Here is a 144,179-nt window from a genome sequence, read left to right as displayed (position 1 = left end):
GACTGGCTGGGAAGTGATCCCTTTGGGTGGCAATGGGGAGGCAGGGGTTGAGAGAATACTGACAGCACTCTAATTAAACCAGAAAGAAGTGAGGTGGTAGTCTGAGGGCCAAGGGTCAAAGAGATTTCAAAGGCCAGTCCCTCTCTGTGACAAGGCCTGCCTGAAGAGTTTTCTGGTGCCTGCTCTCTCTCTGGATGGATCTTCCCTGGGTGGGGCTTGGGATATGGCAGGGTCTGAGACCAGAGCTGGGGAAAGCAGGGAACCACAACCTGTTTGATGTGAAATATCCCCGAACTTCAGCATCCTGGATGCCAGAGCAAGGAAAGACAGGGATAGGGGCAGGGACGAAAGGAGACCTGAACACTGGACAGCTTTGGGAGGGCTCTAGGAGGATACGGAAAGCCTCAAGGGCCAAACCTCAAGGGCCACCTCAAGCCAGTCATCAGGGTTCTCCAAAGCTCAACTGGTCTCTGAGGAGCTGCTCAGATCAGGAAGTCATCAGTCTAAAAACATTAAACACTTACTAAGCATCAGACACCAGGGCTGGAAAAATAGAGGGGAATCCCACAGGCCTTGCCTTCTGACAAGTAGATATCTCGAAGCTAAGGTAGTGAGGCACAGACAGGGTGAGGGATAGGGCTGGGTGGGTAAAGTTTTATCCCCGCTCTGTCACTGCTCTGCATAATAGAGTCTTCTGCCTCTCGGAGCCTCAGCTTCTTCCTTCATCTGTACAATGGAGAAGGTGGAGGAGTAGATGCTTTCTGAGGGCCTGTGAGTCTGAGTTAGGGAAGTGGTTTGGTGGTCATGACAAGGAATGGTCATGACAAGGAATGAGCAGCTCAGGTTTTCAAGGCAGACAGGGCTGGGAAGCTCTTTCTGATCCTAGGATGGGCCTGCTGCCCCTCAGGCTCCCCGGCCCTCTCACATCTCCCAGGGAGGCCCTTCGGACTGGACTCCACGAGGCTGAGACCATCTGCGAAGCCCCCGTCGCACATTCCCTGCCATGTAGCGTGGGCTGTTCCAGACATCTGCTTGCCCACCAGGCCCAAAGCATTCAGGTTGTGGGCCACAGAGGAGCAGCTACGGAGAACTGATGTGGCTGTTTTGCTTAGAGGCTCCAGACCCTCTCGGCTGACCATAGGAGGCTAATTAGCAGAGAACAAAATGCTTCCTGCCCTGGGCCCTCGCCTACCACTGCCTGCATCTGCTCAAAGCTTAATGGTCATTTGAGCTGTCTCTGGGGAGAGAGGATGGGGCTTCCGTGGCCTGCCTGGCTCCAGGAAGCAGCCTGGGTCCTGACGGAAGCCAGGGGAGGAGAAGCAAGGTGTCTGCGGCTGCTGGGGAAGCCCAAGATGGCAGGAGTACAGTACTCTCGGGGCCAAAGGCCAGCATCTGGAGCTGCTCCAGGTGCCTCACTGGGAACTGATGTTCCCCAGGGTCTCCTCTGCAAGGCCCCAGCTGGGTCTAAGCTGGTAGCAGGCAGAGTAGTTGGCCGGGCACAAGCCTTGAAGGGATCTTCTTCGTTTAGGAAGCTGCTGGGGCCTAGATTCCTGAGTGGGCCCTGTGTTCGTGCAGGTAGGATGTGATTACAGGCCTTCACCCCAAACTTTCTAGGCTGGTCTAGAAAACTGGTTTGTCTGCCTGTGTGCTGTGGGGAAAAAATGCTCAGCTGAAAGGGAGAGGAGCTGGATTGTGGCTACTGATGTGCTACTTTGTGGTTTCTCCATCCCTGTGCCTCAGTTTCCTCATCTGTCAAATGAGAATTGCTGCCCACCTTACTGAGTCCGCTGACACTGCTAGGAACAGTGTCCTCAGAGAGCTCAGATAGGTGGGAGGGCTGAAGTGGAGGCGGGGAGTGGGGAGAGAAGCTGAGTCTGGAAAGGTGAAGTCACTTCCTCAACAGGGTCTCCAGTGATGCCCCTCTCCCACCTCAATTGGAAACCCAGCCCAGACAGTTATTAGCTGTGTGACCTCAGGCAAGTCTCTCAACCCTTCTGCACCCCAGTAAGCCAGGCATTAGATGAACCTTACTCACTCTTAAGATCATGGGTATAAATGAAGCAACGTTTCTAAAGCCCCTAGTGGTACTCAGACAGAGCTAGAGCGAGGGAGAGGGAGGATGGGAGCACTGTCATGTGCAGGAAATGCCTGAAGGAGTCCTCAAGCACAGCTACCACCGGCTGCCTGTCCCAGACTCCACCCCTCCCCCCATGAATAATGAACTGGTATTGATCCCCTGGTCGGGAAATTCCTTGTGACCTATGATAAAAATACACCCAGTCTGCAAGTCTGGAGCTCAAGATAGGTTTTCAGCAACCAGAGCTGAGCTCATGTGCACTCCCCACCCCAGCCAGCTGCATCAAGACAGAGAGCTCAGTCGGACAGGGCATCAGGGACCGAGCTCTCCTGAGGGCCCACTGTCTCCTCCACTCCATGGCCGGGGACACAGGGATCAAAGGAGCAAGATCATCTCTGAGCCCCCCCGTAGCCAGGCCCCTGGAAGAGGACATGGAGCACAGATCTGGGTTTAAATCCTGCCTCCACCACTTTCTGCAAGTGGCTCAGTTTTACCAACTATAAAGTGACTATAAAATGGAGATGGTAACTCCTTCCTCACAGAATTGGTCCTAGATTCAAAACAAGTTCAGATATGTCGAGTGCCCAGCACAGTGCCTGCCAAAAGGAGGCACTCAGCAGTGGCAGCTCAGGCCTTTCTAATTCTCTGCCCTGTCCCCTTGTCCTTGTGAAACTCAGGACTGTTTCACAGAGGAATGAACCTGAGTGACTCATTTTTTTAAAAAATAAGATCCTTATGGAGATAGAATTCATTAACCATCAAATTCACTCATTTAAAGTGCACAAGTCAGCGGCGCCTGGATGGCTCAATCAGTTAGGCGTCCGACTCTTGGTTTCGGCTCAGGTCGTGATCTCATGGCTCCTGGGATGGAGTTCCGGGCTCAGTGGGGAGTCGGCTTGAGAGTCTCTCCCTCTGCTCCTCCTCCCACTCTCTCTTTCTCTCGCTCTCAAATAAGGAAATTAATCTTAAAAAAATAAAGCACACAAGGCAGTGATTTTTAGTATATTCAGAGTTGTGCATTATCTACTTTTAGAGCATTTTCATCAACCCCAAAAGAAACCCTATACCCATCAGCAGTAACTCCCAAGTCCCACCTTCCCCACTCTGTGCCTCTGACAGCCACCAATTTCCTTTCTATCTCTATGGATTTGCCTTTTCTGGAAATTTAGTATGAATGGATTCATGTCATATGTGGCATTTTGTATCTAGTTTCTTTCACTTAACATAATGTTTTTAAGCTTCAACCATGTTGTAGCACGTAACAGTACTTTGTTCCTTTTCATGGCTAGGTAATGTTCCATCATAGGGATAAACCACATTTTATTTATCCACTCGTCAGTTGACAGACACTTGGCTTTTTCCCACTTTTTGGCTGTTATTAATAAAGCTGCTATGAACCTTCATGTACATGTTTTTCCGTGGACATATGTTTTCACTTTTCTTAAGCATGTACATAAGAGTGGACTTGTTAAATCATATAGTAACTCTATGTTTAACTTTTTGAGGAGCTGCCAGATTATTTTCTAAAGCAGCTAACACCATTTTACATTTCCATCAGCAGTGTAGGACGGTTCCAATTTCTCCATATCCTTGCCAACACTTGTTGTTAGTTGTCTTTTTGATTATAGCCATCCTAGTGTGTGTGAACAGGTACCTCGCTGTGGTCTTAATGTACATTCCTCTGATGGCTAATTATGTTAAGCATCTTTTCATGTGTTCTTGGCCAGTTGTATATCTTCCTTAGAGAAATATCTATTCAGATCACTTCCTAATTTTTTAAATTGAATTGTGTTTTTATTGTTGAGATGTCAGAGTTCTTTATTCTGAGTATAAGTCCTTGATCAGATATATGATTGGCAAACATTTTCTCCCATCTTGTAACGTATTTTTATCATTTCATTGTCTTGATGGTGTCCTTTGAAGCACAGTTTTTTTTTTTTTTAATTTTGATGAGGTCCAATTTCTCTATTCTTTTTTTTTTTGTCACCTGTGTTTTTGGTGTCACATCTAAGACACCATAAGAACCTAATTTTTTTAACGATTTTATTTATTTGAGAGAGAGAGTGCACAAGCAGGGGGGAGAGGTAGAGGGAGAAGCAGACTCCCCAGTGAGCAGGGAGCCTGACCTGGGGCTCGATCCCAGGACTCGGAGATCATGACCTGAGCCAAAGGCAGTGGCTTAACCGACTGAATCACCCATGCACCCCAAGAACTTAATTCAAACTCACCTTTTTCTCTAAGAGTTTTATATTTTTAGCTCTTATATTGAACACATTTTGGATTAATTTTTGAATATGGTGTGAGGTAGGAGTCCAACTTCATTCTTTTGCCTGCAGACATCCAATTTTCCCACCACTATTTGTTAAAAAGTTACTACTCTTTTCCTCACTGAATTATCTTGGCACTCTTGTTGAAAATCAGTTGAAACTATCTCTATTCACAAACGACATAATCTTGTATATAGAAAATCCCAAGAAACACACGCACACAGAGACAACACTATTAGAAGTAATAACCAAAGTTTTACCTCTTCCTTTCTAATACGGATGCCTTTATATATAAATATAATATATTATATATTTTAAATATATATATTCTTGCCTAATTGCCCTGGCTAGAACCTCCAGTTCAATGTTTAATATGAGCGGTGAAAGCACACATCCTTGTCTTGTTTCTGACCTTAGAGTGAAGTATGAATTTTTTCACCATGAAGTACGATGTTGGCTGTGGGTTTTTGCTATATGCTCTTGATCAGGTTGAGGAAGATTTCGTCTACTCCTAGTTTAGTTTTTTATTATGAAAACTTATTGGATTTTTGTCAAAAGCTATTTCTGTGTTCATTAAAATGATTGCACTTGGGGCGCCTGGGTGGCTCAGTTGTTAAGCGGCTGCCTTTGGCTCAGGTCATGATCCCGGGGTCCTGGGATTGAGCCCCGTGGGAGGCTCTGCGGGAGGCCTGCTTCTCCCTCTCCCACTCCCCCTACTTGTGTTCCCTCTCTCGCTGTGTCTTTCCCTGTCAAATAAATAAATAAAATTAAAAAAAATAAAAAATAAAACAGAAAACCTATTTAAAAATGATTGCACTTTATTTGTCCTTTATTCTGTTAAAACAGTGTACATTGATTGATTTGTGGGTGTTAAGGCAACCTTGAATTCCTGGGATAAATCCCACTTGGTTAAGGTGGATAAACCTTTTTATAAATTGCTAGGTTCAGTTTGCTGGTATTTTGTTGAATATTTTTGAGTCTATATTTGTTGGCCTGTAGTTTTCATGTAATGTTTTTAGTTTTGGTATCAAGTTGATACTGGCCTCATAGAATGAGTTGAGAAGTGTTCCCTACTATTCTATTTTTTTGGAAGATATTATGAGAATTAGTATTAATTTTTCTTCAAATGCTTGGTAGAATTCACCAGAAAAGTCACCTGAGTCTGAGATTTTTTTCTGTGGGATTTTTAAAAAGTTTTTATTTTAATTCCAGTATAGTTAACATATAGTGTTATATTAGTTTCAAGTATACAATGCAGTGACTCAACAATTCCATACATCATCCAGTGCTCATCACCGCAAGTGCACTCCTTAATCCCCATCGCCTATTTAACCTCCCCCTCACCTCCCCTCTGGTAACCATCAGTTTGTTCTCTATAGTTGTCTGTTTCTTGATATCTCTCTCTGTCTCTCTTATTTTTTCTCTTTGCTCATTTGTTTTGTTTCTTAAACTCCACGTATGTGTGAAATCATATGGTATTTGTCTTTCTCTGACTGACTTATTTCACTTAGCATTATACTCTCTAGCTCCAACCATGTCATTGCAAATGGCAAGATTTCATTCTTTTTTATGGTTGAATAATATTCCATCATATATATATATCGCACATCTTCTTTATCCAGTCATCAACTGATGCATACTTAGACTACTTCCATAATTTGCCTATGGTAAATAATGCTGCAATACACATAGGAGTGCATGTATCCCTTCCAATTAGTGTTTTTTTGGGGGGTAAGTACACAGTAGTGTGATTCTTGGCTCATGGGGTAGTTCTGTTTCTAACTTTCTGAGGAACCTCCATACTATTTTCCACAGTGGCTGCACCAGCTTACATTCCTACCAACAGTGCAAGAGGGTTCCTTTTTCTCCACATCCTCACCAACACCTGTTGTTTCTTGTGTTGTTGATTTTAGCCATTCTGACATGTGTGAGGTGATATCTCATTGTGGTTTTGATTTGCATTTCCCTGATGATGAGTGATGTTGAGCATCTTTTCATGTGTCTGTTGGCCATCTGTATGTCTTCTTTGGAGAAATATCTCTTCATGTCTTCTGCCCACCTCTAATTGCATTGTTTTTTGGGGTGTTGAGTTGTATAAGTTCTTTATATATTTTGGACACTAACCCTTTATCGGGTACATATTCTCCCATTCAGCAGGTTGCCTTTTAGTTTTGTTGACTGATTCCTTCTCTGTGCGCAAGCTTTTTATTTTGATGTAGTCCCAAAAGTTTATTTTTGTTTTTGTTTCCCTTACCTCAGGAGATATATCTACAAAGGTGTTCCTAATGCCAATGTCAAAGAGGTTACTGCCTGTGTACTCCTTTAGGATTTTTATGGTTTCAGGTCTCACATTTAGGTCCTTAATCCATATTGAATTTATTTTTGCATATGGCATAAGAAAGTGGTCCAGTTTCATTTTTTTTTACATGTTGCTGTCCGGTTTTGCCAACACCATTTGTTGGAGAGACTGTCTTTTTTCCCCATTGGATATTCTTTCCTGCTTTGTTGAAGATCAATTGATTGTATAATTTTGAGTTCATTTCCGGGGTTTCTACTCTGTTCCATTGATCTATGTGTCTGTTTTTATGCCAGTACCATACTGTTTTGATCACTACAGCTTTGTAATATAACTTGAAGTCTTGAATCGTGATGCCTCCAGCTTTTCTTTTCTTTTCTTTTTCAAGATTTCTTTGGCTATTCGGGGTCTTTTGTGGTTCCATGCAAATTTTAGGATTGTTTGTTCTAGTTCTGTGAAAAATGCTGTTGGTGTTTTGATAAGGATTGCTTTGAATGTGTACATTGCTTTATGTAGTATAGACATTTTAACAATATTTGTTCTTCCCATTCACGAGCATGGAATGTCTTTCCATTTCTTTGTGTCATCTTCAATTTCTTTCATCAGTGTCTTACAGTTTTCAGAGTACAGGTCTTTCACCTCTTTGGTTATGTTTATTCTGAGGTATCTTATTATTTTTTGGTGCAATTATAAATGGGTTTGTTTTCTTAATTTCTCCTTCTGTTGCTTCATTTTTGGTGCATAGAAATGCAACAGACTTCTGTACATTGATTTTGTATCCTGAGACTTTACTGAATTTGTTTATCAGTTCCAACAGGTTTTTTTTTTTTTTAAAGATGTTATTTATTTATTTATTTGAGAGAGAGAGAGAGAGAACAAGCAGGGGCAGTGGGCCGAGGGAAAGGGAGAAGCAGACTCCCTGTTGAGTTGGGAGCCTGACACAGGGCTCCACGACCTGAGCTGAAGGCAGATGCTTAACCAACTAAGCCACCCAAGCACCCCTCTTTGTGTTTCTTTTTTTTTTTGATTACTAGTTCAATATCTTTACTTGTTACAGTCTATTCAAATGTTTCCATTTTTATTGCATCAATTTCAGTGGTTTCTCTCTTTCTGGAAATTTGTTTATTTCATCTAATTTATTTCACTTATTGACATACAATTTTTCATAGTATTTAAAGTCCTTTTTATTTCTATCTTGCTTTCATTTCTCATTTTAACAATTTGAGTCTATTCTTCTTTCTTGATCAGCCTACTTAATGATTTGTCAATTCTGTTACTTTTTTAAAAAAATTTTTTATTGTTATGTTAATCACCATATATTACATCATTTGTTTTGGTGTAGTGTTCCATGATTCATTGTTTGTTCATAACACCCAGTGCTCCATGCAGAATGTGAATTCTGTTGTTACTTTTAAAGAACCAACTCTTAATTCTGTTGATTTTCTCTATTGTTTTTCTATTATTTATTCGGTTATTTTGTGCTCTAATATTTATTATTTCCCTCCTCCTGCTGGAGGCTTAGTCTGCTCTCCTTTTTCTAGTTTTAAAAAACTTAAAAGGTGGAAGGTTAGGTTATTGTTTGAAATCTTTCTTCTTTTTAAACTATGGGCATTTACAGCTATAAAATATCCCTCTGTGTATTGCCTTAGCTGCATCCCATAAGTTTTGGTATGTTGTGTTTCTGTTTTCATTCATCTCAATGCATTTTCTTGTTTTCCATGTTATTCCTTCTTTAACCCATTATTTAGGAGTGCATTGTTTAATTTCCACATATTTGCAAATTTCCCAAATGTTCTTGTTTTATGGACTTTTAATTTATTTTCATTTTGAGTGGAGGACACACTTTGTATTATTTTAATCCTTTTAAATTTACTGAGGCTTGTTTTATGACCTAACATGTGGTCTACCTTGGATAATGTTCTACATGCATTTAAGAAGAGTATGTATGCAGCTGTTGTTGAGTAGAGTGTTCTATATAGATGTTTGTTAGGTTGGTTGATAGTGTTGTTCAAGTCTTTTTCCTTGTTGATCTTCTGCCTAGTTGTTCTATCCATTATTGAAAGTGGGGTATTGAAGTCTTCAACAATTATTGTTGAATTTTTTATTTCTTCCCTCAAGTCTGTCAGTGTTTACTTCATGTAATTTGGAGCTCTTTTGTTAGGTGCATATAAATTTATATTTTTTTATATCTCTCTATTGGATTAACCCTTTTAGCCTTATAAAATATTATTTTTTCTAGTAACAATTTTGTCTTAAAGTTTATTTTGTTGGTATTAGTATAGATACTCCAACTCTTTTTTGGTTACTATTTACATATCTTTTTTTAATAATTTTTTATTGTTATGTTAATCACCATACATTACATCATTAGTTTTTGATGTGGTGTTCCATGATTCATTGTTTGTGCATAACACCCAGTGCTCCACGCAGAATGTGCCCTCTTCAATACCCATCACCAGGCTAACCCATCCCCCCATCCTCCTCCCCTCTAGAACCCTCAGTTTGTTTTTCAGAGTCCATCGTCTCTCATGGTTTGTCATATCTTTTTCCATCTTTTTAAGGAAAAGCCTAACCAATTTGTGCCTTTAAATCTAATATATGTCCCTTATAGAGAATGTATAGTTGATCATAGATTTTAAAATCCATTCTACATTCTGATTGGGTGTTTAATTCATTTACATTTAATGCAATTACTAGTAAGATTGGAATTATACCTGCCATTTTGCTGTTAGTTCTTTATATGTCTTATGTCTTTTTTTCTTTAATTCTTCCATTATTGCCTTTTTTTGTGTTAATTAGATATCTTAGTGTAACGTTTTAATTGTCTTGTCATTTACTTTACCACATATTTCTGACTTTTTTTGTTTTGTTTCTGTCTTTTTTAGTGGCTCTCCCAGATACTACAATTAAGATCTTAATTTAAGGCAATCAGTCTGGGTTAATACTATTTTAATATCAATAGTATAAAAACATTTTGCTCCCATATAGCTTAATTCCCTCCCTCCTCATTTATGCTGTTACTGCCATACAAATTTCATCTTTATATGTTATAAAGCCCATTAACACAATTTTATTATTGCTTTATATCATTGTCTCTTAAGTCAGATAGAAAAAAAGCATTACAAACAAAACTACATTTGTACTGTCTTTTATATATATTATGTAGTTACCTCTACCAGTTATCTTTTTTTTCTTTCTACTGATTCATGTTATTACCATCTAGAGTCCTTTCATTTCAGTTTGAAGAACTCCTTTTGATATTTCTTGTAAGGCAAGTCTGGTGATGAAATATCAGGTAAGGCTAGCAATGAAATATCTGTGTTTTTTTTAAATCTTTCAATACCTTATTTTCTCATTCATTTTTGAAGGAGTATAGTTTTGCTGGACAGAGAATTCTTGCTTGACAATCTTTTTCTTTCAGCACTTGGATTATGTCATCCTTTCGTCTTTTGGCCTCTGTGGTTTCTGATAAGAAGTTAGGTTCTCTTCATCTCATTAATTGCTGATCATGTACATGTGATTTTTCTCTTACTGCTTTCAAGCTTCTCTCTTTGACTTTTATTTTATCAATTGATTATAACATATCTATGTGGGGATCTCACTGTGTTTCTCTTATTGGAAGTTCATTAAGCTATTTGTATATGTAGATTGGTGTTGTTGGGTTTTTTTAAAATCAGATTTAGGACTTGTGGGTCATTTTTTTCTCCAAGTATTCTTTCTGCTCCTTTGTCTCTCTTTTTCTTCTGGAACTACCATTATGCATTGTTGGTACACCTGATGCTGTCCCATGTGTCTCTGAGGCTCTGTTCATTTTGCTTCATCATTTTTCCTTTTTACTCTTCAGACTAGAAACTCTCAGTTCAAGTTAGTTTGCTAATTCTTCTAACAGTTCAAATCTGCTGTTGAGCTTTGCTAGTGAATTTCTCATTTCAGTTACTCTACTTTTCAATTTTATAATTTCTATTTGGTTCTTTTGTGTCTGTGTCTGTGTAGTAAAATATATATAACATAAATTTACCATTTTAACCATTTTTTGGGGTAGTAAGTATAAATTTATTCTACACATTTTTAAATTAAATTTTGTTTTTACTGTGGTGAAATATACATAACATAAAATTTACCATTTATGGGTGCTTGCATGACTCAGTCAGTAGAACATCTGACTCTTGATCTCAGGGTCATGAGTTCAAACCCCATGGTGGGCATGGAGCCTCCTTAAAAAAACAAGATAAAAAAAACCTTACCATTTTAACCATTTTAACTATATGTGCTATTGGCATTAATTACATTCACATTGTTGTGAGACCACACCACCATCTCTCTCCAGAACTTTGTCATCTTCTGTAACTGAAAATCTCCACCTATTAAACAATAACTCTCCATTCCTCTCTCTTTTCAGCCCCACTGTCAACCACCATTCTATTTTTTGTCTCTAGAATTTGATTACTCTATGTATCTCATATAAGTAGAATCATACAATGTTTGTCCTTTTGTGTCTGGCTTATTTCATTTAGCATAATATCTTCAGTGTTCATCCATGCCATAGCATGTGTCAGAATTTCCTTCCTTTTGAAGGCTGAATAATATTCCATTGTTTATACATTTTGTTTGTCCATTCATCCATTGACAGGCATTTGGGTTGTTTCCACATTTTTGGTTATTGCAAATAATGCTGCTATGAACATGGGTGTGCAAATATCTGTTTGAGTCCCTGTTTTCAATTCTTCTGGCCATATACCCAGAAGTGGAATTGCTGGATCATATGGCAATTCATTTTTTAAAATTTTTGTCCTACTCTTTTCCACAGCAGCCATACCATTTTACATTTCCACTAGCAGTGCACAGGAGTGCTGATTTCTTTTCGTCCTGGTCAACATTTATTGTTTTGTTTTCTTTCTTTCTTTCTTTCTTTCTTTCTTTCTTTCTTTCTTTCTTTCTTTCTTTCTATACTAGCTACTTTAATGGGCATGAAGTGGTGTCTCATTGTGGTTTTGATTTGCATTTCCCTAATGATTAATGATGTTGAGCATCTTCTCTTGTGCTTATTGGCTATTTGTATATCTTCTTTGCAGAAATACTGATTCAAATCCTTTGCCCATTTTTGAATTGGGTTGTTTGATTTTTGTTGTTGAGTTTTAGGAGTTCTTTATATACTCTGGACCCGTTATCAGATATGTGATTTCCAAATATATTTTCCTGGTCCATGGATTGCCTTTTCATTCTGTTAATAGTGTTCTTTATTGGACAAAATTTTTTAATTTTGAAGTCCAATTTGTCTATTTTTCCTTTTGTTGCCTGTGCTACTGGTGTCAATGCAATGCCATGAAGATTTCCTCCCATGTTTTCATCTAAGAGTTTTAAAGTTTTAGCTCTTATGCTTAGGTCTTTGATCAATTTTGGGTTAATTTTTGTGTATGGTGTTAGATAAGGGTCCAACTTCATTCTTTGGTATGTGGATATCCAGTTTTTTCAACACCATTTGTTGAAAAGACTCTCCTTTCCCTATTGAATGGTTTTGGTATCTTTGTCAAAAATTATCTGTCCCTATACACAAAGGTTTATTTTAGGGCTTTCTATTCTATTCCATTGGTCTATATGTTTGTCCTTATGCCAGTATCCCTCTGCTTTGGTTGTTGTAGCTTTGTGGTAAGTTATGAAATCAGAAAGTGTAAGTACTCCAAATTTGCTCTTCTCTCTGAAGAGTGTTTTGGCTATTCAGGCTCCCTTAAGATTGCATATGAATTTTAAAATGTTTTCTCTTATTTCTACAAAAAACACTGTTAGGATTTTGATAGGATTGCATTGAATCTGTAGATCTCTTAAAGTAAATATTGTCATCCTAGCAATATTAAGTCTTTCAATCTATGAATATGGGATGTGTTTTCACTTTATTTCTTTCATTTACTCCAACATTATTTTGTAGTTTACAGTGTACAAGTCTTTTGACCCTTTCGTTAAGGTTATTCTTAAGTATTTTACCCTTTTTTTAAAGATTTTTTTAGTATTTTACCCTTTTTAATGTTATTGTAAATAGAATTGTTCCTTTAATTTTCTTTTTGAATTGTTCATTTTTAATGTATAGACATATAATTGATATTTTTGTGTTGCACTTGTATCCTGCAACTTTACTGAATTTGTTTATTAGTTCTGAAAACATTTTGTGGAATCTTTAGGGTTTTCTACATATAAGATCATGTCATTTACAAACAGAAATAATTTGACTTTTCCCTTTCCAACTTGGATGCCCTTTAATGTTTTAGACATGGTTTCCTCCAGTTTAAAAAAAAATCATATATTGACCAACCTATTCAGCAGCCCTCTTATAATTGCTTATTAGTTCCAGGAGATTTTGTTGATTTTTTAGGATTTTTTACATAGACAATCATGTCATCTGTGAACAAAGATATTTTTATGTCTTCCTTCCCAATATGTATACCTTTTTTGTCTTCTTACATTAGCTAAGCCCTCCAGTACAATATTGAATAGAAGTGGGGAGAAGCAGACATACTTGCCTGTTCCTGATGTTACTGGGAAAGCATCTAGTTTCTCAACATTAATTATGATGTTAACTAAGTTTTTTGTAGATGTTATTTATCAAGAGAATTTTTATCATGAGTTGGTAATGTGTCTTTTCCCCATGTACTGACATAATCATATATTTTTTCTCCTTTAGCCTGTTGATGTGGTGCATTACATTAGTTGATTTTTGATGAACATATTTGTAATAGCTGATTTAAAGTGTTTGTCTAGGCGTGCCCAGGTGGCTTGGTGGGTTGAGAGTCTGACTCTCGGTTTCAGCTCAGGTCATGATCTCCATGTCGTGATCTCCAGGTCCTGGAATCAAGCTCCCATGGTGAGCCCTGCACTCTGCGGGGAGTCTGCTTCTCTCTCTCTCTCTTCCTCTCCTTCTGCCCCTCCCCCCGCTCATGCTCTCTTTCTCTCTAAAATAAATAAATAATTCTTAAAAAAATAAAGTGTTTGTCTAGTAAGTCCCATCTCTGTGCTTCCTCAGGAACAGTTTCTATTGATTTTTTTTCCTATGTGTGGGCCATGCTTTTTTTGCATGCCTCATTTTTGTTGTTGTTATTGTTGAAAACTGATCATTTCAAATAATACAATGTGACAATGCTGAAAAGTAGTTTCTCCCCCTCCCGAGGATTTGTTTTTGTTACTGCTTGCTTTAGTTCTTGTTGTTTTTCTGTTTAGTGATTTTTCTTAACTAATTGAAGTGTATGCTTTGTTAGCTTAGTAGCCAGCTAATAATTGGACAGAGATTTCCTTAAATACCTTGAATCAATCAATAAACAACCACCCTCTGATAAGAGGCTGTGTGTGTGTGTGTGTGTGTGTGTGTGTGTGTGTGTGTGTGTGTTGGGGCACTACTTCAATGCTCCATCAGTTTACAACTCTACCTTAGCCATCACTTTCTACTTCTAGCAAGCCCCAATGTCAGACAGAGGTGAAAGCATAGGGCTTTTTCAGGTGTATTTGGTACATGCACACAGCCCTGCATATGCAAGTAGCCTCCTAGATCCCAGGAATATGATATGTCAGAGCATTTCAAAGGCCCCATGAATGTCTCATTCCCCAGATTTTCCTTTTAAGGTTTTTGACCTGATAACCTCTTTTTTGACCCAATTGGTACTTCTGCTGTGATATTAAACAGTTGTTACTGGTCATTTTCAACAAATGCTTGAGCGATAGGACTTTCCCCATTGAGTGAATCCTGAGTTAGGTCAAAAAAACCCCCAAAAAACAAAAAACTCTGTGAAAGATGCTTTTCCAAGGAGCAGGTAGATAGTTCAAGTAGTGACAATTCTCTGGGAATTAGGCTTTTTCAGGATCTCCAAACCCGGTCTGCCCCTTCTGGTTGCTGCTAGGTTGCTGGTTTTCAAGGTTATCATGGATCTGGGAAGAAATAGATGGAAATAGGGCAAGTCTAAACCTTACAAAACTTGCTGTTCTTACCAAGAATCAACAGGGTTTTTTTTTTTTTTTTTTCAAATAATGCTCTTTAGATTGTAACAAACTTTTGGTTGGCTGCTAGAGCTCTGGAAAAGTTGATTTTTGACCATTTGTACTAGAGTTCTTATTGCTTTTAAGAAGCAGATTTTTAGATGTCCTTACTCCACTATTCCAGATGACCTGCTCTGCTGTGGTTGACTTTTGTGGGATAGACAGACATCTATGAACAAAGCAGGGGAAAAATTCTATACAGAAGCAACTGTATGTGCAAAAGATGGAGATATGAAAGTTTGTGCCTTATTTCAGACTGACAAGTGGCCCTGAATGACTGGACCATGTGGAAGGTGAGGAGGGTGTATATTATTCAGGATTCCTCCTGTTGCAAGTAACTAAAACCCAACTTGATCAGGCTTCAGTTTTTTTTTTTAAGAAAAATATTTATCAGCTCACAAAGTAGATAAGCTTATTGGTAGGTCTAGCCTTAGGTGACGCTGAATCTAGGGCTTCATTCAATCATTAAGACTCATTCTTCTGCTCTCCTCTCAGTTCTGCTCTCTTATGCATTGGTGCCATTCTTCGGTACATTCTCCCTTTATGATCATAAGATGGCAGCCAACAGGTTCAAGTTAACATCTTCAAAGCTCCAAATTCAATGTAAAGAGAAATTATCTTTTCCCAACAATTCTTTCAAAACTCCCAAACTAAGTCTCATTGTGCCCATGTCTAAACTAATTTTCATGGCCAGGGGAGTTGGACCCAGGCCTGAATTATGTGTTCTTCCCTTGAGCCAAGTGTGGTGTCAGTCCCTAACTGAACCAGAGAGACTGAGCATGGGAGAGGGGTAGTTCCTTAAAGAATATATAGATTATCTTACCAGAAGTTGAATAAGTACTAATCAGGCAAAAAACAATAAACATATCCCCTAGGAGGAATAATAGAAACTGAGACTAGGAAGTCTCTAGAGAGATCTTGCCATTTCTGGCATCACCCCACAGACTTAACAAACCACTCAAGAAACACTGGTTGAGGACCAGCTCTGTGCTGGGTACTGGGATACCAACCCTCAAGGAAGCTCCAGTCTAGTTTTAGATTCTCTCAACTTACGACTTCCTTGCTGAGACCTACCCAAGAGATAATTTCATCCAAATCTTTAACTGCTTAGCCTAGAAAATTGGTGCTCAGAAAAGGCTAGGAACCTTACCACTGTCACACAGCAAATCTCGGCAGAGCCAAGACAAGGACCAGGTTGGCCTCTTTGTGCTACATACATGGACTACACTCATTCTTCAAGTTGTCTTTCCCAACCACCTCTGGGGAGCCTTCCCAGAGTACCTCTACCCCTGCTAGTACCTCCAACAGAATTCTAACTACCCCTAGGTTCACTTCAATCAACCTTTTTTTGGGGACTTGATGTTGTCTCGCCCTCTGTCCAGTCCCAATATGTCTGTCTCTTATCTCTACACTAGGGTATCCTGTTCTACCTTCTTTTGCTAACTACTAAGACACATTTGCAAGTAGCCACTTTTACATGGGATACTCTGTGGGCAGCTCAGAGAGGCAGCACTCGGATATAGATAGTGTGAGCCAAGGGGTGCTAGTTACACCTCACTCTGGAGAACATGGACCTCTCTCTGATCCCCACTCTCAGGAGGGCTCTCTGATGGGGAGAGCTGTCACTCTTCCCACTTCTGCCCTAACCTAGGAGGAGAGATGTATAGAATAAGTCATAGAAAGACCCTGCATGTAGCTGGAACAAACTGACTCTGTCCTTCTCCTCAGAGGATAGTATCTCCAGACCCACCCATCAGTGAGGCCATCTGTGAATGCTCTGGGGCAAGGCAGCTCTGGCCCTTTCTTGACCCTTTTCTCTGACCCACAGCTCCATGACAACCTCCCCCTTTCTGTAAACTACTCCATTGGCTTCCCTGCTGATTTCTCTTCCTGACTCACTACAACCTCTCTACTCCACCATTACCTCTTGCCTGGATTATTGTAGTTGCCTCTTGACTGGTCTCTTTGCTTCTAATTAGGCTCTCCTCCTACCACCAGTCTATTCTCTGAACTGAAGCCAGGGGGATCCTGTTAAAGCAGAAGCTGGACCATATCCCTCCTCTGCTGAAAAGCCCTCCTGCAAAATCCCCATTTCACTCAGAATAAAATCTGAAGTCCTTGTAAAGGTCTACAAGACCCTTCACAAACTTGCTCATGTTAAATCTCTGACTTCATCTCTAACAACTCTGTCCCTCTCTCACTCTTCCAGCATACTGATCTCCTAGCTGTTTTTCTAAGAGCCAGCCATACTTTTACCTCAGGACTTTGCACAGGCTGTTCATTTTTCCTGGAATATTCATCTCCCAAGTAGCTGTATGGTGTGCTCCCATATCCAATTCAGATCTTTAGTCAAATTCTGCTTCCTTGGTGAGATTTTCCCTGACTACTTTTTTTTAAAGCTTTTAGCCCCTACCCTTCTGCCTATCCCTCTTCCCTACTTCTATTTTTCTCCTTGGACTTAACACCTGTGCATACAACATATTTTATTGATTGATTCTATTTATTGACTTCAACAAGGTTTATGAAGCAACAACTTTTGTCTATTTCTCAAAGTGCTTTATTCCCAGCACTTAGAACATTGCCTGGTACATAGTAGGTACTTAATAAATACTTGTTGACTAAATAAATAAGTATATAGTCCCAAAGAATCAGAATTTTGGACAGCTTTTTAGTCGTGTAGCGTCAGCCTGGAAGTTACTTAGACCACTTCATCTAACTGCCCACTCCCATTTGACAAATGGTGTGACTGAGACTCAGAAGGAAAAGGACTTCCCCAAAGTTATAGCGGGAGTTAGTTTAGTCAGAAATCAGCAATTTAACCCATAGAATTAGGAAGGCTTCCATGGGCTGTTTTCTTGGGACCTATCCTCTACTACAAGAAAGCCCTCTCCTTCCTACAAGGAAGCACAAAGCCGAGTTCCTCACATCCCCTACCCCACCCATCTGTCTTCTTAGGATTTCTACCTTGTATCTGGCAGTGCTGGGGTTTTGGTTTGACCCCAAGGCAGTGTTGTTCCAGCTTTAAGAGGGGTCTCTTCAGAATGCCCTGCCCTGTGGCTCTTTCTTGGGGATGGAAAAACAACTATGGTTGAAGGAGATTATGAGCAAATAATGGTCATGAGGAGAAGGTAGGGGTCATGCAGGGTAGGGGGTAATATGGTAGTGAAGAGTAGCATAATGAATGCCTACTTTGTGCCAGGCCTCACACCAGCCATTTTATATAGGACATCTCATATTCTGTCATTATCTTTAACACTTTGAGTAAGTATTCTTTCCCCCATTTTACAGATAAGGAAGCTGAAGCTCAGAGAAGTGACTTGCTTAAGAGTAAGCAATAGCAAAGATTCAGATCCAGGTCTGTTGGCCAATAGAGTCTGGAGTCTTTCTTTTAAGTTCCATCTCCAGCTTGCTCTCTGGGGACTCCAACTCTAGACTGGGTCTCAATCAGGGCTTCAGAGATGAAGGCTCTTATGTACCCTGGAGGAGCAGCAGGTCTAGAACAGGCCACGGCAAGCCCAGAACTGTGGGAGGAGTATCAGTGCACTCCAGTACTACCTGGCCCAGGGCCTCCTTTCTCTTCGTCCCAAGCCTGTAGAACTGGGCTTATTTTTAGGGCTGGACAGACATTTTCCCCACGGAGTACGGATGGTCCACAGTTAAGCCAAATGGAGGCCCCTCCTGCATGTGGGAGGAGAGGGGAAAGGGGGAAAGGGAGTGGAGCAGCCTTCCAGAAGGGATAGCTTTGCTGAGTTTCAGCCTAATATCCTGGAGCTATTCCTAGGTAGATTGTGGTCAGTGGAATTATGCTTTTATCAGGCTGCTGGGAGTTTCAATAAAATCTTTATGGCCGGGAAAGTTCTCTTTATGGAAATCAGATTATTGAAGTGCCTGCTGGGGGGAGGGCTTCACCAGCCTGCTTTGCTCCCCACTGCCTCCCTCCTCCCCTTCAGAACAGCTTCCCCACTCAGCTCCTTTCTTTCCTTCCCCTTAGGCCCCCGGCTCCCAGGAAAATTTGAGCTCCTCATGCTGAAACATGCAGGGGGCCTTGGCAAGGAGAGTGGCACTGAGAGAGCATATCAAAGGTGTTGGTGAGATTGCAAAATTAATGTTGCAAAATAGCCCATTCTTATTCCCCCACCATCACCTCCATTGAGAAGCCCTGGTTTTGCCATTTCTGGGTCAATATTCTCTGCTCCTGGCTCAGTTTGTTGGCAGGTCCCAGAATCTGGTCCTAAGCACACAGCTGAGCCTCTCCCCTCCACCCTGTCCCAATCTCCATCATTCCCAACCCTGCCCATCTGTCTAGAAAGCCTTCCTGCCTGACAACCCATGGGGCTGGGGTTGGGCTATAACTCCCAGGCAGTGAGTTAGTTGTTCCAGCTCTATGGAGCCTTTCTTGGGAGTGCCCTGCCCTGTGGCTCTTTCTTGGGAATGGGTCGGCAACTATAGCTGAGACCCCCTCACACTCCACCCCATAAACCGCCTGCTTGGGGAGGGCCTGCCCTACAAGGTTTTCCTTGTGGCTTTCTGGGAGGTTTTAATTTAGTAAAAGGAAAGTGGTTTGGACCAAATGGTGTCTTTCAGGGCTAGAGTTTTTTTAAAAGCCCCCTGCAATTTGGTGCTTTTGCCTACTCAAGTTCTTCACTGCCTACTTCCTAACATCGTTCCAGCAACATCTTCCTCCACTGGATGTCTAGGTCAAGAGACAACATGTCTTCTGAGGAGGAAGACTGAAGAGGCCAGAGTCTTTGTGCTCAGCCCTTTGAAGGGCTGTCATGGGGCAGAGGAAGTGAATGTGTTCTCTGTGGTCTAAGCAGTAAAGCTAAACCAGGCCCTTGCTAGTATTTTTACTCTATTATTATATGGAATCATCCCAACAACAATTTAAGGAGTATTGTCCCCATTTTATGGGTGAGGAAACTAAGGCTCAAGTCTATACAGCTATGACATGGTGGGGTTGCCTTTCAAAGCCAGGTCATCTAACATCATAGCTAGCATTCTCCACATCCTACTGCTCTGACCAATGGACAAAGTAGGCAGTGTTGCATTCAATACACACAGCTCATTGAAGCCATCACAACCAGCATCCCCAACCCCACTCAGGCACTGCACTGTAAAGGCTGAGCTGTGTATACCCTCAGGCTGCTCGCAGCAACTGCTTGGAAGCTACTCCCTGTTTAACTCCACATCTCCTCTACCCCGACCCCATCTAGATTCCTGGCCTGTACCGCAGCTCCACATCTGCCCCTGGCACTCCCTTTCACCTAGGGGCAGCACTCATTCTCCCCAATGGAATTTCCCCTATACTTTCCTTACTTTGGACATCTCAGAACTGAACCCAGCCCAGGTAGTTTGCCCTCTGTTCCCATCTTGTCTACCCCTGCCCTCCTGATTTGACAATAAGGAAGAATTTTCTAACAGTCAGAGCTGTCCAAGGATAGATGGGCAGGACCAACTGCTCAGCCCCAGGCATTGTCTGGGGGGCCGTCCAAGCTGGGAATCCTTCCAGCAAGTTCTGTTGACTTAGGTATTCATTTTCCTATGTGAACCTTTCTATTATTATTCAAAATTTTGTACTCAGCCTCTCATTTCCCATTCTTTATCTCTCTTTCTCCACCAGGCTCTGTCTTTTTATGCCTCTTTATTTTTCTCTTTCAGTCTCCTTGTATCTTTCTCTGTGTATTTTTACTTCCTCCTACTTCTCTCCACCTCTCTGTTCTGTTTCTGCTTTTCTGTTTCTGTCTTCTTTCCCTTGGTCCCAACCAGTCTCTCTCTCTCTCTCTCTCTCTCTCTCTCTCTCTCTCTCTTTCTCTGTCTTTCTCATATTTCCCATCTTTCTGTTTCTTTCTCTGCCTCCCCTGCCCCAGCCCCTCCCTTCTGAGCCTCCCCTGACTAAGGACCTGCTCTACTTGGCACAGCCTGCCTTCCTCAGTTTTCTACAAAGGAACCACCTATTTGATTTGTGTTTCTCCAGTCTCAGGCTATGACCTTAGCAGCTGATATTGGGGGGTTAGGTTTGTGCCAGATCATCTTGGCCCCTGAGAAGCTGGAGGAAGCCCTGGGTCCTGCAACTTCTTTCCCCCAAAGGGGAAGTAACATCTTTGGCTTCCTTCAGGCCCCAGCAGGAGCTCCTGGTCTGCTCAGAACTTGAAGAACTCAGTAATGAGCCAATGACACTTAAGAGGCCCTATCTTTGAGTTGGGCTCCACCACGGACACCCTTTGTCCATATCTAGATGTCACACATCCCTGCTGGTACTCACTTCAGTTTTGGCCTCATCCTCATTCAGAAGAACTTGATGCTTGCTCCTGAAGGAGCATAAAGAAGCTCACTATTGTTGGAGTCTAGAATGTGGAATGGCTACCTGGGAGGGAGGTGGGAGGAAATGTCAAGAGATGAGACTGGAGAAGTAGGCTGGGACCAAGCCAGGTAAGAGTTTGCACCTAATCTCGAGACTGTTAGGGGGATAGTAAATGTTAAGCAGAGGAAGGGAGATGATTTCTCTGTAATTTATAAGATCACTCTGGCCACTGGGTGGATACTGGATTATAGAAAAGCAAGAATGGAAGCAAGGAGACCTTTAAGAAGGCTGTTAATGTAGTCCAGGTGAGAGATGATGGAGGCTTGGACCAGGATGTAGCTATGAAGAGAAGTGGACTTTTTCTCGTATATTTAGGATGTGGGAGCAATAGGGGTTGGTGGTTGATTAGTTATAGGCATGGCAGAGAGGGGGAATGTGAAAGCAGACTCTGGCTGGCACAATTGGGTTGCTGTTGATGCCCATTATTGGCCCAAAGTCACAAGTGAAGAAACAGTTTGGCGACCAGTTGAATTCTAGATTGGCCATGTGGAATTTGAAGTGTTCATGGGCCATCCAGATTGAGATAGTGGTCAGGAAGTGGCAGACCCTGGAGCTCCACTCCAGACCTAGATATATGGAGATATTGGCAAGAAGACAGTTACTGAAGCCACGGGAGTGGGTGAACTGACCCAGAGCAAAGGCATGGCATGAGAAAAAAAGAGAGCTAAGGATAGGGTCTGGGGAAACTTTCAGGAATGAGTAGTGCAGGAGAAAGTCTGTCAAGGACACTGATCAGGATTGGATCAGAGAAGTAGGAAGTACATCTAGAAAGTACAAGGGCAAAAAAGCCAAGAAAAAGTATTGTCAAAAGGAGAGGGTAATCAACTGTATCAAATGTTGTGAAGTCAAATATAAGAAGAGAAAGTGTTCAGCAGATTTGGTGATTAAAAGGTCCTTGGCAACTTTCATTAAGAGCATTTTTCAGTACTGATGAGCATGGTAGCTGGACTGCAGTAGTTGAAAAGGTAGGGACAGCCCAGTGTATCTGCCCTAAATTCTGCTACATTCCATTCTCTTTAATTTTGTTTCTCTGTTTAGGAGTGAAGAGGAGCCAGCAAGCTTCCATTGTTTTCCACTATTCTCAGGTCTGGTTCTCCCTCCCCCCATTCCTCTACACACACACACACACACACACACACACACACACACACACACCCCAGACACACGCTTCCTCACTTCTTTTTTGCTTCAGCAGGCTAAATTCTAGGACTCCCCCCTCCCCACTTCAGACTCAGAAATAAATTGCTCACTGCCCCAATGGTGAAACCTTATCTGCTCTGGTAAAAACGTGTGTCTGGAGCAGCTGAGCTCCACGTTTCAGCCAAGGAGGTGAGCTGGCCGCTGGCTGGCTTACATGCAGTTTGGGGTGGGGGCAGGGTTGGGAGATGGAGGGAGGACACAAAACAGAGATTGGGATAGGTGTGAGGAGCAGGCAAGGAGAAGGGAAAGAGGAAACAAGATGAAGAAGTGGGAAAGCGGGCAAGGAGAGCTGTGAATGCAGAGGCTGGAAATGATGGAACAAGAACAACTTCCTGGAGTTACAAATTTGTGTTTAAATCTTATCTTCACTTCTTCCTACATCTGTGGAAAGTAACTTTCCTCTCTGAGCCTCAGTTTGCTCATCTGTAAAATGAATTGAATAATAATACCTACCTCATTGGTACTCTTCGTTATTATTATCATTCTTATTCTTATTTTGGGACAGAGCTGGTGTTCGGAAAAGGCCAGGCAACTTTCCGGAGACCTTGCCTGGGATAGGGAAGCAACTACCTAGGGCCCTGTACTCCCTGCTTGGTCTTCCAGGGAGGGATCAGAGGAGTCTGATGCTGGTAGTAAAAGTCAGCAAAGATATACTGAATAAGAATCAAAGAGTTGTCACTGGGCCCCAAGCCCAGCAGTTCCTGAAGTGCCTTTAGCTTTGGTCCAAAGACAGACTACAGAAGGGAAGGCAGCCATCCCTGGGGCTAGAACTCTACCCACTAGGACCCACCTCCCTAGCCACACAGAGGCTCATCCATTTTCAGGCCTGACGCTGGTGAGCCACAACCATAACTTTGCACAGAACCTCCGGCCAGCTGCTTGCCACATGTTGCCTGGGTTTTGGAGCAGGAAGCAGAGCTTCTGATGCCACAGGAGGGGCAGGGAGGACAGAAGAGCTCACCAGACTTGACCCCTGACCCCTGTCCCCATGGGCCAGATGTAGAGGTCAATCTTGCTCTCAGGTCTTGTGCTGGCCATCCCTAGCTTCCCTTGCCCCTGAATCTGCAGGGTCCTGAGGAAACTCCAACCCATGTCTGCTCCCCTGTGATGACCACCCACCCCTACCCCTACCCCCACCCTCCTGCCCTGTCAGGAGTTTTCAGCAAAGGGAGATCTACTGCTAAAGGGGATCGTGACTGATGGGAGAGAATCCATCATGGCCTTAGGGTGGCAGGAAGTGGAGAAATGAGGCTCACTCTTCAGGTTAGGAGGTGACACTTCCTCTTGATGGGCAGGGCAGGAAATTGGGGCCTGGACCAGCACAGAAGCCAAGGCAAGAGGGTGCCAGGGCTCCTCCAGGGGCTATGGGCTGGGAGGCAGCAGTGGCAGACCGTCTGGATGCAATCAAGCTTGCTATGACCTCATGGGGAAAAGGGGGGAGCCCCCAGAACTGAGTGCTTTGGGCCTTGCTCCCACCAGTGGGGGAGGGAGAGGAGCTGTGTGGGGATAAGATACAGAGTATTTAGTGGAGTGAGTGAGAAATATGAAGATGGACAAGTCAGAAGAGAAGGGAGAAGCTAGAGGGGCAGCTTCAGGAAAGTAACCATCATCAACTGACTTGGGAGAACCAGTCTAGGAAGCAGATGCTGGGAAAGAGCTCCCAGCCCCCAAATTCATGGATTCCAAGTGCAGCTCTTGCTTGGAAAGGCAGGGGCAGCAGCATGTGGCAGGGCAGGTTTTAGATGGGTTCTGGTCCCTGCTTATAGGGAAAGATTGGTAAACCAGGGAGCTGGCAAGGGCTCAGGTGGGAGCCCTACAGGACCCAGTGTGGGTCCTTATGGATGATCCTTTGAGGAGGTCTGCAGAATGGAACAGGAAAGGTAGAATTCATGAGGAAGTGCAGAAGGATTGGTGAGGAGCTGAAGCTCAAGTCCCATAAGAAGCTAATGAAGGAGCTGGAGCTTCATGGAACAAAGGAAATAAGGGAACATGATCTCTCTTCTCAGTGTTCCGAAGGGCTATCATAGGCAGAGGGAGCAGAGGGAGCAGACAGTGTCTGTGTGGCCTAAGGGGGCAGATACTCCTGGAGGAAAGCCACAGGGAAACAGAGTTCTTCAGTTCAATCCAAAAAACATTTTCTCAAGAGCTGTCCATGCTCAAAATTGAGGCAGAGGCTAGAGGGGAGGGGGGTGGGGGGACGGGTTAGCCTGGTGATGGGTATTAAAGAGGGCACATTCTGCGTGGAGCACTGGGTGTTATGCACAAACAATGAATCATGGAACACCACATCAAAAACTAATGATGTAATGTATGGTGATTAACATAACAATAAAAAATTATTTAAAAAAATAAAATTAGCATGATACTATCAAAAAAAAAATTGAGGCAGAGGGAGATAGTGAATGCTCCATGGCTGAAGGCAGGTGAACAAGGACTGGATGTCCACTTTGTGGTGATTCAAAGAGTAGATGGAGGTGGTCCCTTGGCATCCTCTTGCACCCTATCATGAGAATCTCTGGCTCCATGAACTAGATGGGTTACATCTGTGAGCTGGAGTCCAAGGAACTAGCATTCACTCCTTGAGTTCTCCAAGGGGTTATGATTGAGTCTGCACCTCCCAGATAGCTAGCTTGGTGGAGTAGCACCATGTAGCTATTTATTTTGTGGCTTTGCTGTTCTCTCATTATCTGCCTCATAAGCTTCCATGTTCTCACCAGCATCTCACCATACCAAGTACAGTGGACATCTTTAATACTTTTTTCATGCCACATGGCTCCTAACAGCTTCAAATGAGGCTCAACTCATGAGGCAGTGATTCGTTCCAACTTCATGGGTATTGAAAAGATTCTCAAGGTAATTTTGACTATCTGCAATTGTGCCTTATAGGCCAACTTAAGACACTATGCCCTTGTAGGGCACTTGGTCCACCAACTATTTGATAATTCTGCTAGGCACAAAACAGCGGGTTGGGGAAGGTGCTATTGGAGGCTTGGTTAGAAAGGATCTGTCTCTGGAGGTGTGGTCCTTCCATCTCTCCCTTAACACAGGCCAAATTACCCTCCTGCATTTTCCTTTCTCCCCAGCTGGAGGTCCTGTTGCTCTGCCTTCCAAAGAGATCCAGAATCTAATCATTTTCAAACCATTTCTTCACTTCTACTTTGGTCCAAACTACCATCATCTCTCATTGGGACAATACCAAAGCCTCCTTACTGCTTTCTCTTCATCCACTCCTGTCCTCCATGCTATCCATTTACCTCACAATAGCCATTGTATTTCTGTTAAGATGTCAGATCCTGTCAATTGCCTGCTCAAAATCCTCCAATGGCTCCATTCTCCTCAGAATAAAAGCCAAATGACTTACAAGGCCGTATAGGATCTATCCCCAGCCACCTTTCTGATTCATCTCCCACTACTCTCTTCATTGTGCATTCCACTCTACCTTGCCCACTAACCAGAAACCCACTGAACACATGCCCACCTCTATGCCTTTGCTCTTAGCTCTACTGGAGACACTCTTTCCATATAACTTGATATAATATACCTTCATGTCCTTCAATCTCTGCTCCAGTGTCACCTTGTTGGAAAGGCCTTCTCCCTGACCGCGTGGTATAAAATAGCAACACCACCAGCCTATCCTAGCCAGTACTCCTTACCCTTCTTACCTGCCTTTCCTTTCTCCATATCACTTCCTACCAGTTGTATATTTGTTGATACATTGCCTTTATCTGACCACTAGAATATAAGGCAGTGTCTTCTGTTCTCTGCTGTATCCCCAACACTTAAAACAATGGCTGGCATATAGTAGGTGCTTAATAGCTATTGAATGAATGAGTGGTTTAGAATGCACCCCTGTGAGTTCACCAAACAGGGCAGAGAGCCAACTGTCTCTGCCCCAACACTGGAGTTTCCCTCTGTGCTTCTGGCATATTTTGAAAGATTTTATTTATTTGAGAGAGAGAGAGCACGAGGTGGGAAGGGCAGAGGGAGAAGCAGACTCCCCACTGAGCAGGGAGCCTGATGTGGGGCTTGATCCCAAGACCCCAAGATCATGACCTAAGCCAAAGGCAGACGCCTAACCAACTGATCCACCCAGGCACCCCTGTGCTTCTGCTTTTTAACGTTACTGACTTGCTCGGCACTGGGCTCAGCCTGACTCTGCCTATGGAAGCTGACACCAGAGCCTTACCCTCCTGTCCTCCTTTTATTTATGTATTTATTTATGTATTTTTTTTATTTATTTGACAGAGATAGATGCAGCGAGAGAGGGAACACAAGCAGGGAGAGTGGGAGAGGGAGAAGCAGGCTTCCCATGGAGCAGGGAGCCTGATGCGGGGCTCAATCCCAGGACCCTCGATCCCAGGATCCTGGGATCATGACCTGAGCCCAAGGCAGACGCTTAACGACTGAGCCACCCAGGTGCCCCACCCCCCTCCTGTCCTTCTGATGCCTCTTTTCTGTCTGCCTGATTCTTCCTGCCAACCACATCTAATCCTCTGGCCTGGCATCATCACCTGTGAGACTCAGGACTGTGGCCAGCCATCTTCTGGCTCATCAGGCTCTTAAGCCTGGAACTTGGCAGGCAAGCCTACTATGCACACTGCCACCACCCATGCCACACCAACCAAAGGTACTTGATGACTTGCCTAGGAAGCAACCCAAGGAATTGAGAGAAGAGGGTTGGGGGAGGATTTGTAATTTATGCTGATTGAGCCTTCCCAGGTAGAGGTGGGCTTAGAATGCTGAGCTCTAGAAAGAAGCAGCTCCTACCTCCATGGGCAGGTCTGGGGTTGTGCTGAGTTAAAGATAACATTATGGAAAAGGAACAGGACAAAAACCTGGCTCCAGAGATGCAGAGAAAGTTTTGAGGGAAGCAAACACCATTGGGCTTCTCAGGGAGAGGCCCAGGGATATGAAAGAGCCAGATGGCCCAGAGTTTGGGATTTAGGAACTCTGTGCCTAGGCCAGTGACAGGGCCCAAGGCACCCAGGGGGTAACTTGGCAATCAAATGAGGGGTCCATACAGAAGGAGATGGGTTCCTTGAGTGACCAGGATCACTGTGGCTCACACTGTGGGCAGAGAGGGGAACTGAGTGGACGTATATTAAGGAGAGAGAGAATTTCCACTGAAAAAGCACCAACTACTCTACTAGATACTTTGCCTATATTTTTATCACAACCACCCTATGAAATATGTATGATTGTTCCAATTTTACAAGTGAGCAAATTAAAAAAACTCAGACTTGAAATGACTTTCCCAGGATTACAACTAGGAAATGGCAGATCTAGAAAATGACTTCTGAGTCCTGGTTCTCTCTACCAAATATGTATTGAACACATATTGTGTAATGTGGGAACTGTAGTGTGATTTTACACTCATTGTCTAATTTAAGCAATATGACAGCACTACAAAATAGGTATGTATTGTTGTCCCTATTTTATAACTTACGAATCTGAGACTCACACTGTTTAAAGGTCTTGCCTAGCTAGTGAGAAGTGAGGCTTAGTTTTGAATCAATGTCTGTCACATTCCAAGATACATAACATTTTTTACTATATCCCCCCAAGAAATATTTGATTAAAAAAAGAATAAGTGAATTAACAAGGACAGATAATTCTTGGAAGGCCTGGAAGGAAACATTTGCCTTGAGAACTGGTTGGTTTCAAGTGGTGGCTGGAGCCATCCTGATTGAAAGGAAGGGAGGATGTCAGATGTGCCTAGGGGGTGGATGAAGGTGGACTTGGTTTCCATGAGGCTTTTTGGAGCTGTTCTGAGTGGTGACACCTGTAAAGTCTGGGAGCAGGGCCGGCTTCAAGGACATGTGACTTGGGCACTCATACACAGCCTTGTGCTCAGAAAGGCCCGGTGCTCAGAAAGGCCTTGCACTTGGTTTAATGCTCTAGTGCCACTGTCTTGACATTCTTAATAATTTTTGAACAGGAGGCTTGCATTTTAATTTGACACCAGACCAGTTCTACAGGGAATCCTTAAGTCTTGGAATGATGGCTCTGTGCCTCTTGGGATCTACTCTTCCCACTCAAAGTCCATTCTGTTCATGGTTCCCGAGTACTGTCCCTGAAGCACAGCTCTGGTGTTGCCTTTCTTCTTCTCAAGAACTTCCCATGTTTCCCCAATGCCCATTGTTTCACTCCAAATAGCTCAGCCTCCAGAGCCTTCAAAGTCCCCACTTGGTCTGTTTTCTCAGGACTCTTCCTCGTAAACCTACTTCTTCTACCTTTCAACATGCTGACAGTCCTCTTGGGCTTGCCCGGGTCCTCCCTCTGGACTTTGGTGTACTGCAACCCTTCAACACCTACAGGCTGGGGAAGGTGCCCAGGAGCCTGATGAGGAATTCTTCCTCTCTGCCAGCAGCACCAGCTCCCCAAGAGCAGGGTTTTCATCTATTCTGCTCACTGCTGTGTTCACAGCATCCAGGAAGGGACCCAGCACGTAGTAGGTACTTAACAAGTAGTGGCTAAATAAATGACTAAATAAATGAATTCAAAGCTCTCCACAATCTGGCTTCAACATGCTCCAGCCCCGACTCCTACGCACTGCAGCCCAACGGAACAATCCTTTGTTCTCCATGTACATCCTGTGCTATGCCCACAGCTGCATTGCCCAATACTCATGTCTTCAAATTTGAGCCATTTTCAAGACCTAGCTCAAAATGCCATTTCCTTGGTTAAGACTCGTCTAAACACCACAGCTGGTGGTGAACTCCCTTTCTGGACTCCGTACTTATTGGGACCTCTCTTAAGGAATCTCTCACTTTTTGTGACATAGCAGGAGAAATCAAACAGAAGGGATCAAATCATTTTCCATCACTTGTTGTGTGATCTTGACCAGTCACTTGCCTATCTGAGCCTCAGATACTTTAACTGCAAACTGTACCTACTTTGTAGGGTTGTGCCATGAATTAAATGAAACAACTCAGTGCTTCATGCAATCAATAATAATAATACTGTTATTAACACCAGCAACAACAACAATAACAGCAAAATGTGTCAGAGAGCCTTCTATGTGTCTGCACAATCATCCTCTGAGGCAGACACTATTATTGTTACCCCATTTTACTGATGGGGAAACAGACCCAGAGGCATAGGAATCTGCTCAAAGTCACACAGTTAGCATGTGGTGAGGTCAAGACTGAAAAGCCAGGCAGCCTAACCCAGGCCCAGCCTCAGCGCTTCCTTCCTTTCTTGCTCTCCCTTTCAGGGCTTCCTAAGGGCTGAGGCTCCCACCCCAGGCAGCAGCTGTATCAGCTCCAGAATTTGCCCCAGCCTGGCCCTACCAAGAGGGACAGCATTTGTTCTGAATTAAAGATGGTTTGTTTTGAAATGCAAATCGTTTGTAATCAGAGGGGCAAGGTAGACATAGATGCATCTCATTCTCTAAACGAAGCCCTGGGCTGCTCACCCAAGGGATATTATTTTCCTCATTCCTTTTCTTGGCCTCGAGGAGGGCATGGTTATAGTGTGGTCTCAATGAGGTCTAAATAAAAGCAAACAAGGGCTAATTCAAAACTGGCTGCTTTGCCACACACACCCTCATGCTTGCTGCCTCTCTGCCTTCTTTTTCGCCATTCTGGCCTTGGATTGGTGACAGCCCGGTGATACCCCAGGGGGAATCTTACGGGGTGCCATGAAACTTTCCTCTAACTCTCTAAACAAAATGAATTTGAACCTGATTTTAACCGAAAAATTAATGGAAACCATGTCATACTTAACTGAGAAGGCCAGAGGAGGGGTGCCTAGAAAGTCCTCAAAGAACCAGGAATCGTGAGACTGTGCACATAAGTGACATAGAGAATTGAACTGATTTTCTGGATTATGAAGCCCAAACCACCTCCATCTCAACTGGACTGTGGACCACACTCACCAACTCATCCTCTGTAGGGATTAGTTCCTCGGCTTCTGTTCCCTGCCCCATCCATCCATCCCCACCAAACACCAGGTACTGACAACGCCACTCTCACAGATGTTATCAAAGGGCAAAACTCTCTTCTCTTTCTTGGTGAGGACAAGGTAAGAGAGACCCAGAATCCTCTTTTATGTAATTCAGAAATCCTCTTCCCCTTCCTCAGAATTCCCTTCTTTGTATGGTTCCAGGCTAAGGGTTGGCTATAAGACGAATTCACACAAGATTTGGAAGGCAGAAATACAGCATCAGCCATTGCTCTCTGCAGGTTGATGAAGAGGTGCTGCTGAAGCTGGCCTATGTTGTTATCACTCAGCTGGCTCTCCTCGCTGGCATGGGGCAGCCATCAGGCCAACAGCATTCCCAGCTCTGCAGATCTTGAGCTTCAGTGAGTCCTGGGCCAGGAGCACATGCAGTTCTGTGGTGAAGGACACCAAGCTTCTTCTGCAGGTCACCCACAAAGTCTTGGCTGGAGGTGGTGAGAGACAAGATGTAGGTTCTGATTTGTCCTCACTCTCTCCCATTTCATGTTCAGTTTTTCTTCCTGACTGCCAGCCTTGCTCACCTACAATGACTTTAGTCCTACCACCAGATGCAGAGCTCACAGCCTTCCATAGATTTCTTCATCTGCTCCCAAGATGGTGGAACTTCTAACCCCCATAATAAATGCCTTACTTCAGATCACTCACAGTGGTTTTGCTTCCCTGATCAAGCTCAAACAGACACAGAGTTCAATAAATGTTATTTTATTACTATTATTAGATTGGGTGTTTCACAGGCTGGGACCAGGTCTTTGTCATCTGTGTGTGTACCAAGGGGCCAGCAGAGAAGTTGTGAGTTGCTTCTGCAGTGTTTGATGAATAGATGGGATTTGAATCAAGGCACCAGACAATCATCCAGTACTTTCTGTGACCCATTATGAGCTAAGTCTTGGAGAGGGCAGGATGGATACATAAATGAAATTGGGTGCAGTTAATGCACTTCAGCCCAAGAGGATAGAGAATACTAAAAATCAACAATGACTAATGGCCAATGATAATAAGAATAGCTAACACTTATTGACCACATTGCATGTATTACTCCGTTTAATGCTCACACTAGCTTCTGAAGCAGGTAGGATGTGTGAAACTCAGAGAAAGTAAGTAGTTTGCCCAAGCTGACACAGAATACAGAGCATGGATTCCAATGGAAGAGCTCAGGCTCCAGAGCCCATGTGGGGCTGCAACCACTGTGCCAGGCAGTGGCTCCCCTAGTGAGGGAGCCCCTGAGGAGTCTGAAGCAAACTCTGTCCCAATGTTGCTGAGTGTGAGAGCTCAGAAGCTGATGGGGGAGAACCCTAGGCAGGGGGCAGGGGCCGAGAGAGGCTTCCTGGCAGGACCATGGGGCCTGAGTTTGGCCCTGAAAACTAAAAAAGGACTGAGCCAATTCCCCTTCGCCATCTCTACCCATCTGTCACTGAGTTCTATTAATGCTCACTGGAAATGCCTTTAATCATACCCTCTCTCTCATTTCAACCCTCCTGTCCCTGCCAGACTTCAGACCCTCTGCATCTCTGGCCTGGACCCTTGGCCCAGACTCTTCCTCCTTGACCTCTTGGCCCCCAGTCTTACCTGTTCAAATCCATGCTGCCTTCGAGAGCTATCTTTTTCAAACTCAGCTCTGATGATGACATACCTACAACTCAAGATCATGCCTCCACCACCTATTAGGGTCCCATGGGATGAAATAATAACGTTAAGATTGAACCATATGAGGTTGCTGGTTTTCAACTGTTATTGGTGTACAAAAATGACAAAACCCTCTCATTCTTCTAATATTGGTAATACTAATAGCCGTAGATTATTAAGCCCTTATACTGTGTTAAGGCTAGACCCAGGCCTCCAAACACATCATTCCCACAAGTTTCCCATTCTCTTCCTCTGTTGTCTATCTGCCTCTTTGGGCTTTTCTATCTTACTCTGTCCGCTTCAGCATGTTTCCCTCTTTACCTTGATTCCATTTTCTCTGTTGCGGCTTCTCACTGTTTCCCACACTGTCTCGGTCCATCTCCCTCCCAGAGTTTTTTCTCTGTCTCTGTCTCTCTGATTCTCCATCCCTGTCTTTATCTCTCTGTCTCTCACTGTCTTGCTTATATGTCTGTCGCATTATTTCTGTGTGTGTGTGTGTGTGTGTGTGTGTGTGCGCGCGCACGCGCGCATGTGTGTGCATCTCCAGACCTGTTTCCTGACCTCCCAGGATGCTGGTGTCCATGAGGCTCACTTGAAGCTGAGGCCCAGGGCTTCCTTGACTGGGAGCTGAGGGGACAGAACAGACTGGAGCAGGCATCAGGCTCAGGGGACCCAGTCCATCCTCAAGCCCAGAGTGCCCTCAAAAAGGCAGTTCCAGAAACTTGTGTCCTGCCCTGGGGCTGCAGTCTCATCCTGCCTACAGCCAGCAAGGCAATTGGTGCAGATGGCAATCACCCAGATGTAAAACCCAGCTGTGTAAATTAGCCCAAGGCCTGTAAGAAATTAGACTGGATCTAAAAGAGATCAGGCTGTGGAAAAGGAAAAATGTTAGTTAAAAGAGAAAATTCTTACTCCCACCTCCAGGTCATAGATCACAGAAGAGAATCCTCAAGCCATGAGGGACTTCAAGGGGCCATCTGGCTTGGCTGCACCTCAGAGCAGGTCAGGCCCCAACCAGCCAAGACAATGTCTGTCTTTCCATCTTTCAAGAACACAGGCCAGAGATTTTTTAGTGTCTTTCCCCAGTACCTTGTTTTGGGAATAAAACCCTGTATTGTGAAGACATTTCAGGGAGAACCCAGACCAATGGAATCACTCATGGTAGCACCCAAATTTGCAGCCAAGCCCCAAATTGCCTTCCTCAGTCTTCTACATCTCAGTGTCCAATACCACCATTTACCCAGATGCTCAGGCCATAACCTGGGGATCCTCCTTTCTTTCTCTTACCCACCTTGTCCAATTATTCAATAAACCTGATAGCTCCAACTCTCAACTGTATTCCCAATCTGACTCCTTGCACAACAGCAACACTTACCACCATGGCCCAGAAGCCTCCATTATGTCTATTTGGATGGCTGCACTCTTCCTCAGTCTCCCTGCCGATCCACTGTTGCCCTGTACACTCCATTCTCCAGAAAGGCTGGGAATATATTTTAAATGGTTATGTCATTCATATCATGCAATTCTTCTGTTTAAAACCCTGCTTTGCCCTCTTATCACACCAAACCCCAAGTATTCACTGCGGCTAATGAAGCCCTATGTCATCTAACTACATCCCCCCCTCACTCCCCACTTCACCCACTCTACTCTAGCCACACTGTCCCCTACTATTCCTTGAACATACCAAGCTCATTCCCTTCTCAGGGACTTTGCCCTTGCAATTCCCTGTCCTTAGGATATTCTTCCCCCAGATCTTCACATGGTGCCCTCCCTTCCTTCATTCTCATCTCTACTCAAAGATCACCTCTTCCAAGAGGTCTGCTCTGACCATCCTAGCTACAACAGCCCCTGCTTCAGCTCTACTCACAAGTACCCCTTAGTCTACAACCTTCCTTTAGTTTTCATCAAAGCACTTATCACTGCCAGGTATCATATTTCATATTTATTTGATGATTGGCTGCCTCCATCACTGTTTGCTCAATGCCCAGAATAGTGCCTAGCACTTGGTGGGTACCAAATGGTGATTGAATGGATGAATGAAATCCTGTTGCTTATAAACTGTGTGACTTTAGGCAAGTTATTTACCTCTTCTAAGTTTTAGTTTCCTCATCTCTAAGATGGGAAAAATTGCACCTACCTTGTGAGCTGTTGTGAGGAGTAAATGAGATAATAGATATAATGAACACAGTGCCTTGCACTAGAAATTACTAATTATTAAAATGATCATTGCCATGTCTACCAGATTTTTCTGGTTCTGTCCTCAGTGGAAACAGAGAGCAACAACTCCCCCCCCCCTTCAGGTTGAATAACTCCAATCCTCTTCATTTTTGTTATGTTAGAATGTGGTGGTATGGGAGTCAGGAGATGAAGGGAATAAAGGAACATGGCACTTAGCTGCTAGCTTCTTGGAATCTGCCCAGGGCAGGAGTGAGCCACAGACTTTAAATCAACTCTCAAATATGCTAAAAGAGCTAAAGAAAATCATAGATGAAGAATTAAAGGAAACCAAGAATATGATGTATGAATGAGAATATCAATAAAGTTATAGAAGTTATAAAATAGAAATTCCAGGACTGAAAATAACAGCAATTGAAGTAAGTGTGAGCCACAGATGTCCCTTTCTTCTACTGAGAGGCCATAGGATAGGTGGCCAGGGTCTCTGAGTTCGAAGTGTAAATCCCATGAGATTCAAAAAGGAAGCATTTAATTATCATTAAGAGGTTTTAAAGTCAAATAGACCTGGGGTTCAAACCCAGCTCTACTGTATTACTTTGCGTGGTGGCTTACCTTCCCTGGCCTCAGTGATGGTAATCCTAGTAGTCTGTCAGGAGGAAGAACTGAGAGAGTACATGCAAAGCACTTAGGCCAGCACCTGGCATGTGGTCAGCATTCCCTAAATGGTAGCTATTATCACAAGTATTATCATGATCTCATCCATCCCCTTCTCCAGGCAGCTCTGCACTCCAACGATTCTCTAGGAATCTGACTCAAATCCTTTAAACCATCTCACCATGCTGCCAGAAAAACCAACCTTGCTTCAGAAAAGCCACAACATCTGGAGGTTTCGCCCTGCACAGAGCAACAGGGTACCAGCTTTTCCTATGGCCAAGAATATCCAGGCTGGAGACACCACCCCTACTGTCTGGTACCTATGGGCAAGAAGTGACACTGGCAGAGTGGCAGAGCTCCAAACCCATCCCTCCATGGAAACATCAGAAAGCACACAGAAACCAACAGTATCAACTTTGCCAGAACTCTGGAAAATAGTCAAAGTTATATAGCAACCAAGCAAACATTGAATCAAGAAAAAAGGCCACATTAAAATGCTCCTGCTTTTCAGGGAACTCTCTGTCAAAGCACTAGCTGAACACAAGGTAAAGGGAACAGAGACTTCAGTAGCCATACATGACAACAAATATGATCTTTGCAAAAATAGCTTGGAAAAGGTACTAAATAAATGGAGGACAGCAACCTTTAACAATGAAGAACAGCAAACCCTGGGGAAGAGGAGAATCTTATTCCAGGGTTACAACATTATAATATTCAAATGTGCACTTTTTTAAAAATATCACAAATGCATACAAAGAGGAAAAAATTATGGCCCATTCAAAGAGGGAAAAAAGGAAGCTCAAATATTAGACTTACTAGACAAAGACTTTAAATCAACTGTCTTAAATATACTCAAAGGGCTAATGGAAACTATGGTCAAAGAACTAAAGGAAACCAGAAAAACAATGTATGAACAAAATGAGAATATCAATAAGATAGAAATTATATTTAAAAATAGAAATTGAGCACCCAAAAGTATAATAACTGAAATTAAAAGTTCACTGGGGGTGGGGTTCAACAACAGATGTAAACAGGTAGAAAAAGGAATTAGTGAACTTGAAGACAGGATAATTGAAATTATCCAGTCTGAGGAAAGAAAAAAAATGAAGAAAAGTAAACAGAGCCTAAGAGACACCTGCAGGACACCATCAACCAGAGCAGCATACACACTATGGGAGTCCTAGAAGGAGAAGAGAGAGAAAAAGGGACAGAAAGATTATTTAAAGAAATAATGGCTGAAAACATCCCAAATTTGGTGAAATGCTCAAGTCTACACATTCAAGAAGCTCAACAAGCGCCAAACTGTTGAAGGCGTAAACAAAGATCTTGGAAGCAGCAAGAGAGAAATGACTTATAACATACAAAAATCCTCAATAAGATTATCACTCAATTTCTTATCAGAAACCATGGAGACCAAAAGGCAGTGGGATGATATATTTAAAGAGAATACTACGAACAGTTGCACACTAACAAAGTAGATAAGCTAGAGGAAATGGACAAATTCCTAGAAACACACAAATTACCAAAACTGACTGAAGAAGAAATAAAAAATCTCAATAGACCTGTAACAAGTAAAGAGATTGAATCAGTAATTTGTTTCAAATAAGCAAGCAAACAAACAAAAACCTCTCAACAAAGAAAAGCACAGGACCACATAGTTTCACTGGTGAATTCTACCAAACATTTAAAGAAGATTTAACACCAATACTTGTAAAATTCTTCCAAAAAATTGAAGAGAAAGGAACACTTCCCAAGTCATTCTATGAAGTCACCATAATTTTGATACCAAAGCCAGATAAAGACATCACAAGAAGAGAAAATTATAGAATAATATAATCCTCAACAAAATACTAGCAAACTAAATCTAACAACATATAGAAAGGATTATACACAATGACCAAGAGAGATTTATCTGAGAAACACAAGGATGATTCAGCATAAGAAAGTCAATCAGTGTAGTTGATAGGAATGCAAGTTGGTATAGCCACTTTGGAAAACAGTGTGAAGGTTCCTCAAAAAATAAAAATAGAGCTACCTCATGACCCAGCAATTGCATTACTGGGTATTTACCTCAAAGACACAGATGCAGTGAAAAGAAGAGCCATATGCACCCCAATGTTCATAGCAGCAGTGTCCACAATAGCCAAACTGTGGAAGGAGCCCAGATGCCCTTCAACAGATGAATGGATAAAGAAGATGTGGTCCATATATACAATGGAATATTACTCAGCCATCAGAAAGGATGAATACCCAACTTTTGCATCAACATGGATGGGACTGGAGGAGATTATGCTAAGTGAAATAAGTCAAGCAGAGAAAATCAATTATCATATAGTTTCACTTATTTGTGGAACATAAGGAATAGAATGGAGGACATTAGGAGAAGGAAGGGAAAAATGAAGCAGGGGAAATTGGAGGGGGAGATGAACCATGAGAAACTATGGACTCCAAGAAACAAACTGAGGGTTCTAGAGGGGAAGGGGGTGGGGAGATGGGTTAGCCCAGTGATGGGTATTAAGGAGGGCACGTATTGCATGGAGCACTGAGTGTTATAAGCAAACAATGAATCATGGAACACTACATCAAAAACTATGTATTGTATGGTGACTAACATAACATAATAAAAAAATTAATTAAAAAAAGAAAATCAATCAGTGGAATATAGTATATTAACAGAATGAAATAGGGGGAGGGAGGGAGAGAGAGAGAGAATATCTCAATTGACAAAAAGTGCAAGAAAAAAGCATTTGACAAAATCCAACAACAGTTTCGTGATAAAAACACTCAGAAAACTAGGAAGAGAAGGGAATTTTCTTAACATGATAAAGCCATATATGAAAAACCCACAGCAAGTATATCAATATTGATGTACTGAAAGATTTTCCCCTAAGATCAGGAACATGGCTACTTCTACCACTGCTATTGTACATTGTACTGGAAGTTCTAGCCAGAGCAATTAGGCAAGAAAAAGAAATAAAAGGCACTCAAATTTGAAAAAAAAAAAGCAAAGCAAAACAGCCTTTATTCATAGGTGACATAATCCTACATATAGAAAACTCCAAAGAATCGACTACAAAAAGTCACTAGAGCTAGTTTCAGCAACATTGCAGGGTGCAATTTCAATATTTAAAAATCAGTTGTATTTCTATATACCCAAAATGAACAATCTGAAAAGGAAATTAAGAAAACAGTTCCATTTACAACAGTATTCAAAAGAATAAAATACTTAGGAATAAGTTAAACCAAGGAGATGAAAGACTTGTACAATAAAAATTATACAACACTGTTGAAAGAAATTAAAGACCTAAATAAATGAGAAACCATCTTGTCTTCATGAATTAGAAAACTTAATATTGTTAAGATCTTGATACTACCCAATGCAATCTGCAGATTCAATGCACTATATCAAATTTCAATGGCTTTCTGCTAAAATGGAAAGGCCAATCCTCAAGAAATGTATATGGAATTGCAAAGGACCCCATATAGTCAAACAATCCTGAAAAATAAAAGCAAAGTTAGAAGACTCACACTTTCTAATTTCCAAGCTTACTACAAAACTGCAGTAATCTCTGGAATGGGACGGCTGCAGCTCAGACTGGGCAAAGACCCTATGCTTCCAGGCCCCTCGTGGTGATTCTCTCTCCAAAGGGGGACTGCTGGTGCCTATTTCCTCTCTCTTTTCTTGGCTGACTCTGACAACAGCCTGGCCTTGAACTGGGGACATTCACTGCTCCATACTTTTATGAAGAAAGAATGAGATGGCCACAGGGAAACTCATAGAGACAGGTTGGAGTCAGGGCTTGGCAAGAAAAAGGGCAGGAGTCTCTGCTCTGGGAGCCTTTCCCCTCCTGCACTCCAAAGACTAAAGTCATGGTGTAGGGGAATGCCATAACTAGAAGGGCCCTTAGACAACAAAGTCTACCCAATTCCATTTTACAGATGGGGAGACAGATGCCTGGAAATGGGAACAAGTCATCCAAAGTCACATGACAGTTGAATTCAGTAAATCACAGGACTACTGGCCTGAGAGACATCTTAAATGTACACTAGCTTTCCTACCAACCCCCAGTTTAATGAAGACATGCTTTCAATAGCATTCCCAATGACAGTGATTGTTGGGCTGTGGTTTAAACCCTCAAAAACAGGGTGCTCAGGGTGTTTCTGGCCCCCTGAGGACAAGTGGGCTGATTGAGAAAGTTCCCTCTTATTCAGCAAGCCCTGAATAATCATGGTTAAGGCCCATCTCATGGTATTCATCCAGAGAGACCTGGGAAGTCTTACCTCCTGCCAGTCCTCACCTTACTCCCCTCTCGCCCTCCTCTGAGCACCTCTTCATTTTGCCTGTGGCTGGGATTTTGTTCTAGTAAAGAAGCAAAGGGCCTCCGTTTCCAGAAGCTGGCTGAACATACACTTTCCAAGTATCACTAACCTCTAAATGCAGCCGAATGGCTTTCCTCCCAAATCCCCCTTTGGGCAGAGAGCAAAAACGGAAAAATTTTAGGGTCCTTTGGTATATTTAAAGGGCCTGCACCCAGGGTGGCCTGAATGCAGTCTGAACTCACAGTGCCACACCTGAGGTGGTGGGAAAAGGTATTCAAGAGTCCCTGGGGTTCTGGACATTGTCAACACCTCCAGGGTGCACCTTTCCTTGGGCAAGGGCCCCTCTCTACTCTCCTTCTGCCTCATCTCTGGCAGCCTAGTGTCCCGCTTCCCTGGTCCCACACCTCCCCACTACCAACACTTCAATAACAAGCCCATTGTGTACTATAGTCTAAACCCCAACCCCACCATTTTACAGGTGGGAAAATTGAGGCCCCCAGAGGGATTGGGCTGCTGAAGATGTGTGGGTTCAGCACATGGAGCCTCTCAGGAGCCTGCAGGAATGCCATTCTCACTCATTCCTTCCATAGTCCTTGGCCTGACCTACTTTCACACTCTGGACATACCTTTTTGTTACCTGACTGTGACATGCCTAAGGTTGCGAAAGGCCTAAGGAAGCCTCTAAGTCTGAACCCCAGGAAGACCTGCTGATGGTCAGCTTACTGATTATCACCATCATTATCAGATGGCCTTTCTTGCCCATGCACATTAGCCCATAGGCCCATGTGTCCACCTCCACCCAGCCGCCAGCCCACCATGAGGGTGACACCAGGGCCATGGGACACACTAGGATCTGCCCCAGCTCAGCTCAACCTGCCCAGGCCACTGTTGTCCCTGGAGCACCCCACTGACACCAGATCTGCCTGGTGGGAGGTGGGGGAACAGCTGGCCTTTGCCCCCAGCCCACTCCCCTTGCCCTGTCCTGCTCTCTTTCCTTCATCTCCCTCCTCTGCTCATGGAACTTACTTATAAATCCTGAAAACCCAAACCCCCATAAATTCTCAATTCATTCTGCAGATATTTCCTGTGTTGGGGTTTTCAGCAGCATCTGCTGGTTTGAAGTTCCCTCTTTATTTGTCCTGGGGGCACCATTACTCTCAACTTTAGCAGTTTTCCTGCTCTGTAGTCCTTGCCAGACTCCATCGAAGGAAGAGAAAATTGGTGAAAGAATAATTATTATTATTGTTATAAATATATATTTCATTTTGGTTTCTTTTTTTTCCCTCTAGGCCTTGATGAGAATCCCAGGCAGCGGTTGGCAAAGGGACCTTCGTGGACCTCAGGGTACTGGGCTTGCCCTGTCAGAGCCTGGCATTTTGCCCTCCCAATAAAGGCATCTGCCAAAAAGCCATTCTCTGCTATTCTGCCCAACTGTACCCAGTTCTCCAGCAGCTTTATTCCCACCAAAAACTCCTGGCTCAAGTTCCCAAGTCTCCAGGAAGTCTCCTTAAGCAAGAAGCAAAGCACCTACTGCATATGAGACACTTTCAAATGTGTGGGCTTGATTATTTCTCACCATATCCTTATAAGTAGGGCATTTAAGTCCCATTTTACAGAGGAGGAGACAGAGGCTCAGAAAGGAGAAGTTTATGGTTCAAGGAGATCCAGCTAGCAAGTGGAAGAGCTGGGATTTAAATCCAGGTCTGTCTGGCCCCAAAGCCAGTACTTGTTCCATTGGATGATATTCCCTTCCCTCCTATGAGTTCCTGAAGGACCTCTTTATGAACTCCAGTATGTCATGCTTGGAACCAAGCTGCCTTGGCTTTCTTTATACTTGTTTTAGGAATCCACATGCTTATATAGATTCTCAGAGTTTGAGAACCTTAAAGATCAATTAGTTTGAAGATTTAGTAATACAGAAAGGAAAACTGAGGCCCAGAGAGGGCATGTAACTGGCACATAGCACATTAATGGCTTTCTTTGTGAGATATAAGCCCTTTGAAGACAGGAACCCCTTACATTTATTATACATGTCTCCCTGACAGACACATACACAGTTGCACACAACACTGGATACAATATTCAACACAGATAAATAAAAACTGTTACTTGTCAAGTGACAGTGACTACTGGGCATCAGTTATCTTATTTAACTGTCACAGCAACCCTACCCACGCTAATTTCTAGGTAAGATCACTGAGGCCCAGAAAGGGGAAGTGGCTTGTTCTAGATCACATAATAAGGAAATGACTGAACAGAATTAGAACTCGGGGTCTGACAGACTCTGAAGCCCATGTTTTTGCTGTCATTCCACACAACCACTTGAACAACATCACAACAGCTACCATTCCTTGAGTACGTACGATATGTGAAGGACTAAGGTAAGTGCTTTATATGAGTAGTGTAATTTAATCTTTACAATAACTTTATGAAGCTTCCTCATTTTACAGATGAGAAACAAGGGCTTAGAAAAGCTGAGAAACTTGGCCAAAGCCAAAAAAACTGGTGAGTGGCTGAGTGAGATTGATTTGATCCCAGGGTAATCTTAACATTCTATAGGAGATCTTCTTTATCTGCAGATAATTGATATGGGGAGGGGGGGAATTCCGCTTAAAGTGAATCTGTTTAAACTGGCATAGTAAAACATTTTTTTAAAAGTGATGGGGATTTTAGGACTACACTTTTTGTGATAAGCACTGGGTGTTGTATGGAAGTGTTGAATCATTATATTGTACACCTGAAACTGACATGACACTCTATGTTAACTAACTGGAATTTGAATAAAAAATTTTAAAAAAAGTTTATTTGAATTTGTCACAGAAAACAAAATCAAAAATTATGATAAGCAGGTTATCTCATATTTCACAAATTTAGGCTGCAATTGCAGCTATATTCTATGTCTTAGGTCAGGCAAAGAATTACTCAAGCATTAGTTGATTTATAGTATAATTTTTCTGACAAAACTGAATGACAGCATGGCATAACATTTTTATTTTGATTTACATAGCATGATCATAAAGATCATTTTATAACAAAATAATCCAAGGACTTTGGCTTTCCCAAAGATATCTCTTAAGAATTTGTGAGTCAAATCATTATCCTTTGAAGCCTTTATCTTGTTCTCATCCTTGATGACTTGCTCTTCTTTAACTGTTAACTGGTCTAATTCTGCCAGGCTCTCATGTGTTCATGGCTTTTCTGGGATTCCAGCAGTTTTCCAGTATCACTTTTGTTGACGTTTTGTTCACGAACTCCTGAATCTTTTCTCATATTTGCAGTTTCACTTTGCAAACTGATTGGCATTGAATTTGTTCTTTATTCTCTGATGTTTATAATACCCAACAACAAGAAAAGACTGATCTAGATGCTACTGTTAATCTGGGAGGGATGCCAAAGTAATTTAATGATTGGCCAGTTCACTAGTGAATATCTTAATGGTCTCTTGCTTTGCTACCCAACCTTCTGACTGCAAGGACTTGGAAAATGAATACTTGGATAATAAGGATTCCTTGTATAACCTCAGTAAGCTCTTAGCAATTAACAAGTATTTAGCAATAAATAAGTACAGCAAGTAGGGAAGTACTATATTTATAACTCAGCTCTGTCACTTACTGGATATGTTACTTTGGGCAAGTTGCTCTATTACTTCATCTCAGTGAGCCTTAGTCTCCTTTTCTGTAGAATGGGAACATGGTAATATTTTAGTGTCCTTCCTTCCATCTCAAATAAGTAAACTAATCCAATCATGTATTTTCCATTTTCCTTGCTAGTAATTGGTTCAGAAATGAACATGTGGCTCAATCCTGGCCAACAGAACATGAAGGGAAGTCTATCTGGGGAATTCTGGGAAAGATTTCCTTCCTCCTAAGGAGAAAAAGAAAGTTTTTCCTTTCCTTCAGGTGATGTTATGCCTGGAAGTGATGTTTGGAACTACCTTAAGCATAACTTTTCCTGAGGATGGCAGAACCAAGAGATGAAAAGATCCTAGTTCTCTGAGGACATTGTTGAGTCATTGATTTTGCCATGCTTTAGGTCTGTTCTACCTCTAGACATTCTGTTATTTGAGGACAAATTTTCTAATTGTTTAAGCCAGTTTGTATCATGGTTTCTTTTACTTTCAGCTAAAAGCACCCTAATGGACACAACTACCTATTTCATATAGATTTTAGAATTAAATAAAATAACCCGTGTAAATGGGTTAGTTTAGCACTCAATACATATTACTTTTTAGTGTTTGAAATTTTAAAAAGTGCTTGCTTGTTTATTTGCTGTCAAAATGGAGTTTTCTTGTGACTCTTTTTTAGGGAAGGGACAAGGTAGCAAATGTACATCTTCTACATATCCTCATGATTAGGATTTTGCTGGAGTTGGGGTAAAGGAAGAGAACCTTGGCTCTGTTTCAGAACAATTTACAGGATGATGTCCATCTGAGAAATCGGGTGGGTTGAGTGCAACCTGGTTGTTTTGATACACTAATTGTGTCCGTAAAAAGGGGATAAAGAAATAAAGAAATGTGCAAATCTTCTGTGATCTAGAAATTTCCCAATCAGGATCTAGTGCATCTCTAGGAAGTTCCAGAGCTTTCAAAACAGGCCCTCAAGGAAGCATTTACAGAAACTAGAATTTTCCAGTCTAAAGAAAATAGGACTGAGGCCAGAGAAGTGTTCTCTATTGTTTATCTCAGATAGTGGCATTCATTCAGAAACCAGGAGTTATCTTTGACACCTTCTTTTCTCACCACCCTCACCCATATACAGTACAACTCCAAGTCCTACTAGGAGAACTCAATGAGCTAATAATGTCTGAAAGTAAGTTCTCAGGAGGTGCTCAGTTCGTATTAAGTGATCAATAGGTGTTAGCTGCTATCATTCACAGGCCACATACCACCCCGAGGATGGGTGCCAAGCTATTCCCTTGGTTTCCCTGAACATATTGATAAGGACCAACATTTTCACAAGGAAAATGAACAAGGAGAAGGAAAAGGAAATCCTATAATTTATAAAACTATATGCAACATAAAATAATCCATCTGGATTAACTCCAGCTTCATCACAGTGTAAAAGCTGATGAGCACCCCCCAACCCTGCCACTAGAAGTGATAGCACTACACTCCTGATGATCTGACACAACTCCAGTGTCACTTTTGCCTGGTATCTCTGCCCCAGCTCCCTGCTTATTTCAGCCATGTGGCTTGCCTGACCCAGGAAGTTGGACTCTTATCTCATTCTTGCACAAGTGACAACTTTCTAACCCTTCCATTTACAACCCCGCAGTAGTTCTGGTCAGTGAGACATAGCTAGCTCACAGCTGATTGGCAGAGCCATAGTGACTGAAGTCCTTGTGTCTCATAGAAAGAGGAGGCTTTTAGAAACCTAAAATGGCAGCCATGCTGTAGTAGATGATGTTGGTGCCTGGGCCAGATTCCCCTTTCCAACTGTACACCCAGTCCTAGCTGCTTTGAGTGCTGTGGCTAATGGCAAGACCTGAGACTTGCCCTTAGCTAATGGAAACCACCTAATCCAGAGTTGAATGGGAGGTTATACCTGCCTCCTATGGGGGTGGGGCAATAAGTGACTGATCCAGGAATAAAAAAATCCAGTCCCTTTCCTGAAGATGGTATAACTCTATGGTGTGATTCATACTCCAGAGCTCCCACATCCACCCTAGATCGGGTCAAGGCTAGACTTTTCCTAAAGACCGAATCCTTTCTGGGCTACTTCTTCCCTATCCTGATTTCCTGCCTCACTTTTGGACTTTTCTAGAAGGGCATGGCCTCAATTAATCACATGCCCTGATCCCAGTTTCAGGCTTCACTTCTCAGTAACCTGACCTAAGACACTCCCCAACAGCTAAAATTTATATAAACACTCACTAGAATAAGCTCCCATATCTTCCTCCAAAACAGGAGTATCTCTTACAGAAACCCACAGGTCCACGTCTAAAATAGAACCTGGCCTTAATCACATAGTAAGCCAGACATGCACACAACCTGCAGGAAGAAAGGCAGGCTTTCTTTACACTACTTCCCAGCCTTTTATAGGCTTCTCACAGTTGGATAAACTACTCCAGGCAAAAATGCCAGAGTAGGGGCACTTTCCTGAGAATAGCTGGTCACAAGGATGGAGAACGTATATTTCTCAGGTGATGGAGGAGAGAAATGTTAAGAGCTAGCCAGAGCCTCCAGGACAGGGATGATAGTTCCTCAGGCCAGCATCCTCTGAGTGCTGCATACATCTTTGGTAAATCGATGTTGACCTAAGTAATAGAGATCTGAGAAAATGGAGAGAAATAACGTTTGATTTAGCAGAAATGGGCCATCCATTCGTTTCAGTCAAAACTTTCTCAATCCAGGACGTCCCAGTGGTCTTGTCAGGACATTCCACGACTATCATCAGTCTCATGCACCTTCCAGGCACCTGACAATCTGCACCTCTTACTTAATAGATCATTATGCACATTTAACGTTTAACAATGGTCTGGTGGTGCTGTAATTGACATCTAGATTAGCCCTAAGAAAGGATTTCCTGACCAGCAGGAAAATGTTTAGTATTACCGAGTGGTTGGTTAATGTCATATTCCAAATAATGAAGATGTGAGCAACTCACCGCTTCCACCACTTTTCAAGTGTTAGCAATTTAAATCACAAAATCAATCAGAAAAGATAATATCGTTAAGGAAAAAGTACACTTACATCTCAACTGTAATGTTTTCTGAATGCTCCCTCCACCTTTGTCATTGGCCATCTGTCTGCTTAACATTTGCTATTTGAGAATGATTCTCCTCTAGGTCTCTGGTGGCCTTGCTTTGCTGCTTTCTCCACCCTTCCCTTCTCAGCAGCCAGTCCTATACAGAAGTAAGAATGACTCCAGTAAGAGGAATTTAGGTGGGACCTAAGAAATGATTTTCTGGTTTTAAAAGATGTGAAGCACTGAAAAACAGCAGTGGAGGGAAGTTATGGAATCTCCATGGGGGTGGCCTGAGACAGTTCCAACCATCACAGATTCATGGAGTTTCAGGACTGCAATAAACTTAGGGGGCATCCAGTCTAACCTCTGATCCAGAACTTGAGCTTTCTCTGCAACATTTCGACCAAGTGTTCAGCTCAATCATGTTTGCACATTAGCAGTAATGGAGAGCTCACTCTCTCTCAAGACAACGAGTTTTATGACAAGACCGTTTGGATTCTGAGAAAGTTCTTCCTTGCACTGAGTCCACATCTGTCTCTCCATTAACTACCACTTTTTATCTCAGAGCCGCATAAAACATACATACCTCTTTTGTGGTCTGAAGTCTCTGAAGTCACTCCTTCAGGCCTAATAGCCCTAGTGTCTCCACTGTTACTCGTGGACATGGGTTCTAACCTACTCCCCAACCTCCTCACTGCCCTATAGACAGGCACCAGTGTGCCCTCAATGTACGGGGCCCAGCACTGGGCACATATTCCAGAGGGAAGAGAAGGGTAAGTCTGTAACCTACTTCATTTTGGTCTCTTTACCTCTGTTAATACATCCAAGTTCCCAGCAGCTTTCAGGGTGGCATTTCTGTTCCATGCTTCCTTTCATTCCTTACAAGGGCTTTCTCTGCTGAGGAGTTCAGCTCCTTATATTGGGGTCATGTAGCCTGCTCTGCACCTAGCTGGGTATATTTGTGCAACCTTGGGTTAGTGAGTCCGGCTGTCTGAACTTGTTTCCTCATCTGTGAAATGAAGATTAAAAAAGCACCTACTCATACGGTTGTCATGGGAAGTAAATGAGATAATGGACAGAAAATGCCTGACACATGGCAAGAGCTCAGTATACATTAGCTTTCTTTCCCCTTCTTCATTTCTCAGCCCCAGGGCCTGGCTAACAGCTGGGGGCATCTCCAGGCTTGTGTGTGAAGGGGAAACCAATGGGTGGAGTAACAGGACAGTAACCAGATGGCTCAGATTTCCAGGGACAAGCTTAATTTAAAATATTCTGTTCTGTGATTGGATGATGTATTAGACAATCTGGTCTGATTTTTAGTTTGAAAAATATGGTCACTAGAGTTGATGATGACATAGCACGGATGTCCTATCTTGGATCAGCAGGCCTGAGATGGCAGAGCTTGGGCCCTGGTCAGAAACCAATGTGCCCATACACAAACAATGAATCATGGAACACTACATCAAAAACTAATAATGTAATGTATGGTGATTAACATAACAATAAAAAATTTAAAGAAAAAATAAACATATAGACAAAAAACCAAAAAACAAAAAACCAATGTGCCCATGCTATGTGGTAAAATCTGATCTCAAAGTGATGTGGCAACAGAGGTAGAAGAAAATCAAGGTCTTCTCTCCAGCTCTAGGATCCAACCCGGGCCCCTTTTCCTTTTATTTTTTTAAAGATTTATTTTATTTATTTGAGAGAGAGAGAGAGAAAGAGAGCAGGGGGAGGGGCAGAGAGAGAGGAAGAGAATCCCAAGCAGACTCCCCACTGAGCGCAGAGTCCAACGTGGGGCTTAATCTCACAACCCTGAGATCATGACCTGAGCCAAAATCGAGAGTCAGATGCCCAACTGACTGAGCCACCCAGGCGCCCCACCTGGGCCCCTCTTTCATGTAACTGGTCCCTGTTCTAGAGTGGACTAGGCTTGGGCTGAGGGGCACAGAATGTCCAATGTGGAAGATTAAGTGTCCTTCACAGTTGGCTGGCTACCTGACTTCAGGTGGGACCCTAGAAGGCAGGCCAGTTGGGAAATAAGCTTGTTGATACCAGAACAACCTTGCCCCACCTGCCTTTGAGGTCTCTGCTCCTTCCTGCTCCCCTTCCCTTTCTCCTCTTGCACTGCCTCTCTATGCCTCTGTCTGAGGTACCTGTCTCCATTTCTGTCTCCCCTACTCAGTGGCAAATACTGGGTAGATCTTTGGGCAATTAAGTATACCATCCAAGGTGGCTTTTGGACAAAAGAACTGAAGTCCAGGAATCAGGGAAGGAACTAGGCTGGGGCCTGTTTACCGGAATTTGCTTGTGGGATCTCAAGCAAAACACAACTCTGAGTCTCAGTATACTCGTGTGTAAGGTGGAATGTTTGGACTAAGTGGCCTCTAAGGGTCCTTCCAGCTGTAGAGTTCCATGATTTCAGCATATGTGTGTGGATATAGCCCATGGAATCTCTATTTTTCTGTAAACTGTCAGCCCATTTCTCCGTCTCTCCATCTCTCCCTCTCCATCTCTTTGTCTCTCTTTCTCTGCAGTTCCCTTTCCCTCCTAGGCTCTGTCCAGCAGCCCCACCACCACCACCACCACCACCACCACCACTTCTTCCCTCTCAGATGTTCTGTCCCGCTTTTCGCCTTTGCTGAGGATGCTGATTTTCAGTAAACACCCACGTATCCCACCTCGGGGTGCCCCAGGCACCTCAGCCTGGGCTATCTGCCATAGGGTCCCACAGGCGCTCAGGGTACCAATCTAGCCAACTTCGGCCCTGAGGAAGGGGGCTGGGCAAGCCTACTAGGCAAGGCCTACGCTGCCTACCATGATCCTCTGCTGCCACCTGTCGTTAGTCTGGCGTGACATAGCTCTTGGGGCTGCCTAGACCCACAGGGGCCACAAATGCTGCTCCCGCCAACCGGAATCCATTACACACAGTGTCCTGCCAGGCCTGATTTAAAGCTCATCCTGTAATCCGTCTTGCGCCCCCTCTGGGCCTGTCTCCGGTTTCCTTGCCTGTGAAATGGATGGAAGTTGTCTTCAGCTCTGGCAGAAGGAGGTGAGGAGTGGGGGCTCAAGGCACACCTGGCTTTCCATCCTGCCCCTGCCCTAGGCATGGTGGGTGACCTGGAGTGAATCCTTCCCTTCTTTGGAGCCTGTGAGGAGACAGACATAGTTGAGAGAAAGGGGGGCAAGATGGATTCCCATTTCAAGCAAGCAATATGTTGCTGAGAAGCTGGAAATGGACATGCCCTCTTTGTCTACAAAACTTTGGCCAGGCCACAGCTCCATCTTAGCAGCCAAGCCTTTCCATTCACTCATCCACTCATGTACTTACTCATCCATTCATTCTACCATGTAGCCTGGGGCTGTGGGAAACAGCACTCAGCTGGGAATCGAGAGCCCTGCCTTATTGGCTCAGCTCTGCTCCTGGCTCTCTAACCTGGGGCAAACCTGTGCTTCTCGCTGAGCCTCCATTCTCTCCTCCGTGATGCAAAGGGATTGGGATGGACCAGGGCAAGTCCCCCACTCTGCCATTCTAAGATGATGGTTCTCTGACAGCAGGTGCCCTGACAAACATGCTGGGTGATGGAACAATTATACGTCCCCACTCAGAGACCAAGGATATCCTGCCTCATACTCCCCAGACTCCCTCCATCCCCACCCCCCAGGCCTCTGACTGGCCTTCACAAAAACCAACCAACAAGGGAGCCCTTGCTGTGCTCCTCCTTTCTTCCTGCAGGGCACTGTTCTAGTGCCAACTGTCAGGTCACCTGGCTGGCACAGAGGACTAGACATTATCTAGCCCTGCCCACTGGGGTCCAGAAAATCAGTTCCTAGCACTGACACGTCCTTTAGACTTCCTCCTGGCAATGCCAGACCCAGAGTCCCTGGAGGATAAACAGGTTGGAGCTGGTCCAAGTTAGACCCAGAGTCCCAAATTCCTGCCTCCTCAGGTTTGAGGCCATTGAAACCACTGCTGCCCAGCAAATGGCATCTGAAAATAAGGCTTTTTTGGGGAGCAAGAGAGTGGTAGCCTCCTGGCCCAAGCTATGCTCCCAGAAACACTTAGTTGGAGCCAGGTTTCCTGGGCTAACTGTGGCGTCTCAGCCTGGATGCTGCCTTTGGCAAGGTACTGTGCATGGAATTGCAACCAGGTAGCAACCTCTCAAGAGGAGCTGCCTGGTGGTGTCTGGGAGTTGCTCCTCATCTCCCTGCCCCTGCAAGACCCAACCCCGCCCTCCCCCGCTACCCACCAGCCACCCATGAGGGAGGTCCTGCCCACATCTGCTGCTGGCCGTCACATCTGCAATGGATTACAAGGCTGGTCCTGGCTCAGGCTCATCCCAGATGTGGATTCCCCTGGAATGTGCCTTCTCTCTAATTGTCCAGCTTCTGAAGGGTCCCGGCCCCCTCCTCTTTGTCCTCCCCTGCTGCACCCCAGAGAGCATGCTGGGGCCTTCCTCCTTTCCCACAGCTTGTGCCGGAACAGCCACAGCCGGGACTAGGGCCAGCCCAGTGGGGGGCCACACTCTCCTCCAGCCAGGTCCGAGGGCCTGGGGAGGAGGAGGGTCTCAGCCCATCCCCCCCTCTTTTTTCTTGGGGCCAGGCACTGAGGGGCAGAGGGGGAAATTCTGGAAAACTCACTAGAGGTGAAAGAATTTGGCTCTGCCTAGCAGGCTCCCCCTAATCCCTGGCCCTTCCTGGGAATGCCATTAACCTCCCCAGCCGCACTGATGGAAAGAACAGCTCTTCCCTGGGCCAGGCCAGCTCCTCAGAGGCTCCCAAATGACAGCTTGGCTGGGCGAAGTGGCTCTCCTGGGTTCCAGCCGGCATCTTCATGCCCGGGCAGTTGCAACAGCCTCCCAAGTGGTGGCGTGGGCTCCAGTCTCCCTCACTTTAGGCAATCCCTCATGGGGCCTCCAGAGATATTTTTAAGGCACAAATCTTAGCCCAGACTTTGGCTTTGAAACCCAGCTCTGCCACAAACTGGCTGTGTGGTCCTAAGCAAGTGATTTCACCTCTCTGAGCCTCAAAAATCCTCTTGCATGAAAGGAAGATACCACCATCATTACTTTTAGCTGGCATTTATTGAGTGCTTACTATGACGCAGCCTCTGTTTTAAGAACTTTACATGCTTTGCCTCAGTAAAACCCTGTGAAAAAAGTGCCATTATTGCCTCTGTTTTCACAGATAATGAAACTGAGCCATTGACAATTGCTTAACATGCCCAGGGTCACACAACTAGTAAGGAGCCAGGATTTGAACCAGGCTGGCTGACGCCCGAGCCGCAGACAAGAATGATTCCATTAATGAAATCTAATGTAATCTGCATTATTATTAAAAGTAATCCGATGAGGCTCCTGATTGGCTCAGTCAGTTGGGCATCTGACTCTTGATTTCGACTCAGGTCATGATCTCAGGGTCATTGGGTGGAGCCCAGCATTGGGCTTCGCACTCAATGCAGAGTCTACTTGAGATTCTCTCTTTCTCCCTCTGCCCCTCCCCCTGCTCTCTCTCTCTCTCTCTCTCTCTCTCTCTCTAATAAATAAGATCTTTAAAAAAGAGTAATAATTTGAGATCTCCCTGCTTAAAAACCAACAGGTCCCAAATACTTACAAGATAAAGCTCAAATTCCCAACCTGGGCTTTAAGGTCCGTCAAAACCTAGTTTCAACCCATTATTTTACCTTTGCTCTGCTCATTTTGCTCTAGGTCTTTTAGATACGTTTACCATTTCTTCTCATTTACATTTGCTGCTCTGTGCCTGTGTACATTGTGGTTCTCTCTGCCTGGAATCCTTTTCCCTGTACACCTGCTGTTCTTCTACTCATTCTTCAAGACTGAAGCCAACTGTCAGCACCCCTGTAAAGCCTTTCCAGACAGCTGATTCCTCCTCTGTGCACCCATAGCAGTTTGTTCATGTATCTATTACTGTGATTTTTATACTGTATTCTAAGGGGAAAGTCTTGTCCCCTCTCTGGGCTTTTGTATCCTTGGTGGACAGCTTCAAAGGGCCCTCCCAGGCTGGCCTTCCTATGACCTTGGGGGCTTGGAAGGAGGGGCAAGACCTTGAGTCCTGACACTTCTCCCTTTCTCCCTCACAGGCATCTTTCCTCCTCCTTCACAAACTTCTTGACAAATCCACTTCCTCCAGTCTTTCCTGTCCCTCTACCAGTCCCAGAAATGGCTCACCCATTCCACAACACCCCAACCCAGAACAACTGCCTCCAATAAATCCACCCTCAGACAGATCAACCACTGCAGTTTGTTGTTTAGCTGAGGGGTGCCCCACCCAGACATCTGTGCACATGCATCTGTGTGTCTGTATGTCTGTCCATTTTTCTTTAGGATTGGTATCCTCCATTTGGAGGCCCTGTGTCCAGAAAACTGATCCAGACCCAAAGCCCTAGTTGAGAGCCTAAGTTAGGCTTCAGGATTTCACTCCCTCCTTCTCCCAGACACAAACCTGAGAAAGAACCAGGGCACATCAGAGCTGGAAGGGCCTTTGGGGCTTGTTTGGTCTACTGCTGCCCCCTACTTGTTCCTCAGTGGTACAGATGGGGAGTTGTGGCTCAGAGAACTAGTTCGAGGTCCCACAGCTCATCAAGAGACAGCTAGGAGTAGAATTCTCTCCACAGCACAACCGAATCCTCAGTTCTCAGTCCCTAACCCCTTAGTTCAGGGTCAAACCTTGAGCTGCTTGGTTGGAGTCAAGGATGGGGCTAAAAATCCCAGTCCAATCAAAGTTCTTTTAGCCCTTTCAAATGCTTTTCCTCTAGGAAGCCTTCCCAAATTAGCCCTACCCTGGTTCTGGCCACCTCTCAACTGCTGCCTTCTTAGCATTTATGCCTTCACAGCATACTAGGCTAACAAGGGTAGCCCTGCTCCCCCCACCTCTGCCATGTGGTGTGGTGTGTGTCCTTCCTGTGGTGTGTGTCCCATCTCCCCTCCTAAAACACTGACTGATTGACAGACAGATGGACAGATTGACTGGTGGATTGTCCAGGTGGCCAAGACTGGTTGACAAACAGACGAACTGTCTGGTTGTCTGATTGACAGACTGTCTTGCTGGCTAATAGAGACGGATGGTTGATGGACAGGCTGACTGACAGACAGGTAAACTGACAGACTGACTAACTATGGAAAGACCCTAGAGGGCCCAAGAAAACTAGCACACCAAGCAAAGGGACAACACATACTGAGAATCCCTCAGCAAGCTTGTGTCAAGACATCTCCAACAGCCTGTCACCAGTGAGACACAATGAGACACCGAGAAGTGGAGGAGGGGTGGTGGGGGAGAATGGCTAATGGAAACCAGATGTGCTGCTGACCTGCCTCAGTGAGGACACCCAGGTTGGGACTTGACCTGGCTCTTGGCACCAGGACATTCCTGGTTGGCACCTTGCAGAAAGGTGGGAAGGAGCCAAGAGGGTACCTTCCCCAGAGCATGCTGAACCTCATCTGGGCTTTCAGGAAGAGGAATCTCATCCTTCTCCCTGTCATATCCTCCATCTAGTTGACACTTAAAAATAATAGACCCCATCTGGCTTTTTACAAAGGAACGGGGCCTTCAGTAGGCTTGCAGGATTTTGAGCTGGTTCCTATTAAGTTCTTTGCAATTGGAAAGCACTCCATTTCCCACTCAAATGCTCATCATTTTGCTGACAAGTGAAAGCGTGCTTGGGAGCTGCTTTCTTGTGTTTTTCAGGATTGGTCATTTTGTCCCCTGCATGTCTGTCACTGCTGTCTTCCTGCACTCCTCGAAGGAGTAGGTATACATCTTGGAGGAGGGATGGAGTTTCCTTCCCTCCCTCCTTTTGAGCTTTACCTGAAGGAGCCTATTTGCCCATAGGATGAAGGCTTGGGACCTGAGAGTGAAGAAAGTGAGAACCTCACTCCCCTCCACAGTCTTGCTAAGAGGAACAAGCTGGGGCTACCAAAGAGGCCTCTGGAATCTGGGAATGCAAGGGAAGGAGGAAATCCTGCTTCCAGACTGCTGGGGCCGTGGTCAGTCACACTTAATTGAAGTCATAACAAACATATTTGAAGCTCACAGGCCTGTGCAAAATAATGTGATTAATAAGGGAAGACATAAAGCAAATTAGCACGCCAGACAAGCAAATTGTTTTCAGGGCAATGGAGCCAACCAGAAGCCAGGCCGCCCTGCTGGCCACCTCGCTCCCACTGCACGCCTGCCCTACCAGCTTCTGGTCTTTCCCACTTACCTCCCCCTGGCAAGATCCAGCTGTTATCCACAGTCTAAGCAGGAGGAAGGGCAAGGAGGGAGGGACAAGGCTATGAGCAGTCTGCAGTGAGGGACAATTGAAAGGACACAGACTGAGAGTCAAAGGACATGAGTTCTAGTCCTTACTTGGCTGTAGATCAGTTCTATGGTGCTGGTGGGTTAACAGGACACACGTTTCAGTTCAACACAAGGAAGAACTTTCTAGAAGTCTAGCTGAAAAGAGGGAAATGGTGAACATCTATATTTGAGTATGCAAATAGAGCATGGGTTTAGCCTATCTATTGAGATGTTGAAACATATCCAATGCTTCCTTCTCATGCTGTGGCTTTATGGCTCTGTGACCTTAGACAAATCACCTGGCTCATTTGAATCTTGACTCCCACATCTGGGAAGAGGGAATAATGGAAAGCCCTGTCCCACCTCCCTTACAATGGAATTGTGAGGCCTAAAAGAGATATTGTGTACATGAAAGCTATGGGAAGGGCTAGAGAACCAAAAAAGGATGATTCTGGCTGTCACTGCTTCTTGACCACCAGGGTGGCCTGTACTTCTGGGGGAACAGACAGCCTCCTAGTGCATCCCTTCTGCTTCCCCCAAACCTTCCCAGCTTCCAAGACTAGCTGAGATCCCACCTCATCACTTCCCTGTTCTTACTAGCCTCCTGACCTCTCTGTCCTGAGCTGCTACAGATGGTGACATTTGTAGAATTCACTAAATATTCAGTTACTTCCTATTTCTTTAACCTCACCTTGAACTGTTCCTAAATCATTTCATCACTTGTCACTTGTCTGTCTCCTCATCCAGACCATATTTAGCTCTTCAGCACACACTTTGTTCCAAAAAGTATTCAAAGCAGAAGCTAAACTGCACACTCCATGAGGGCCAGGACTGGATCGTATGCATCTTAAGCAGACTAGACATCATATCAGTCAGAGTTCTGGATTACACACACCAGAAACAGTTCTAGCTAACTTCCTCATGTGGGAGGGATATAGCTCATAGAATCATCTAGAAGATTGGGATCTAATCATTAAACAAGGAAGATGAGGTCTAGCCAAGAGCCTCCCTTAACACCAGGCTCTAACTAACACTGCCACCTCTGAACACTTATGCCTGTGCCAGCAAATTCTGGGTTCTAATACAGCCATCACAAATAATCTCTCGGCATCAGTGGAAGAATCTGATTGGCTGTGTTCAGGTCATATGACCTTACCTAGAGCTGTTAGAGAGCTGGAAGGAGAACTAGCTGTCTGCCTTTGGCTTCTGGACCTATCTTAAGAATGCTACCCCAAACAGGCAGGGCGTTTAGAAACTCAGTGGTCAGTCACCACTGCCTCCTCCCATCTATTGCTACAACAGTCATTCAGTAGTTGTGGATTGGATTTGTTTTGGTGTTTATAGAGGTTTTCAGAGTCCTCTCAGGCTCCAGCCGACAACACTATTACATACCACACTGCTGTGGTCAGCCCCTGAAACTTAAGGCATTGCTCCAATCTCAGAGAAGCCCCTAGGTGGGACATTTAAACTAATAATCCCTGCTCAGCCTTAGTCTGGAACGACTCACTTTCACTCAGGTCTCACACCCCACCTTGTCCTACCTTCAAATTTCCAGCCTAAATTCTTCGTTGTTTATCCTCCTGCTTCCAACTTTACCTCATCCTTTGGCTCCGATGATTTGTCTTATTTTCCAACTTGTGACCTCTCAAGCATCAATCCTGACTCTATTCCAGCAATATGATTGCAGGCTGCCTTTGTTAACATCCCACTTCACTCACAGCAGATCTAAGGAAACCCTAACCCAACAACATAGCTCCATCTCCTTCATGAACCAGCCTCTCCCCCAGAGTACCATTTCATACCCTACTGCCATTACCAGACCAGTGCAGTCAGACCTGTTAGGAAAAACATGTGGTGGAGAAGGGAATGTTAGGTAGATGGCCAGTAGTGGCCACTCTACTTGGGTCGGGTGTTGCCCATGAAATTATTGTCATGTGTCTCTCTCTATTTTTACATCTATCTGCAGCCCCATTTGCCTTGGAGAATAGGGCCTGAACCTGCTGGGAATCTATTCCAGAGGGTCTTGGAGAAGCCACACAGGGTGTGGCACAGAGTCCTATGTAGCCTATAACTCTGCTGATTCTAACCTGGGGCCCCTTCAGATTGATTGGGAGCTAAGGTAAGGCTTAGGGGTTCCTAACCCACACTGTCCTTGGTGTAGCTGCCAACGATTCCGTATGCCTCTCCATAGCTATTTCTGCATCAACCACGAAAACCTGAGTTTGGCCCTAAAATGTAGGTTCAGTTGTTCCAGGTTATCTCTAATAATAATAACTTCAACTTCAATCTCACAGCAGCAAGTATTTTTATCAACAGGGAAAATTCCAGTGGGTTGTGGCAGAGACAGCCAGCTGTCCACTAAAAATCTGTGCTTCTCTTCCATAGTATAAAGTTTTGCTGGGAACCAACTGTCCAGCTAGGGACTACATTTGCCAGTGTCCTTCCATCAAAATTAGGTCACGTGATGGTTTTTTGTGGCAATAGGAAGTGAGCAGAAATGATAGGTGTCACTTACAAATTGAGATAGTTAATATTAGGTGTGCCTTCCTCACGCTGTCCTCCTCTTCCCTTGCAACCTTGGGACCTGTGGTAAAGATGCTGGCATAACAAGATGGATGAAGCTGGATCTCTGAATGACAACAGGGAACAGAGAACCCCCATCCATGCAGACCACATTAAACTTTTATTATGTTAAGCCATTGAGATTTCAGGGCTGGTGTTACAGTGGTCAAATACCTTAAGCCAACTGTGCAGCCTAGTTTTGTCTCCCACAGCTGGCTATGAGAAGCTCCAGTCAGCAGTTTTGATCAATGCTTGATTCTTTATGGGGCCTTAGGCTCCCCTCTCTACTGCTTTATGTAAATAGGTGTTTAGTCTTATCCAAAACACAGGTCTTTGGATCCTCTCTGCCAGGGGGCCAAGAACTTGACATATGCTTCCCCAGCACTTTCTCTCCTCCAAAACATATTAAATTCAACCACTATCCATTGCTGATGGATTTTGTACTTTGAACACATGTACCCCCTCATGAATGAGACCCTGGAAGCTTTCTGACATGCCTCCTTAGCATAGTCTCCAACACTTTTCTTTTTTAAAAAAAATATGTATTATTTAGTATATCCAAACTACTCCTCAAACTCCTTTCTCAGGAGGTGATCCTGCCCCCTATAGCATACCCAACCCTGAACAGGCCACCAAACTTCAGAGCTTTTGGTACCCAGTAGCATTCCTTGTTCACAAGCTGCATCCCTAGTTCTGGCACCTGTCTCAGGCTCCTGTGTCCCACTGGCTCCAATATCTGTTTAGCTCTTTCAAAATTAATTCTACCATAGCCCTCAAGGAATATGGAGAACTTCATATCTCCAGAAGCAAACCAAATGCCTACAAAAATTCTGTGCCTGTGTCTGATTTCCTGAGAGAAATCTTAGGCTTGAACCAGCCTAGAAAATTCCCAACACAAATAGGCTCCCAGCTCCTTGGAGAAGCACCTCTTTCCAAATGTGACCCTTCTCCAGAAAACTTTAGTGCCGAAGTCACAGTTGTCTCCATCATATCCCTCTCTTACTGGGAGGGGCTCTCTGGCACCATTCCTGCCTGGGCTGTGTCCACTTTTTCTCTTAAGCCCCAGGCCCATTTTGCTAACAATTTCGAGGCCAGGGGCCCACTCCTCGACTCAGTTCCTTTTAATATCAGAAGAGTAGGCTAATATCGGCCTTTACTGGGGCGGGGGAGGTCTTACTATTACCTGCTCAATCATACACAGAGAGTCCAGAACAATGTAAAGAATAGGTCTTTTCTCCCAGCAACTCTTGCAATCTGGAGAGTCCTCCCTACCACCCCCCTCCCAATTTGTGATTAGCTCCTCTGTCTGAATCAATGGCCTTAGCAGGCCTTTGTTCTTCCCTTTAAGGGCCACCCACAGAGTTGTCTCGAGTGCCTCTCCTCTGGGACCCCTTTCTTCCTCCCTGACCCCAACCGAGGCTCTTTGGCCTTTTAAGCTTCCTATCCCCTCAAAATTTCATCTCTTCTCTTCCTTGGCCTTAGGGTTAGGGTGTCATTCATACTGTTGCATCTAGTTTGCCCCTGAGTAGAGCTAGAAAGGGCTTTGGACCCTTACAGGTAGAAAGGGAGATGAAGGAAAACATTTCTTACTGGTCCAGCTTCGCTGTCAAGCTATTACAAGACAATCAGGCCTTTCACACTGACAAGACTGCCACTTAGCTTGCCCCCTATGTGTAATGCTGCTAAAAGAATCTCATATTGATCTTCTCCTCTTTGAGTTGCATCACAAAAGGTCCCCTTCTGTTGTCCCAGCTTGGTACGGTTGGGGCCCAGGAAGGGTACAGAGGGAAAAACCCTTCTAGCCACATCAGACAACTCCATTCATGGGATATTGCTATGGGCTTCTTCTCGACTTCTCCAGACTTCAGCTCTGCCCCATCTTTCTCATTTATTCCATTTAGTAATTCATTCATTTAATTGTCAAAACTCACTGTGCCAGGCTCTAAGTAACATGCAGGAGGTACAAATAGGTATAGATAGAAATGTAGTTTCCACTCTCTGGTTGCTCCCAGACCTGTGAGAAAGCACATAATGAAAACAGGCAAGTACAGTATGCTGCACTCATTGCTATGACAGGAGGAGGCAAAGAAGAGTGTGGAAACACGGAGAGGGATCACCTTGTACAGACTAGCATAGTTAGAGAAGGCTTTCCAGAGGAGGGGGCGCTTGAGCTGAGGCAGTGTAGGAGGCAACCCAAGCAGAGGTAGTACCTAGAGTAAAGGCAGGGGTGAGGTGAGGTGAGACTAGCATGCTACAGTCTGGCAACTCTGTGTAGTTTAGTATTGCTGGAACATAAGGTGCAAGGGAGGGTGCAGCAAAAGATAAGACTGGGAAAAGTGACAGGAAGCAGGCCCAGGAAAACCTTGGGACCAAACTAAAGAAGCTGGAATTTCACCTGGCTCCTATAACCCAAAGGTGGTGATCAAATATTTAATGACTGGAAGGGCATACTGTCCAACCAGTCAAAAGGAGGCAATGTCCAATTCAAAATAGAGGCTGGCTGTGCATGGACCAATGATGACTGGTGAGAAGAAGGGTCTCATCAAAGCTTTTGTTCCACATTTGACTCCAGGATTTGCCTAACTCTGTGACAGGAAAAAATATCTGTTAATAACAGATTAAAGTTCCGAAGAGCCCAGGAGGTGAGAATAAAAGTCAGATTTTGATTGATTTATTGAAAATAAGGAAATCGGCTATTTCTTGTACATCTATCTTTGTCCTTATAACAGAGTAAGGCAGCTACTAAAAAGAGTTATCCTGGGCCTGGAATCCTCAGGTGCTTACCTGTGTGTATGGGTGAGGGACAGGGGCAAGAAAAGGCAGAGTTCCTCTGGGTTTGTCTGGTGAAGCCAGCTTGAAGGGGGCTAAAACTTCTGGGGATACCCCACTTCCCCCAGCTTGTTAGTATGTCACTTAATTAAATACTCACAGTGCCCTCTGGTGGGCTGCAGGGTCCCCAGGGCTGAGGAAACCTAAAAAAGACAGATTGGTGTGCCTGTTGCCGGTGATGCTGCGGGCCAGAGCATTGGCATATGATGCCCCTCTGAGCTCTGGCCTGCTGCACCTGGCTTCACAACACAGCCAGGTAGGATGAACCAGTGGCATGGTCAGAGGATCATAATTACAGCAGATATGGACTGTAGAATGGGCTGCTCTGACTGATTAAGCTGTGGGGAGGTGGGTGGGTCAGTGGCCTTCCTTGTGGTGGTGGAATCCCTGAAGTTGTCTCCACGCTGGCTTCACACTTGGGCTTGGTTAACAGTACAAAAGGCATCTGCACCTTTCTTGAAGCTCCTTCCCAAATGGGGTCACCACATAGGTACCTGGTCAGAGATACAGATGCTAGAGAAGTGACTCAGAACATGGGTTTGAATTCAGACTGCCAGAATTCAAAGCCCAGATCTACCACTTAGCTGTGCAAAGCTGGGCAAGCTACTTAGCCTCTCCGTGTCTCAGATTCCTTTTCTGCAAAATGGGGCCACCTATCTCTGGTAATGTTGTAGTGAATTAGATGAGATAAGAGGAATAAGGACTTAGCAGAGTAGCTGGCACAGAGTAAGGGCCCAATCAATAGTTGCTATTGTTACAAGGGACCCAAGGCCAAGGGGAGTCTTGTGTTGGGGTAAGGAAAGGCCATTTTTGCAGGGATTGTCTGGGAAGTGTGACATAATGACTTGAGGGAAAGGAGTCAAGATTCTTTGTATGGCTTCTGTTCCTGTGGGAATTTGAGGTTTAAGGATAAGTGTAGTGGTCCTTCTGGTTGCCTAGGCACAGCTTTTTCTCTTTCTCTTGTCCTCATGTCTCTGATAAGAGAGTGCCATGCCATAGACATCTTGCCTGATGTCCTGACAACCCAGGATGAACAGGCCTCAGCCATCCCCAGTCTGCTGTGGTGACACAGGTGGAGGTGCTGGCTTCAGTCTTGCCAGGACCCATGTAGTAAAGCTGGGGTGATGCCTAAGATCATTTCTGCCTTCAGTCATTTCTAGGTCTGTGGTAGCTGGTCCTGGAACTCTGCCAGCACCCAGTGAGCACAGGGGATGGTCTGCATCTGGTGATGAGAGGCTTGTAGGCAAGACCCAGTCGAGTGACATTTCCTGGGTCCTGAAATGGGAAGTCACGGAAGAGCTCTGTGTCCCCAGGTTGACAAGTGTCAGTCAGCAGTTCTGGCTTCCCCTCATAGTTAAAATCTGATAGTAGAATCCCTGGGAATACAGGCTTGCTTTGGGGCAGTTAGCAACTGCTCTGGGCTGTGGTGGTTGCTCCTCAAGTCCATGAACTTCCAAAGCCCTTCCAAGGTGATCTTCTCAGGCATGAATTCTTCTCTCCACTGCGTAACCAGAGCAGTAGCCCTAATAACAGCCATGCATTTATCAAGCACATCCAGGGTGGGGGCCTAACAGTCTTGTGAAGAATGTGAGCTTTAGACTTAGTTAGAACTGGGTTCAGATCCAGACACAGCCAATTTTTTAACATCTTTATTGAGATATAATTCACATACTATACAATTCACCCATTTAAAGTATACAATTAAATGGGTTTTAGTGTGTACAAAGGGCTGTGCAATAATCACTACTATCAATTTTATAACATTTTCATCATCTCAAAAAGAAACTCCATACCCATTAGCAATCACTTCCCATCCCCACCCTAACCCTTGTTAAAAAACAAACAAACAACAACAACAACAAAAAAAAACAGAGCCAGACAGTAGTTAAAACAGTAAAAACAGATTTTATTCAGAACTATTGCAATATGGGACAAAAAAGATCTCAGTATAGAACTGGACTCAATTCCAAACACAGCAAAGGTAAGTAGGGATTTATAGCGAAGGAGCAGGTTGGGGAGGGGCATGGTTGGCGGATGGAAAATTAAGAAGAGACAACAGACATAGGGAGATTTTTACTAAATTGTATTCTTGCTGAAGGCAGGCTAAGGTAATCAGAAATACCTGGGGGACAGTAGGGAATTGGGAATTTGACATTTCAAGTCTAGAGTAGGGGATTCTCACTAAACTGTCCTAACAGGATTCTTGCTAAAACTAGATTATGTAGGCCTAAGAACAAGGTCCAAGGACAAGTCCTAGTTGAGTAAAGGGCTTAGAGGAGGCTGACTAAAGGTTGGTTAAGGAAAGAGTCCTTGTCACCCCTGCAGCCCCTGGCAATCACCAATCTGTGTTCTGTCTTTATTGATTTGCTGACTCTGGAAATTTCATATAATTGGAATCATACAATATGTGGCCTTTTCTGGCTGGCTTCTTTCACTTAGCATAATGTTTCCAAGATTGTAGCATGTATCAGTACTCCATTTCTTTTTCTTGCAAAATAATATTCCATATTTTATATAGTCATTCATTAGTTCCTGGGCATTTTGATTGTTTCCATTTGGGGTTATTATGAATACTGCTGTATAAGCATTTGTGTGCAGATTTTCTGTGGGCTATGCTTTTATTTCTCTTGTGTATTACCTAAGAATGGAATTGCTGGGTTATATGGTAACTATGTGTTAAACTATTTGAAAAACTACCACACTGTCTTCTACAGTGGTGGCATTACTTTACATTACATTCTAACCTGCAGAGGATGACGATTCTAATTTCTCCACATTTTCTACAACACTTGTTATCTGTCTTTTTGATTATAGCCACCCTAGTGGGTATGAAATGGTATCTCATTGTGGTTTTTTCTTCTTTTTTTTCTTTTTTTTTCATTGTGGTTTTGATTTGCATCTCCATGATGGCTAACATGTTGAGCATCTTTTCATGTGCTTAACGACCATTTGTGAACCGTCTTTGGACAAATGTTTATTCAAATCCTTTCCTAAATTTTTAATTGCTTTTTAATTATTGATTTGTAAGATTTCTCTATATATTCTATGTACATGTCCCTTATACAATTTGCAAATATTTTTTCCTGTTCTGTGTGTTATCTCTTCACTTCCTTTCTTTTTTTTTTAAGATTTTATTTATTTATTTGTCAGAGAGAGAGAGAGAGCATAAGCAGGGGGAGCAGCCGGCAGAGGGAGAAGCAGGCTCCCCACTGAACAAGGAGCCCAATGAGGGACTTGATCCCAGGATGCTGGGATCATGACCTGAGCTGAAGGCAGATGCTTAACCAACTGAGCCACCCAGGCGCCCCTTCACTTTCTTGATAGTATACTTTGAAGCAAAACAGTTTTTAATTCTGATGAAGTACAACTTATCTACATTTTATTTTGTCACTTGTGCTTTTGGTGTCATATCTAAGAAGGTTTTGCCTAAACTGATATTATGGAGAATAACTCAGGTTTTTCTTCTAAGAGCTTTATAGTTTTCCATCTTACATTTAATTTTATGATCCATTTGGAGTTAGTTTGTGTGTATATTCTGTGGCAGGGGTTCAACTTCATTCTTTTGCATGTGGATTGTCAGTTATTCCAGCATTATTTGTTGAAACACTATTCCTCCTTCACTGAATAGTCTTGGCACTCTTGCTGAAAATCAGCTCACCATAAATGCAAGGGCTTATTTCTGGACTCTCAATTCTATCCCATTGATCTCAATATCTATCCTTATGCCAGTCCTACACTGTCATGATTGTTGTAGCTTTGTAGTAAGCTTTGAAATCAGGAAGTATGAGTCCTTTAACTTTTTTTCTTCCCATTCAAGATTGTTTTCATTATTCTGAGTCCCTTCCATTTCCCTATGACTTTATGGATCAGCTTATATAATTCTAAAAAAAAAAAAAAGCCAGTTGGGACTTTGATAGAGATTGGGTGGAATCTGTAGATTACTTTGGGAGTGTTGTCATCTTTCAGCAATGTTTTATAGTTTTTAGTGTACAAGTCTTTTACTTCCTTAGTTAAATTTATGCCTAAGTATTTATACTATTGTAAAAAGGATTGTTTTCTTAATTTCATTTTAGATTATTCATTACAGATGTACAGAAATACACCTAATTTTTTTACATTAGCCATGTATCCTGCAAACTTGCTGAACTTATTTTTAAATTTAATAGTTGCTGCATGTATATGTATTGCATAGGATTTTCTTTTCTTTTCTTAAAAGATTTATTTATTTATTTGGAGAGAGAGAGAGGCAGAGGGAGAAACAGACTCTCCACTGAGCAGGGAACCTGATGCAGGACTCGATCCCAGGACCCTGAGATCATGACCTGAGCAGAAGGCAGACACTTAACCAACTGAGCCACCCAGGCGCCCCATGTATTTCATAGGATTTTCTACATTCAAGATCATGTCAACTATAAATAAATACAGTTTTACTTCTTTTTTTTCCAATTTGGATATCTTTTATTTCATTTTCTTGTATAATGTTCCTGGCTTAAAGTTCTAGTACAATGTTGAATAGAAGTGGTGAGAGTAGACATCCTTGTTTTCTTCCTGATCTTAGGGGAAGAACTTTTGGTCTTTCACCATTAAGTCTGATGTTAACTGTGTGTTTTTCATATATACACATTATCAGGTTGAGGAAGTTCTCTTTTATTCCTAGTTTGTTTCCTGTTTTTGTCATGAAAGGGTGTTGGATTTTTGTCAAATGCTATTTCAGCATCTATTGAGATAAAGATGTAGATTTTTCCCTTTATTCTATTAATATGGTACATTACAGTGATTGGTTTTCATATGTTGAACCAATCTTAAATTCCTGGGATAAGTCCCATTGGGTCATTGTGAATAATCCTTTTTAAATGCTGCTGGGTTAGCTTTGCTAGTATTTTATTGAGGATTTTACTACTATCTTCATTAAGAGATATTGTTCTGTAGTTTCATTTTGTTGTGATGCCTTTGTCTGGTTTTATCACCAGGGCAATATTGCCCTCATAGGATGAACTGGGACGTGTTCTCTATTCTTTTACTTTTTGGAAGAGGTTGCAAAAGATTGGTGTTCTTTCTTCTTTAAACATTTCGGTAAAAATCACCAGTGAAGCCATCTTGACTTCAGCATTTCTTAGTGGGTAATTTTGTTGTTGTTGTTGTTAGTTGTCTCTCTTTACTTGTTATAGGTCTGTTGAGATTATCAACTTCTTCCTAGGTCTATTTCAGTAGTTTGCATCTTTCTATAAATTTGTCCATTTATTTCTCAGCATATAGTTGTCTGTACTATTTTCTTATAATCATTTTCATATTTATAAGGTCAGTAGTGGTGTTCCCTCTTTTATTCCTGATTTTACTAATTTGAATCCTCTCTGTTTATTTCAGTCAATCTAGCCAAAGATTTGTCAATTTTGTTGTTCTTTTCAAAGAACCAATTTTTGGTTTTATTTCTTTTCTCTATAGTTCTTCTACTTTCTATTTCATTTATTTCCATTTTAATCTTTATTATTTCCTTCCTTCTCCTTGCTTTAGATTTAGTTTGCTCTTCTTTTTGCAGCCAAATACTCCCAATTCTCTTGCTGTATCATCCTGGGTAAGTCACTTCATCTCTTAGAGCTGTAATTCCTCATTTATAAAATGCTACAGTCCACCTCAGGGGATTGTTAGGAGAGTGAAATGAGAAAATGTAGATGAAGGGCTTAGTACTGAGTCTGGCACAGAGTCAGTGTTTAACAAATGGTAGCTTCTGTTACTTTTTGTGCCAGGTCCTGTACTTAGCATTTTATCTATATAACATTGCAACTATATTCCATGATGACTTGCAAGAGTAGGATTAATTATAAGATTTTTTTAAAAGTATTTTAGTTATGGCTTACTTAAATACATTTGAAATCTAGAAAATGGTATAAACCATTTCTCCCCTATTGCCAGCTAATACTGCTTTAGTCCACAGACTCTGTCTCAGAAAGGTGTCTAGCAGGCTCCCATCCCTAGATCCCCCTCCTTTTCTCTGTTACTCTTTTGCCCCTGGTTCCACTCCCAGGGTTATGGCCCTATTCTGCTTACCTCTTGGTCAAGGATGGCAGGATCCATTGGCTTCTTGTGGTCAAGACCAGCAGGAAAGTCTCTTGGCTCTAGGAGGAGAGTGGAAACACCCATTCTTCAGATGAAGTACCTCCCAGACCAACAAACCTCTCTATTGCTTCTATCTGTTTCCTATCCTGAAAAAAAAAAAACAAAAAACGCTGATGCATTATTGTAATAAATGGCCTCCTCCTCACCTGAAGGAAGATGGGGAGGAGGAGTTGGATAACTTTTGTTGTGAAAAGAATTCTTTCCTTCTCACCAGGAGTAAGAGTGATGAGGAACAAGCATCTAGTAGTACCTTTGCAAAGAAGAGTACTGCCACTTCCTTCAGTGAGTTAGAATTTCCCAACATGTTCTCAGCGGACTATCTCTGGATCCTCCAGTTAGACAATGAGAGTGTCTTCTCAAAATCACTAGCAACATTCCTGTCACAGAAACAACTTCCAGTTCCAAAGACTTAAACACTGCAGTATCTGGACAATGTTTTGTGGGTGGAGGCTTGCTAATTCCTGGTGCTTTGGAAAGAGCTTCCCACTTATCAAAGATTGAGGTAGTCATGGAATCCCCCTCAAAATGTGTGACATACACACCCCACTATATGTCCCCATGCTCTTCTTTCTTTAGCAGGTTTGAAAATAAACAACTAATCTGATCATCATCATTATTGCTTTGAGTTTGGAATATCTCCTATCCTAATTACTTCCCTGATGGGTAAACGTTGATATGATGCATTATGTCAGTGATCCTCAAAATGTGGTCCCCAGGCCAGCAGCATCAGAATTCACCTGAAAACTTGCTAGAAATGCAAATCCTTGGTATCACTCCAGACCTAGTCAATAAGAAATTCTAGAGTAAGCCTCGGTCATCTGTATTTCAACAATTCCTACAGGAAATGCTGATGTTGTTTGAGTTTTGAAAATCATTGCATTATAGGTCCAGCTTCTGTTCCCCTTTCCAGCTGTACTTTGCAAAGTGGCAAGTATTCTAACCAGTTCACTACCAGATACAGAATTGCTGTCCAACAGTATAGCAACTTTCACATGAAGCAAAACCTGATCTCTGAACAGTCACTTTGGTGCCTTATGCAGGTGTCATAGTGTTTTTCCTTTGTGTCTGGGGTACTGTGTTGCCCCCACCACTTACCCATCAGCAAATGGAAATGTATTCCTTAGTTTACCTGCAAACAGAGCCCTTATCTACCCATCTGGGCCCTTCCATTGATTTCAGATTCCAATGGTCAGATAGGGCTCCCTTCAAAATATCAAGGAGGTGGGTGGGAGTCCAGAGGCATACTCTTCATAGCATTATATGCATGCCCATTCTACCTGATCTTATTATGGCCAGAGGGACCCCACCATGTTTATTAACGTTTCTTAAATTTTAATACAGAGGTTCTTTGGATAATGACAGGAGTAATTCTTACTTTTTGATTCCTACCAATTGAGACAGTTTCCATAACAACGAACTCTCAAACTCTCTTGGGCAAAATGCATGCAAGCAAAAGTGCCTCCCAGCATACCTGTACTATCACGGATATTCTCTGATTCCAGGCAAGGTTCACTGTCAAGACACCAATATGTTGCCCAAATAATAACTATTTTATTCTAGGGAAAACAATTAATTCTAGGGGTTTGAGGGCTGATTTATATCCTTATAGTTTGCGTGTGTGGGCAACAATTTTACTGAACACTTGAAATGCAGTTGTCACGTTTTGCCTGAAATTCCTTGATTATTTTGGGCCAAAGAAACTCAATTAGCTTTACATACATTCCCTTTTTAAAAGTTTTTATTTTAATTCTGGTTGGTTAACATACAGTGTTATATTAGTTTCAGGTGTATAATATAGTGATTCAACATTTCCATACATCACCCAGTGCTCATCAAAGTGCACTCCTTAATCTCATCACCTATTTAAGTCATCCCCACCCCCTCCCCTTTGGTACAGTTTGTTCTCTGTAACTAAGAGTTTGTTTCTTGGTGTGTCTCTCTCTCTTTTTTTCTTTGCTTATTTGTTTTTCTTTCTTAAATTCCACATACGAGTGAAATCATATGCTATTTGTCTTTCTCTGACTGACTTATTTCACTTATACTCTATAGCTCCATCCAAGTCATTGTAAATGGCAAGATTTCATTCTTTTTTATGGATGAATAATATTCTCATGTATAAATATATGAAATATATATGTGTACCATTTCTTCTTTATCCAGATACACACACACACACACACACACACACACACACACACACACATATCATTTCTTTATCCATTCATCTTTTGATGGATATTTGGGATGCTTCCATATCTTGGCTATTGTAAATAATACTGCTATAAACATAGGGGTGCATGTATCCTTTTGATTTAGTGTTTTTGTATTCTTTGGGTAAATACCCAGTAGTGTGATTGCTGGATCATATGGTAGTTCTATTTTTAACCTTTGGGGGAATCTGCATACTGTTTTCCACAATGACCGCACCAGTTTGCATTCCCACCAACAGTGCAAGAGGGTTCCTTTTTCTCCACGTCCTTGCCAACACTGTTTCTTCTGTTATTGATTTTAGCCATTCTGACAGGTGTGAGGTGATATCTCATTGTAGTTTTGATTTGCATTTCCATGATGGTAAGTGATGATGAACACCTTTTCATGTGTCTGTTGGCCATCTGTATGTCTTCTTTGGAGCGATATCTGTTCATGTCTTCTGCCCATTTTTAAATCAGATTATTTGTTTTCTGGGTGTTGAGTTGTATAAGTTCTTTATATATTTTAGATACTAACCTTTTATCAGATACATCATTTACAAATATCTTCTCCCATTTCATATGGTGGCCTTTTAGTTCTGTTGATTGTTTCCTTAACTGTGCAGAAGCTTTTTATTTTTATGTACTCCCAATAGTTTATTTTTGCTTTTGCTTTTCTTGCCTCAGAAGACATATCTAGAAAGAAGTTGCTACAGCCGATGTCAAGGAGGTTACTGCCTGTGTTCTCCTCTAGGACTTTTATGGTTCCATGTCTCACATTTAGGTCTTTAATCCATTTTGAATTTATTTTTGTGTATGGTGAAAGAAAGTGATCCAGTTTCATTCTTTTGTATGTAGTGGTCTAGTTTTCCCAACACCATTTGTTGAAGAGACTGTCTTTTCCCCATTGGATATTCTTTCCTGTTTTGTTGAAGATCAATTGACCATATAGTTATGGATTCATTTTGGGGGGTTTTATTCTGTTCATTTATCTATGTGTCTATTTTTGTGCCAGTACCATACTATTTTGATCACTAGTGCTTTGTAATATAATTTTGTAATAACTTTGTACAGAATTGTGATATCTCCAGCCTTCCTTTTTCAAGGTTGCTTTGGCTATTCAGGGTTTTTGGTGGTTCCATACAAATTTTTGGGTTGTTTATTCTAGCTCTGTGAAAGATGCTGTTGGTATTTTGATAAGGATTGCATTAAATATGTAGACTGCTTTGGGGAGTATAGACAGTTTAACAATTCTAATCCAAGAGCATAGAATGTCTTTCCATTTCTTTGTGTCATCTTCAATTTCTTTCATCAATGTTTCATACTTTTCAGAGTACAGGTCTTCCACCTCTTTGGTTAGATTTATTTCTAGGTATCTTACTGGTTTTGGTGCATTGGTAAATGGAATTGATTCCTTGATTTCTCTTTCTGCTGCTTCATTATTGCTGATTAAAAATGCAACAGATTTCCGTACATTGATTTTGTATCCTGAGACACACTGAATTATTAAACATAATCTGGACATTATATCCTTTCATCCATAAATAACTTTATATATAGTTCCAAAAAATAAGGACTTTATTTTTTAATATAACCACAAACATTGGAGAGATTTAGACATGGGAGTGCTGTGGCATGATTTGTATTTAAAAGATCACTCTGGCTACTTGTGGAGAAAAGATTATAGGTGCTGAATGATGTTTGTGAAGAGATTTGTTAGGTTACTTCAGTGGTCCAGGAGACAGGTGGTGATCGTTTGGATCATGGGTAGCACTGGAGATGGAGACAAGTTCTGACTTGTCTGCTGTAGATAGAAGGTAATAGTAGCTCATGAAGTTAAGAAACTTTTTAATTACAAGGGTCTAAGGGAGCTCCTGCTCTGAAACCACAGTCACCTTTGTCAGCATTTTCTAAATGCTTTGAGGAGAGTATGGTCTCAGGGAATTCTACTCTGGGGCGGCCAAGGATGATTCCTCTGAAGGTCACCCAAACCATCTGGGCTGAGGTATAATTAAGCATGCTGCCCAAATATATCTCAACTTCATAGCTTTGGAATACATGTGGGATGCTGGTCATGACATGGTAGAACACTCCTGGTACTACTAGGATGACCAAGATAAAGTACTTGACCTGGTGGTCTGGGGTCCTAGCTACCTATGAGGCTGTTGTGAACCTACTAAGATCACTGCTTCTGAAGGCCTGAACTAGGATGGAGCTCCCAGGATCAGTGCTTGCCATACCAGTCAATAGCACTATAGCCATCGAAAGTCCTAGCTGTGGTTATGAGGAAAAGAAGTACAAGCCAGAGAGCTGGGGTTGAATGTAAGATTTTTATCTGAGGATTAGACTAGGCCATAAGATAACATGGGAGATGGGAGGAGGATGTAAAACAAATCATAAGTTTGATGCCAGGAAAATCAACAACAGGTTAGGAAGCAGTGCACAGCTGGTCAATGAAAGTGGTTCAGGGTGTAGGCTGCAAGTCATGTCAGAGGTCTGTTTCAACTATGTGGTTTGAGGTTTGGGTGTAAGTGGGGGTGGCTAATGCTAGGAATCCAATCGGGCAGGGTGAGACACTGGCAGATGTTCCTCCACTTGCCTTTGGGGCTACAGATGAAGGTATTATGTCTCCTGATACCTGAAGTTTCCGGTCTCGTGTGGTCGTGATTTCTAGTACTTGGTTGTCCTAGAGGAATCTTAGTTTACTATTTTGAAGGGTGGGTAAAGCCTTGCTATTTCCCCAGAGATTTCTTTCAATAACAATTCAGAACATGCATACTTCTGGCCCTGGCCACAAAGTATTCCCATGTGATACAGACTGGACCCTGGAAATGAGGAAATAATCCTGTCCCTCCAACTCCTGGGAGGAAGAAGCTTCCTGAGCTTATGCTCCAAGAGAATCATCCCAGACACCACAGAGTTGACCAGAATTTCAGCTACTGACAGGGTAGTTTGGACTGCTGCCTGAGGGGCCCACATTAAGTGCTGACAATAGTAGATCAAGATGAAAGCCATTGCTCTACAGTGGAAAGGACAGGGAGTGAGTGACCACAAAAGTTAGCAACTTATCCTGGCTTCTGAGAAAGAAGTTCACATGTAACAGCCCTCTTAGCAGGACTCATGATGGTGATGATGGTAATGATGATGATGGGATGGTTACCACTTATTGAGCACGTATTATATGTCAGACACTATATTAAATTTTATATTAATATGTTTTATATTAATTATCTCACTTAATTAACACAGTAATCCCGAGAGGTTCTTATTATCTTCATTTTTACAGCTAAAGAAACCAAAACTCAGAATGTTTCAGTGATTTGTCTAAAGTTACCTACCAGTTAGTAATTGGCTGAGTCCAAATTCAAATACATGCAATCTGCCCTCAGATCCTGAACTCTTAACCTTTTTGCTATGTTGCCCATAGAATGTATCCATTCATAATATAACAAGATTGGGACAGAGAATCAACAAGTTTTGATAGAGAAGATCCCCATGAATAAAATTGCATGCTATTCTGGAATATACTATGGCCTGGATTGGCAAGCAAGCTCTAAATATGAAAATGGGGCAGGCATGAAGGTAGGATGGGGGAAAGAGCAGGCCCAGGAATTCAACTGCCCCATGACATAGATTCAATGATGCCTCTCAAAACATGTATGCTTGGCCGTGAGTAATAGATGGTAGAATCACCCAAATACATGCACTCTTTTTAGCTGCAGGAAGGGCCCAAATAATAGTCCTAGCCATGCTAGAAAATAGTTGTGGCCTCAAGTTCACATTCTTAGCCATATCCACTGAGTGGATTTTTAAAAATATTTTATTTTATTTAAATTCAATTAATTAACATACAGTTTATAATTAGTTTCAGAGGTAGAGTTCAGTGGTGCATCATTTGTATATAACACCCAGTGCTCATTACATCATGTGCCCTCCTTAATGCCTATCACCCAGTTAGCCCATGCCCCCACCCACCTCTCTTCCAGCTGCCCTTAGTTTGTTTCCTATAGTTAGGAGTCTCTTATGTTTTGCCTCCCTCTCTGGTTTTGTCTTATTTTATTTTTCTCTCCCTTCCCCTATGTTCACCAGTTTTGTTTCTTAAATTCCACATATGAGTGAAATCATATAATTGTCTTTCTCAGATTGACTAATTTCAATTAGCATAATACCCTCTAGTTCCATTCATGTCATTGCAAATGGTAAGATTTCATTTTTTGATAGCTAATATTCCATTGTATATATATACCACCTCTTCTTTATCCATTCATCTGTCGATGGACATCTAGGTTCTTTCCATAGTTTGGCTATTGTGGACATTGCTGCCATGAACATTGGGGTGCATGTGCCCCTTCGGATCACTACGTTTGTATCTTTTGGGTAAATACCTAGTAGTGCAATTGCTGGATCATAGGGTAGCTCTATTTTTAAATTTTTGAGGAACCTCCGTACTGTTTTCCAGAGTGGCTGCACCAGCTTGCATTCCCACCAACAGTGTAAGAGAGTTCCCCTTTCTCCTCATCCTCACCAACTTTTCTTTTTTCCTGACTTAATTTTAGCCATTCTGACTGGTGTGTGGTGATATCTCATTGTGGTTTTGATTTGTATTTCCCTGATGCTAGAGTGATGTGGAACATTTTTTCATGTGTCTGTTAGCCATTTGTATGTCTTCTGGAGAAATGTCTGTTCATGTCTTGTGCCCATTTCTTGACTGGATTTTTTGTTTTTTGGGTATTGTGTGTGATAAGTTATAGATTTTGGATACTAGCCCTTTATCCGATATGTCATTTGTGACTATCTTCTCCCATTCTGTAGGTTGCTATTTAGTTTTGTTGATTGTTTCCTTTGCTGTGCAAAAGCTTCTTATCCTGATGAAGTCCCAATAATTTGTTTTTGCTTTTGTTTCCTTTGCCTCTGGAGATGTGTCTAGCAAGAAGTTGCTGCAGCTGAGGTCAAAGAGGTTGCTGCCTATGTTCTCCTTTAGGATTTTGATGGACTCCTGTCTCACATTTAGGTCTTTCAACCATTTGGAGTCTATTTTTGTGTGTGGTGTAAGGAAATGGTCCAGTTTCATTCTTCTGCATGTGGCTGTCCAATTTTCACAACACCATTTGTTGAAGAGACTGTCCTTTTTCCACTGGATATTCTTTCCTGCTTTGTCGAAGGTTAGTTGACCATAGAGTTGAACGCCCATTTCTGGGTTCTTTATTCTGTTCCATTGATCTATGTGTCTGTTTTTGTGCCACTGAGTACCCACTTAATGAGATTTCCCACTTCGAACACCTGAGAGAACTCATTGTGTAGAAGCCCTGGCAAAACCTTCTGAAAGTGCTCAACAAATAAGTGGCATCATCCTAAAGAGGGCTCGCACAAGACTATGGAATTCCAAGGCAAAGAAGCCAACTTGTCCCACCTTGACTCTTAGTGGCAGATCACCTTTGGTAGAATTTGGTACATTCCTTTTAATTTTTCCATGAACCCAGCATAACCACCATGCAGGGGAGGTTTTCTTGACCATGCACTTGGAAAATCCAGTGTTTTGTCCTCTCTCATCAGGCTAGAAATCCTTCAGCTTTGCTTCCATACTCTGCATCACAAATCCGGGGGGCTTATCACCATGCAACTATTCTCATTGTGGTTAGTGTGGCTGTAGATAGAAAAAGCCATGCTATGTGATTGATAGTCTTTATTCCTCATGTTCACCCTGATATTTTCTGTAGATTCTCAAACTAACCTGGTTAGAAGTCCACAATCCACTTTACTAGTTAACCCAAAAATATTGTCACATGCCCTTTCTGTGAGCTTGTCAGGCATTTAAGCCAATTTATCTGCCTCTAAGGTACCTGGAATACTGACTAAGGAAATAGCCTTCTATAATAATAGAACTTTTCAGAAAAAGACAAGAGAGATTTTGCACTGAGACTTTGACTATACCACAGGTTGATGTACCAGAGCCCATATTTCAATAAGACAGAAATAGTAGTCATAAATGCTGTTCACCAGTAATTTCTGGCTTTCCTCCTTAAGGCACATGGTAGAATTGCACTTCCCTCACCCCTTTGAAGTTAAGCATGGCCATATGACTTACTTTGGCCAATGAAAACTGAGTAGAATTGACATAGGTCACTTCTGGGTGGAAACTTTAAGGATCAGTGAGTAATTCAGCTGTTCCTCTCCCTTGATGCAGCAATTCAGCCCTAGACTGACCTGCAATGGACACGTAGCATAAGCAAGAAATAAACCTGTATTGTTTTAAGCACCAGTTTTAGGGATTGTCACTACAGCATAGCTTAAACTATCTTGACTAATACAGACAAGTATTTTCTCTCTCACAGATGAGGGGTTCAGGAATTTAAGGATACAGATAAGACCTTAGGATTTCAGCTTCTCTGGCTCCATTCCTCACTAAGACCTCAGATCTTTGGGTAAAAGACAAGAATGGAAAAATATGACTTTGGCAGAATTACTTAGCCTCATCATGGTGACTGTAAGTAACAACTTCCTGTTTTGAATAACCTCAGCTTCTTGGGCCAGCTCAAAAGGTTATTCACAAAGCTGGACCTATAAGATGTTTGTGACTACAGGAAGGTAGGGAGTGGAAAATAGCCTTCCAGTTATCTTTGAGGGCTTTGTCTCTCCAAACCAGCCTGAATCACCCCTGGAGCATGTGGCCAATGGCCAACAATAGTGGTCCTTCCCACTTTAGCTCTTATTTTCTCCCTTTCAACTTTTCCCAATTTTCTATTCTGACTTTGTCTTTCATTTCCAGTCTTACTCTTCCACTTTGGACTCCACTTCCCTGAGTTTTTTTGACCCTTGGTATTTACTTATCGGTTCTTGCCACCCGTGGACACCACAAAATCACAGCAGCCACAGTATCTTCCATTACTGAGCACCTATTATGTTCCAGGCACTGTGCTAAGTGTTGCCTCATTTAATTTGATTCTCAAAGTAGCTCCTCCCAAAAGTAGGTATTGTCAGACTTTCCATTCCATAAATGAGAAAAAAATGAGGCTCAGAGAGAATAAGTCAGCTAGTGAATGATAATTCCAGAATTCTAATTAATTGTGTCCCATGTCTACCTAAAAGCCATGGCTTACCAAATTTATAATCATTCAGCTCTAGACCTTGGAACTTAAACTATAGCAGCTACCCAACCACTGCTTAGCTTTCCAAAGGGGCCTATCTCAGCCCTCACTAAAGAATCAGATACTACAGACACTTAGGACAGTTTGAATAATCAATGTTGCCCTTAGCAACAAATTCTGGATTGACTTTTCTGGCCCTTCTGGACCAAGGAGCAATGGTAAAGCTGGATCATATTACCATTTATTCTCCAAACCTTACCCTCAAAGTCCCCCAATCTGGGAAAACCCAAGTCATCCCTGCAGCATTACCTCTGAGCCCACCCAAAATCATATGCCTGAAAGGCAGAAAATCCTATTCATGGGCTTGGGCTTGTCAAGCAGCTTCCCAAGCCATCCAGGAAATATTTAGGGGCTTGGTGAGATTATAGAGGCTCACAACCCTTCTGTCTGTTTTTCCAGGCTGTTTCTGTGATCCACACCACTGAGACAGGCTTCCCAGTAGTGACAAGAGAACTGTCCTATCACAAGAGGCCTCTGAACACTGGTATAAGGTACTTTGTCCCTTGTTCTTGTTTTCTAGAAAGCTGACTACAGCCAAGATAAATTCTATAGGATGGGAATAAAAGCTGCTTCAGATGCCTATAAGCCTTACCTCAAGGGGGCTCTGGACAATCCCTGATCACAAGGTCAAAACATCACAACCTGAAGCAACTTTCCCTCAGCCCACATCAGTGCACTTGGTCCCCTTCCTTAGAGATTTCAGTTGCAGATCACCATCTCATTGTGAGTTCCTCCTTCCTGAGATACTGTGGCCTCAAAGACATAAGAGAAGTTATGTGGCAAGATAAAGAATCATTACTCGATAGATGTGTAAACCATCAGGATAAAGTCCATGGTTTCCCAGAATATCTTTCAAAGACTATAAGAATAGGAGGTAAAAGGGGCCACTCCACCAGAAAACCACAGCCCATCCTATCAGGGGAGGACTTCAGACATCTCAACCATTATACAGCCCTAGTTGTGCCTCCACAGACTTCTGGTGGCCAAAGATCAGTCTTGAACCTTACGGGACATTGGTATCCATGGGAGTTTACAAATCCAGGAGGCTATTAGGGCTATTGAAGTTCCACTGAGATAACTGCAACCCTTTCTAACAGGAGATGCTTACTTCATGATCTGTGCTGAGCCTCATCTTCCTCCAGGGCCGTATTGGCCTTATGGTGGTGGTAGGTGCTCTCACCATGGTGGTATATTTTGTCTTGCTCCAAATTTTCATCTATCCCAGCCACTGCTGCCTTGTTAAGCAGGAACTTCAATTTTGTCTCACAAGTTTGGTAGTTTGACAGTTTTCAAAGCCCTTTCTGTCCACATTAGATTATTTATCACCTACCACCCACAAACCAGAATATATACCGAGTCCAACAGCAGAATCATAGAAAGGTACCTTCTGGTGTAGACATTACAACTACCATGGAGGCTCTACCTACCTCCCAACCATAAAGCCAATATCTAATAACTCCTTGTCTCTCTTCACTGAAATCATGCCCTAGCCTTCTAATTACAGGCTTCACTCTCTGCTTTCTGAAACCACAGAGTACCATCATAGCTACAGACCACCCAGAAAAACCTATCAGAAATTGTGTATGATACAACAAGAAGCTATATTAAACACCAAACATCAGCCAAGGCCTGGCTTGTAGGAGGCAACAGATCCATTCAAAAGACTAAAGAGGTGGTCCTCTATAGCACTGAATCAGATGACTTTTTGTAAAGCATCCATTGTGCAAGTCCCTCAACTGTGCCTGCTACATTTTTGGAGATGGTCCTTTTAATGATGTATAAGGAGTAAGATGGGGGCCAAAGAAAACCTCCCCTAGCCCCCTGAAAGGCTTATGCTTCTATGGAGGCCCTGAGTTTATAAACCTTTTTAAAAAAACAAACTGTATATCCCAATACAGCTCCCTTCTAACTCCTCTTTGTGCCATTATTGTCATTACTTAAAAAAAAGATTTTATTTATTTATGAGAGAGAGAACAAGCAGGGAAGAGGGGCAGAGGGAGAGGGAGAAGCAGACTCCCTGCTGAGTAGGGAGTCAGACACGGGGCTTGATCCCAGAACCCTGAGACCATGACCTGAGCCGAAAGCAGACGCTTAACAACTGAACCACCCAGGCGCCCTTGTCATTACTTTTTATACACTACAATTCCATTGACACCATTTTGTTACTATTGTTTTATGCATTCACCTTTTAAATTAGGGAAAGAAAAAAGCAAAATCATATATTTTATACGGTCTTTATATTTATCTATGCAATTACCTTTACCATTGCTCTTTATTTCTTTGTATGGATCCCAGTTACCATCTATTGTCTTTTCAGTTTGAAGAAATTTCTTGTAGGTAACAGATTCTCTCAGTATTTGCTTATGTGGGAATAGATTTATCTTTTATTTTTTGAAAAATAATACTGCTGAATATAGAATTATTGATCCATAGTCTTTTTCTTTTTTTAACTTATTTTACTTAAATTCAATTAGTTAACATATAGTGTATCATTAGTTTCAGAGGTAGAGTTCAGTAATTCATCAGTTACATATAACACCCAGTGCTCATTACATCACGTGCTCTTCTTAATGTCCATCACCCAGTTACTTCATCCCCCCCACCTCCTCTCCAGCAACCCTCCATTTGTTTCCTATATTTAAGATGGTTTATGTTATGGTTTTGTCTCTCTCTCTCTGATTTCATCTTATTTTATTTCCCTTCCCTTCCCCTCTGATCCTGTTTTGTTTCTTAAATTCCACATATGAGTGAAACCATATGATAATTGTCTTTCTCTGATTGACTTATTTCACTCAGCATAATATCCTCTAGTTCCATCCACATCCATGTAAATGGTAAGATTTCATCCTTTTTGATGGCTGAGTAATATTCCATTGTATATATATTTTTTCTTTTTCCTTCAATCCTTTAAATATGCCATCACACTGTCTTCTGGTTTTCTTTGTTTCTGATGTAAAGTCAGGGATCATTTGTATGTGATAAGTCGTTTTTCTCTTTGTCCTTGGCTTTCATCAATGTGATTATGATGTGCCTAGGTGTGGATCCTCCTGTATTTCTTATATTTGGAGGTCATTGATTTTCTTGGATATGTAGATTAGTATTTATCATCAAATTTGGGAAGTTTTCAGCTATTATTTATTCAACTATTTCTTTGCCCTTTCCTTTTTCCATTAAAGCCCTTTTTTCAAATTTTTATTTAAATTATAGTTAATATATAGTGTAATATTGGTTTCAGGAGTAGAACTTAGTGATTCATCACTTACATACAATACCCAGTGCCCAGCACAACAAGTGCCTTCCTTAATACCCATCACCCATTTAACCCATCCCACTGCCCACCTCCCCTCCAGCAAACCTCAGTTTGTTCTCTATAGTCTATTTTCTGGTTTGCCTCTCTTTTTTCCCCATATGTTCATCTCTTTTGTTTCTTAAATTCCCCATGAGTGAAATCATATGGTATATGTCTTTCTCTAACTGACTTATTTCACTTAGCATAATACTCTCTAGCCTTATCCACGTTGTTACAAATGGCAAGAATTCATTCTTTTTATGACTGAGTAATATTGCATTATATACATATATCTTTTTATCCATTCATCAGTCAATGGGAATTTGGGCTCTTTCCATAATTTGGCTACTGTTGATAAGCTGGTATAAACACTGGGGTGCATGTATCCCTTCAAATCCGTATTTTTGTATCCTTTGGGTAAATACCTAGTAGTGCAAATGCCAGATCATTGGGTAGTTCTATTTTAACTTTCTGAGGAAACTCCATGCTGTTTTCCAGAGTGGCTGCACCAGTTTGGATTCCCACCAACAGTGTAACAGGGTTCCCCTTTCTCCACATCCTCACCAACACCTATTGTTTCCTGTGTTGTTATTTTAGGCATCCTGACTGTTGTTAAGTGATATCTCATTGTAGTTTGGATTTGTATTTCCCTGATGATGAGTGACGTTGAGCACTTTTCATTGTGGGTTAGCCATCTTTATGTCTTCTTTGAAAAAATGTCTATTCATGTCTTCTGCTCATTTTTTAACTGGATTATTTATTTTTAGGGTGTTCAGTTTTGTAAGTTCTTTATATATTTCAAATACTAACTCATTATCAGATATGTCATTCCCAAATATCTTCTCCCATCCCATAGGTTGCCTTTCAGTTTTGTTGATTGTTTCCTTTGCTCTGTAGAAGATTTTTATCTTGATGAAGTCCCAATAGCTTAATTTTTGCTTTGGTTTCCCTTGCCTTGGGAGTCATATCTTGTAAGAAATTGCTATGGCAGATGTCAAAGAGGTTACTGCCCATGTTCTCCTCTAGTATTTTAATGCTTTCATATCTCACACTTAGGTCTTTAATCCATTTTGAATTTATTTTGTGTATGGTGTAAGAAAGTGGTCCAGTTTCATTCTTTTGCATGTTGCTGTCCAGTTTTCCCAACACCATTTGGTGAAGAGACTATTTTTTTTCCACTGGATATTCTTTCCTGCTTTTTCAAAGATTAGTTGACCATATAGTTGTGGGTTCATTTCTGAGTTGTCTACTCTGTTCCATTGATCTATGTATCTGTTTTTGTGTCAGTACCATACTATCTTGATCATTACAGCTTTGTAATATAATTTTTTATTATGTTCAGTTAGCCACCATATAGTACATTATTAATTTTTGATGTAGTGTTCAATGATTCAATAGTTGCATATGACACCCAATGCTCATCACAACACGTGCCCTCCTTAATACCTGTCTCCCAGCCACTCCATCCCCCCACACCTCTCCCCTCTGAAACCCTCAGTTTGTTTCCCAGAGTCCATAGTCTCTCATGGTTTGTCTCCCCCTCTGATTTCCCCCCTTCAGTTTTCCCTCCCTTCTCCTATGGTCTTCCAGGCTATTCTTTATGTTCCACATATGAGTGAAACCATATGATAATTGTATTTCTCTGCTTGACTTATTTCACTTAGCATAAACCCCTCCAGGTCCATCCATGTTGATGCAAATGGTGGGTATTCATATTCATTCCAATGGAATATTACTTAGCCATCAGAAAAATATATATATGTGTATATACCACATCTTCTTTATCCATTCATCTGTTGAAGGGCATCCTGGCTTCTTCCACAGTTTGGCTATTGTGAACATTGCTGCTATGAACATTGAGGTGCATGTGCCCTTTCTTTTCACTACATCTGTATCTTTAGGGTAAATACCTAGTAGTGCAATTGTTGGGTCATAGGGTAGCTGTATTTTTAACTTTTTGAGGAACCTCCATACTGTTTTCCAAAGTAGCTGTACTAGCTTGCATTCCCACCAACAGTGTAAGAGAGTTCCCCTTTCTCCACATCCACATTCCACATCTCCACATTTGTTGTTTCCTGCCTTGTTAATTTTTGCCATTCTAACTGGTGTAAGACGGTACCTCATTGTGGTTTATATATATAACTTAATGTCTGGAATTGTGATGCCCCAGCTTTGCTTTTCTTTTTCAAGATTGCTTTGCCTTTTCATGGTCTTTTGTGGTTCCATACAAATTTTACGATTATTTGTTCTAGCTCTGTGAAAGATGCTATTGGTATTTTGATAGGGATTGCATTAAATGTGTAGGTTGCTTTGGGTAGTATAGACATTTTAATGATATTTGTTCTTCCAATCCATGAATATGGAATATCTTTCCATTTCTTTGTGTTCTCTTAAATTTCTTTCATCAGTGTTTTATAGTTTTCAGAATACGGATATTTTACTTCTTTGGTTGGGTTTATTCCTAGGTATCTTACGATTTTTGGTGCAACGGTAAATGGGATTGTTCCTTGATTTCTCTTCCTGTTGCTTCATTATTGATGTATAGAAATGCAATAGATTTGTGTACATTGATTTTGTATCCTGAGACTTTACTGAGTTCATGTATCAGTTCTAGATCCTTTTTGGTGGAATCTTTCAGGATTTCTACATAGAGTATCATATCATCTGCGAGAGTGAAAGTTTGACTTCTTCCTTGCCAATTTGGATGCCTCTTATTTCTTTTGTTGTCTGATTGCTGGGACTAAGACTTCCAGGTCTATGTTAAATAACAGTGGTGAGGGTGGACATCCTTGTCTTGTTCCTGACCATAGAGGAAAAGCTCTCTGTTTTTTCCCATTGATGATGATATTAGCTGTGGGTTTTTCATATATAGCCTTTATTATGTTCAGGTATGTTCCCTCTAAGCTTACTTTGTTGAGGGTTTTTATCATGAATGGATATTGTACTTTGTTAAGTGTTTTTTCTGCATCTATTGAGAGGATCATATGGTTCTTATTCTTTCTTTTATAAATGTGGTGTATCATGTTGATTGATTTGTGAGTATTGAACCACCCTTGCAGCCCAGGAATAAATCTCACTTGATCATGGTGAATGATTCTTTTAATGTACTGTTAGTACTTTATTGAGAATTTGTGCCTCCACACATTCATCAGGGATACTGGCTTGTAGTTCTCCTTTTTAGTGGAGTCTTCATCTGGTTTTGGAATCAGGGTAATGCTGGCCTCATAGAATGAGTTTGGAAGTTTTCCTTTCTTTTCTATTTTTTGGAATAGTTTGAGAAGAATAGGTACTAACTCTTTAAATGTTTGATAGAATTCACCTGTGAAGCCATCTGGCCCTGGACTGTTGTTTGTTGGGAGATTTTTGATTACTGATTCAATTTCTTTGCTGCTTATTGGTCTATTCAAGTTTTCTATTTCTTCCTCTTTCAGTTTTGGTAGTTTATATGTTTCTAGGAATTTATCCATTTCTTCCAGGTTGTCCAATTTGTTGGCATATAGTTTTTCTTAATTTTCTCTTATAATTGTTTGTATTCCTGTGATATTGGTTGTTATTTCTCCTCTCTCATTTGTGATTTTATTTATTAGGGCCCTATCTCTTTTCTTTTGGATAAGTCTGGCTAGAGGTTTATTGATTTTATTGCTTTTTTTTTTCCCCCAAAGAACCACCTCCTGGTTTCATTGATCTCTTCCGTTGTTTTTTTAGTTTCTATGTTATTTATTTTTTGCTCTAATCTTTATATTTCCCTTCTTCTGCTGGCTTTAGGCTTTGTTTATTGTTCTTTCTCTAGATCCTTTAGGTGTAAAATTGTTTTTTTTATTTGAGATTTTACTTGCTTCTTAAGGTGGGCCTGTATTCCTATATACGTCCCTCTTAGGACCACCTTTTCTGTGTTCCAAAAGTTTGGAACCATTGTATTTTCACTTGTTTCCATGTATTTTTTAATTTCTTCTTTAATTTCCTGATTGATCCCTTCATTCTTTACAAACATGTGCTTTAGCCTCCATGTATTTGTGCTCTTCCTAATTCTTTTTATTCCAGTTGACTCCAAGTTTCACAGCTTTGTGGTCAGAAAAGATGCATGGTATGATGTCAATCTTTTTGTACTGTTGAGGCCTAATTTGTGACCTAGTATGTGATCTATTCTGGAGAATGTCCCATGTGTACTTGAAAAAAATGTGTATTTTGTTGCTTTAGAATGAAATGTTCTGAATATATCTGTTAAGTACATCTGTCCAGTGTGTCATTCAAAGCCATTGTTTCCTTGTTGATTTTCTGCTTAGATGACCTGCCCATTGATGTAAGTGGGGTATTAAAGTCCCCTACTATAATTGTATTATTATCAATGAGTTCCTTTATGTTTGTTATTGTTTTATATATTTGGGTGCTCTAATGTTGGAGGCATAAATATTTACAATCATTAGATCTTCTTATTGGATAGTCCCCTTATTGTGATATACTGCCCTTTTTCATCTCTTGTTACAGTCTTTGATTTAAAATCTAGTTTGGGGGCACCTTGGAGGCTCAGTTGGTTAAGCACCTGACTCTTGATTTGAGCTCAGGTTTTAATCTCAGGGTTGTGAGTTGAGGTCCATGTTGGGCTCCGTGCTGGGTGTGGAGCCTTCTTAAAAATGAGTGAATGAATGAATGAATGAATGAATAAATAAATAAAATCTAGTTTGTCTGATATAAGTGTTGCTACTCCAGGTTTTTTGACATCCATTTGCATGATATATATTTCTCCATCCCCTCACTTTCAATCTGTAATTGTCTTTAGGTCTAAAATCAGTCCCTCCTAGGCAGCATATAGATGGGTCTTTTATTTTTATCCATTGTGACACCCTATGTCTTTTGATTGAGCATTTAGTCTATTTACATTCAGAGTAATTATTGATAGATACGTATTTAGTGTGATTTTATTCTTTGTTTTGTCATTGTTTCTGGAGATTTTCTCTATTTCTTTCTAGTCTTTGTCACTTTTGGTCTTTCCTTCCCACTCAGAGATTCCCCTTTAATATTTCTTGTAGGACTGGTTTAGTGTCCACAAACTTCTTTAGTTTTTGTTTGTCTGGGAAACTCTATATCTTTCCTTCTATTCTGAATGATAGCCTTGCTGGATACACTATTCTTGGCTGCAGATTATTCCCATTCAGCACATTGAATATATCATGCCACTCTCTCTGGATTGTCAAATTTCTGTGGAGAGGTCTGCTGCTAACCTTATGGGTCTTCCTTTGTAAGTTAGGGATTGTGTTTTTCTTGCTGCTTTTAGGATTTTTTCTTTATCACCACATTTTGCAAATTTAACTACAATATGTCTTGGTGTTGGCCTGCTTTTGTTGATTCTGATGAGAGTTCTCTGTGCTTCCTGGAATTGGATGTCTATTTCCTTCCCCCAGATTAAGGAAGTTTTCAGCTATTATTTCCTCAAATAAAACTTCTGCCCCATTTTTTCTCTCTTCTTCTGGAACTTCTGTGATATGAATGGTATTATGTTTGATGGAGTCACTGAGTTCCCTAAGTCTGCTCTCATGATCCATCATTCTTTCTTTTTTTTTTTAAAGATTTTATTCATTTATTCATGAGAGAGACAGAGGGAGAGAGAGAGGGAGAGAGAAGCAGAGGGAGAAGCAGGCTCCCAAGGAGCAGGGAGCCCGATGCGGGACTCGATCCCAGGACCCTGGGATCATGACCTGAGCCGAAAGCAGACGCTTAACCATCTGAGCCACCCAGGCGCCCTCCATCATTCTTTCTTTTGTTCAGTTTCATTACTTTCCACAATTACCTATATTACTTATTTGTTCCTCTGTTTCTTCCATCCTTGTGGCCATTACATCCAGTCAGTTTCAAATCTCAGATATTGCATTTTTCATTTCTGCCTGATTGTTTTTTAGCTCTTTTATCTCTGCATAAAAGAGATAAAAGTAAGGATATCCCTGATGTTTTCCATGCTTTTCTCAAGCCCAGCAAGTATCCTTATAATTGTTGCTTTAAAGTCTGCATCAGGCATATTACTTTAACTGTTTCAATTAGATCTCTGGCCATGACCTCTTCTTGTTCCTTCTTTTGGGATGAATTCTGCTGTCTTGACATTTTGTCTAGGTCTCTGTGTTCTTGTGAGTGTTAGAAAATCCTGTTATGTTTCCTGCTCCTGTGAGTAATGGCTTTATGAAGAAAAGGTCATATAACGTCCAGTGTCTGGCACTTCAGGAAGTGTCTCTGTTGTGTGCTCCATGGACTCTGCTGCTGTGTTTTGGCTGCTCTATCCCTCAGGTCAGTCATCTGAAGAGGGTCTCCTTGCCTGTAGTGGACAGTGTTTGGACCTTGACCAGAGTGTGGTGAGTTTTAACTAGGTGTACTCTGGTCTGCTTTTTAGATGAGACCCGATTCTATTTCCACTAGAATTGAAGCTTTGCAGAACCCTATGGCCAGTAGAAATGGTGCATGTGGGGGTTTGTGCTGGTCTTCGGGGGAAGGGGCCTCCTGCCCTGGTCCTTAGACACACCTGCCTAAGAAAAGCAGTACAGCTGTGCACAGGAATGCAGGACCTGGTGTAAGCAGGTTAGGCAGCCACTGTTGGTGCTGTGTTGTTTACCAAAGTTGGTTTATGCTGAGGGCAAAGGAGGGAAATGTCACCAGCAACTCCTTTGTCCCCAGAGAGGGGAGTCATACTTGCTGTTCTCAGGAAATCCCCCTCAGAAGAACAAATAATTTCCCATCATGCATCCTAGGCATTTTTCAGATCACTGTTTTCACACTATCTGCCTTTGGGTTGCTTGCTTGCCTGGAGCAGTGCAATGTACTTTGGGCTCTATCACAGACAAGCCTGTTGACTTTTAAAACTCCAAACTTTAGTAACCTGGTGTGATAGGGACCTGCACTGGCCTTCTGGGTGAAGGGCTTGCCATGCTAGGACCAATGCAGTTTTGACCCAGAAGGGCAGTCATGCCACAGCACAAGGATGTGGGATTTGGAGCAAAGCAGGCTAAACAGCCAGTGTCCAGCCTCAGAAAGTGTCTCTGTGCCTGTGCTGAGGGGCAGGGGAGGAAAATGTTGCCTACAGGCTCCTTTGTCCCCAGAGAGGTATTGCTACTTCCCACAGATACCCTCCAAGAAGAGGGAGACCCCCCTGCACCTTAGGCAATCCTCAATTTATGCTGTCTGCCACAGGGTTGCTTGCCTGCCTTCTCTCCAGGAGTAGGGCAGTGCCCTCAGGTCTCTATCCCAGCCAAACCCACAGATCTCCAAAACTCCAGTCTTTGAGCCTGGCTAGTTGCAAAAACTCAAAATTCAGCCCCTTTCATTTTCCCAGCCAATGGCTTTGGGGAAGTGCTCTTCTTATGTATATCCCTATGCACTCCATTCTCACTTGCTTTTCTTCATAGAGGGCTCCCTTCCTTCTGCAGCATCCACAATCTGTTGCTCCCCCAAACCACATTTCCATACTTCCTACCTTCCTCAATGTGACCTCTTCTCTCCCTTTGGCTGTGCAGTTTGTTCTATCAGCCCTAAGGTTGATTTCTTGGGTATTCAGAATGATTTGATATTTATCTAGCTGTGTTCGAGGGACAAGGCAAGGTTAAGGTTCTCATACTATGCCACCATCTTAGCTCCCCTCTCTATATATCATATTTTCTTTATCTGTTCGTCTATTGATGGACACTTGGGTTGCTTTCATATCTTGACTATTTTAAATAATGCTGCAATAAACACAGCAGTGCATATATCTTTTTATTAATTTTTCATTTTGTTTGGTAAATACCCAATAGTGGAATTACTGGATTATATGGTAATTCTATTTTTAATTTTTTGAGGAAACTCCATACTGTTTTCCACAGTGGTTGCACCAATTTACATTCCTACCAACAATGCATGACAGTTCCATTTTCCCCACATCATCACCAACACTTGTTATTTCTTGTGTTTTTAATTTTAGCCATTCTGACAGATGTCATGTGAAAGAAACCTTCCAAATTCATTCTATGAGGTCAACATTACCCTGATACCAAAACCAGATAAAGATACAACAACAACAAAAAAAGAAAATTACAAGCCAATATCTCTGATAACTATAGATGCAAAAATTCTCAACAAAATATTAGCAAACCAAATCCAACAATACATTAAAAAAACTATTTACCATGATAAAGTTGGATTTAGTCCAGTGATGCAAGGTTTATTCAATATTTGCCCATCAATCAACATGATTCATCATATTAACAAGAGAAAAGATAAAAACCATAATATCCTCTCAATAGATGCAGAAAAAGTATTTGACAAATTACAATAGCCATTCATGATAAAAATTCTCAACAAAGTAGATCTAGAGGAAAAACCCCTCAAAATAGTATGTCCTGTAATTTTTTTGTTGAAAGGTGGACATGATGTACTGGATGAAAGGAACTGTGGTAAATAAGCCTTCAGTAAAATAGTGGTAAAGTGTGTGTGGCAGGGAAGTGTTCTAGAGTCCTATGATTAGGTCTCAATCTTTTGTTCAATCTACACTTCTAAACTGTGAACTTCACCAGTGTTTCTCAGTCACCCCCTCCCACTTAGGTGGGATAAGAGGGCTAGACGGGACTGGAGTTTGGTACTTCCCCTTCTCCCACATGGAAGATGAGTGCTGGCTGGAGTTGGATATTTCTTTCCTCCTGGTAATTTAGATTCTGCTAATTTCCCAGCAGGTTAGGCTCTGGTTAAGTAATTTGTCCTGAAGGCATACCTTGTGAAGAACAGAGTGCTCTGGTACATTTCAAGATGGTTCCTTTTCCTCTCCTCTTGTTGGAAGCGTAAGGGAATTTTCCCTGATATTTACTGTGAGAATTCTTAGAACTCCTAGAACTGAAATTCTCAAAAGCATAGGGACCCTACTATTACTTGGTCCCACTGGGGTTTTTAACTCTCAGACTTGTCACTCTAAGTCTCCAGTAATTCATCAGTTACAGTTCAGATTTCCTACCCTGGCACTGGCTCTCACAGAGATTTCTGCTTATTAGTTTCTGTTCTGGTGGGTTGTGATTCTCTGTTTCTACCTGTCTGTCTGTCTGTCCAATTGTGGAGATAGCAGTCTTCCCAGTAATCTCACTTCTCTGACAGTTCAAAGAACAGCTGTTGATTTTTCAGTGTGGTGACTTCTAAGCTCCTTATATACTGGACTGGAAACTAGAAATCCTATGTGTTAATTTAAAATATAAAATTTTAAAAAGAAAAAATTCTCAGCCACACCCATAGTCCAATGATGCCTCATTGCCTTGTACAAATAATGGTGAGAGGCATGATTGGGCTTGAGACAAGGGTTACAAACCTGCAGTGATAGCCTGTATGTCCCAAATTTGTCATATGTTTTTGATCACTTGGGGGTTTGTTATTCAAGTACTGTAGGCACTTTGTCCACTGTTAACTAAACCAATAGTTCCCAAAACCCATTGGCATCAGAACTATTTTGAAATAATTAATCCTGGCCTCCATCCCCAGAATTTCTGATTTAGGAGGTCTAAGTTAGGCCCGAGGATTATCTTTGTTTGTCTTTGTTTTCCTTTTTTGGCTGGTTTTTTTTTTTTTTTTTTTTTTTTGCCTCTCAGCCATACTGATGCACAGCAAGATTTAAAAATTGCTACTGTGTATCTCTCAGAAATCTAAAATTCAAATTCCAAGCCTTCAATATGTATTACTTCAGTATGACCTGCAGGTGGTGCTGCTGTAGTATCTCAATATAACTCAGACCAACAACTAAAAGGGAAAACAGGTTTAGGGAGGAAATTAATATAAATTTAGGGCTCTAGATCCAACAAGAATAAAAGATCTCATTGTTTAGGTGACAGAACAATAAAGGTTAATTAATACTAATTATATTACTAAGATAATACTTTATATTACCCCCAGCGGTTCTGAAATGACATTTTTAACCCTTCTAACTCTAAACATAGGTACTCAGCAGGTTCAGGTTTATAAAGACCTAGGCTCTTTTTATAACACCATTGCCTTTAACCACAGGAGACTTGCCATAACCAGAAATATTCTCTTTTAATTTTTCACCAAAAAAAAAAAAAAAAGCCAAAGCCCATGGAGGGATTTGAAGATTTAATAAACCTCTGCCATAGATTTTATATATGGATACTTGTGTCTGGACTCCAAAATCAGAATGTAAGTACATTCACTTTTCAAAGATGAGCATTCTGACTATAACACCCAAAAATCAGGGATGCCTGAGTATCTCAGTCGTCTGAGCATCTGACGCTTGATTTCAGCTCAGGTTGTGATTTCAGAGTTGAGGGATCAAGCCCCACATTGGGCTCCATTCTCAGCACAGAGTCTGCTTGAGATTCTCTCTCTCCCTCTCCCTGTACACCTCCCCCCATTTTCTTGTTCTCTCTCTCTTTCTTTAAAAATAAATAAATAAAATCTTTATTTAAAAAAAAAAGATCAGAAAATCATTTGAAGTTCTGATAAGGACGAGAATTTCCATTTCCTGTCCTGAAAACATCTCCCAAGAAGGTGACAATTTACTTGGCAAAGTGGGTTATCTGGTCACAAACTTGGTCCCAAGGTAATGTTGGCAGCACTTAGAGATGAAGTTCAGGGTTTCGATTGCTCTAGGAAATAATGTTTTTAGTCTCAAGATAGTTTTGCCTAAGGTCAAACAGGCACATGGTCAGGGAGTGATGGTTTATATTACTTATCTCTGAGCTTCAAGGGTATAGGTGCCATCAGAAGCAAATGCCCTTCAATAAAGCAGAGCTTCCCAAACTGTGAGCTGCAACACAGATATTAATCCCCTCAGCCTTAGGTGGCTGGGCAGAGCCTGAGGCACCTGGAGCATGGAGCAGCCAACTCTGACTACAAGTAGTCTCCATTTAACCCACTGCACTAGACAAATATTATTTTCTATGTGCACTTTGGCATGAGAAAGATTGGGATTTTTTTAAAATAAATTCTGCCAGGACTAGGGCAGGCCTGGTACAGGTCAGTAGGTGGGCCTACTAGATCCAATTCCCCAATACTCCCAAAGACCAAGCATACATTTTTTTTAACTGGGTACCACTACCCTCTCTACAGTTTCTTTGACAACCAGGACATCTTCTGACTCAATGTAAGCCTCAGATAAAATTAGGGTTATACTCAAGCCTACCCCATTTTCCTGTCACCAGCAGCTAGAATGTTTTCAGATATGGGTTCAGGCCATGCAGCACAGTGTCCTCTTGTGGCTTGCTCACTAAGCAACTATCAACTAAGAATAGTTCTCTCTTCAACTTATATCCTCATGCACTGTCTCAGATGTATTCTGTACTAGTCTCTATATCAGTGTGACCAATAAAGAAAGTCAAGTGACCAGCAGGCTCTTAATTCTAGCATGTCCAAGAGTATGGCTGGATCAGTGGTCTAGGCTAGTTTGTCTCAGATAAGACTCCTTCTTGGAAGCATAGCCTCAGGGTAAGATTGTTCATATACATGGACAGGTCAGTAGAATGTGATGGAATAATGGCTTACTGACCTTTACCCATTGTAAAGGCAGAAGAGTGGTGTTGGCATGTTCTGTCAAGACATGGATGTAATGTGGCTAGAAATATCATGGAATCTTTTCTGAGGGGGCTACCTATGCGTAAGGAACAAACTGTCTTTCCATTACAGTAATCCCCCCTTATCCACAGGAGATACGTTTCAAGACCCCTAACGGATGCCTGAAACCATGAAATAGTACTGAACCTTATATATACTACATTTTTTTCCCTGTACATACATACCTATGATAAAGTTGAATTTATAAATTGGCATAGTAAGAGATTAACAACAATAACTAATAATAAAATATAACAATTATAACAATATATTGTTATAAAACTTATATCAATGTGGTCGCTCTCTCAAAATATTATATTGTACTGTACTCACTCTACTTGTGATGATGTGAATGATAAAATGACTATGTAATGAAATGAAATGAGGTGAATGACATAGGCATTGTAACTAGTAGCATTAAGCTACTTGTGACCTTCTGACCATACATGAGGAGGATCATCTGCTTCGAAATCACTGTTGACTGCAGGTAATCAAAACTGCGGAAGTGAAACCATGGATAAGAGAGGACTACTGTACCTCTCTGCCTCTCAACTGTACACACTTAGGAGGTTAGTAGATCCGTGATAAATGCCACTAACCCAGAACGTCCACAGAAGTCTACAGCAATAGAGACAAAGCCTGTTGTTGGAAGCCCAAGGGCATTAGCTTGAGTCCAGGGATCATCAGCACTGTGAACACAGGGTGAGCAACTCTGCCCTGGCCTTTCCTCTTGGGGAAAATATAACTTCTCTCCATCATTCCAAATCTCAGTAAAGTCCAATATGCACATTCAGCCTTTTGTGGTGAACTGTGTTGAATAAAGGGATAGGGCTTCAAAGGGGGTGTCCTTTGCCCTGTCCTCCCACTCAGTGAGCCCTCTGCAGAGGTATCAACATTAACTCAGAGGGAACTATAGTTCAAGATGTATAGGTGGTGACAGGGTGAAGCAAAGGGAAATAGTAGCAAGGATAAACATGTGGAACAGAAAAGCAGTACTCAGTGTACAACTCAGTGGTAGACATGAGACAAACCTCCTTTCCCCGCTCAAAATATACCAGAGAGTATGACTCCTGAGGGAATTTGATATTGAAATCTTTAAATATTTATTTTAAATGATAGCCTTATTACTATATAATCACATACCATAAAAATTCACCAAAGTGTACAATTCAATGGTTTTTAGTATATTAACAAAGTTGTGTGACTATCACAACAATCAATTTTAAAATATTTTCATTCCCTCCAAAAGAAACTCCATACTCATTAGTAATCATTCCCTATGATACCACTAATCAACTTTCTGTCTTATCTCTATGGATTTTCCTTTTCTGGACAATTCATATAAATGCAGTCCTACAATATGTGGCCTTTTTTATTTGTTTCTTTCACTTAGCATAATGTTTTCAAGTTTCATGCATGTTGTACCATGTATCAGTACTTTAATCCCTTTTTATGGCCAAGTAATATTTCACTTTAAACATATACCACTTTCGTTTATCCATTCATTTGTTGATGGACATTTGGGTTGTCTATACTATTTGGTTATTATGTATAATGGTATTATAAATATTAGTGTTCAAGTCTTTGTTTGAACATATGTTTTTATTTCTCTTAGGTAGATACCTAGGAGTGGAATTGTTAGGTTATATAGTAACTCTATATTTAACTTTTTAAAAAACTGCCAGACACTTTTTTTCTTTTCTATAATTATTATTATGAATAGCTACTGCTTTTATCATCATAAAAATAAAAAATTCTCAGTAGACAGTTGAAACCAGAAAAGCTTCTGTAACCATCATATACTAATTGATTCTGAAAATCACTCCTAGCTCATCTTGCCACTTTCTTCACACTTTTCCTTTTGTCTTACCCCTAGTTTCTGTCTTACTGGTATTGTAACTAAATGAAGGCCATTATGCCTGGAGAAAAGGAGGGGGTTGCAAAGGCCCTCAGGTTTGAAAGTATACTTGCTGAGTTCAAGGGACAATAGTAAGCAGGTCCATGTGACTGGAGTAGAGCAAGCAAACAAGTGAGAGTGGTAAATGAAGTCAGAAAGGAAACAGTGTCAGTCAAGGAAGGCCTCCCTGACAAAGCAGTATTTGAGCAGATATCTGGAGGGAAACATTCCAGACAAAGGGAGCAACCAGTACAAAGGCCCTGTGTGGGAGCATGTTTGGCTTGTTTGAGGAACAGCCAAGGAAGCTGAGGCATGGCTGGAGGAAAGTAAGTGAAATTGAGAGTGATACGTGAGGAGGGCAGAGAGGCATGGGATGGGGCAGATATTGTAGAACCTTGAAGGCCATTGAGAGGGTATTTACTTTCAGAAAAATAGAGAGCAATGGGAGAGTTTTAAGGAAAGGACATGATCTGACTTACATTTTGGAAGAATACCTCTGGCTGCTATGTGAGGGGAGGCTCCAGAAGTAACAGGGGTTTTTTAACTACCCTGACTTTCTGAACCAACTGAAAGGAACCCTAAGCTTTACAAAGCCTGACATCCATGGTATGTACAGCTGCATCAGCCAGAGGTGTTTTGTTTTTGGTTTTGGTTTTGGTTTTTTCTAACTTAAATTCGATTACAGTGTCCCCTGTTTAACACCTTCCAGTACCTCCCCATTATACTCAGTAAATTCCAGTGTCCTTGCCTGGTGAATTTTTTGTCCTCTTCACCTCCAACTGTCCCCCTTCCTCTCTCAGCTCTAGCCACATTGGTCGGCCTTCCTAGTTGTCCTTTCCCCACATTCATCAGGTTTATTCTTGCCTCAAGGCCTTTGCACTTGTTTCTTTTGCTGGAATGCTCTTCTCTAAGCTCTTTCAATGAATTGCTTCTTATTGGTATTCAGATCTTAGCCAAAATGTCACCTTTCCAGAGACGCTTCCCTGACCTCTCACTATAAAGTAGCCCCCAGGGCCCTTCATACCACAATACCCAACTTTCTTCTTTCTCAGAACTTATCTATCTTTGTAATTATATCGACTATTTACTTACTGTCTAAGTTCATCACTAAAATGTGCGATCCATAAAGACAGGGAGTTTATTTTATTCAGTGTTGTATTCCCACACAGTATTGGTACATAGTAAGCAATTAATAAATGCTTGCTGAACAGATGAATGTAAGAAAATCAAGCCTTTCTTCTCTTAATTTCTCTACCATTGTAGAGATAGATTTCTTGAATGAAAATGTACAAAAAGCAAAGGACGCTAAATATAAAACAGAAAGAAAATGCAAAAAGTATAGCAGAGCTTTACAATAAAGCATGGGTCACTAAAAGAGTTAGTGAGATTGCATCTACCTGAAACCAACAGGTAACATCATACTTAATGGTGGAAGACTGAAAGCTTCCTGCTAAAGCCAAGAACAAGACACAAATGTCCACTCTTGCCAGTTCTTTTCAACCTTGTACTATAAGTTCTAGGGAAATAAGGAAAGAAAACTGAATAAAAGACATGCAAATTGGGGGAAAAAAGAAGTAAAACTACCTCTATTTGCAGATGACATGATCTTGTATATAGAAAATCCTAAAGAATCCGCTAAAAAACTATCAAACCAATAAACAAGTTGAGCAAGTTTGTAGGCAGCTTCTAGCACAAGAAAGGCTGGTAAATGGGGTTTCCTGCCCCTCCCAAAACTGATAGAGTAACCCACACACGTCCTCGGATACCATTTTCATGGAATGAAACAGTCTAGACAGACAAAAACTCTTTCTGCCTTCCTGCAAGTTTCTCCCCTGACCCATCTCCATCACCCCTTTGTGAAAAGGTTGAAGGATTATATTCTCATATCCTGTGTGCCCTGTTAGCTGTGCCAGCCAAGCTAATCTGTAGTCAGAGTATAGTTATCTCAGGATAAGGAATCGGGACTCTGTAATGTATCTCTTCCTAAGCTTTTGTATTTTTTCTCCCTCTCTCCCTCCCTCTCTCTAGTTTGTTTTTCACTTGGTTTCTTAGCAAATTTCCTTTTGAGAAATTCCAATATTGTCTCATCCGAACCAAAGGAAATAGGATTTGTCTACATCTCAGCTGCTGCAGGGCTAGCTTGGGAGGTCGGAGGTCCCTTGAGGCCAGGTGTGGGGGTGGCTGAAGCCAGCACAGCTGGAGATGCAGGGAAGGGTTGGAGCTGTACAGATTTGTGGGGTTTTTTTTTTAATTTTTTTTGGATGATGGCTTAAGATACTGAAATGATAGGCTTTTGGCTAAGGATCGAGTGCATCTCACTAGGGAAGAATGTGGTTGCCTGGAGACTTGCCGATCTGATCAAGATGACTTTAACTGGAAATGGGGGTGGGGTGCAAAACATGCCTATATCAGACCATAAGGCCAGATACTATAGAAAACAGCAGGCATGTCAGCGACAAAAAAATAATAGTGAGAGACACCCAGTGATTTGTAGAAGAAAATGACTGGGAAGGAAATTGGGTATGGTGCTTCCAGCTTCAACTGTCAATGTGCCAGTGTGAAAAGTGAGAGCAGAAAACAAAGCAAATTGGGATTTTTAATACAAAGAAATAAAAATAAATCAAAGATATAACTAAGACTTAGAAGAAAGGGATTCATAACTGAAATATTCTCATGGGCACTTCTAAAGACATAGATCTGATAGGATTCAGGTTACCCACCAGTAGGAAGATAGCCCTTTGCCCACCTGCTACAAATTTGTGTCATCCTAAGAGTCAGGTTAAGAACAGAGAATTAGGGGAGGAAATACTAAGGGAAATTCAAGAATTGTGGAAATTCACCATTTGCTCATTTATTTAGTGCCCTGCACTCATGATAGGGCAATGAACAAGTCAGACAAGATTCCTGTTCTCATGGAACTAGTATTGAGGGTAAATAAACAATAAACACATGAACAAGTAAATTAACAAGATAATTTCAGATAGTGAAAAGTTCACCAAAAAAAAATAAAACTGATATTGAAAGACAGAGAGGAACTATTATAGTTTGGGTGGTCTTGGATGGCCTATCTGCAGAGGTGACTTTTGAACTGAAATAAGATCAAAAAAGAGGATAAACTATGCAAACATCTGAAGGGAGAGCATGCAAACAGAGGAAACAGTGAAGGCAGGACTTGCAGCAGGAACAAGCTTGACCTGTTGGAGAAAATGGAAGATGACCATTATCCCAGTTTTAGTTCTCCCAGATGCAGACCCCGAGAAAAGAATTTGAGTGCAGGTAGTTTTTTGGGAGATGTGGGGAATACCAGTAGGTTAGCAGGAAAATGACACAGGGAAAGAAAGGCCTCTGGTAAAGGGTATGTTAATAAGCCAGCTACACAGTGGGTAATAGTCTTAATACCTCAGGGAAATGCTTGGAAATGGACAAAACATGTGTCGAAATTACCTCACTCAAGGAGTACGAGAGTTGAAGTACTTATGCTCCAATTCCCAAAATCACTGGTTGATCGCTGTTCTCCATGAGCAGATGACCTTCCAAGCCTCCAGAAAAAGCAGCCAGACACAAAGATACAGACACTGGTCAATAGAAAGTAAAAGTGCCCTGAAATGACAGATCTGAGGGATATGAGAAAGCATTGACAATGTCTGCTATACCTAGTAAGCCTGGGGCAGAGTCAGAAAAAGGGCCAGCTGGAAAGTCAACCAGGGGCCTAATCACCTAGGACCAAGTCTAGTTGCAAACTAGAGGCTGGCAGAGGAGTGTGATTTGGCCTGAATAATGTTTTTTCTTGTTTGTGTTTATTTTGATTTTGTTTTTATTTGCCAATAATTAAAAATCAGAAGATCTCACATCTAAACCTAGATTTCCAGTTCCCTGGAGAAAAAATGTAAAGATCTGATAACAATGAGTCCTCATTTGGCAAAGTGACAATCTGTTGGAACTGAGTAGCAGATCCTCATTTACATTAGGGCCATGTGCCATTCACTTAACCAGTCCTTAAGTTTTGGATCAGTGTCTAGGCATTGTAGGACATGAGAAAGAGTTAGGGTTTCATCCTAGGAGTATGGGCAGGTTTCAAGCTGGGAATTGATACAATCCATTCTGTGTGCAGAAAGAGTCAAGAGTAGAAGCAGGTAGACAAGAAAGGAGGCTATGGGAATAGCCTGGGCAGGAGATAGTCGGGTCTTAGAATTGGGTTACAGTAGAGATGAAAAGCAATGAAAAAATTCCGTATATAATTTGGAGTAGATTTGAAAGAATGTGCTGATGTAAGGAAAAGGAGGTAATTAAGATTGCACCGATATTTCTGGTTTTAGTGTATATGTGTATAGTACTATAACTCATTGAGATTGGGAAGACTGGGAGGAACTGGTTTGAAGGGAAAACCAGAAGTTCTATTTTGAACATACATATTATGTTTGAGATGCCTATTAGACATCCAAGTGAAAATGTGAAACAGGATATATGAGGTATCTCTTATATATGAGGTCAGGAGAGAAAAATTTGGGAGTTATCAGATTATAGAAATGAGAATACACCTTCCATTTCTGGCAACATTATATATGAGATATACTGACAATAACTTCCTCCTATAAAACACCTAGAAATACTGTATAAAAGATAACAAATATTCTTTTAAATACATGGCTGAGCTCAAAAGGAACCAAATGAAATCCCCAAGAGTCAAAACAGGAGCCAAGCTTAAAAGAAGAGCCCTGGGCCGATGCTGCTTTATGAATACCCTGGAGGCAACTATGAATTACTAGCCAAGTAGAGATTGAAGAATTTGGGGTTTGTTTATTTTGGATCCTTTTTGGTTGAAGGAGAGGTACACCACCAAACATCACATTATTCTTAAAAAAAGGCCCTATGCAGTTTTGTCTTTGGATTTACTCTTAGTATCATCTAAATTTTAAGCAATTACATAACCAATTTTAAGGTAAAATATCAACAAAATTAAAAACAACAAAAATTTAACGTTAAAATACCAATGTCCTCTCATGACTTATTTTTTCCATATACAAACCTGGAGCACACTTATTTTCCTAGTGTCTAATACAATTTTTAAGGTAAATTTTTATTGAAGTGTAATATAAACAGAAAAGTACATGTATCTTAGTGTTTGGCTTGATGAATTTTCTTAAAGAGGGCACATTGTATAACCAGCACCCAGATCAAGAAACAGAACGTTACTCCAGAACTTCTCCCACCTTATAGCCTACTCCTGGTTACTATCTCCCAAAGGTAATGCTGTCCTAACTTCTAACATCATAGATTAATTTTATCTGTTTTAGAACTTTATAGAATGGAATCATATAGTATGTATTCTTTCATGTCTGGCCTCTTTCATCCAATATTGCATTTGTGAGAATCATCCATCCATGTTGTAGTATGCAGCAATAATCCATTCATTCTCCATTGCTGTATAGTATCCCATAGTATGGATATACAACTTATCAATTCAACTATTGATGGACATTTGGGTTGTTTTCAGTTTGGAGCTACTGCAAATAGTGCTGTTGTAAACATTGTCTTTTGTCTTATACATGTCTATTGATGGACATATATATGTAATTTCTATTTGGCACATACCTAGAAGTGGAAATGTTAAGTGATAAGATATGCATATATTGAACTTTAGTATATCCAGCCAGTTTTCCAAAGTGTTGTACACTTTGTACAAATTTATGCTCTCACTAGCAGTGTATAAGAGTTATAATTGCCCTACTTAATTTTAGAATTTTAAAATTAAGTGCTAACTTAATTTTTTTATTCTTTTGCATTTTTGCCATTCTAGTAAGTATGAATAAGTATCGCATTGTGGTTTTAACTCACACTTCCCTGATGACTAAAAAAGTTAAGCACATTTTTATATGTTTACTGGCCATTCGGATATTTTCATTTTTCTTTTAGGTTACTTTCCTTTTACTTATTGATGTGAAAGATGATAGATAATAGATAGATAGATGATAGATACAAAATTTTTGTTGGATATAGGTAACACTTGTTAATGATATTTTTTAATAAACAGAGATTCTTAAATATAATGCAATATAACAATACTTTCTTATATGACTAGCACTCTCAGATCCTTATCATAGCACCTTTTCTTATCTTACCAATTTTCCCACTGATCTACTGGTATTCCCTATATCTCCCAATAAATTAACTGCACTCAAATTCCTGTCTCAGAGTCTGCATCTGAGAGAACTAAAACTGAGGTAATGGCCATCTTCCATTTTCTCCAACAGGGCAAGAATGTTCATTATATATTTTAGATATTAACCCCTTATCGGATATATCATTTGCAAATATCTTCTCCCATTCAGTAGATTACGTTTTTGTTTTGTTGATGGTTTCCTTTGCTGTGAAGATCCTTTTTATTTTGATGTAGTTCCAGTAGTTTGTTTTTGTTTCCCTTGCCTTAGGAGACACATCTAGAAAAATGTTACTACAGCTGATGTCAGAGAAATTACTGCCTGTGCTCTCTCCTAGGATTTTTATGGTTTCAGGTCCCACATTTAGGTCTTTAATCCATTTTGAGTTTATTTTTGTGTATGGTGTAAGAAAGTGGTCCAGTTTCATTCTTTTGCATGTAGCTGTCTAGTTTTCCCAATACCAGTTGTTGAAGAGACTGTCTCTTTCATTGCATATCTTGTGTGATGCTGTTTTTATCTGCTGGTTTTAGTTGGTGCTGCTGGAGCTTCCACTGGCTTTTGTTGGTGATGCTGAGTAGGCAGAAGGAGTTTCCCCAGGCTATTGCACAAGGGTGAAGAGTACCTCCAATGCTACACCACTTGTGGAATCCCCCTTGCCCAGGCCACCCAGCTACCTGGTTTCTCTTGGTGGGGGCTGGGAGTACCAGGCCTGATGAAGAAGAATACTTCTTCTGGCCCCTTATTATCAACTGATCTTCCCTGTTGATGCTGTCAGTTTCATCTGGAGTTGTCATCAGGATTCCCATTCCATCTGGGGAAAGAGTGAATCTACTTGGGCCTCCTTTTGTTGCTAGGTAGGGAATCAGTAGACATTAGGCATGGGTAGCCTTCTTCTTTGGGGTTCAATCATAAAATGTCCTGTCAAGATTTCTTCCAATCCTGGGGTCCTTTTCCATCTTTCAGAATTCTTTTTTGATTGCCCCTTGCATTATTTCCTGGGTTTATCTTTTTTTTTAAGATTTTATTTATTCATTTAAGACACAGAGATACAGAGCGGCGGGGAGAGCATGAGCAGGGGGAGAGGCAGAGGGAGAGGGAGAAGCAGGCTCCCCGCTGAGTCAGAAGCCCAATGCGGGGCTCGATCCCAGGACCCGTGGGATCATGACCTGAGCCGAAGGCAGACGCTTAACCATCTGAGCCACCCAGATGCCCCTCCTGGGTTTATCTTATCATTGAGTCTATATCATCTTGTTCAGGAGAAACAAGTCTATGCCATCTTAGGCCCCTCTCCCATTTGTTTTCTTTTTTTAAAATAATTTTTGTTATTATATTATGTTAGTCACCATACAGTACATCATTAGTTTTTGATGTAGTGTTCCATGATTCATTGTTTGCATATAACACCCAGTGTTCCATGCAATATGTGCCCTCCTTAATACCCATCACAGGGCTCACCCATCTCCCCACCCCTCTAAAACCCTCAATTTGCTTCCTGGAGTCCATAGTCTCTCATGGTTCGTCTCCACCTCTAATATCCCCCCCTTCATTTTTCCCTTCCTTCTCCTAATGTCCTCCATGCTATTCCTTAAGTTCCACAAATAAGTGAAACCATATGATAATTGTCTTTCTCTGTTTGACTTATTTCACTTAGCATAACCTCCTCCAGTTCCATCCATGTTGATGCAAATGTTGGGTATTCACCCTTTCTGATGGCTGAATAATATTCCATTAGATATATGGACCACATCTTCTTTATCCATTCATCTGTTGAAGGGCATCTCGGCTCCTTCCACAGTTTGGCTATTGTGGACATTGCTGCTATGAACATTGGGGAGCATATGGCCATGGAGAAAGGGGATCCCATTTGTTTTCTTCTAATTTTTTCTATTTATTTTGTTGAGATTCTCTTCATTCAATTATTACAGCCATCTTTTCCCTTTCCTGTTTATAAAAAACCTTTAAAGTCCTTCTTTACCAATTCCAAAATATGACTTATCTCAGGTTGGTTTATATTGACTTCTGTTTCTCTTGACATTGGGTCACATTTTCTTTTCTTCACATGTTGACTAATTTTTTTTTAATTTTATCTTTGACCTTATGGATTATACAGTGTAGGGGCTGTAGATTTTATCTTCTAAAGAGTGATTTTTGTTCTAGTGGACAAATAAATCACTGGTTGATAATATTGAACTTGCAGGGGCATGTTTTTATACTTCTTTAGGGTGTATCTGTTTCAATTTTGCCCTTAGTCTTAGGGTAAGTCCCTAATCTTTGGAAATAGTCTCCTCTTCAAAGTCAAATGTCTTCTGGGATTTCAGTGGAAACTTTGGGATATTTACCCTTTTACTTGGCAGTACTTAAACTGTAAACCCTGTCTTCCCTGCAGTGGGCAGCAGCTAAAATCTCTGTTAAGGACTTTTAGCCTTCTAGCTATTGTTTTTTGTCAGGTCCTTGGAGTACCCCCAAACATGTTAAGTTCAGGGTTAATCAAGGATATTAGGAGCTCCCTCCATAGTTCCCTTTTTACCAGACTTCTCTTTGCAATTCTCAGCTGCTCTGGCAAGTACAAACTCTGTTTTCTGATACTTCAGGCAAAAATGATATGATTTCTGCTTGAATTCAAGGCATTCTGTGACACAAGAACTGAGGATGGTTCTCAGGGGATAAGACATATAATTTTGGATCTCAACCTATGAGATTCTCTTCTTTTTAAGAGTCAAATATCTTCCAGTTTCTGCCTGGTTTTGTTCATTCACTCTCCAATGCATTCAAGTAGTTGGTCATTTTTCAAATAGTCGGTTAAAAAAAAGATTAGTCTAGAGTTTATTATTGTTATCTGTGGGAAGGCTAACTGATACAACCTACTCTGCTATTACTGGAGCCCAAACTCTCTCTTGCCCTCTCATTTAACTCAGAGCCTCATTATCTCTGATCTAGGCTATTGTAATAAACTCCACAATGGCTCCATGCCTCCAATTGCTCTTGTAATCCATGCTGTGCATTATGGTCAGAATGATTTTTGAACATACAAATCTGATCCTCGTATCTTCTGATTACAATTCTTAAGTGCCCTTAACCCAAACCTGACCAGGTTCGTGCCTATCTTTTCAGCTTCATATTTGGACAGCTGCTCATCCCCCCTTGATATCTATGCTATAACCATACTGAATTACTTGCAGTTTCTCCATTATTTCCTGCTATCTTGTTCTAGGGCTTTTGAACGCTGCCTTTTCCCTGATAGTAAAACAAAAAAAAATGAAGAAAATACACTGTGATAATAATGATGACAGACAACATTTATTGAGGGCATTCTATGTGTCAGGTGCTTCACTAGCAGTTTTTGCAGTATTTTCTTATTTAGTTTTTGCAACAACCTTATGAAGTACATACCATTGTAATCCTCATTTTGCAAATGATAAAACTGGCTCAGAGATGGTACATGGAGAGCAGGATTATTCTAGAATCAGACTATGCTCTACTGTCTACCACTCAAGCAAAGTATACTTATAGGACTTAGAAATGAAAGTACTAAAATTGCCCTTGAGAGTTAAACTGTTGAATTAACATAAGATGAATATTAACAGAGATATGCAGTGACATCTTAATAAGACAGAATGGCTCCCTTGTCAGCAAGGCTTGACTGTAACCTGATGGAAGTCATTGGCATATCTAAAGAAATAATGTGTCAAACAGAAGGGCAGCTGGTCAACTATGAATGCTACATAGAAAAAGCCACAGAGTCAAACATGAGCAGCTCCCTCCAGACACTTTCCAAAGTATATAGTATCTTAGCCTAAAGATCTAACCCTGATAACCAGCATACTTATTGTGGAGAGGTAGATATCCAGGTTTCTTGGCCAAATATTTTTATAATTAAATCATATAACTAGTTTCCTTCACTTTTATTCCACGCTCATTAGATAAGCTTCCTGTTGTAATTTTGACTTCTACTAGTCCTTGCCTATGGGTAAGAAAATGCACAGGTAAGGTTTACATGTATGTTTTGCAACCATGAAGGGAACTGGACTAAGAGAACATGCTGAGAATGGTATCATGGCTAGGAAAAAATGAGGGACATATCTGGATCCTATAGGATATTACAGAGTCACTGAATTAAGCAGCCTGGAACCATCCCTTCACTAGAGTTCTTGTTGTGGGTGAGAAAGTACATATTCTTTATTGTTTACATCTGTTGACTTGGCATTTTCTGTTATATGCTGCCAAAAACCTCACATTCCTAATGTATGGCCTATAAAAGAAAAGCCACCTATAGGAAAACTGGTGTGCTAAGGGACCATCTAGATTGTAGTTATAGTAGGAGATTGATGGAATGTTTGTAGAAGCTGAGCGGATTTGGCTGGTCAAAGGTGTGAGTTCCAGAGGGTACAGTAGAAAGATTTAGGCTAGATGAAAAGAGGGGAGGTCAAGATCTGATTGGTTAAGAGGAAGTATGGAGTAATACAGGGAAAACATCCTGGTGATAATGATGTGCTGTGTATTACCTGTTTCCTATCAGTTTCATGCTATGTTCTTCTGTAAATGATATTACTCAATTGTCTTTGCCAACTGGCTTTGGCTAATGGAAAACACTGATTGGAAATTGGAATATGGAAGGAAGTATAAACAAGGGTATTTTCCCTTCTCTTTCCTTTAAGGAGCATTGTCTGGCAGTGACTGCATCTTCCCCCATGTTTCAGATCCCCATCAGGTATCTCCATCACAATCCCAGATTCCACCAGCTGGCCTTGGCTTTACCTAATCCTTGTGGTTCCTCAGCACAAGAGATGATAGAGGCTTCCTGCTATGACTAATCTGTATTGCTTTGCTACCCTCCATTTGGCTTCTCAGCTCTTTCATAATCTGTGTTACCAATTCCCTATATTAAAATTTCTGTTTTATTCTTTTTCACAGTAGCCCCAAGAACTTTAACATGAGTTACCCTTCTTAGAAATCTTTTAGTCCATACATAATAAAAAAAATTAAAAAAAAAGAAATCCTTTAATCACCCCACCAGTTCTTAGACCCCCTCCCCAAACCTCCCCAGCTCTCTCCACTTTCCTCTCTTTTCTTTCTCCCATCCCCAAATCCTGCTCATTTCTTAATTAGGGGTATAAGTGTTTTTATTTTTATTTTTTAAAATTTTTAATTCCAGTTAGTTAACATACAGTGTAATATTAGTTTCAGGTGTACAATATAGTGATTCAACAATTCCATACATCACCTCATGCTCATCACAAAGGTGCATTCCTTAATCCCTATCACCTATTTAATTCATCCCCCCAAACCTTCTCCTCTGGGAACCATCAGTTTGTTCTCCATAGGAAAGAGTTTGTTATTTGTTCTCTTTTTTCCCCTTCCTTGTTTGTTTCTGACATTCCACATAAGAGTGAAATCATATGGTATTTGTCTTTCTCTGACTGACTTATTTCGCTTAGCATGATACCCTCTAGCTCCATTCATGTCTTTGCAAATGATAAGATTTCATTCTTTATATGGCTGAACAATATTTCATTGTATAAATAAAAGAAATGGTAATTTCTTTTTTATCCACTCATCAATCACTGGACACTTGGGCTACTTCCATATCTTGGCTATTGTAAATAATTCTGCTACAAACATAAGGGTGCGTGTATCCCTTTGATTTAGTGGGGTTTTTTCTAATTCCTTGAGGAAATACCCAGTAGTGTGATTGCTGGATCATAGGGTAGTTCTATTTTTAACTTCTTGAGGAACTTCCTTACTGTTTTCCACAGTGACTGCAACCAGTTTGTATTCCCATCAACAGTCCAAGAGGGTTCCTTTCTTTGCATATCCTCACCATCTGTTGTTTCTTGTGTTGATTTTAGCCATTCTGACAGGTGTGAGGTGAGACGTCACTGTAGTTCTAATTTGCATTTCCCTGATGGTAAGCGATGATGAACACCTTTTCATGTGTCTGATGGCTATCTGGATGTTTTCTTTGAGAAAGATGTCTGTTCATGTCTTTGGCCCACTTTTTAATTGGATTCTTCATTTTTCAGGTGTTGAGTTTTATATGTTCTTCATATATTTTGGATACTAATCCTTTATCAGATATGCCATTTGCAAATATCTTCTCCCATTCTATAGGCTGCCTTTTAGTTTTGTTGATTGCTTCCTTCACTGTGCAAAAACATTTTATTTTGATGAAGTACCGATAGTTTATTTTTGCTTTTGTTTCCCTTGCCTCAGGAGACATATCTACAAAGGAGTTCCTTCAGCCAATGTCAAAGAAGTTACTGCCTCTGTTCCTCTCTAGGATTTTTATGGTTTTGTGTATCACATTTACGTTGTTAATCCACGTTGAATTTATTTTTGTGTATGGTGTAAGAAAGTGGTCCACTTTCATTCTGTTGCATGTTGCTGTCCAGTTTTCCCAACAACATTTGTAGAAGAAACTGAATTTTTCCCATTGGATATTCTTTCATGCTTTGTCAAAAATTGACTATAATTGTGGGATTTTTATTCTGTTCCATTGATCTACATGTCTATTTTTATGCTCATACCATATTTTTTTGATTACTACAACTTTGTAATATAACTTGAAGTCCAGAATTTTGATGCCTCCAGCTTTGCTTTTCTTTTTCAAGATTGCTTAGACTATTCAGGATCCTTTGTGGTTCCATACAAATTTTAGGATTGTTTGCTCTACCTCTGTGAAAAATGCTGGTGGGATTTTGATAGGGATTGCATTGAATGTGTAGATTGCTTTGGGTGGTATAGACATTTAACATTATTTATTTTTCCAATCCATGAGCATGAATGTCTTTCCATTTCTTTGTGTCTTCTTCAATTTCTTTCATCAATGTTTTATAGTTTTCAGAGTGCAGGTCTTTCACCACTTTGGTTAGGTTTATTCCTAGGTATCTTATGGTTTTTGGTGCAATTGTACATTCAATTGTTTTCTGAATCTTTCTGCTGCTTCATTATTGGTGTATAGACATGCAACAGATTTCTGTATGTTGATTTTGTATCCTGTGACTTTACTGAATTCATGTATCAGTTCTAATAGTTTTTTGGTGGAGTCTTTGGGTTTTCTATACATGGTATCATGTCATCTGCAAATAGTGAAAGTTTTACTTCTTCCTTACCAATTTGGATGCATTTTATTTCTCTTTGTTGTCTGATTTCTGTGGCTAGGACTTCCAATACTATGTTGAAGAAAAGTGGTGAGAGTGGACATTCCTGTCTTGTTCCTGACCTTAGGGGAAAAGCTCTCAGTTTTTCCCCATTGAGGATGATGTTAGCTGTGGGTTTTTCATATATAGCCTTTATTATGTTGAGGTATGTTCCCTCTAAACCTACTTTGTTGAGGGTTTTTATCATGAATGGATGTTGTACATCGTCAAATGCCATTTCTGCATCTACTGAAATGACCATGTGCTTCTCATCCTTTCTCTTATTGATGTGATGTATCATGTTGATTGATTTGTGAGTATTGAACCACACTTGCAACCTGGGAATAAATCCAACTTGATCATCGTGAATGATTTTTTTTAATGTATTGCTGAATTCACTTTCCTAGTATTTTTTTAAAAGATTTTATTTATTTATTTATCTATTTATTTATTTATTTAGAGCACAAGCAGAGGGAGGGGCAAAAGGAGAGGGAGAGAGAATCTCAAGCAGACTCTGAGCTGAGCATGGAGCCCGATGTGGGGCTCAGTCTCACAACCCTGAAATCATGACCTGAGCTGAAATCAAGAGTTAGATGCTTAACTGAGTGACCCACCCAGGCACCTCCAGTTTGTTAGCATTTTGTTGAGAATTTTTGCATCTATATTTATCAAGAATATTGGCCTACTGTAGTCCTCTTTTTCAGTGGTGTTTGTATCCAGGTTTGGGATCAGGATCATGCTGGCCTCATAAAATACATTTGGAAGTTTCCCTTGTTCTTTTATGTTTTTCATAATAGTTTGAGAAGAATAGATGTTAACTCCTTTAAGTGTTTGGTAGAATTCACCTATGAAGCCATCTGGTCCTGGATTTTTGTTTGTTGGGAGTTTTTTTATTGTTGTTTTCTTTTGTTTTTTGTTTTTTTTTTGAGAGAGAGAGAGAGAGAGAGAGAGCGCAAGAGCTCGAGTGGGGAGGGAGGGGCAGAGAGAGAGAGGATCTTAAGCAGGCTCCACGCCCAGCATGAGCCCAATGTAGGGCTTGATCTCATGACCTGAGCTGAAATCGAGTTGGACACTTAACCGACTGAGCCACCCAGGCACCCCTGCTGGGAGTTTTTTGATTATTGATTCAATTTCCTTGCTGGTTATCAGTCTGTTCAAGTTTTCTATTTCTTCCTGTTTTAGTTTTGGTAGTTTATATGTTTCTAGGAATTTATCCATTTCCTCTAGGTTGTCCAATTTGTTGGCATATAGGTTTTCATAATTGTCTCTTATAATTGTTTGTATTTCTGTGGTGTTGGTTGTTTTCTCCTCTCTCATTTGTGATTTTATTTGAGTCTTTTTTGTCTTGATAAGTTTGGCTAGAGGTTAATCAATTTTATTGATTTTTTTCAAAAAACCAGCTCCTGGTTCCATTGATCTGTTCTACTGTCAGTTTTTGTTTTGTTTTTAGCTTCTATGTCATTTATTTCTGCTCTAATGTTTATTATTTCCTTCTTTCTCCTAGTTTGGGGTTTTGTTTTTTGTTCTTCTAGCTCCTTTAGGAGTAAGGTTAGGTTGTTTATTTGAGATTTTTCTTGCTTATTCAGGTAGCCTATATTGCTATAAGCTTTCCTCTTAGAAGAACCTTTGCTGCATCCAAAGGTTTTGAACCATTTTAGTTTCATTTACAATTGTTTCCATGTACTTTTTATTTCTTCTTTTATTTCCTGGCTGATCCATTCATTTTTTTCATAGCATGTTATTTAACCTGGGTATATTTTTTGCTCTTTCCAGATTTTTTATTTCTATTTTTTAGTTTTTTAAAAAAATTTTATTTATTTATTTGACAGAGAAAGACACAGTGAGAGAGGGAACACAAGCAGGAGGAATGGGAGAGGGAGAAGCAGGCTTCCCACTGAACAGGGAGCCCAACGTGGGGTTCGATCCCAGGACCCTGGGCCCATTACCTGAGCCAAAGGCAGACACTTAATGACTGAGCCACCCAGGTGCCCCAGATTTTTTCATGGGGTCAACTTCTGATTTCATAGCATTGTGGTCAGGAAAGATTCATGATATGACTTTGATCCTCTTGAATTTGTTGAGGCTTGTTTTATGGGCTCAGATATGATCTATTCTGGAGAATGTTCCATATGCACTTGAAAAGAATGTGTATACTCCTGTGTTAGGATGGAATGTTCTAAATATATTTGTTAAATCCACCTGGTCCAGTGTGTCATTCAAAGCCATTTGTTTCCTTGTTGATTTTATGTTTAGATGATCTGTCTATTGATATAAATAGGCTGTTAGAGTCCCCTACTATTATTGTGTCATTGTTTAGTTCCTTTATGTTTCTTATCAACTGTTCTATGTATATGGGTGTTTCCATATTAAATGCATAAATATCTACAATCATTATATCTTCTTGTTGAATTGTCCCCTTTATTATTATATACTATCCATATTTGTTTCTTGTTACAGTCTTTGTTCTAAAATATCTTTTGTCCAATACAAGTATTGCTACTCTGGCTTTCTTTTACCAACCATTTGCATAATAAATGTTTCTCCATCTCCTCACTTTCAATCTGCAAGTGGCTTTAGGTCTAATATGAGTCTCTTGTAGGCAGCATATAGATGGGTTTTGTTTTTTTATCCATTCTGTCACTTTATGTCTTTTGATTGGAGCATTTTGTCCATTTACATTCAAAGTAATTATTGATAGATATATATTTATTGTCATTTTATTATTTGTTTTATCATTGTTTCTGAAAATTTTCTCTGATATTTTCTTGTCTTTCTTTCATGGTTTGCTAACGTTCTTAGTGATATATTTGGATTTCTTTTTCTTTATTTTTTGCATATTTATTGATGGCTTTTGATATATGGTTACTATTAGGTTTGTATATAACCTCTTTTGCATATATCAGTCTATACTAAGTTGATGGTTGTTTAAGTTTGAACTCTTTCCTTTCTCCTCTCCTCGCCACCTTTTAGATATATGTTATTATGTTTTATATCCTTCTTTGGTGAGTTCCTTGACTGACTTTTTACAGAAATATTAATTTTTACTGCTTTTGTGTTTCCTGCCTTTATACTGTCGCTGTTGGTCTTTCCTTTCCACTCAAACTGTTCCCCTTAATATTTCCTGCAAGGATGGTTTAGTGGTCATGAATCCCTTTGGTGTTTGTTTATCTGGGAAACTCTTTACCTCTCCTTTTATTCTGAATGATAGCCTTGCTGGATAGAGTATTCTTGGCTGCATATTTTCCCCATTCAGCACTTTGAATATATAATGCCACTCCCTTCTGGCTCAGAAAGTTTTTATTGAAAAATTTCCTGTTAGCTTTATGGGTTTTCTCTTGTAAGTTACTGACTTCTTTTATCTCACTGCTTTTAAATGTTTTTTTCTTTATCACTATATTTTTCCAATTTAATTACAATATGTCTTGGTGTTGGCCTGTTTTTGTTGATTTTGGTGGGAGATTTATGTGCTTACTGGATCTGGATATCTGTTATCTTCCCCAGATTAGGGAGGTTTTCAGCTATTATTTCTTCAAATAAATTTTCTGCCCCCTTTTCTCTCTCTTCTTCTGAGACGCCTGTAATATGAATGCTATTACATTTGATGGAGTCATTGAGTTCCTTCTATTCTTGTCTTGCTTATTCTCTTTCGTTCAGCTTCATTATTTTCCATTGTTTTGTCTTCTAGGTCACTAGTTCATTCCTCTGCTTCTTCCATCCTGATGTTCATTCCATCAAGCATTTTTGATATTTTGTTTGTTGAGCCCTTTATCTCTGCCATGTTAGTCCTTTTCTCTGTGTTGTGTCTCACTTATGTCTTCCACTCTTTTCTCAGTCTAGTGAGTATCCTTATGATCATTGTTTTCAATTCTCTTTCAGACATGTTATTTATATCTGTTTTGCTTAGATCTCCTGCTGTGGCCTTGTCCTGTTCTTTTTTGGGATAAATATCTCTTCTCATTTTGTCTGTCTCTCTGTGTCTGCTTCTGTGTGCTCAGAAAGTCAGTTATGTCTTATGCTCTTGAAAGTAATGACTTTATGAAAAAGAGGTCTTGGAGTGTCCTGCAGTGCAGTGTCCCCTGTTCACCAGAATATGGCACTTCAGGAGAGTATCCTATGTGTGTTGCTTATGCCCTGCTATTGTGTGAGTCACCTGTCCTTTCAGTGCAGTCATCTGCACTGACTCTCTGCCTGTTGTGCTCTGTGCTTGCTCTCTGTGGTGTTAGTAGGACCCAGGCAGGCCAGCTCTGAGAGGGTGTGCCCACCAGGGAACTTGAGAGTGGAGCAGAGGTGTTAGCAACATTTGCTCTGAGCCATTAGTCCTATGCCAGATCCCCCGAAGCACTGTAGTGACTGGGGAATGTGTACCAGGGTGGCCAGAAGTTCTAGGCTGGGTGTGGCATGAGTGATGGTTGGACTGGCAGCAGTTGTACACCTAGTGGCTGGTCAAGGCATGTGCATGACTTTGACAAAATTTGTCCTGAGCCCAGGGCTGAGGCTAGCAGTCTTGAAGTGGGCAAGTCCTCAGGAGAACTTGTGGGCATGGTACATTGCTAGCAGGTTAGATAGCAAGCACTATGCAGCCCTGCCTCTCACAGATGGCTCTGTGTTTATGCTGGGTGGTGTAGGAGGAAAATAGCACCTGCTAACTCCCTCATTTATGGAGAAGTACCCCAACATGCTCTGAAATCAGTATGAACAGATCTGTCCCCAATTTCCCCCCATGTTGTGTAAACTGCCATTTTTATGTTGCCTCTCTGCACAGGCTGCTGTCTCTTTAAGGGCAGTGGCCCAGCTCTCACTCACCCTCCTGCTTCACCCAGTGCTGAGTCAGCTTACTTTTAAAGCTCCAGGCTTCATTTCCCACTGGTTTTACAAACTCATGGAATTCAGCCCCTCTGGTTTTTAAAGCTAAACATTATGGGAATCAGTCATCCCCCTGTGAGCTCCCTGGTTCAAGGGCCAATTTCTCTGCCCTCTCCACTTGTGCAGCAACTTCCCTCCTGTGGGTAGCCTCCCTCTACCTTTCTGGCCTTCCTAACCTTTCAGATGCAGCTTCTTCTCTATATGTAGTTGTTGAGTTTGTTCTGTCCGTCTTCAGATTGCTTTCTGATTTTTGACTTGGGTGTGGATGAAATCTAGTTCTAAACATGGGACAGAAAGAGCTTAGGGTCCTCCTACCTTATCATCTTCCTAAGCTCTGGAAAATTTTTTCTGTTTTAAATATCTAGAGGTTTTTTTTTTTATTTGACTGATACCAATGCTTATAGTGGCTTGACTGTGACTGTGCTACATCATTTCCAAAAATCATGTTAGACTTTGAAAACAATGTTGAGCCAGGAACTCTTCCCACATGAATTAGTCCTGGCCTCTGGTTTCACTTTCATAAAGAGTATATCTTAAAGACCAGAATATTTTCCTGCAACTGTTAATGCAGATAATGTTGTTTGATCTGTTTATAAACTTATTGAATACCAGGATGCCTTCTTTATAGCATGGAAGCTCTTTTTCTGGAGGTCCAGGATGGGTTAATAAAAATCTGGACAATGAAATTCCTCCTTGGTATTTTTGCTGGGATTATTGGTAAGATGCACTCTTACTCTCTGAGATCAAAGACACTAAAGGACCATGTAAGCCTGGAGGTGACAGAGGCTGTCTTTAGCATGAGAAATCCAAGGACAAAAGCCAGCAAAGATCAAAGCAGAGCCAAGAGATAACTTTTTACACAAATACTTGGTGATATCAATTTGAGGTCTGTATCAGGCTGTACCAGTAGCTAGTTGTACTCTTATACTTCCTCTTTTATCTTATACTCCTTTTGGTTAGGATTCTGTCACTTGTAACCAAGAGAGTCCTGACTGTGGCACTCAAACTCTTACATTTCAAATATCAGCTTAGGAACACTTTGATGCAAATGGGCCAGATAAATTTAGACATGTTTATACTAGGTGAAGTCATGGAATTTACAAAGATGTACAAAGATTTACAAAGATGTAAAATCAGATTTCAATTTCAAAAGTGTAAGGCAGATTATAACTTCATGCCTCTCTCTGCCCTCCTTACCAGAATTCATAAATTTCTGGAAGGTCACAGGTAAATTACAGAAGTTAAATCTATTTGACTTGCCTGTATCTGATCTGGACCACACTCTTTTTTTTTTTCCTGGATCCTCTGGAGATTTTCCTTGATGATGATTTGGGCTTCCTGAAAATAGTCCAGGGCTTGATATCAGAAGACACATATAGCACTGTTAAGGACCAACACCATAAAGAGTGCACAAGGATTGAGTGAAGAGAAAAGATAACTGGTCTAAGATAATCCTGTCCAGAGTTTCTGAGTTCATATTATTTGGTTTTGAGGAGGAAGTGTAACGAAATATAAAGAACATGGGATTTGGAATCACATAGGCCTATTTTCCAGTTCTACTTTGCCACTTCCTAGTTAGGTAGCCCTAAAAATAATGGCTTCACTTCTCTGAGCCTCAGTTTCTCCAACTACAAAATGACGAATATGCCCTATGAGGTTGTCTGTGAGGAGTAAATAAAATGTCAACACCTATTGTCGAGGTGACTACACTGACTTTCTAACAGTGATCTGTTATTCTTGCTCCCTACTGTTCATTATCCACACAGTAACCAGAAACTTAAAATTTAATTTTATTGAGTTATAATTTGCGTGCAATAAATAATTCAGTTCAATAGTATAATTTGAAGGCATGACTTGGTAAGTTTTGACAGACGTATGCACCCATGAAACCACCACCACAATCAAGATACAAAACATCTTCGTCATCCTCAAAAGATTCCTCATGCCCTTTATTGGTCCATCCCTCACTTCACCTCCAGCCCCACAACCAGAGTGACTTTTTAAACATGTAACTCAGATCTTGATACTTGTCTATTTCATGCTCTGCAATAGCTTCCTATCCCCAAGGAAATTAAATCTAAATTCCTTACCATGCCCTTTCAAGATCCCTTGTGTTATGAAATTTGCTATTTTTTCCTATCGCCCTATCACTTACTATGTTCCAACCACACTGATCTCCTCTGTGTTCATGGAACCTGTCAAGCCCTTTCTCACCTCTAGGTCTTTGCTGTTGTTTCCTCTATTTGACACCCTCTTCCCCCAATTATAATCACCTCACTGGCTTGTTATCTTTTAGATTTCAGTTTAAATGTCACTCCCTCAGAGAAATATCCCATGACCATCCATGAAAAATGGACCCCTCTAATTGCTCTTTCTTTCTGAACTTTATTTCTTTCACAGCACTCATTTATTTGCTTACATAGAGTCTGTCTCATTCAGTTGACTGTAGTCTCCATAATATATAGATCATAAATCTTTTGCTCCCCATTGTATCTGCAGTGTCTAGGACATAGTAGGCACTCAACAAATATTTGTTGAATGGCTTAATGATGCATTAACACACCTAGAAGAGTGCCTGGCACATAACATGGATGTAATAAATATTGTTTCCTCTGCCAACCCCTATCTTCACCAGTACCATCAGTCAACTGAATATAATTGACATTTATAGAATACTTTATTCAACAACAGCAGAACACATATTCTTATCAAGTTGACATGGAACATCCACCAATTCAGACTAGATTGTGGGCCATAAAACACATGATCAAATTTTTAAAATAGAAATCATACTAAGTATATTCTGAGTCCCTAGTGGAATTAAACTAGAAATCTATAATGAAAGTTAGCTGGAAAATCCCAAAATATTTGGAGATTAAGCAACATATTTCTAAATAACACATGGATCAAAGAAATCAAAAGAGAAATTTTAAAACATTTTGAACCAAATGAACCTGAAATACAACTTATCAGAATTTATTGGATGCAGGAAAATTTAGAGGGGAATTTGTCACATTAAATGCATATATTAGAAAAAAATTAAAACCAACAATCTAAACTTCTACCTACAAAACTAAAGAAAGAGCAATTTAAGCCCAAAGCAAGCAGACAAAAGAAATAATAGAATTAAAGCATAAATAAATAAAATTGAAAACAGGAAAATAATATAGAAAATCAACAAAACCAAAGCTTTTTTTGAGAAGATAAATAAGATCAATAAAGCTCTAGCCAGAATGACCAAGATAAAAAAGAGAAGATACAAATTTTCAATATGAGACACAAGAGATGGGTTATCACTACTGATCCCGTGGATGTTAAAATGATAAGAAAAGAATAATATAAACATTTCTATGCCTACAGCTTGATAACTTAGATGAAATGGACCAATTCCTTGAAAGACACAAATTACAAAAATCACATGAGAAGTAAATAATCTGAATAGGTCAGTATCTATTAGAGAAATTGAATCAGTAATTAATAACACTACAAAAAAGGAATTACCAGGAACAGACTGCTTCACTGGTAAATTCTATCAAATATTTAAGGAAGAATATATACCAATTCTCTGCAATATCTTTCAGAAAATAAAACAAAGGTAGCACTTCCTAACTCATACAATGAGGCCAGCATTACCCTGATATCAAAACCAGATAAAGACATTACAAGAAAAAAAATTACAGACCAATATCTTTCATGAATACAGATGCAAAAATCCTCTATAAAATGTTAGCAAATCAAATCCAAAAATGTATAAAATGAAATATACACCACAACCAAATAAGATTTATTCCAGGTATGCAAGCTAATTCAACATTTGAAGATCAACTATGTAATCAGTCACATCAATAAGCTAAAGAAGAAACATCATATAATCATAAAAATCAATGCAGAAAAAGTATTTCACAAAATGCTATTCAAATTGAAAACTCTCAGCAAACTAGGAATAGAGAACTTCTCCAACTTGATTTTAAAAATCTACAAAAATTCTACAGCTAATATCATACTTAAAGGTGAGAAACCGAATGTTTTCTCCTTAAAATCAGAAACAAGGCAATGATGTACCTTCTCATCATTCATATTCCACAGTGTACTGGGAGTCCTAGCCAGTGCAAAAAGAGAAGAAAAGGAAGTAAAAGTATACAAACTGTGAAGGAAAAAAAACTTTCTTTGTTCACAGATGACATTATTTTCTATATAAAAAGTCTCAAAAAATAGGGAAAAAAAGACCCTCCTGGAACTAACATATACAAAATTTGATTGCTTTCCTATGCTAGATATGGACAATTAGAATTTGAAGTTAAAAACAAAATACCAGGGGCACCTGGGTAGTTCAGTCTGTTATGAATCTGCCTTCAACTCACGTCATGATCTCAGGGTCCTAGGATCAAGTCCCACATTGGGCTCCCTGCTCAGCAGGGAGCCTACCTCTCCCTTTCGCCCTCCCCACAACTCATGCACTCTCTCTCTCTCAAATAAATAATTTTAAAAAATAAAAGTAAAATACCATTGTTAAAAAAGAAAAAAAAAACCCACAATACCACCTGCAATGACATAAAAAAAAAAAAGAGAGAAATATTTAGGTATAAACCTAACAAAATATATATAAGATCTACATGAAGAAAACTATAAAATTTGGATGAAAGAAATCAAAGATCTAAATAAATAGCGAAATAGTCCGTATTCAGATTGGAAAATATGATATTGTTGAGATATCAATTCTTCCCAACTTGGTCTATAGATTCAGTGTAATCTCAATTAAAATCCCAGCAAAGTATTTTGTGAATACTGAAAAACTGATTCTAAAGTTTTTTTTAAAGATTTTATTCATTCATTCGAGACACAGAGATACAGAGAGAGAGAGAGAGAGAGAGAGAGCACGAGCAGGGTGAGAGGCAGAGGGAGAAGCAGGCTCCCCACTGAGCCAGGAGCTGGGTGTGGGGTTTGATCCCAGGACCCTGGAATCACGACCCAAGCCGAAAGCAGATGCTTAACCATCTGAGCCACCCAGGTGCCCCCGGATTCTAAAGATTATATGGAAAAGCAAAAACAAACAAAAAATAGAATAGCCAGCACACAATACTGGAAAAGGAGAAAAAAGTTGGAGGACTGACACTACTCAACTTCAAGACTGACTATAAAGCTAGAGTAACCAAGACAGTATGGTCCTGATGAAAGAATAGACAAATAGATTACATGGAATGGAATAGAAGGCCCAGAAAATAGATTCACACAAATATAGATAACTGAACTTTGACAAAGGAGCAAAGGTAATTCAATGGAGAAAAGGGTTTTTGTTTGTTTGTTTTTTACAAATTGTGCTAGAACAATTGGACATCAAGTGCAAAAAAAGAAAGAATCTAAACAGTCCGTAAGCCTTTTACAAAAATTAACTCAAAGTGGATCATAGACCTAACTATAAAGTGCAGAACATATAAGTTAGCTAATTGAATTTAAATTAAAAAAATAAAGTGCAGAACTGTATGACCTCTAGAAGGAAACAGAAAAAAAAATCTACATGACCTTGGATTTGTCAATAGGTTTTTAGATACAACATCCAATGTGTGACCCATGAAAGAAAAATACAAATGTATTAAAATTCAAAACTTTTTTTGCAAACAACAAAGACTCAAAAGATAAGCCACATACTATGAGAAAATATTTGCAAACCACATATGAGATAAAGAATTTATATCCAAAATATAAACAGAATTCTTAAAACTAAATAATAAAAAAAGAAATAACCCAATTAAGAAATGGGCAAAAGATCTGAATGGACACTACACCAAATAAGATATACAGATGGCAACTAAGCATATGAAAAGATGTTCTACAACATACATTATTAGGTAACTGCAAATTAAAACAGCAGTTAAAAAGAGAGCAATGAAATACCACTACACCCTGATGAGAATGGTTACAATTTTATTTTTTTTGGTTTCATTTAAGTTTTTATTTAAATACCAGTGAGTTAACTACAGTGTAATATTAGTTTCAGGTGTACAATATGGTGATTCAACAATTCCATACAACACCCGGTGCTCATCACTACAAATGCACTCCTTAATCCCCATCACCTATTTCACACAACCCCTCCCCCACCTCTCATCTGGTAACCATCAGTTTGTTCTCTATAGTTAAGAGTCTGTTTCTTGGTTTGCATCTCTCTCTCTCTTTTTTTCCCCTTTGCTCATTTGTTTTGTTTCTTAAATACCACATATGAGTGGAATCATATGATATTTGTCTTTTTCTGACTCACTTATTATACTTAGCATAATACTCTCTAGCTCCATCCACATCATTGCAAATACCAAGATTTCATTCTTTCTATGGCTGAGTAATATCATTGTATATATATATACCACATCTTTATTCATTAATTAGTCAACAGACACTTGGGCTGTTCCAATAATTTGGCAATAGTAGATAATGCTACTGTAAACATCAGGGTGCACGGATCCCTTTGAATTAGCATTTTTGTTTCCTTGCATAAATACCTAGTAGTGCAATTGCTGGTATGGTATGGTAGATCTATTTTAAACTTTTTGAATAACCTCCATACTGTTTGCCAGAGTGGCTGCACCAGTTTGCATTTCCAGCAACAGTGCAAGAGGGTTCCCTGTTCTCTACATTCTCACCAACACCTGGTGTTTCTTGTGTTGTTGATTTTAGCCATTCTGACAGGCGAGAGGTGAGATCTCATTGTAGTTTTGATTTATATTTACCTGATGATCAGTGACATTGAGCACCACTTCATGTGTCTGTTGACTATCTGGATATCTTCTTTGGAAAAACATCTATTCATGTCTTCTGCCCATTTTTTTCCATTGGATTATTCATCTTTGGGGTGTTGAGTTTTGTATGTTCTTGATATAATTTGGATACTAACCCTTTATCAGATATGTCATTTGCAAATATCTTCTCCCATTCTATAGGTTGCCTTTTAGTTTTGTTGATTGTTTCCTTCACTGTGCGGAAACATTTTATTTTGATGAAGTACCAATAGTTTATTTTTGCTTTTGTTTCCCTTGCCTCAGGAGACATACCTACAAAGGAGTTCCTACAGCCAATGTCAAAGAGGTTACTGCCTGTGTACTCCTTTAGGATTTTTATGGTTTCAGGTCTCACATTTAGGTCCTTAATCCATATTGAATTTACTTTTGCATATGGCATAAGAAAGTGGTTCGGTTTCATTCTTTTACATGTTGCTGTCCAGTTTTCCCAACACCATTTGTTGAAGAGACTGGCTTTTTCCCATTGGATATTCTTTCCTGCTTTGTCAAAAACTAATTGACCATAATTGTGGGTTTTTTCTTCTGTTCCACTGATCTATTTGTCTGTTTTTGTGCCACTATCATACTGTTTTGATCACTATAGCTTTGTAATATAATTTCACATCTGGAACTGTGATGCCTCCAGTCTTGCTTTTCTTTTTCAAGGTTGCTTTAGCTATGTGGGGTCTTTTGTGTTTCTATACAATTTTAGGATTGTTTGTTCTGGCTCTGTGAAAAATGCTGGTGGGATTTTGATAGGGATTGCATTGAATGTGTAGATTGCTTTGGGTGATATAGACATTTAACAATATTTATTCTTCCAATCCATGAGCATGAATGTCTTTCCATTTCTTTGTGTCTTCTTCAATTTCTTTCATCAGTGTTTTATAGTTTTCAGAGTGCAGGTCTTTCACCACTTTGGTTAGGTTTATTCCTAGGTATCTTATGGTTTTTGGTGCAATTGTACATTCAATTGTTTTCTGAATTTTTCTTTCTGCTGCTTCATTATTGGTGTATAGACATGCAACAGATTTCTGTATGTTGATTTTGTATCCTGTGACTTTACTGAATTCATGTATCAGTTCTAATAGTTTTTTGGTGGAGTTCTTGGGTTTTCTATACATGGTATCATGTCATCTGCAAATAGTGAAAGTTTTACTTCTTCCTTACCAATTTGGATGCATTTTATTTCTTTTTGTTGTCTGATTTCTGTGGCTAGGACTTCCAATACTATGTTGAAGAAAAGTGGTGAGAGTGGACATCCCTGTCTTGTTCCTGACCTTAGGGGAAAAGCTCTCAGTTTTTCCCCATTGAGGATGATGTTAGCTGTGGGTTTTTCATATGTAGCCTTTATTATGTTGAGGTATGTTCCCTCTAAATCTACTTTGTTGAGGATTTTTATCATGAATGGATGTTGTACATCGTCAAATGCCATTTCTGCATCTACTGAAATGACCATGTGCTTCTCATCCTTTCTCTTATTGATGTGATGTATCATGTTGATTGATTTGTGAGTATTGAACCACACTTACAACCTGGGAATAAATCCCACTGGATCATGCTGCAGAATTTTTATGCATTCTTGGATTCAAATCATAATTTATTCAGAATTTTATTGAGTATTTTATAGAGAATATTTGTATCCATGTTCATCAGGGATTTGGGACTGTAGTTCTCTTTTTTAGTGGGGTTTTTATATGGTTTTGTTATCAAGGCAATGGCTTCACGGATGAATTTGGAAGTTTTTCTTCCTTTTCTACTTTTGGAATAGTTTGAGAAGAATATGTACTAACTCTTCTTTAAATGTTTGGTATAATTCGCCTGTGTAGCCATCTGGCCCTGAATTCTGTTTGTTTGGAGATTTTTGATTACTGTTTCATTTTCTTTACTGGTTATTGGTCTTTTCAAGTTTTCTATTTCTTCCTCTTTCATTTTTGGTACTTTATGTGTTTCTAGGAATTTATCCATTTCTTCCAGTTTGTCCAATTTGTTGGCATATAGTTTTTCATAATTGTCTCTTATAATTGTTTGTATTCTTGTGATATTGGTTATTTCTCCTCTCTTATTTGTGATTTTATTTTTTAGGGTCCTATCTCTTTTCTTTTGGATAAATCTGGCTAGAGGTTTATCGATTTTATTGCTTTTTTTCCCCCCCAAAGAACCACCTCCTGGTTTCATTGATCTGTTCCATTGCTTTTTAGTTTCTACGTTATTTATTTCTATTCTAATCTTTATTATTTCCTTCCTTCTTCTGGCTCTGGGCTTCTTTTGTTGTTATTTTTCTTGTTCCTTTAGGTGTAAGGTTAGCTTGTTTGAGATTTTTCTTGCTTCTTGAGGTAGGTCTGTATAAAATTCCCTCTTAGGACCACTTTTGTTGCATCACAAAGGTTTGGGACCATTGTGTTTTCATGTTCACTTTTTCTATGTATTTTTTATTTCTTCTTTGATTTCCTGGTTGGCCCATTCATTGTTTTGTAGCATGTTTTTTAACCTCCAAGTATTTGTAGTCTTTCCAAATTTTTCCTTGTAGTTGACGTCTAGTTTCATAGAATTGTGGTCAGAGAAGGTGTATAGTATGATTTCAGTCTTTCTGTATTTATTCAGGCCTGATTTGTGACCTAATATTTGATCTACTCTGGAGAATATTCTGTGTGCCCTTGAAAAGAATGTGTATTCTGCTGTTTTAGGATGGAAGGTCCTGCATATATCTGTTAAGTGCATCTGGTCCATTGTGTCTTTCAAAGCCATTGTTTCGTTGTTGATTTTCTGTTTGGATGATCTGTCTATTGATATAAGTGGGGTGTTAAAGTCCCCTGCTATTATTGTATCATTATCAATGAGTTCCTTTATGTTTTTTATTGTTTTATATATTTGGGTGCTCCCTTGTTGGGTTCATAAATATTTACAATGATTATATCTTCTTGTTGGATTGTCCCCTTTATCATGATATAGTGTCCTTTTTCATCTCTTGCTACAGTCTTTGCGTTTTTTGGGTTGTTTGCTTTTTTGTTTTTTGGGTTTGTTTGTTTGTTTTTAGAGAGAGAGAGTGTACGCAAGCAGAGGGATAGGGGCAGAGGGAGAGAGAGAATATTAAGCAGGATGGAGCATGGAGCCCAGCATGGAGCTTTATGTGGGGATTTTAGTTCACAACCTTGAGATCATGACCTGAGCTGAAATCAAGAGTTGGATGCTTAACTGACTGAGCCACCCAGGTGGCCCTACAGTCTTTGTTTCAAGTCTAGTTTGTCCAATGTAAGTATTGCTACTCCAGATTTCTTTTGACATCCTTTTCAGTAATAAATATTTCTCCATCCCCTCACTTTCAATCTTCAGGTATCTATAAGTTTAAAATGTGTCTCTTGTAGGCAGCATATAGATGGGTCTTGTTTGATTTTTTAATCCATTCTGACACCATGTCTTTTGATTGAAGCATTTAGTACATTTACATTCAAAGTAATTATTGATAGATATATATTTAGAGCCATCTTATTACTTGTTTTGTCATTATTTCTGGAGACTTTTCTGATCCTTTCTTATCTTTGTCACTTTTTATCTCCCTTTTGCACTCAAAGTGTCCCCTTAATATTTCTTGCAGGGATGGTTTAGCAATCATGAACTCCTTTAGTTTTCATTTTCTGGGCACCTCTTTATTTTGCCACTTCTGAATGATAGTCTTGCTGGATAAAATATTCTTAGCTTCAGCTTTTCCCCATTCAGCACTTTGAATATATTATGCCTCTCTCTTCTGGCTTGCCAAGTTTCTGTTGAGAAATTTCCAGCTACCCTTGTGGGTTTCCCCTTGTAAGTTAAGGACTTCTTTTGTTTTGCTGCTTTTAGATTTGTTCTTTATCACTATATTTTTCCAATTTAATTACAATATGTCTTGGTGTTGACCTGCTTTTATTGATTTTGATGGGAGTTCTTTGTTCCTCTTGGACCTGGATATTTGTTTCCTTCCCCAGATTAGGGTAATTTTGTATTATTTCCTGAAATAAATGTTCTGCCCTATTTTCTCTCTCTTCTTCTTCTGGGACTCCTAAATATGAATGCTATTACATTTAATGGGGTCACTGATCTCCCTAAGTCTATTTTCATTTTGCATAATTTTTCTTTCTCTCTTTGTTCAGCTTGAGTGCTTTCCAGTATTTTTTCTTCTAGGTCATTAATTCATCCTCTGCTTCTTCCATCAAGCTTGTTTCCAATCTCATTTATTGCATTTTTCATCTCTGACTGATTCTTGTTTAACTCTTTTATCTCTGTGGTAAGGTTCTTACTGATGTCTTCTATTCTTTTCTTAAGTCCAGTGAGTATCCTTATAAATGTTGTTTTAAATTCTCCATCAGGTATGTTACGTATATTGGTTTCACTTAGATTTCTGGCTATGGCCAAATCTTGTACTTTCATTTGGGGTAAATTCCTCTGTCTTGGCATTTTGTCTGTGTCTCTGCTTTCTTCTGTGTTTTGGGAAAGCCAGGTATGCCTCCTGCTCCTAAAAGTAATAGCGTTGAAGAAGAGGTCATGTCATGCCCAGGGCCTGGTGCTTCAGGGAGTGTCTCCAGTGTGGGCTGAAATGCTCTGCTGTTGTGTTTTGACGGCTCTATCCTTAAAGCCAGTTCTCTGTAGAGGCTCTCCTTGCCTGGTGTAGGCATTCTTTGGTCCTTGGCCTGGATATGGCGAGTTTTAACTAAGTGTGCTCTGGACTGCTTGTGAAATGAGACCTCACACTACACCAAAACTGAGTCCCTGGAAACTCTGGTCTGGAAATGTGGTGTGAGCATGGGTTTGGTGCTGGTTTTATGAGGGAGGGTCCCACCATGCTAGGACTGAGGCAACCTTGACTTAGAAGGTCAGTCCCACCAAAGTCAGGAGGTGGGGTTTGGTGTAAGTTAGGCAGCCAGTGTTGGTGCTGTGCTATTTCCTGCAGGTGGCACTGTGATTATGCTGAGGGGTGGGGAAGGAAAATGGTGCCAGCCAACTCCTTTGTTCCCAGAGTGGCATCTCTGTGAACACTGCCTCTCAGAGATGCACTCCCAAAAGAGTGAATAATCTCCCCATTGCATGCCCTAGGCGTTCTTCAGATAACTGTTTCAATGTCATCTACCCCCAGATTGTTTGCCTGCCTTCTCTCCAGGAGCAGGCAGTGCCCTCTGGGCTCTATCCTAGCCAAGCCCACTGACCTTTAAAACACTAGGCTTTAAGCTCCTCTGGTTGCAAGAACACAAAATTCAGCCCCTCTTGTCTTCCAAAACAATGGCTTCAGGGAAATATTTTCCTTTTGCATTCTCCTGTGTGCTGTGCTCTAATCTCTCACCCTTCTCAGCAACCATATCTCACTCCCCTCTGCAGCACCCATGATGCTTTTCTCCCCTAAACCATGTCTCTGTACTTCCCACCTTCTTTGATGTGGCCTCTTCTCTCCCTGTAGTTGTGGAGTTTGTTCTGACAGTCTTCAGTATGATTTCTGGTATATTTGGGATGATTTTATAGATATCTAATTGTGTTCATGGGAGAGGATGAGGCAAGGGTCCTCCTACTCCACTGCCATATTCCTCTTTCTTGAGAATGATAAGAGAATGGTTAAAATTTTAAAAATTGAAAATACCCAATGCTTGAGAGAATACACTCATTGTTGGTGGGAATGAAAATGGCACAACAAATTTAGAAGTCATTTTGTCAGTTTTTCACAAAGCTAAACATAGTCTTATCATATGATCTAGCAATTGTGCTGCTAGATATTTACCCAATTGATTTAAAAACCTATGCCCACTTAGAAAGTGTCATGGTTTGGTGGCATCCATTGAGCTGGCCCTTAAAAATCCAGGAGACAGGGTGTTAATCTTAAACCAGACTATATCCATATCCACAGCACTTCTCCAAGGAGAATAGTCTTTGGCATGTTGGAGAAAATGAAAATATATAAAAAATAAATAAAAACCTGTGCTCACACAAAAACCTGAATAAATGTTTATAGCAACATTATTAATAATCACCAAAAACTGGAAGCAATCAAGATGTCCTTCAGTAAGTGAATGGATAAAAAAACTGTGATATATTCCTACAATGGGATATCATTCAGTGCTAAAAAAAATTGGCTCAATCCACAAGACAATATGGGAAACTCTAAATGCATATTGCTTAGTGAATGAAGCCGGTCTGAAATAGCTTCATACTGTATGATTCTAGTTGTATGGCATTCTGGAAAAGCCAAAACTATAGATACAATGATAAGTGGTTGCCAGGGCCTCAGGGTGGGGGTGGGTGAAGGAATGAAGCACAGGTGATTTTTAGGGCAGAAAATATCTGTACAATAAAATACTAATAGATACACTGGCATTATATACTTGTCAAAGCATATTGAACCTTATAACACAAAGAGTGAATCTTAATGTATGTTGTTTAAAAAAATAATTTAGGAGGTCAAGGATACCAGAAAGGAACAAAGACTATGACAAGAGAATCTAACTGTATTACAAATATGTGAGACAGCCTCATGGAAGGGAGTGGGGGAAGGGAATAGGTCCTGACAGAAGTTAGTTTGGAAATAAGTGGAGTCTGTAAAACTAAAGGCATGAAGAACTGCTCATAAGCATTGTAATCTAGTTGATACAGTTTGTTTCCATGGGGACATGGGTTAACAATTCTGATGGGGTTATACATGTATAAAGGGATTAAATCTAGAGAGATAGAAGACAGATGGTAACAACCAGGTTTCTCAATTGTTGGCATGGGAATTTATAGATAAGAAAGGGGAGAAAGCTAAAATGATCCATGTGGTAAGGGATTAGAATTGGAGATATCAGTATGAAATCATGTTTAACATAATATAGATACAGATAGTTACATATAGAAATGTGTATGTACAGATGTGTGTATATACACAGGGTAATAAACACACACATATTTCTTTGCTGTGTCACCTAATAGGGCCTAGAAGCAATGAGCCCACAGGAGCAAAGAGCACATCTAGCATCCAGATCTTGATTTCTAATACTATCCTACAATAAAAAGGATGAGAGCTCCTTAGAGAAATAGCTGATCCTAGGACTGGCACAGGAAATATACAAGACAAGCCTGGTGTCTTTTAGTGCCAGAAAGTAAGGAAGTGCTTTTAAAAAAATCACACACTGATGGCAATTTATCAAAGGGGCACATGACCCAACTGAAAGAGCTCCTAATAGCGAAAATTAGAACAATTTGAGCAACAGAATAATTAAAAGTAGTACTGGATTATAAGCCAAAGCATAAAATAAATATATGTTAAGTCCATACTGATATAAATAAATGACTGACTAAATTAACAGATGGGTGAGAAGAAAGAAATCTATGCAGAAAAAAATCCAAATAATTTATGTAGATAAACTGCCCTCAAGAAGTGGGGAGTATAATGCTCCACTCCTTAGGTATGGGCTATACATAGTAACATTTGCCAAAGAGTAAAGTATGAAAAGGGGAGCAAAAATGTAAGTTTACAGGGGAAAAACCTGATAAACACAACCTCAAAAAGTTCAACATCAACAGATATAAATGATGTAGATAGTATGCATCCTTGATATAATGTGATAAAAATGGCACTTAAACTGTGCTCTTCCTTCCAGTAATCCATAATTCTGGCCTTATCCTGTGCCTAAGAAAAACACCAGACAAATTCCAATAGTGGGGCATCCTACAAAATACCTGACTAAGGGAGGAGCAAGATGGCAGAGGAGTAGGAGACCTAAATTTCGTCTGGTCCCAGGAATTCAGCTAGATAGGGATTAAACCATTCAGAACACCTACAAACTCAACAGGAGATCAAAGAAAAGAATAGCAGCAACTCTCTGAACATAAAAGTGACCACTTTCTGGAAGGTAGGACATGCGGAGAAGTGAATCTGAGGCGATATTCGGGAAGATAGACGGCAGGGGAGGGAGCCTCCATCAGGCGGCAAGTGATAGAGCCACGGAGCACAAAATCGGCAGTTTTAGAAGTCTGCTCCACTGAGAGACGTCGCTCCAGTGGCTAAGCAGCAGGGGGAGGTGGAACCCTTGCTGGGACAGTGTGGTCCCAGGACCCTCGGGGTCACAGAAAGACCAGGGATGCCTGAGTGCGGTAGAGCTCCCAGGTATCGGAGCGGGGAAGCCAGCAGCAAAGACTGAGCTGAAGAGCGGGCTCTCAGCTTAGGGTTGCCATAAACCATGATCCACAGCACAGTCAGGCCACTGCTCTTCTAGCAGGGTCCCAACAAGCAGCAGATTGGGGGAGACTCCCCTTCCTCCCCTGGGAGGAGCAGTGCAGGAGCGCACTGCAGGAATCTGCTGGGTTTGGAGACTCTACATGGGGTCGTGTGCCAGAGACAGAAACACTTGGTCACAGGCCGGGTGAGCACGGAGTGTGGCTGGAGACCGGGGAGACGGGAGTGATTGCTTTTCTCTGGGGGCTCACTGAGGAGTGGGGACTCGAGTTCTCGACTCATCTGGGGCAGAGAATGGGAGGCCACCATTTTCACCCTCGTCCTCCAAAGCTGTACAGAAACCTTGCAGGGAACAAAAGCTCCCAAGAGCAAACCCGAGCATATTACTTAGCCCGGACCCGGCAAGGGCGGGGCAATTCCGCATCCCGCAAAGCCATTTGGGAACCATGGCAACAGGCCCCTCCCCCAGAAGATCAGCAAGAACAACCAGCCAAAACCAAGTTTACCTATCAATGAGAATGTCAGGACTCCAGCACTAGGGGAATACTGCACATAGAATTCATGGCTTTTTTTTTTATGTTATGTTAATCACCATACATTACATCTTTAGATTTTTTTTTTTTTTAGTGTTCCATGATTTATTGTTTGCGTATGACACCCAGAGCTCCATTCAGTACGTGCCCTCTTTAATACCCATCACCAGGCTAACCCATCTCCCTACCCCCTCCCCTCTAGAACCCTCAGTTTGTTTCTCCAGAATCCATAGTCTCTCATGGTTCATCTCCCCCTCTGATTCCCCCCCTTCATTTTTCCCTTCCTGCTAACTTCTTTTTTTTTTTTAACATATAATGTATTATTTGTTTCAGAGGTACAGGTCTGTGATTCAGCAGTCTTACACAATTCACAGTGCTCACCATAGCACATACCCTGCCCAATGTCTATCACCCAGCCACCCCATCCCTCCCAACCCCCACCACGCCAGCAACCCTCAGTTTCTTTCCTGAGATTAAGAATTCCTCATATCAGTGAGATCATATGATACATGTCTTTCTCTGATTGACTTATTTTGCTCAGCATAACACCCTCCAGTTCCATCCAAGTCATTGCAAATGGCAAGATTTCATTCCTTTTGATGGCTGCATAATATTCCATTGTATATCTATACCACATCTTCTTTATCCATTCATCTGTCGATGGACATCTTCGCTCTTTCCAAAGTTTGGCTATTGTGGACATTACTGCTATAAACATCGGGGTGCACATACCCCTTCGGATACCTACATTTGTATCTTTGGGGTAAATACCCAGTAGTGCAATTGCTGGGTCATATGGTAGCTCTATTTTCAACTTTTTGAGGAACCTCCATACTGTTTTCCAGAGTGGCTGCACCAGCTTGCATTCCCACCAACAGTGTAGGAGGGTTCCCCTTTCTCCGCATCCCCGCCAATATCTGTCATTTCCTGACTTGTTAATTTTAGCCATTCTGACTCGTGTGAGGTGGTATCTCATTGAGGTTTTGATTTGGATTTCCCTGATGCCAAGCGATGTTGAGCACTTTTTCATGTGTCTGTTGGCCATTTGGATGGCTTCTTTGCAGAAAAGTCTGTTCGTTTCTTCTGCCCATTTCTTGATTGGATCATTTGTTCTTTGGCTGTTGAGTTTGATAAGTTCTTTATAGATTTTGGATACTAGCCCTTTATCTGATATGCCAATTGCAAATATCTTCTCCCATTCTGCCAGTTGTCTTTTGATTTTGTTGACTGTTTCTTTTGTTGTGCAAAAGCTTTTTATCTAGATGACGTCCCATTAGTTCATTTTTGCCCTTGCTTTCCTTGCCTTTGGCGACGTTTCTAGGAAGAAGATGCTGCGGCTGAGGTCGAAGAGGATGCTGCCTGTGTTCTCCTCAGGATTTTGATGGATTCCTATCTCACATCTAGGGCTTTCAACCATTTTGAGTCTATTTTTGTGTGTGGTGTAAGGAAATGGTCCAGTTTCATTCTTCTGCATGTGGCTGTCCAATTTTCCCAACACCATTTGTTGAAGAGTGAAGAGAAAAAAGAGTCTTTTTTCCATTGGACATTCTTTCCTGCATTGTCGAAGGTTAGTTGACCATAGTGTTAAGGATCCATTTCTGAGCTCTCTATTCTGTTCCATTGATCTATGTGTCTGTTTTTGTGCCAGTACCATACTGTCTTTATGATGACAGCTTTGTAATAGAGCTTGAAGTCCGGAAATGTGATGCCACCAGGTTTGCTTTTCTTTTTCAACATTCCTCTGGCTATTTGGGGTCTTTTCTGGTTCCATAAAATTTTAGATTTATTTGGTTCATTTCTTTGAACAAAGTTGATGGTATTTTGATAGGGATGCATTGAATGTGTAGATTGCTCTAGGTAGAATTGACATCTTTGCAATATTTGTTCTTCCAATCCATGAGGTTGGAAAGATTTTCCATTTCTTTGTGTCTTCCTCAATTACTTTCATGAGTATTCTATAGTTTTCTGAGTACAGATTCTTTGCCTCTTTGGTTAGATTTATTCCTAGGTATCTTATGGTTTGGGGTGCATTTGTAAATGGGATCGACTCCTTAATTTCTCTTTCTTCTGTCTTGTTGTTGATGTATAGGAATGCCACTGATTTTTGTGCATTGATTTTATATCCTGCCACTTTACTGAATTCCTGTATGAGTTCTAGCAGTTTTGGGATGGAGTCTTTTGGGTTTTCCACATAAAGTATCCTATCATCTGCAAAGAGTGAGAGTTTCACTTCTTCTTTGCCGATTTGTATGAATTTTATTTCTTTTTGTTGTCTGATTGCTGTGGCTAGGACGGCTAATACTATGTTGAATAGCAGTGGTGATAGTGGACATCCCTGCCATGTTCCTGACCTTAGGGGGAAAGCTCTCAGTTTTTCCCCATTGAGAATGATATTGGCTGTGGGTTTTTCATAGATGGCTTTTATGATATTGAGGTAATGTACCCTCTATCCCTATACTCTGTAGAGTTTCAATCAAGAAAGGATGCTGTATTTTGTCAAATGCTTTTTCTGCATCTATTGAGAGGATCATAGGGTTCTTGTTCTTTCTTTTATTAATGTATTGTATCACATTGATTTGCACACGTTGAACCAAACTTGCAGCCCAGGGATAAATCCCACTTGGTCATGGTGAATAATCCTTTTAATGTACTGTTGGATCCTATTGGCTAGTATTTTGGTGAGAATTTTTGCATCCATGTTCATCAAGGATATTGGTCTGTAATTCTCCTTTTTGATGGGGTCTTTGGTTTTGGGATGAAGATAATGATGGCTTCATAAAACGAGTTTGGAAGTTTTCCTTTCATTTCTATTTTTTGGAACGGTTTCAGAAGAATAGATATTAATTCTTCTTTAAATGTTTGGTAGAATTCCCCTGGGAAGCCATCTGGCCCTGGGCTCTTGTTTGTTGGGAGATTTTTGATGACTGCTTCAATTTCCTTAGTGGTAGGTCTGTTCAGGTTTCTTATTTCTTCCTGGTTCAGTTTTGGTAGTTTATACATCTCTACGAATGCATCCATTTCCTCCAGATTGTCGAATTTGCTGGCATATAGTTGCTCATAATATGTTCTTATAATTGTTTGTATTTCTTTGGTGTTGGTTGTGATCTCTCCTCTTTCATTCATGATTTTAGTTATTTGGGTTGATTCTCTTTTCTTTTTGATAAGTCTGGCCAGAGGTTTATCAATCTTGTTAATTCTTTCAAAGAACCACCTCCTAGTTTCATTGATCTGTTCTACTGTTCTTTGGGTTTCTATTTCATTGATTTTGGCTCTGATCTTTATTATTTCTCTTCTCCTGCTGGGTTTAGGCTTTATTTGCTGTTCTTTCTCCAGCTCCTTTAGGTGTAGGGTTAGTTTGTGTATTTGAGATCTTTCTTCTTTCTTGAGAAAGGCTTATATTGCTATATACTTTCCTCTTAGAACTGTCTTTGCTGCATCCCAAAGATTTTGAACAGTTTTGTTTTCATTTACATTTGTTTCTATGATTTTTTTTAATTCTTCTTTAATTTCCTGGTTGACCTATTCATTCTTTAGTAGGATGCTCTTTAGCCTCCATGTATTTGAGTTCTTTCTGACTTTCCTCTTGTGATTGAGTTCTAGTTTCAAAGCATTGTGGTCCAAAAATATGCAGGGAATGATCCCAGTCTTTTGGTACCAGTTGAGACCTGATTTGTGACCTAGGATGTGATCTATTCTGGAGAATGTTCCATGGGCACTAGAGAAGAATGTGTAGTCTGTTGCTTTGGGATGGAATGTTTTGAATATATCTGTGAAGTCCATTTAGTGCGGTGTGTCATTTAAAGCCTTTATTTCCTTGTTAATCTTTTGGTTAGATGATCTGTCCATTTCAGTGAGGGGGGTATTAAAGTCCCCCACTATTATTGTATTGTTGTCGATGTGTTTCTTTGCTTTTGTTATTAATTGGCTTATATAATTGGCTGCTCCCATGTTAGGGGCAGAGATATTTACGATTGTTAGATCTTCTTGTTGGATAGACCCTTCAAGTAGGATATGGTGTCCTTCCTCATGTCTTATTATAGTCTTTGGTTTAAAATCTAATTTGTCTGATATAAGAATTGCCACCCCAGCTTTCTTTTGGTGTCCACTGGCATGGTACACGGTTTTCCACCCCCTCACTTTCAATCTGGGGGTGTCTTTGGGTCTAAAATGAGTCTCTTGCAGACAGCATATCGATGGGTCTTGTTTTTTTTATCCAATCTGATACCCTGTGTCTTTTGATTGGGGCATTTAGCCCATTTACATTCAGGGTAACTATTGAAAGATATGAATTTAGTGCCATTGTATTGCCTTTAAGGTGACTGTTACTGTATATTGTCTCTGTTTCTTTCTGGTCTATGTTACTTTTAGGCTCTCTCTTTGCTTGGAGGAGCCCTTTCAATATTTCTTGTAGGGCTGGTTTTGTGTTTGCAAATTCCTTTAGTTTTTGTTTGTCCTGGAAGCTTTTTCTTGCATTTTTTTCTCATTTAGTACTCTGAATATATCATGCCAGTCCCCTCTGGCCTTCCAGGTCTCTGTGGATAGGTCTGCTACCAATCTAATGTTTCTATCATTGTAGGTTACAGATCTCTTCTCCCAAGCTGCTTTCAGGATTTTCTCTTTGTCCCTGAGTTTCGTAAGTTGTACTATTAGATGTCAGGATGTTGACCTATTTTTATTGATTTTGAGAGAGGGTTCTCTGTGCCTCCTGGATTTTGATGCCTGTTTCTTTCCCCAAATTAGGGACGTTCTCTGCTATAATTTGCTCCAATATACCTTCTGCCCCCTCTCTCTTTCTTCTTCTGGGATCCCAATTATTCTAATATTGTTTTGTCATATGGTATCACTTATCTCTCGAATTCTGCCCTCGTGATCCAGTAGTTGTTTATCTCCCTTTTTCTCAGCTTCTTTATTTTCCATCATTTGGTCTTCTATATCAGTAATACTCTCTTCTGCCTCATTTATCCTAGCAGTTAGAGCCTCCATTTTTTATTGCACCTCATTAATAGCCTTTTTGATTTCGACTTGGTTAGATTTTAGTTCTTTTAAATCTCCAGAAAGGGTTTCTCTAATATCTTCCACGCTTTTTTCAAGTCCAGCTAGTATCTTTAAAATTGTCATTCTGTACTCTAGTTCCAACATCTTACTAATGTCCATATAGATTAGGTCCCTGGCCATTGGTACTGCCTCTTGTTCTCCTTTTTTGAGGTGATTTTTTCTGTCTTGTCATTTTGTCCAAAGGAGAACAGATGAATGAGAGAACAAAATGTTAACAGGGTAACAACGACTCCAGAAAAATATACACTAAACAAATCAGAATCATCCTGAATCTGGGGGAGAAGAAAGGGAAAGAAAGAAAAAAGAAAAAGAAAAGAAAATGAAAAAGATAAAAACAAACAAACAAAAAAACAGAATATGATCAAATATGATTAGGCTGGTGTATAGATCAGTGCTACACACTAGATTTGGGGCATATTTTGGTCTGTTAGATGAAAGTGCCTCCCAAATTTTAAAGAAAGAAAAACTTATATATGTGCAAAAATAAGGGTAAATACGATGAAGGGATGGAATATGATAGTAAAGATGAAAATTATAAAAGATCTTATAAAAGGAATTGATAAGATAACAAGTTGGTTGAAAAAAAAGAAAAAAAAAGAAAGAAGAGGATTTAAAAAAAGGGGGGGAGAGAATGTGATCAGGGTGGAGACTAGAACAAAGCCATACACTAGAGATTTAGGGTATATTTTGGTCTGTTAGAAGCAAGTGTATCCCAAAATTTTAAAGAGAGAACAACATATATATATATATATATGTATATATATATATACACATATATACCAAAAATAAAGTTAACTACTATGAAGGGATAGAATATGACTCTAAAAATGAAAAATAAAAGAAGATTTTTTAAAAAAAGGGATTGACAAGATGTCAGTTGAAAAGGGAAAAAGAAAAATTCAAAAAAAAAGAAAAAGAAAGTTAAAAAAAATTAACTTTGAAAGACTAAAGAATCATGGGAAAAAGGCCATGATTTCTATGTGCAGTATTCCCCCAGCACTGGAGTTCTGCCATTCTCATTGATCAGTAAACTTGGTCTTGGCTGGCTGTTCTTGTTGATCTTCTGGGGGAGGGGCCTGTTACAGTGGTTCTCAAATGTCTTTGCCAGAGGCGGAATTGCCCCACCCTTGCCAGGGGCCGGGCTGAGTAATCTGCTCCTGTTTGCTCTTGGGAGCTTTTGTTCCCTGCAAGGTTTCTGTACAGCTTTGGAGGACGAGGGTGAAAATGGTGGCCTCCCAATCTCTGCCCCAGATGAGCCGAGAACTCGGGGCCCCACTCTTCAGTGAACCCTCAGAGAAAAGCAGTCAATCACTCCCATCTCCCTGGTTTCCCGCCGTACTCTGTGCTCACCAGCCTGTGACCAAGAGTTTCTATCTCTGGCACATGATCCCATGTGGAGTCTCCAAACCCAGCAGATTCCTGCAGTGCACTCCTGCGCCACTCCTCCCAGGGGAGGAAGGGGAGTCTCCCCCGATCTGCTGCTTGTTGGGTCCCTGCTGGAGGAGCTGTGGCCCAAGTGTGCCACAGATCACGGTTTATGGCAACCCCGAGCTGAGAGCCCACTCCTCAGCTCCGTCTCTGCAGCCGGCTTCCCTGCTCCTATACCTGGGAGTTCTGCCGCACTCAGGCACCCCCGGTCTTTCTGTGACCCCGAGGGTCCTGAGACCACACTGTCCCAGTGAGGATTCCGCCCCCCGCTTAGCCACTGAAGTGATGTCCCTCAGCAGAGCCGACTTCTAAAATTTCTGATTTTGTGCTTCACTGCTCTATCACTTGCCAGTAGCGGCTGAAGGAGCCCCCCCGCCCCCGTCATCTATCTTCTAAAATATTGCCTTGGATTCACTTCTCCACACGTCCTACCTTCCAGAAAGTAGTCACTTTTCTGTTCAGAGAGTTCCAGCTATTCTTCTCTTAAATCTCCTGTTGAGTTCGTAGGTATTCAGAATGGTTTGATCCCTATCTACCTGAATTCCTGGGACCAGATGAAATTTAGGTCTCCTACTCCTCCGCCATCTTGCTCTTCCCCTCCATCATTAGTTTTTGATGTAGTGTTCCATGATCCATTGTTTGCGTATAACACCCAGTGCTCCATTCAGTACGTGCCCTCTTTAACACCCATCACCAGGCTAACCTATCCCCCCACCCCCCTCCCCTCTAGAACCCTCTGTTTGTTTCTCAGAGTCCATAGTCTCTCATGGTTCATCGCCCCCTCCGATTACCCCCCTTTCATTTTTCCCTTCCTGCTATCTTTTCTTTTTTTTTTCTTTTAACATATAACGTATTATTTGTTTCAGAGGTATGGGTCTGTTATTCAACAGTCTTACACAATTCACAACACTCACCATAGCACACACCCTCCCCAATGTCTATCACCCAGCCACCCCATCCCTTCACGACTCACTTCACTTAGCATAATACCCCCTAGTTCATAGCTTTTAATTCCCATGATTCTTCAGTCTTACAAAGTTAATTTTTTAAATTTTCTTTTTCTATTGTTTTAGTTGAATTTTTTTCTTTCCTTTTCAACCAATATCTTATCAATTCCTTTTTAAACATCTTTTTTAATTTTTCACTTTTACTATCATATTCTATCTCTTTGTTGTATTTAACCTTATTTTTTGTATATAATAAATTTTTTTTTCTTTAAAACTTTGGGATACAGTTTCTTCTAACAGACCAAAATATACCCTAAATCTAGTGTATGACATTGTTCTAGTCTCCCACCTGATCACATTCTCTCTTTTTTTAAAAAAAATTTTCATTCTTTTTTCAACCAACTTCTTATCGATTCCTTTTTAAAAATCTTTTTTAATTTCCATCTTTACAGTCATATTTCATCCCTTCATTTTATTTACCCTAATTTTTGTGTGTGTGTATATAAAGTTTTTCTTTCTTTAAAATTTTGGGAGGCAATTTCTTCTAACAGACCAAAATACACCCAAAATCTAGTGTGTGGCTCTGTTATATTCATCAGCCTGATCATATATATATTTTTTCCCTTTCTCTTCCCCCCGGTTTCAGGTCTCTTCTGATTTGTTTAGTGTATATTTTTCTGGGGTCATTGTTACCCTTTTAGCATTTTTTTTAGCATTTAGTTCTCTCATTCATCTATTCTCCTCTGGACAAAATGACAAGATGGAAAAACTCACCTCAAAAAAAAAGAACAAGAGGCAGTACTGACTGCCAGGGACTTAATCAATACAGACTTTGGTAAGATGTTGGAACTAGAGTTCAGACTGATGATTATAAAGATAACAGCTGGGCTTGAAAAAAGCATAGGACATACTGGAGAATCCCTTCCTGGAGAAATAAAAGAACTAAAATCTAACCAAATTGAAATAAAAAAGGCTATTAATGAGGTACAAAATTACTCGAAAAATGTCAAAAATGGAGGCTTTAACTGCTAGGATAAGTGAGGCAGAAGAGAGAATAAGAGAAGACCAAATGATGGAGAATAAAGAAGCTGAGAAAAAGAGAGATAAACAACTACTGGACCACGAGGGGAGAATTCGAGAGATAAGTGATACCATAAAGCAAAACAACATTAGAATAATTGGGATCCCAGAAGAAGAAAAAAGAGAGGGGGGCAGAAAGTATATAGAGCAAATTATAACAGAGAACTTCCCTAATTTGGGGAAGGAAACTGGCATCAAAATCCAGGAGGCACAGAGAACCCCCTCTCAAAATCAATAAAAACAGGTCAACACTCCAACATCTAGTAGTAAAACTCACAAGTCTCAGAGACAAAGAGAAAATCCTGAAAGCAGCTCAGGACAAGAGGTCTGTAACCTACAATGATAGAAACATTAGATTGGCAGTAGACCTATCCACAGAGACTTGACAGGCCAGAAAGTACTCGCACGATATATTCAAAGCACTAAATGAGAAAAATATGAAGGCAAGAATACTATATCCAGCTAGGCTGAATAGAAGGAGAGATAAAAAGCTTCCAGGACAAACAAAAACTAAAGGAATTTGCAAACACAAAACCAGCCCTACAAGAAATATTGAAAGGGCTCCTCTAAGCAGAGAGCCTAAAAGTAACATAGACCAGAAAGGAACAGAGACAATATACAGTAACAGTCACCTTACAGGCAATACAATGGCAATAAATTCATATCTTTCAATAGTTACCCTGAATGTAAATGGGCTAAATGCCCCAATCAAAAGACACAGGGTATCAGATTGGATAAAAAAAAAAACAAGACCCATCGATATGCTGTCTGCAAGAGACTCATTTTAGACCCAAAGACACCCCCAGATTGAAAGTGAAGGGGTGGAAAACCATGTACCATGCCAATGGACACCAAAAGAAAGCTGGGGTGACAATCCTTATATCAGACAAATTAGATTCTAAACTAAAGACTACAAGAGATGAGGAAGGACACTACATCTTACTTAAAGGGTCTACCCAACAAGAAGATCTAACAACTGTAAATATCTCTTCCCCTAACATGGGAACAGCCAATTATATAAGCCAACTAATAACAAAATTAAAGCAACACATCAACAATAATTCAATAATAGTAGGGGACTTTAACACCCCTCCCTCACTAAAATGGACAGATCATCGAAGCAAAAGATCAACAAGGAAATAAAGGCTTTAAATGACACACTGGACCAGATAGACTTCACAGATATATTCAGAACCTTCCATCCCAAAGCAACAGAATACACATTTCTTCTCTAGTGCCCATGGAACACTCTCCAGAATAGATCACATCCTGGTTCACAAAACAGGTCTCAACCGGTACCAAAAAATTGCGATCATTCCCTGCATATTTTCAGACCATAATGCTTTGAAACTAGAACTCAATCACAAGAGGAAAGTTGGAAAGAATTCAAATACATGGAGGCTAAAGAGCATCCTACTAAAGAATGAATAGGTCAACCAGGAAATTAAAGAAGAATTTAAAAAATTCATGGAAACAAATGTAAATGAAAACAAAACTGTTCAAAATCTTTGGGATACAGCAAAGGTGGTCCTAGGAGGAAAGTATATAGCAATACAAGCCTTTCTCAAGAAATAAGAATGGTCTCAAATACACAACTTAACCCTACACCTAAAGGAGCTGGAGAAAGAACAATGAAGCCTAAACCCAGCAGGAGAAGAGAAATAATAAAGATCAGAGTAGAAATCAATGAAATAAAAACCCAAAGAACATCAGAACAGATCAACGAAACTAGGAGCTGGTTCTTTGAAAGAATTAACAAGATTGATAAACCTCTGGCCAGACTTATCAAAAAGAAAAGAGAATCAACCCAAATAACTAAAATCATGAATGAAAGAGGAGAGATCACAACCAACACCAAAGAAATACAAACAATTATAAGAACATATTATGAGCAACTATATGCCAGCAAATTCGACAATCTGGAAGAAATGGATGCATTCGTAGAGATGTATAAACTACCAAAACTGAACCAGGAAGAAATAAAAAACCTGAACAGACCTATAACCACTAAGGAAATTGAAGCAGTCATCAAAAATCTCCCAACAAACAAGAGCCCAGGGCCAGATGGCTTCCCAGGGGAATTCTACCACACATTTAAAGAAGAATTAATATCTATTCTTCTGAAACCGTTCCAAAAAATAGAAATGGAAGGAAAACTTCCAAACTCGTTTTATGAGGCCACCATTACCTTGATCCCAAAACCAGACAAAGACCCCATCAAAAAGGAGAATTACAGACCAATATCCTTGATGAACATGGATGCAAAAATTCTCACCAAAATACTAGCCAATAGGATCCAACAGTACATTAAAAGGATTATTCACCATGACCAAGTGGGATTTATCCCTGGGCTGCAAGGTTGGTTCAACGTGTGCAAATCAATCAATGTGATACAATACATTAATAAAAGAAAGAACGAGAATCCTATGATCCTCTCAATAGATGCAGAAAAAGCATTTGACAAAATACAGCATCCTTTCTTGATCGAAACTCTACAGAGTATAGGGATAGAGGGTACATACCTCAATATCATAAAAGCCATCTATGAAAAACCCACAGCCAATATCATTCTCAATGGGGAAAAACTGAGAGCTTTCCCCCTAAGGTCAGGAACACGGCAGGGATGTCCACTATCACCACTGCTATTCAACATAGTATTAGCCATCCTAGCCACAGCAGTCAGACAACAAAAAGAATTAAAAGGCATCCAAATCGGCAAAGAAGAAGTGAAACTCTCACTCTTTGCAGATGATATGATACTTTATGTGGAAAACCCAAAAGACTCCATCCCAAAACTGCTAGAACTCATACAGGAATTCAGTAAAGTGGCAGGATATAAAATCAATGCACAGAAATCAGTGGCATTCCTATACACCAACAACAAGACAGAAGAAAGAGAAATTAAGGAGTCGGTCCCACTTACAATTGCACCCAAAACCATAAGATACCTAGGAATAAATCTAACCGAAGAGGCAAAGAATCTGTACTCAGAAAACTATAGAATACCCATGAAAGAAATTGAGGAAGACACAAAGAAATGGAAAAACGTTCTATCTCTGTAACATCTCAATTTTTCTGTAAATTAAAACTTTTCTAAAAAAGTCTATTTTAAAATATTTGATAAACCAAAAGGTGACAAAGTCCATCTTATGGTTCTCATTTGTATTTCTTTGAATAAAAGTAATGTTGAACAGCTTTTCATGGGTTTATTGTCCATGTGTATTTTTCTGTCATGATTGTCCTGTTCATGTCCTTTGCCCTTTTTTTACTTGAGTATTTATCTTTTTGTTAATAGAATATTAGATAAAGGAAATTAACCTTTGTCTGTCATATGTGCTCTTTTCCAATTTGTCATTTGCCTTTCAATTTTATGACATTTTCTGGTGTATTGAAAATATTGAAAATGAAATATTTCAGTTTTATGTAGTCATACCTGTCAATTTTCCCTTTATAGTTCGTGCATTTCATATCATGCTTTAAGAGTCCTCTGCTACCCTATTATAAAAATTTTCACTCGTATTTCCTTCTGTTGGTTTTATGGTTTCATTTTTTTCACATTTTTTATTCTTATATCAAAAAATTTGTATGGTATAAAGAGTAGAGCATTAATGCATCTCTATTTATTTTCTGAATTATTAGCTGGTTGTCCGAATAAGCTTATTATTTCTTTTCCCTAGTAAATTGCAATTACACTTTTATAATAAATTCCATATTTGGCTTCATTTCTGGGTTTTCCATTTTGATTTGACTGGTCAATTTCTATTCCTAAAATAATGCCATAGTATTTTCATTATTGTAGCTTTGTAATAAATTTTTATATTTGATAAGGCAAATCCTCTTTTTTCTTGTTTTACTCCAGAATTTCCTTGGTATTCCTTAGTATTTATCCATCCATGTAAACTGAAGAATTCCAAAAAATAAAAACAACCCCCAAACTCTTGGAATTTTCACTGGAAATGTCTTTAATTTCTAGGGTAATTAATAGCTTTTACAAAATTGAGTCTATGTGACTATAAGACATGTTTCTATATTTAGCAGTCTTCATTTATCTTCTTCAGTAGAATTTTATACTTTCTTCCTGAGTCTTGTGCTTTTTGTTAAATTTATATTCCTAGGTATTCTATGCTTGCTGTTGTTATTGGCAATTGAATATTTTTTCACCATTATATTTTCTAATTTTTTTATTGATATATATGAAGCTATTGAGGCAAGAATAAATACATGAGTTTGCATAAATATGTATATAGCATTAACACACACACACACTTTATTGAAACAGAGACAAGAGGGAGAGAAGCAGACTCCCCGCTGAGTGGAGAACCAAGAACCCAACTCCAGGCTCCATCCCACGAGCCTGAGATCAGGACTGGAGCTGAAATCAAGAGTCTGATGCCCGACTGACTGAGCCACCCAGGTGCCACTGAACAAAGTACTTAAAACAGTGACTTGGAATAATAAATAATAAATACAACAAATAATAAATACTACCTATTACTAAAATTACCTTGAGCATCCTCTTTCTTAGTCCTCTACCATTTGTACATATAATATCATTGTTTTTCTTTTTTTCCTTTTTTCTTTAGTTTGTCATATGTAAGGTTTCTATATACAACTAGTGTGCACTGTAACAGTTTACACTGAGTCAATTTATCTAAAATGTTACCTGGTTATATAGCACATTACTGCCCATATGAAAGTGGAAAACAAATGGATTGATGATAACTTTTGGCCCTTTTGTATTCTAAAAGTGTTAATAAACCTACCCTTTTAAACCAAATCTGAAAAAAGTTTCCAGAGCATGGAGTTTAGATTTTACTTATAATTTCACCATTTTATTACTACAAACACAATATTGAGTAAAAAAGAGGTGGGGATAAAATGTATTTAATAAAATGTTCAATGTAAAAAGAGGACTAATGTAATTAAGTGGTCCGTTTCCCCATTTTTACATTCTAAGCCATCATCCCATTAATACAAATCATTAAAAAATGTTAATCATATAACATAGTTTCTAAATAATGGCATTCTAAAACACCTAAGGCAAAAAGAGAAATTCAGTGGGTGCCAGAAGTATGATATCTTCTGAGGCAGCCAGACAACCAGAACCAGTAGCAGGGAGTTGGGGTGATGGGGTTGAGGGAGGGGAAGAAATGCCATCTCTCAGAAACCAGAGTGGTGGAGGCAATGTTACAGGTCCACCCTGGTAAATTATATGACCAGAAAGCTTTGAGGCCTTGTTATTTTGGTTGTAGCTAATGGCAACAATCCATCATAGGCATTAGGCTGAAATGTATATACAATCTTGCTTGGCAGAGGTCAAGGGGTCACCTCAGAGGGCTTCAAATTCTTGTTCCATTAGAACAAGTTATCTTTTGCCTTCAGCAGATACATTTCCCCCCTTCCTTCCCAACAGATATTTGTTGAGCACTTACTATATGTCAGCCACTATACCAAACACTGGGGATAAAGACATTGTTTAGAAAAGAAATTGTTTCTGTCTTTGTGGAAATTACATTTGAGTAAAAGGTAGACAGTAAACGAGTAAACAAATACACAAGATAACCTCATATAGTGATAAATGCTAAGAGTATTAAGCAAAAGAATGTGATAGAGAATAGCTGAGGGTTTACTTTACATAGGATAGTCAGAAAAATTCTATTTTAAAGAGGTAATATTTGAGTTGACATTTTGCAAAGGTATGAAAGAAAATTATTTCAGCAAGCACAAAGGCTTAGAGGTAGGAATGAAAAGAGTATGTTGAAGAAAGAGAAATGCCTGTATGGTTGAAATTCCTGCCACAGTGCTATTCCAGAAATTCATTTCTGTGGTCAGTAAAAATTCTAAATGTAATCCGTAAGGATTTTTGGTGGCTTCATATCTATCATGACACTCCCTTGCTTGTACCACATGATAGCTTAGTGCCATGATTCAAAGGCTGTGTCAAATGTCTTGAGTGGCTGCTATGCTTCACCCAGAATCCACTGGACTCAACAGTGAAAGATGTCATTGCTGTCACTTCCTTGCACTACACGTCACAGCTTGGTCAATGCCTTGGGAGGCTCCAGGCTGCCACCACCTTGAAGAAAGCACCTCTGCTGAGAAATACTGCTCATCAAGATGGGGGTGCAGAACATTTAGGGAACCTGGTCTGGCTCTCCTCCTGCCCCATGGGCCCAGCCAAACCTAATGTAAACTAGATTCCAGGTCTCTGAAATCATCAATCACTCCTCCCACTGCTTCAACATTATCTATAGCACTATGTTCCACAGGGCTCTTCAGGCTTCTGCTGAGCTCACTGTTCTCTGCTGCCACAATAACACCCACTTCGCCACTACAAACTACTTAAGATATATTATAGCTTTATTGTGTATTTTCTGTCTTCCCCCACTAGCATGTAAATTCCACGAGTTAAGGGCTTGTCTCTTATTCACTACAGTATTTCTAGTGCCTACCACATACAAACATTTGTTGAATGAATGATTTCCAATTATAGCTTCCTTCTTAGGGTTGGTCTCTTGGGTCTATCTAGATTCTCTATTCTGTTCCATTGGCCTATTTGTCTACTGCCATGCCAATGTCACTCCATCTTAATCATTATAGCTCTATAGTAATTCCTGATGTGAGGCAGAGTCAACTCCACAACTCATTCTTCAAAATTATCTAGTATGGAGTTTAAGACTGTGGAATCTGAATGTTACAAGCATATGGGGATGAAAAAAGAGCATAGAATCTGGAGCCAATTTTCCTGGGTTTAAGTCACCCTGGCCAAATTCATTATAATCTTTCTGTGTCTCAGTTTTCTCATATCTGAAATAGGTTCAAAACAGTACCTACCTTATAGGATTATTGTGAGGATTAAATGAGTTAATAGATATAAAGCATATAACACATGATTAGAACACTGTCTGGAATATAGTAAGTCAATAAATATCAACTGCTAATTTTGTCCCTTTGCTGTTTGTTATAACTTTTATAATTAGCTTAAGTTTCACCAAAAAATATGGTTTGAATTCTGACTGGAACTGTATTGAATTTATACAGTAATTTGGGGGATCACTGACATATTTACAATATTGAGTCTTTCTATGTACATGGCATACCTCTCTCCTCATTTAGATCTCTTTAATGTCTTTCAGCAAAGTTATAACATTTTCTTCATAGATACTAATATTTTGCATAAGAATTTTGCTATGCTCATATGAAAGATAAGCCTGTATATTTTCGTTCTTTTAATGTTCTTGTCAATTTTATTTTATTTATTTTTTAAGCTATTCTTTTTTTGAGAGAGAAAGAGCTGGGGGGCTAAGGAGCAGAGGGAGAAAGAGAATCTTAAGCAGACTCCATGCCCAGTGTGGAACCTGATGTGGGGCTTAATCTCAACCCTGAGATCATGACCTGAGTCAAGAGTCGGATGCTCAACCAACTGAGCCACCCAGGCACCCCTAATGTTCTTGTCAGTTTTATTATCAAGCTTATAAACCCTCATAAAAACCAACTGGGAGGAATTTTTCTTATTTTTCTACTCCCTAGCTGAGTTTTGTGAGATTGGATTTTTTTTGTTTCTTGAATGTTGACAGAACTCACCTGTGAAATCATCTGGATTGTGGTATTCAGAGTGAGGGCTATGGTAGAGTTTTACTTATTGATTCATTGCTTTAAAGTTTATAGGTCTATTAAGGTTTTTAATATCTTCTGGAATCATTTTTGTTAAGTTATATTTGCCCAAGATATTGTCCATTTTGTTTAAGATTTCAGATTGATCAGTATAAAATACTTCACAATAATAACTTATTTTTAATCTGTATTTCTAGTTACAAACTTTCTTTTTTATAAAGATTTTGTTTATTTATTTGTCAGAGAGAGAGAGGGAGAGAAAGCATAAGCAGGGGGACTGGCAGGCAGAGGGAGAAGCAGACTCCCCGCTGAGCCAGGAGCCTGATGTGGGACTCGATCTCAGGACCCTGAGATCATGACCTGAGCCAAAGGCAGACGCTTAACCATCTGAGCCACCCAGGCTCTAGTTATAAACTTTCTTTCATTTTTTTTTTTTACTTTATCTCTATTAATTGACTTGTATGGCCAAAGGTTTATACATTTTCCAAAAAAACCTATCTTTTCAAGTATCAATTTGGTAGTTAAATTCTTTCTATCATAGTTTCAATTTCTTTTTATTTAACTCTTGCTCTTTGTTATTTCCTTCCTTCTACTGTCTTTGGGTTTATATCATTGTTTCCTTTCTAACTTCTTAGGTTGGGTACTTAATGTGTAAATGCTCATTCTTTCTGATTTCCTAAAAAAGATATCTAAAGGCTATAAATTTGACTCTAAGCACAATCTTCTTTTGCTGCACCCTACAGGTATGGATGTGAGATATTTTTATTAGAATTCAGTTATAAATATTTTCTAATTTACATTAAGGCTCCTTCATTGTCTCATGAGTTAATCAAATATGTGTTTTTAAATTTCTGTATATATTTTTTAGGTTTGTTTGTTTTTGCTATTTATGTCTAACTTAAATGCATTGTGACCAGATAATATGGTCTTTATGTTGTAGATGTGTCTTTTGTAAAAACATATAACTGGATTTTGAAAAAAATCAATTATCAATTTGAAATTTCAGTATTTTAACTGGTAGATTTCATACAATAACATTTATTTTGATCACTAATACTTTTTATTTATTCATACTATCTAATTTAATGTTTTCTACTCTGATTTTTTAATGCTTCTTTTTTTCTCCTTTTCCATCTAAGTATCTGAACTTTTGTTATTCAATTTTTCCTTCTACTTCTTTGTATGTTGTATACTGTATTTCTACTCTTTTAGTAGTTACACTTAAATTTTAATATTCATATTTAAATGAACCAAGTCTAAATTTCATTAGTATCTATACCTTCTCCCCAGTGACACAAGGATCTCCTAATGCTTTAATGTTGATCACCCCCTCAGCTTACTTATTACTGTTGTCCAGTAATTTAATTCCACCTTTTTTAAAACTCCCCAACTCAGTTACTATATTGTTTAACATAGGTGATGGCTGTTTATATTTATCTGAATTTCTTTTCTCATTATTCTTTCTTTCATCTCATTCTTCTTCCATTCTTCTGGAAATTCATTATAGAAGACCTGTTAGTGAGGATCTGATTTTACATGTCTGAAATTGTCATTATTTGGCTCTTATTTTTTCAACATTAACTTTTCAAGGATGAATATTCTAGACTGACAGATATTTTCCTTTGGCACTTTGAAAGTACAGTTGATCCTTAAACAACATGCATTTGAACTGTGCAGACCAGCTTATACATGCTTTTTTTTTATAAATATGGTACAGTACTATAAATGTATTTTCTCTTCCTCATGACTTTCTTTATAGCATTTTCTTTTCTCGAACTTACTTTATTATAAGAATACAATATATAATACATATAACATGCAAAATATGTGTTAATCAACTGTTTATGTTATCAGGAATGCTTCCAGTCAACAGTAGGCTATTAGTAGTTAAGTCCTGGAGAAGCCAAAATTTACTCACAGATTTTCAGTGCACAGGGGTCAACACTCTTAACCACCCAAACTGTTAAGTGTCAACTGTATTAGTCCTTTATCTTCTGACTTTGTTGCTTCTGAGAAGTCTGCCCTCAGTTTAATAATCATTTTTAAGAGATAATCCATCATTTCTGTTTGGCTCCTTTCCAGACATTCACTATCTTTTTACCACAATGTGTCTATGTACAGCTTTCTTTGGATTTGTCCTGCCTGAGATTTGTTGCAATTCTTGAATTTAAGGATTCATGTTTTTCATCAATAAAGGAAAGTTATCAGCCACTACTCTTTGAATTTTTCTTCTTTCTCATTTTCTGCATTCTCTCCATCTAGAAATGCAATTAAATTTATGTTAGATTTCTCATTCTATCTTTCATATTTTTAAATTTCTCATTTATAATTCCTATCCCTTTTACTGTCTCTCTATCTGCTGTATTATAAGTAATTTCTTCAGATCTACTTTTCAGATTACTAACAGTCTATTTCTAATTTGGTATTTAACCTGTCCACTGAATTTTTGTAAAAGTGACAATTACATTTATTATTCTAGAAAGCCTGTGTTTGTTCTCTGAAAAATTTACCTAGACTTCCAAATGAAAGTCCTGTCCACAACAAACACACAAGAAAAAGAAATAAGAGGCAGCCTTAATGGTAAAAAGAATTTAAAATGTCATTATTTGCAGCTGACATGATACTATATACATACAAAATCCCAAAGGGGCCATCAAAAAGTAATAAATCTGTAAAGTTATAGGATACATAATTAATACCCAGAAATCAGTACCTTTTCTACACACTAATAACAAAGAAGAAGAAAGAGAAAATAAGAAAACAACATCATTTATAATTACACAAAAAAGAATAAAATAACTAGGAATAAACTTAATCAAAGAGGTGAAAGAGCTGTACTCCAAAAACTACAAAACATTTATGAAAGAAACTGAAGATGACACAAACAAATGGAAAGATATTCCATGCTC

The 144,179-nt window shown here is 40.4% G+C and overlaps 1 long non-coding RNA gene across 4 annotated transcripts; it reads left to right on the top strand.

The window, feature by feature from the left end:
- Window positions 1-41,246: 41,246 nt before the first annotated feature.
- On the top strand, window positions 41,247-138,159 carry LOC148163083 (uncharacterized). 4 transcript variants are annotated; one of them, XR_015769514.1, is made up of 4 exons: window positions 41,260-41,332; window positions 75,174-75,265; window positions 126,468-126,713; window positions 137,936-138,159. It is a non-coding gene; the product is annotated as an uncharacterized LOC148163083 (long non-coding RNA). The 4 variants fall into 4 exon arrangements; XR_015769515.1 differs by lacking the exon at window positions 75,174-75,265; XR_015769513.1 differs by lacking the exon at window positions 126,468-126,713.
- Window positions 138,160-144,179: the final 6,020 nt, after the last annotated feature.

This window comes from Eumetopias jubatus, unplaced genomic scaffold (genome assembly GCF_037043125.1).
Source record: "Eumetopias jubatus isolate StellerSeaLion01/CBP00866 unplaced genomic scaffold, mEumJub1_p1.0 scaffold_11, whole genome shotgun sequence".
Taxonomy (NCBI): Eukaryota; Metazoa; Chordata; class Mammalia; order Carnivora; family Otariidae; genus Eumetopias; species Eumetopias jubatus.
This window is presented reverse-complemented; position numbering and strand designations above follow the sequence as displayed.